General features: G+C 42.5%; 1 protein-coding gene across 1 annotated transcript; it reads left to right on the top strand.

Moving 5' to 3' along the window:
• Positions 1-42290: 42290 nt before the first annotated feature.
• Positions 42291-124952, top strand: oprl1 (opiate receptor-like 1). The gene is made up of 7 exons (XM_040151709.1): positions 42291-42613; positions 43359-43399; positions 48855-49101; positions 100140-100227; positions 101875-102057; positions 102861-102951; positions 124316-124952. The coding sequence occupies exons 3-7, from the start codon at positions 48893-48895 to the stop codon at positions 124861-124863; spliced, it is 1119 nt and encodes a 372-aa protein (XP_040007643.1). The 5' UTR covers positions 42291-42613; positions 43359-43399; positions 48855-48892; the 3' UTR covers positions 124864-124952.
• The last annotated feature ends 19227 nt before the right edge of the window (positions 124953-144179 follow it).

The following is a 144179-nucleotide window of genomic DNA, read 5'->3' as shown; positions in this document are numbered from 1 at the left end:
ATTTATGGATCGTGACCCGGGGGGGCTTATTCAGACATGAGTCCAACATGTTAAATTGTCATTACATTTATGTAAGTCTGAGCCTGGCTTTTTTTTTTACAACCCAACGTTCTTGTTTGCAGGTTTAAAAGTAAAAGATGAAGGATCTCATGCTTAACCAATAAAATGTTTTATTATGACATTGTGGTTTTCTATGCAGTGAGAACCTAAAGGGAGTTTCAGACTATAGGGACTGGATATACATGCAAACATATTCTGAACATGCTAATAAAATTTTAATGCTGGTCGCCACATTGTTGTGTAGTAATTCGCGGTATAGAGGCAGTGGAAGCCTAGTGTGCTCCCTCACAGAGAGCGAGAGGCTGGTGGGAAGTTTTTATGGCGGAAAGAAAAGTGTCTAAATGTCTAAAGAAACTTCTCAAAGCGTCTCTCGCAGCACAATCCACTTCTGTGCTGTTCATCCTTTTCCTCAGTACGTTCCTAACACTCGTTGTTTCATCTGAATGTGGCGAAAAATATATCTTCCATGTCACACTGTCCATGCACTGTAATCAGTCTGTCATTGTATTTGGATCTGTAATTATTACGTTGAATATTTAATGGAAATAATAATATTGTAGTGCCGAAACTGATCAAGGTGCATCAGTCCATCCGGGTTGTGTGAGGCTCGAGCTAGGGTGATGAAGCTTTGTTCAGATATATATATAAAGTGTGTCCCAGAGGGTGGAGGAGAGGTTGTGATTTTCACAGCACATGTAGTTCATATGCATAAATGCATGATGAGAAGGTATCATTACCATAGTCAATGTGACCAGCAGGCCAAGCAGCTTCACTGTACAGTAGGGAGATGCATTATAATAAGCATTTATCCTGCTGAAGCACCGAGTTCATCAGTAGACGTTATAAGGCTCATACTGTAGTATGAGTAGTTGCAGAACTGAATCTATGGACAAAATGTTACGTTTTTTAATTTTTGATTTGTACTGAACACAAACAGTAGTGAGCTTACGTGCATACCTGATGAAGAAAGTGGATCATCTAGCTAAAGAGCCATTTTTTTTTTGTTTGTTTCTCTTAGCGGTTGGTGGAGATTGAACTACAGCTAAAAGGAGAGGGAATACTGGACTCACAGTTGTCAGATAGTGAGAAAAATTCTAGCGGGTGCCCAAGTTGATCTGCTTTCTGCTTGAAGAGCAAATATGCAGTTGTTTACTTACACGTTACCCATAAGCTACAGACCCCACTGAATAAATCAAGGCTACGTCGCTGTCAAATTGCTTTGGGGTCCGTTTGTCCCCTAGTGGCCGAAAATCAGTTCATGCTGCTGCTTTGACCACGACTGCAACATTTCCAGAATCAATCAAAACCCGGCTTTGAAAGGACATCCTGTTCTTGGTGTTAATTGAAGCAGCATAAACAGGTGGCCCTCTGGAAAAAGGTCTCTTGATTTTTTTTTCAATTATTGTGCAATTCAAAAACAATCTAAAGTTCACAGAGATGTATTGTGATGTTGTGCCCTTTGTGTATTTCAGCCAATCACAGCCCAGGGAAGCTGAAACATAACTCTGGGATTTTTGAAGATAAAGTGATTATCTGATGGAGGAGAATTACTTCCAGGGGTTTTAGTTCCTCCATTCTCCTGCTGTAGATGGATTTATTCTCCCCAGTTTTCACCCTACAACTTCAACAGCCAGCTTTGTGACCAAGTGCTAGTAACACCAGAACCACCTACCTCCAAAAAACACCCCAGAGCTCTGCCGTGTACTGCCAAAAGTAACTCCGTGGTAAGTAACTCCTTGGAGAAGTAAACAAAACTTCAAATGCTGCATGTTTGTGTTATGATCATATTTCCCTTAAAATTTAATATCCATTTCTTCATAAAAGTATGTATTCTCTTTCTTGTTCTCTTGAAACCCACGCTGAAGTATACACAGTGTTGCAGAAATATGTGAAATATATCATCTATGGGTGATGCAGTGCAATGAAATATGTATGTGTGCCCGAGTTTGAAGCTACATATTGGAACTTTTAATAGAATGTTGTTTTTTTTGTATTTCAGGGCTGGTGCAGATTCATCACTGGGCCTAACATGCTCTATAGATATTGCTGTGCCTTCAGTATACGATATGCGGAGATGTGTGTGTGAATGTTATGCGATTCAAAATTGTACTGCTTTGCAACAATGGTGTTATTTTAATGTTAAAAACATAGGGTATATGGTTGTAAGTCCATCCAAACCGTTCAAAACAAACAGGTTACGTAGAATACATTTAAAATACGGCCCCCAAAGTACAACCTCAATGCAACAAAGAGTACACCCATTATTTCCAGTTTAGGCTAATTGCATGAACAAGTTTATAAAAGAACATGTGAACACCACAGCTTTCTCAGTTTTGTCATGGGTTGTGTCTGTGTGACATGGTTCCATATGCTAAGGAACTGCCTGAATAAGTAAGAAACCAGATTATGAGACTTCATAAAGATGGGAGAGGATACAAGGGCATCCGCAGGCCACTGAACATGAGCTGAAACACAGTTTCAGCATTGGTTAGGAGGTACAGGAAGACTCATACGACTGATAACAGAAGGTGCAGCGACAGTCCTAAAAAAAAAATGACACCATGCAAGATTCACCATCAGACTGATCAAACAGTGTGAAGAACACTGCATGAAGTCCGCCTCTACAGATGGCGTCCACGAAGAAAACCACTGCTCACAAAAGAACAGAAAACTGCAACATTAAACTTTGCCAAAGAATATGAACAGAAGCCTGATGAAGGTTGGCGGCACATTCTTTAGTCAGATGAAACCAAGATAAATTTGTTTGGATCAGATGGGGTCCAGCGTGTTTGGTGTGGACCTGGCCAGAAGCACCACAGTGACTGCACAGCGCTGACTGTGAAACATGGAGGTGGGAGTGTGCTGATATGGGGGTGCATGAGTGCAAAAGGTGTAGGGGGGGGGTTGATATTTATAGGCAGCACTCTGAATGCAAGTTTGTATACCCAAAATCTGAACGAAAAGATGACTCCCCGTCTCAGGAAGCTTAGCAGGAGAGGAATTTTTCCAACATGGCAATGAATGATCCCAAAACAGGAGTTTGTTAAGAAGAAAAAAGTGAAACCTGGCAGAGTATGCCCCCAACTTGAATCCAATAGAAAACCTTTGGAGTTTTTCAAAGAGGAAGGTGGAGCAAATAACCCCTCTACCAAGGAGCAGATGAAGAGTCTTGAATCTCGAAGAATAGTGAATCTAAAATAAGGTGGAAATAAAAAATATTTAAAAAATAATCAAAGAATGGAATCTCACTAGTGAAAGGTGTACTGACTTTTTTTTTGCAGTTGGTTCTTTAGTATGGACCTTTTCATTGTAATTTTATTTGTCAAACGTTTCTGTTTTTCAAATTAATTGGCTTAATTCTTTTTGTGCCAATTGTATGAAATTGACAGGATTTGTAATTACTTGACATTTTAGCGATACTGACCCGGGGGTGTACTCAGTTATGTTGGGTACTGCACGCAACTATTGCGTATGTACAAACATTAAACAGGTAAACAGTAGGTAGTAGGAAAATAGTGCAGTGGGACCTGTTTTTCTCCATTCACTGGCCTGACCACCACCACCACCACCACCACCACCACCATCACCACACTACTCCATAAACAATTAACAGCCATGAGAAATAAATAGCGGCAGTATTTTTCACAATAAATATTAACTTACAAGCCCTTTCTTTTTATAAGAGCGTAATTGTGATCAATTTTATTGTTTGGAGTTGTAAAGATAGGTTGATTAAGTCTTTGATAGGACCATTTTTACTGCCCAATTTATACTTCCTCCTTCAGTTCGGCCACAAAGGTCAGTGCAACAAAAGTCTGTGATCTGCAAATATTAGCCAGCGCCCGCCTGGACCGCTGTGATAAGCCCAGAAGGAATGACTGTGTGGTCTGTATGAACATTCCTTACATGCTGCCAAACCTGTGAACATGTCTGTGTATGGAGGGTACATCTGGCCATGAACGTGTATTTAAGTGGTTTCACCCTCATCTAATGTGTATCTGTGCATATACGAAAATACATAAGATGCACGTCTGTACTACATACTGTGTGTGCGTGTTTTCTGGTAGAAACACCGACTTAATTGGGACCAGTAGTCCTCACGGGGCCCAAAGCCAAGTCCTAATGAGGCAAAACATCATTTCTGAGGTCCTGGTCAGGGTTAGGGCTACGGTTTTGGGTCAAGCTGTCCACGATGAATGGAAGTCAGTGCAATGTCCTGAGTGCAATGTCCTGACAAGGATAGCTGCACAAACCCGCGTGCGCGCAGGGGAGCAGCCCAGCTGAGAATAACTGTTGCAGCCTATTCGCAACACTTGCTCACGGGAGCATGAAATTTTGCCAGACAGATGAACACCAAAGGGCAGTTTCCTAAAAAGATACGCCGACTTCCGGCCTCACTCACGCACGCGGACCCACACGCGCACACGTCGACAGGGTGACTGACACAGTGACACTGACACAGAGTGACACGGCTTTACGAGCGTAGATGGCGAGGATGAGGACAGCCGCTGCGCAAACCTGTGTTAAGATCTCCACCGGTCCGGGAATTTCTGGAATACCACAGGAAGGTTTTCTGAGATTCGTTACGGCAGACAGTACATGGGCGTTGGGTAAAATAAACACGCTCAAGATCTTGTTACTTTTGGAGCTATTAGGCTGAATATAAAAAGCTTGTCCTGAGGGTGGTGGTAGAGAAAAAGTCATTGCGACATTAAAACCAAAAGACTTTATCCCCAGGGGAGCATGAATGTAGATTTCATGGTAGTATGCACATTGGATCATTTATTTTGTGCACAAGTTGACATTTGGGCCCTCAAGGTAGGGGTAGAACTATCCGAAACAGAAAGGACTCTTCCTCTGGAGGGTATGAATATGCTTATTAAATTCATTGAAATCTTTGGATATGACAAGTGGTGACGAGCACTCGAGGAGGTTTTGGTCTGATGGGTAGAAAAGGTCAGGTCACTGTAATCAGGATTCGCAATTTGGGGACCATGAATTTTCAGCAAATAGCCAGCCCCCAAATCACAAGGATAAATCCTCTGAGGACTATGAATATCCACTGCATGAGGTATTTTAGGCATTTATGCATGTGTTTTTATGGTAAATTCTTTAAATTTTAAACTGTGTATAATTTCAACTGCTTCAGAGGTCATGCATGCCCATCGCATAATTGTAAAAATAATACTATGGAGTTTTATTTCGCATGTTTTTGTTACTCCCAATCATACCACAGTTATGTTGGTTAGGTTTTAAACACAGAAAAAGACAGACTTATTCTGGTTTTATGTCTTTTCAGTTTCATATTTCTAATAAAGTGAGACATACATAACGTGGGTTCTAAGCATGAAATTCATATTATCTCTCCCTTAACACGTCTATAATGTGTGCACCTAACTTTAGGTTGGGACAGAAGTGACCCTGAGTTACGACTTAGGAGGGCAGTACTGTACATTAGAAGCAGGTGGCCAATGCACAGGTTTGTGCTCATGGGAAAATGCTGGCGACTCTCCTCCACGCAAAGTAGCTAAGGCTTGTCCAAAAAAAAAAAAAAAAAATTGCTAGATTTGTCACTAGGTGCTTTTTTGAAAAAAAAAAAGGGGTCGCTAAAGGGGTCTGAACGTTGGAAACGTTGCCTGTAAAGGCCGCCCCTGGTGATGGAATCGAAACTGTTCAAGTCAATTGATTTGGAAAGAGCAACGCTCAATGGGGAATATCCCAACACTTGGCTGGACAACCGATGGTGTAACTTCATCACTCAGTCAGTCACTGTATTTTTCATGCTGGCCTTGGTGTCACGGTCCTGCCAAAAACAAGTAGGAAATCGACCACAGATGAAAATGGCAGCAGCAGAGCAAGCGGCGTTAACAGCAGCTGCTCTTTTACACAGAGTGACAGTGATAAGTCTTTTCTACTCATATCACACTGAAAGGACCAGAACACAGCTTTTTATGTATTCAAATCCATTTTCCACTTTTTTTTTTTTGGAATTTAGAATAATGGAAATCAATTTGCGGAGGCTTGAAACTTTGCACAGACAGATGAACTACCACAGTAAACTGCATGTCTTCCTTGGTGTTGTTAGGTATGTGAGTGCCTGGAGACATGACAAGTTGAGACAGCCTGAGACCCTCGTTAGTCGAGGAAACATGTCCCCAACCGTACCTCCCTTTTGAGGCCCAATCTGTGAGCTCCTAGAGGTAATTAGAAAAAGTTCCGTTAAGGCATTTTCCCCTAGTGTTACATTCATATTCGACTTCTGAATTAGTCCTAATACTTGCTTTTGATTCCACAGTCTTAATCAGCAGCTGGAGGTTGCTCGTTCGTGGACCTAGCTGAGATAGCTGCTGACTAATTGTGGAACTTATAAAAATTCTCAGGGTGTTTAATGGCTGTTTTAAGGCAGCAGATCACTGGTTTAGGCTTGAAGTTGAATATTAAACCAGTCATAGTTTGGAGTATGAGACAAGACATGCAACTCAAACTCCAAACCCTTATTTATTATTCCCTGCATTGCTTTAATATCGTGCTGCTTCTACTGGAATTGACTGCTGCGAACATTTCATCACCTAATTCATACAAACAGGGCCACTCTGTCAGTTTTTTTGGTTTCATACGTTTGTCTAGAAAATGGAGAACAGTTTAGTTTTTTTTATTGTTATTTTATTCATTCCGTGTTTATTACTCAGTATTTTGTAATTGATTTTCTCATCCTTTTCCTTGGGCATAAAGGGAAATGTTACCCTGATGTAGATAACGGCAATAAACTCTGCCTGGGTCTCGCCTCTACTCCTCCTCCCATATTATTTCCCCATCATGTCTCAATTTTTTTTATCTCTGCTATTCTGTTTCTCGCCTGTTTTCCTCATTTAATGTCTTGCATCATTCTCCCCCTGTTTCTTTTCACTTCTCATCCTCTGTCTGTGTTTTCTCTCCTTTCAGTTGCATCAGGGTAAACACGGTCCAGGCAGTTTTGTTTAGTTAATGGAGCTGTCGAGGTGTAGAGGTACTTGTTAGCCCGCCTTGTTAGCGAGGAGGAGTGGATGATTTCTTTGTTTACAGATCAGTGCCACTGCACTCGGCCAGCTTGTTAGCGACACTGGAAGGGGTTCCTGTGTTTTCAAGGAGGCCAGGCTCGCACACGCCGGCTGAAGGAAATGACTCACAACGTCGACACGTTTGACACATTTAGTAAATACTCAGGTCCGATTGGCCAGTGAAGGCCTCCTGAGGTCTGCCTTTTCTAAAAAGAGACCGGTGATTTGCACGTAATACCCTGCCCCAGTCGAGATAACTGGCTGTGTTAAAACAAGGAAGACAGATGTTACGTATCACTGACAAACATTAGGCAAAACAATGCTGAAAACATTTTTCTGGTCATTTCAGTCAACTTGAAACCATGAAACTTAACTGCGTGGTGGCTGAAGACATTTTCTATTGACCTTTTTTTTTGTTGAATTTTTCAGTTCAGTATTTATATCCCACTAGCAGCAGTGCAACCACCGGCAACCACTGGCAATATTGCCATGAAATCTGTCACTGAAATTCCTAGATATGCTCAGAGGATGATTCATTCCAATTTTGGTGACCCTGTAACCTTTCATTTGAGCAGCTATTTTATTAGAAATACAACAACAACAGCAACAACACACACGACTGGTATATCAGTTTACAGCGCAGCCAAACAAACTCCTCTTACCAAGGCTGCGTGGTCTCGTTCCATTATTCCCATGCAAAATAAATGAGTGGTTAATTATCCTGTCAGTATTTACCTGATGACAGAGGCTTCACAGCCGACCATTATCCTCTGGGTTACACACGCTACACATGTAGCCTTGACTGGTATCACTGTCGCTGCTTCGCAGCTTCTTTAGTTTCATATAGGGGTTATTGTTTGTCTTAGTTCAGGCCGCTCATCGTTATCTTAAACAGACACATAGACACAATCTTGCAAAGCAGACACCAACAATGTGGATATACTCTACATTGCAGTGCAGGAGTGAAGGAGGGAAGCGCAGCTGCATACAGTCCAGAGAGGTTCATGAATCACAAAATGAAAGTCAGAGTCTAGACTAAAGTCTCCTTAATGGTACAGACTTAACAAAAATATCTTTATCTATAGAAATTTCACAGTGCTTGAATTATAAATAACCTGAGTTTGTACGAATGGGTTTTGGAAGCAACAGAAAATTCTGCTTGTGCTGGTGTTTGCAGCACAACAAACAGCAGGCGCTGTGATTGAGTGGCGGCCATGCTCCTCTCTAACTACACTCTGCGCTTTAGATGGCATTGTAGTCAGTAAAAAAATGACAGGAGGTGGTTCATAATAGATTCCCACAATATCCTGAATGTTCACTCTTGGGAGAGGTATGCGCGCTCTCTGAGTGCTTACGGGTTTATGGCCATCCCACCACTCGACATTCCCTAGAGGGGGTTGGTGATGTTGCTTTGGAAAGTACGAAACTACCACTGAACTGTGCGGCAGTAAGGTAGAGTTGGTCATTAGCTCAGTCGAGCTTGGTCATTTATTCAACTAATGTGTTTTCATCAATATTAATTGCCTCGTGTATTGACAAATGGTGGTGCCTAATAATACCTTAATATTAATAACACGAACTATTTATGTTTCTATTGTAATTTATATAATTCCGGGCTATTTTCTTACCCCTTTTTACTGTAATTCCTCCCCTCGTCCCCCTCCCTCCATCGACGCTCACTTTGACACCGGATCAACCTCTGAGGACTCCGCAGAGCTGGTGGTGATCTTACTGCTCCGCCCGCTTCTCCATCTCCAGCTCATTAGTGCCGATGTAAAACAACCCGTGTCGCCACTAAGTGAGTTGGGCACGGTGGTGCGTTTCCCCTTCCACCGAGACAAGGAATGTAAGAGCACTGTCTCCTGGGAACACGGCGGGTTTGAAATTTACCGTGCAGTCTACCGCCTGGTGCTGAGAGGTCTGCAAAGACGTTAACAGACAAGGAGCTTCGTTCCGCGCACTCCACTCACATTTTTCAGTCATGATAAAATATTTATTTAAGTCTTTACTGTTTAGCTTTCTCAACCTCCCGCACCACGTGAGCAACCGAAAGAGTAAGTTACAAAACTTTATCACAAGATGCGGTGATGGCCCTGTCAGACCAGCATTTAAAACAGCAACATTTCAGAGAAAAATAGATGCATTTCCAGGAAATTGTCCCAATGAGGGGATCTGTTTGTGAAGGACGTGCAGCCTCACAAATCAGTTTTGTGTAGCAAAACAGTCCCTGTTTGTTGAACTTTGATGACCAACAACCAGCCATCTTGACAGTGCTGACCATGAAGAAAACATAGAAGAGTCTAAATAGTCTAAAATAGAGGAAAGTCTCATTTTAGGTGTCTAGAAGATTCACAGTCATCCAGTTCGTGTCATATCTAGAAGTGTCCAGCACAACTGGACTTGCTGTAGATTCCTTGAAGACAGTTTGCCTCCCATCCAAACTGGCCGGTGGGGAGTCACAGGCATTTAACCTCTGTAGGGTCCTTCACACCTGAGAGTTGCTGCTGTCCTCAAAGAAATGTTGAGGTATTGGACAGAGAAGAGAGTTGATGGTTTAACGAGGAGTGATTGAGGCCATCTGCAGGATGTCAAATTGGGAAAGTCATCACTCAACAGTCCATGATCCACGATGCCACTAACAACACGGTCCTGACATCCCTCCCCCGGCAGTCACACCCGCTCACACCTCGACTCGTCTGACTCTAGCGAGTTGGACTAACGACCCACATGTGACCTCAGTGACTCTCGAGGTCTAAGGGGCCAGGTCACGCTCAAAAAGAAGTACTTTGTATGACGGACCGTGTTCAAAGGCTAGAGCATTTTTACCTGATCCGAATGGCCCCACTCGAAAGCCGGCTGAAAAGGCGGCTGTCATGGAGCCATTCATAGCCTCCGGGAGGATGTGCATATGTTGCACTCGGCTCCCAGTGTCCTCTACCTGGCAGTGGGATCTTCATCAGGTCAGATCGTTTTTTGACCTGATGAAGATCCCACTGGGATTTAAAACACTGCCTTTCTGAATAGATTTTGTGACTTGGGGTGAGTTAGTATTGTCATAATGTCGACATTTCAATTTGCTGTACATGACTCATGCACAGGAAGTTCATGTCAGGGAAGTAAAGGCCTTGCGCCCTCTTTTTTTCCCGGTCCAATGCTGGGAACGCTTGTTTCCCCCTGGTGGGATACAAAGCTAAGCACATTCAGCCACTGATAATTACAGTAAGACACACAGCTACTTTTAATTCAAATGCAAACACACACAGATTACTCTGAAACTGCGCTAAGGGTCACCTTTAATTAAAGCTCACAGACAACCCATCATGCATACACACATCTTCCCTTTTACAAAGTCCCACCTGCTGTGGATTTCCTGAGCGAATTACCGTGAAGGACCCGAAACTCCCCGGCAACGATTCCTGGAAAGCCTCTGCTTTTCTTTTATTCCACCTCAGTCTTTCGTTTTTTATTTCATTTTCTCCTTTGTTTTTCTGAACTTCTTCTTCCTCCTTTAATCTTCACACCCTTTACCTGCCCGATGCTTCCTTCTTACGTTCCTCTGGTTTCATATTGTGCACCCTTCCCTTGATTCTTTTCTTCTTCTTGTCCTCCCTTTTACTTATCGTCTTGTATTCCTAAACTCTATTTCTCATGTTTCTCATTGCCCCCACTTTGTTTCTCCTCTCTTTCCTTTTTTTTCCTCCTTTTATCTCTCACTTCTACTTCTCCTTCTCTTTCATCCTCCTCTTCTCTCCTGATGACTATCTTCCTTTCCACCCCCTCATTCTGAAAAATGGTGATTAGCATTGACCTTATAGACAAGAGAGGGAGAGGGAGGGATGTTTGTGCGTGTGCAGCCTCTCTTGTGCACGGTACGTGTATGTGGCTGTGTGTCTATGTAAATGAAATGTGTGTGTGTGTGTGTGTGTGTGTGTGTGTGTGTGTGTGTGTGTGTGTGTGTGTGTGTGTGTGTGTGTGTGTGTTTCTGTGCAGGGGCTCGTCGCGTTGGCAGGTTTGTGTATTTAATTGCAGTCGCCGTTTCCTGGTGTTTTGTCTCAAGGGAGTCACGCTGCTCCCGCTGGAAACTATCAACGCACCAACAACAGCAACAACAACAAGAGCTCAGGTCTTCCTGCTACAGCTTTCACGCTCAGTTCTAAACGACAGACTGCTTCTGCGATGAAGCCGGTGTGAGGTCAGACTTCCTATGTTGTCATCAGTGCCCTGACCAGCTGACAGTTTGCCTTTCATACCTGCCAAAACACAGTTGACGGTTGATCGTTTGCTTTCAAATCAGATTGTTGCGATGATGCACCTCTGCAATATGTCGCCGGTGCTGCTTTTGTGTAGCATACTCTACACAAAAGCAGCACCCTGACTCTGAAAAACAGGGATATTATATGTTTTATTCCACACACCCGTCTTCCTTCTGAAGACCTGTTGCCAACATTGCCGAGAATGCAAATCAACTGCCAAAAGACTGGTCAGAGATTCAGGTGTGTTATGCTACTAGGGGCTAATGAAGCCTTGAGTCCTTTGCCACATAGCAGAGATGAGGAGCGGGCTACACAGGTCTGGTAAGCTCACCTCTTTATACCTCCACACCCCCAGATTTTTTCATTTTTTTCACAAAATCTGGGGGTGTGGCAGCTACTGAAGGTTCTCGATGTCAGGTCATCTTTCGTTTTCACCCTCTGTTCGGACATGCTCCTTCGTATACAGTTGCTTTCAACACTGGTGCAAGCTGTCACGTCAACATCCGAATGTTTGGTGGGTCTTAATCGCCAAAGTCAGTACGTGAAAACATGCTTCGCTCCCATTGCGTCTCAGCCCGTCTGACAGAAGCTAAGGTTCCACAAGCCAAAAATTAAAAAGGCAACTATCACTAAACCACTGCTGATGTGTGTGTGTCATAGTGGAAGAGAAGTAGGACGGCATCGGAGAGAAAGAGAAAGACTGAAAGAGAAAACACAGGTAAACATTTTTTTTTCTTGGAAGACAAAACAACTACCTAAGTGGAATATTCAGAAACATAAATAATAAAGATTGTCCTTATGTGGGTGTTAAACAGTACAGTATGTGTAACTGAATACGTTTGTTTCTGAAAGACATGAAATGTTTTGTTTCTTGGCTTAAAACGATGGCTGAAAATTTATTCTTTGAACGAATTCAATCGTGCCTAAGTTCAAACATCCAGAATGAGATTGATGGGACAACCTCGGTGTTGCAAAACTTTTGCTCAACTGGCTGAGCTATCAGCGCTGTGTAAGCTACATCAGCTCCCAAACTGAGAATAATTACATCTGCGGCTGTATTGACAAAACATCTTGCTTAACCGAATGGAGTCGTCCTTAATGACACTGAAAGTTTGTAGCTGAAAGTGTCTTCGTCAGACCTGTTCACAACATTTCTGACAGCAACTTCACTAAGAAATGGACGGGTTTGACCCTGTGTGGTTCTAATTACAGGTAAAATAGAGAGTAATCAGTCGTTATGCTTCCAGTTATTTTTAAATGCTAAACTAGCACAACCTTGAGACTTTTATTGACCCGATAGCAGGTGTGCTACACAGGCAAATTGGGAAATATACAACTCAGCATAAATGAAGAAAGTTTCCAATAATAAATAAAAGTAATAAATATTCACTGGGGATGAAATGGAGCAATTTCTTTCATGGAAATTAATCTGGAAGTCAATAATAAACTCAACACAGTAAATTGAACTAACTAACCAGGATGTTTTGTGAATCACTATGTCTTACTCTCTTCCGTATCGCTCTCCATGAGTTGCATTGTTTCAGTCCGCACGCTGTGTTTCCCCAGTTTCCCTTGTTATTTTGGCCACGTAAAAAAAAGTAGCAAGGAAATGGGCCCAGAGTGGAAATTGGTAAACATTTTTGCCATCTGTGCTGGGTAAGCAGCTTTGAGTAATGCACGGCTATCCATTCAATTTGGCAAGAGTTTTGCACATATGGTGGTAAGCTTTCAAAAGCAACATGATCCAAACAATGAAGTTAACAACGGTTCTCATGGCACCAAAAAAGGGTCAGGGCAGCCCCGAATAGTAGTATGAAATCACTCAAATGTGTCAGCTGGGATATGCTTACCTCCCCACTGTTAACCATCTATTCAGTTCTACCAAGACACTAAGGTTGTACTTACAGGATCACTGGTGCCAAAGACCTGCGGAGCCACATAGGGTGTTCTTGTGATAACCAGAAGCAGCGGAAACGTTTTAGAGTTGATGTCAAGCAAATCCAGAAACGAGGGGACTTGGAAGGTAAACTAGAAACTAGACGGGGAAACTTTCCTGCTGAGGCTGTAAGTGGCTTTCTATGTAATTACCCATCTGTAGTTCCCCCAAGCTTTGTAATATGTTAAACTTGTCTTCTAAGACCTGGATGTAGAAGATGGCCTGAGGCAGCATGGGCGTGAAGTGCCTTTTGACTAACTTTCATAATGAACCAAACAATAACATTGCATTATATCGCTTAAGTTCCCAGATCCTCTATACTCAGTTTGTGTAGGCCTAGAAATTCCTGAAGTACTTGAAATTCCGTCAACAAACATGCATGATGCATCTGATTGGATGAGACTGATTCAAAGGTAGCGGGAGCCATTAAAATCTGGTCCTTGAAACTTCTCGTCTGGACTTTTTTTCGGATGTGTCAGACCGCATAGGGAACTGCCCCATAGGTTGACAGTGCAGTAAGCAAGGCGAGAGGGCGGTGCTGATGAAACCTTGCAATCTTTGCCGTCCCCACGGTCTTTCAAATGGGAGAAGAATCTAATTGAGAAAGAGAGGAGGATGAGGTCACAGGAGTGTGCCGGAGGGAGTATTGCAATATTTTTCAAAGCCAGGTTTCAGAACTCAAGGCCTCTTATCAGAAGAATAAAATGGGTTATTCAGTTAATGAAGTAGAGGGTCAAATCTTGCCTGATTTTCTATCCTACTTCTCCCCGGCGACTCAGACTCTGCTTCTGTCAGTATCAATAAAATAGTGGTGTGGTAAAGAAGAGCAAAGGAGATTCAGTAATACTATTCGACCTTTATGAAGACTGTCTATTTGCTGGAGTGTTTAAAGTCCTTTCTGGGTCTTTGTTAGGTCAAACAAACAAGATTAAAGTGGGCTGGCTGCAGTCTGAAGGTTAGAGAAACAAGCTTTTTGCGTGGGAGGCTGTCACGTCAAATCACTGGCTGCAACTGACAGACACTCTCATGAATGCTGAGTGCTATAAAAAGGTTTGCACACACCTCAAGGTTCTGCACAACTTCATTTGCTATAAGTGACTTATAAATCATTTTTTTGTCCAAAATAGTTGATCTGTTTTCCATTGTAATGACTTTATTTCTATGTTTGTGTTCTACCATACTTTGAAATGTGTTCGAAGTATTTCATCTCTATGAAATCACTGAGCTTGTTCTCTGAGAATGGCTGAAGTCTGAAGTGTTTGTGCTGGCTATTCCTCTGAATTGGAAATGAATCAATATTCAACAAATGAAATCTTTAACGAAAACCAGTGGCTGTTAAGAGAACTGCGCTCACATCCCGTTGCGTACGCTACCGTAGGTAGGCAAGAGCGGGCATCCTGGGCATCGGCCGAAACAGCGACGTGACATACGCAAGACTCAACGTGATTGACCGGCATCATGTTGATAGCAGAGCCAACTGAACTTACACTGTTATTATAGTTTGACAATAAATTATATTTGAGACTAACTATCTTTGACTCTCCAACGCTGGCACAGTGCTTTCGGTCTGGCTGTGCGAGACTATAGTTTGACTAATGTTATGTTTTTTTGAAATAGGATTTATAAAGCAAAGCGTAACATCATTATCAGCTAGCTAGCAAGCACAATATAGGCCAGTGACGTTGAACTAATCCAATATCGTGTGATACACTGACTGCGTTTATATGATACGTCGGCGTTGCCTAGCTAGCCAGCTTTATCAATCGCTGTTTGTCTAGCTTTCACCAAGAGGCTCAGCAATGTCAGCAGAGCTAAACTTGCTGGATGATAACGCCAGCGGTTAGTGAACTAGACAGAGTATTATAAATAAAATGCGTTGCCGCACACACTTATTGACATGACAGTTTCCATCACAAACCTAATTTCACTAAATCGATGCACTAATGCATAAGAGAATAGACCTTTCATGTGATCAAGTAATGCTCTGATCGGGTGTGGCAGTAGCTTTGGACAACGATAATCCTAAACTAACTTCATTTAAGAACAGATTATAGGAGTGGGATGAGTAATGTTAGATTGGAGGTAACGTACATAAAATCTACAAAGTAACAGCTCCTAAAGAACCGACGTTTTGTGCTGTGAGCCGGTCGTTTGCTGACGTTAGCGGACTCCGTTTCTAAGCTTACGTTAGCTCATATTGCACACTGTTGGCGCTGTAGGGGGAGCAGAGGAGAGGCCTTGAGGCCAGGCATTTGAGAGTGAGCATAAACATCACATCTTTTTGATTTTCCCAGAGAAGTCGTCCCGAATCCTTTACACAGAAATCAGTACACAGGCTGTTGTAGGCAACCGAGAAGGTCGGGGACGGTTTCATTTTTTAAGTTACGTTACAATCCAACAAGCGGTTAGTGGATGTAAATTGCTTCAAATTCTTACATATAGTACCTTTAATTTAGAGCATCAATCAGTTTGCATTGTGTTGCATATTACAACAATGAAAAAAGAGAATCATGGTGACTGGTTGCTGGATATAAAACTTGATAACAGAGTTGAACACCATGCATGGTGCTTTAAAGCAATCTAAATGTGCAATAACTAAAAATGTTGACACCCGCTAAATGCAACTAGTCCCTGCTCATCTTCATTAGAGCTCCATTTAAATCTTACAATTTATGCAAAAACAGACCTCAGGCCCTAAAATGTGCAGGGAAAGGAGGCCTGTTTTGTTTATGATAAAAATTCTGTAATCCTTAATGTGGCTTATTCAAAAGACAAACAGAAAGAATTACCAGTAGGTCTTCATCAGGGTTGAAAGAACATGTTTGACTTGCACATGTATGTCGGTTAATCAACCCTGTCCCCTAGAAATGACATTTATATACACATAATTTGCAACTGTAACTACGTTTTGAGTGAAATGTAATGCCGACCGGGGCAATCCGGGGTTCAAACCGGAGTTTGGACTCTGGTGTGTCAGTCGAGCCCTTTTCATGCCCACCATCAGCAATTCAGTACTCTGTAAATGTAATTTCAGGGAGACAAGGTTGCTTTATTTTGTTATTGAGACATCAGGTGGATGATGATGAGTCTCACCCGGGGCCTCGTTTGCAAACATTTGAAGATTTCGATCATTTTGTCGAAGAGCGCAACCTCAGACCAAAAACATCCCTGCATTTAGATGTATGCATGTGAGGCAGGACGATGATGAAAGGGAGTGCTCGGCCCATAAAACACAGTAAGTAGATCAGTGAACACTCCTTTGAACCTTGCAGCGATGTTATGCCACATAAATTTACCGTGGTCTTTTGTGCCACGAAAAATGCCTACGGTGACCCTGGCTTAACTGAATGTGCTGCTTGCTGCTCCAAATTACCCTGTAAGTCTAGTTTCTAGGAACTGTTCAAGGTGTAAAGCACGCTGAACAAAGGGCCAGCCACCTCTGAGTGGAATATAATGAGGCCTGCTGTAAACACACAGATAGCGAGACCTCGCTGACGCTACGCAGCAACTGCCAGAGTTAAAAATAAAAGGGCAAAACGCTGATTAATCAGATGAAGGAACACTCAAATTTAAAAGTAAAATGTAATTAATAACCTCGCTGTTTATAGACTTCAGAGAGCGGGCTTGAAAGATGAGAGTGCTTTAGACAAGGAAATCACCCCCCCTTTTGATTCTTTCTTAATTGAGACCGACGCGTGTAGAATCGAAGAACGGTTCAGAAAGCTTTAAGGTGACAGTGTGGCGTCACGCAGTCAGCCACGTTAGCTCTGGCTGTAACTTTCATCCTAAAGGCAGTGCGCGTTACTCCACTGCATGAAGGGGCAAGGTCACTCTTCAGAAAGCTGAGCGCTTAGGTCGTAGAAATCCGCCCTCTCCCCCGGCCACACAACTGCGGGGGCTGGTTCGCTCATTTGCTCTTGTGCTGGTGTTGCATTTTTGTGCACGTGACCACTGTCGCACACTTAGCTGCTCTCAAGAACCAGCTCCCAATGTACAGTATATAAGTTTTTCCCGGCACTCACATTAAGCTTACACTAAATGCAGTTTCACAGAATTACAGCAGAGTATCGTCAGCCTTGGGACGTTTAAGTGTCCTAAGCTCCGCAGATATTTTAATCAATACTGGTTACGCTGTTTTCATTTATTCATTTATTTATTTACTTGACTCCAGAGGGATTTAATACAAACCCAACAGAACAGTAAATACTGTGACCATACCCGTCTTGCACAAATGCACAGTAAAGATATAGACAAAGATACGCTCCTGTTTTGATCAACTAAGCTTTCTACACAGGCCGCGGAATGGGTCGGATTTTACTCGCGCTACACATCAGAAAGGTTTCCTGAAGCATATTTTTGCCCGTCAGCTCCGTTTTCTTCTATTTTAGGTGCGTAACTACAGTGATTTCTTGTTTCTACGAAGAGTTTGAGCTCTGTGGTTTGAAGCCAGGAGACATAAATATTGCTATAGAGGTGGCATCATCCCGAGGGGATTGGGCACATTGGGAGAGACGACATAGATCTCAGGAAGGACCGGGATTCTCAATAAACTCGCTGGCCTCGCTGTCTATCAGCAGTAGTCAGGAGCAGCAGCTCCCTTGTGAGAGCAAGCTGGAAAGCGATCAGACATATTTGTTGGCAGTCTAACAGGTCTGCAGCTCAGTGACAGAATGAGCACAGCTGGCATTAACAGCCTAAAATGGGCGGCTGATTGAGTAATTAGCTGTGTTGAGTTGTCTGTGCACCAGCCATATACTCTACTAATGAGACATTTTTAATACAGGGAAACTATATTTTACACAAGTATAGTTTTTATTTCACTTTGTCCCTGTAGAGATCTACTCTCCTACAGGTAGATTAAAGCTGATCTACCTGAAAACACTCTGTCCTATACGTTCAAATTGGCTCATTTATGGTTTTTCTCATAAGTGGTTTGTTTGCCAAATCCTTGACAATTCCTCGATAAGACAAAATACAGGTTCACCCAGTAGCATTAATACCAAGTGTGCCGCAAAAAACATCCGTTTGCTCGACTGTTTGGTCGACTGTGCCGGTTTGACATGTGAGCCAGGAAAAAGGCCGAGAGGTCTTCTCCCTTCAAACTGAAGGCTTTGCTTTTAGCAGGATGTCAAGCAATGTGTCTTCCTTTGCATCTGTGTGCCTTTCCTTCTCCCTTTCCTCTTTCATCCCGATTGTTAACTCACACATTCTGTTGGACCCTTTTGCCTCCAGTTTTCATTGGCTGTTTCATTCCTATTCATCTATTGTTTGAGTGGCTTTTGTGTGTGCTATTTCCTCACTGGTCTGACTTTGTGCTCATTCAGAATTCACACTCCCAACTCCACCACATACACGACACTGACATTGCAGTCAAGGACGTGATTTTCTTTCTATTACCCTCCTCTTTGTGCATCCTAATCTTCTCTGTCATCTCACTTCTCCTCTCATAAATTGTGGTAATTCAGCAGTCACCGTTGCTATTCTGTAGAGAGTTGTTGTGAAATTGAGATACAACAGGGACAATGGAAAAGAACATTTTACAGTTTACATGGCAAACGTGCCTTCTTCCTCTTCTGTTATCCTTTATTCCTCTGTCCTCTCTCTTCTCACCCCCTCCTGATTCTCCAACATTCACAGGTGAAGAGTTGTTAGTGTCTATTCTCAGCAGTGTTACGGGCATTTGGGGATACGCCAGCTTTGAGTTTTAATAACCCTGCTTGTCACAATCAATCCAAATCTCACCTGACCGAATGAAAAATTTGTTCACATCTGTCTGGGAGCTGTCCAAAAGAATCCGCTGAATTGTCCCGGGTCAGTTTTCAACTCATCTCATCCCCTTGGCTCTGAGACGTTTCTTGAACCGTATCTCTGTATGAACTGTTCGTGTCGCTCATTGTCATTTTTGCCAGGTTGTCTCTGCCCTTAATTCAAGCTTTTCCAACAGCCAACAGCTAATTGAGCGATGCAGAATGCTCTTGTTGATGTACTAAGACGGAGACTTAGTACATCATCCTAGAGCTGGAACAAATCATTTGAAAAGTACTACTTGATTTGGACAGCCTTATATTCTGGCGCGACCCAACTGAGTGCCTGCCACGAGCAATAATAGCTATCATCGTTAGCTACAAGCTAACATACTCCGTAGCTCTGCCAGCTACTAGCACCAGAGCTAATCAGGCTGGCAACGTAGAGTAAATTCAGGAGACAGAATAACACCTGGACCGTTCCATTCACAGCCTGGTGGACCTGACGCTCCCCACCTCCCCACTTGACTCGTGCACCCTCCCTGTTATGACTGTTCTCGCCAGAAAATCGACCAGTTCACGTTTGGTTTCTTTGAACCATTACAACAATCTTTTGCATAGGCTGGTGTGTGTTTGGTTATAAACCAAAGTACTGGACAAATGTTTTTTTTTTAACCTGATAATGGTTCTGAGTAAAAAGTCGGGACGTCTCCAAAGTTATTACAGTTTATCCCGAGTGGGGCATGAAAGTTTGTGCTGAATGTCATGGCAATCCCTGCAATAGTTGTTGAGATTTTATCCAGATTTTGCAAATGTCAGGCCCCGTGGCGGCGGTAGAGGAAGAATCTGGGATTATCAGAGTCAGTAGGTTTCATCCTCTAGGCAGCATGAATGTACGGGGGAAAAAAATAAATTGCGTACTAGCAAATTAATTGACTGATCAAAAAAAACAAAAACAAAAAAAAACACCACATAACAGAAAATGAGCGTTGAATGGAGCACCACATTGAGGTGGGATACTTGAGTCAGAAGAGCTTCAGCTAGCTGCTAGACAGCGGCTTTCAAATAACTCCAGTAAAAATTCTGTTCAGAAGCTCAAATATTTTGGTTTTCTAAGAAGTAGTAAGGGTTTCACCTCCTTACTTTACCTCTGTTTGGCTTTATTTTATTGCAAACTCTTCAGTACTGGTCAATTCTGAAGCCATGTTTTCTATTGTTAATCTATTATTTCTATTATGAAGACAGCTGCCAACATCAACAACAGCCTTCCCTTCCTTCTCTTTCAGTTTTTTTTTCCTCTGCATGAGATTCTTACCTCTGGTTCAGCAGAATGAAACCATTTTCTAATATATGTTTTTTTCTCTCTTTCTATACATCGCCTCTCATTTCGTTAACACTTCCACTCTTGGCATCAAGAAAAAAACCCACCAGATTCTCTCTCTCTCCTTTCAAAATAATCCCATATGGGTCGCAATGACACTTAAAACTCTGCTATTGTCCTGTTTCTACCTTCCTCTTTCAGTAAAACACTCCGGCTCTCTGATTCCCCCTTCATCGTTCCGCCTGCCTGAATTGCAGCAGCAGTAACAGCAACAGTCTCCCAGTTCACTCTTTCCCTCTGTCCCTGGCAAATGCTGTCTCGAGCTGTCTTTCAACGCAGCATTGTGTTGTCTACCAGAACTGCAGAGGCCACAAAAATAGTCTCCCTTATCGCCTGTGTGTTCAACTAGAAAAGAGGAAAATCCTTTATTTTCCTTTGTCTTTAAAAATCTCTTTCCCTGTCGATAACTAAAAGTTACAAGCAGCTATTCTTCTTTGTCTATAGAACGTGTCCTTAAAGCACAAAATGAGAAAACAGCCCTCCCCCTCTCTCGTCTTCTGCCAGCCTTTCTCGTTCTCATCAATTGTCTTCTCATTGAAGTCGTAACAGCTATTATGTCAAACTTTTTTTTTCTCCTCCATCTGCTGATAAATCAGTATAATAGCCAGAAAATACTCCTCTTTTTCTCCTTTCCTAACGAGCTTTGAGAACACTAACATACCCTTCCTTTTTTCCCTCTCCGTCAATCCCTCTGTCATTTCCGCATCATCCTCCCACCTGGGTAGCAAAACAGTTCTCACGTTGCAGGTGAAATGTACCCAGGGTGGACTTCTGTGTTTGCCCAAAGCAAGGCTATCACCTTGTGTTCCCCTCTCAAGTGTACCAGGGCCACATTTAGTTGGGACCAGGTGGGAACCAGGTTGGGACGTTTGGACAGGAGTGCTGCAGTGATGCTTGTCCCTGAGGAGGTTTCTCCCATCTCCACACAGGAGAGAATTGTGTTCTCCAAACTCATGGGAAAAGGTGGCTGCAGCGGGCCAGTTTTTAGGATGTGGACCCCAAATGGTGACCCAGCTGCAGTCTGGTTTGACTCCTCCAGGCCCGTCCAGTGTGCACCGCAGCCACGGCATCCCCTCATTACAAAAGGCGCTCAAAGTTTAGTCACTTTTCTGAGGCAGCCACAAAGCCAGCTGCCGCCATTTTGCCACGTATGTGTTTTGTGGGTCTTAGTATGGTAACGAGTTTGAATGTCGAGTCTCAGTCGATTCTCAGACAAATTTAGCACCAGCTCTAGGCTGCAGTCCTTCAGACAATTGTTGTGTCAACACTCCACTCTCTGCTCTCTGCTTTCCCTCTGTGCCTCCTGTCTCCAGCTCCCACATCCTTCACTCCTATTACATCTATTTCAGTGCCTTTTACCTGAAAGGTGTTTGCAACCGACAAACATCTTCTAATCTTCGATGTCTTCCTCTATATTCTCTGCCTCACTGTCTAATTTTGTGAAAGCCACCGTAAGCAAAGAGGATCATTTTTGGGACAAGGCCACGCGGCTGTTTATCAGCCTCGCCAACATTCCACATTTTCCAGCCACTGGGTGGGAAAGATGCTGGATTGCTTTATGGTACATGTGTGTTTAATACGTGTCAGAAAACAAAAGCGAAAACTAAGTGTGTAAGATGGTGAAGTTACAGCCGTGCAACACTGGAATCTCAGCGTAACTAAATCAAACACATATCTTTATGTGATGCCCTCGCGTCTTCACCCAGGATCGTTTACCGTCTCCTACGTCCAACATAACGAACCTGCGGGATACATTCCAATAAGTCCAGAGCTGACTGATTCAGAGCTGAGACAGCGGCGCTCCCCAAATTCTGGTTTTACCAGATACATTTTTTCTACAATAATTGTACCGTACTCGTTAACTGTCACCCAGGTGTTACAGGTTACCTACTTTGACCCAGACCTCCGTCCATCCATCCTCTAAACAGCTTTCCTAGGTCAGTGTCGGCAGGGTTGAAGTCAGTTTTTGGACTGGGTAATTTTCCACAATTTCCCCGATGTTTTCTCGTAAGTGTCCTGGAGGGGAACTATGTAATTCGGTACTGTCATGGAGAAAAGAGGCAAAGGTCTGAGACAATTTATAAGCAGGTGTTGATTTCCTCAGGAATTTCCTTGAACAAACTGCTCCATTAAAAGGCCCAAAAAGTGAGAAAGAAAAAAATCACATGCATTACATGAATGCATTCCTACAGATATAGTTCACATTTTTGCGGCATACGTGCTGCGCACTGACTTAAAAACTCTACGCTACAAAATGTTTGGGTACAGATTTATTATATCTTCCATCAGTAATTTACACACAAGTTTTCTGGGGGAAAAAACGCTTTGTATATTTTTACTAACAACAGTGAAAAAGACACAGTGTTCATTCTCAATTGAATAATTCCAATTAATTGCTAGTGTAACCTCGGCAGTCTTTATATGTACCATACTACATACAGTAGTTCTTACCAGGAAATGTCCTAGAAGATTATTGGACTGTCACAGTTCCTGTCCTGGCTCTGTTTATTTTGGCCATTCTGCCTCAGACCTGCTTTCCCACCCCTGTCCCCCAGATGCCCTCGCACTTTCTTTCCCACCCAGTCACCTGATTCACCACACCCACTCACACACCTGTTCCCCATTTCCTCATCAGTTCTCTCAGTAGTTATAGCTGCCGGTTCCACCTGCTCTCTGCCAGATTGTTGTATCCTTCATGCTCTGCATCCCATGTCTTGTGGTCTTGCCATCCTGTTATGTGGATTGTGCCTGTGCCTGTGCCTGTGCCTGTGCCTGTGCCTGTGCCTGTGCCTGTGCCTGTGCCTGCCTACCTGTAAGCAATCAAGCCTTAACTATCACTTTCTCTTCCAATAAAATCATCAAACTGTTCCTGCCTCATCTATGCATCTATGCCTGCTTTCCTCCATCCTGTCCTGTTGCCACAACACCCGGCATGGACCCCCATAGCAGCAGCATAGCAGCAGCAGGCATACTGGACCTTTTGTCATTATGGTAATGATAATAAACACTTGGTTAAGCTTGTGGCACGGTCAAAGGTCACAGTCAAAAACATGGTTAATTTAGGAACAGATAATGGTTTTGGTTCAAACGAGTACTTCCTTAAGGATAGAGGACCTTTGTCACCATAGTAACAATAATAAACATGTGGCTAAGGCTGTGGAACGATCATGGATGGGTTTCACTGTGTGCAAGTTCTGTGATTTGTGGACCCATTCGTCCACCGCAACCTCCACCTAATGTGGACTCCTTTCATAAACTACTACAGCTGCCTTCCTCTTTTGCTCTAGTCATAATTACTAAGGCCACCAGGTTGCGCCTAACAACAAAACTGAACTATGGGTCATAATAGGCTGCTTGACCAGACGACCCATGGCTTTGTTTTTTGCAGGAGGACCGTCTTGAATTTAGCCTGTTTCATTTAAAGGGCTTTATACAAACCTAGACCTAAGCGACCAAACGTTCTGGCCTCTTGTTTTCCTCTAACTACCCTTCACTGCTTTGATTACAGTACCAGAATCACCAGGTTAAAAACTAACACAGCATTTGTCTTCTAACCAGTTGTCAGACCATTCACCACAGTATCTCTCCCCCACTCTCTCCTTGGTTAATGTTGTTTTTGTTTTGTTTTGTTTTTTATCTCGTGAATAATTTACACACTGAACAAAACACAAATCACTGAGGTGCAATATGTTAAAGATGGACTCCAGGCTACAGTGGGTTCTTAGCAATAGTGTACTGGCAGCTGAGTGAGCTAATTGTTACCCTGCTATCGACGGCAGTGGTCGTCAAGTTGAAGGATGGATTCCGGTAAAATCAATCCTGTGCAGCCTGCAGAATTGGATGGTTTGTTTGAATGGTTTACCATTATATTGTATGTATTACGCCTTCAGTTTCAGTATTTTCACAATGTGAACTGACGCATTGGCACTGCCAATTTTTGCATTTACAGTTTGCTTGGGTAACAGCCGTAAATACAAAACACTCATGGTTTAATGGTGATGAAAGGTGACATTCATGAGGTAAATGCTCTTGACGTTTTGCATCTTGTCAACCTGTGGCAGAAAATGTATTCTCTCCTGCTTTCGTCCCCTTGGTCCGGTTCCCGTCCCGGCACTTGTCACTCATGTTGATGAGCTGTCAGCCAGCCTCACGCTGAGGTTAAGCCTCCGCAGATATTCAGGCAGCAGCTGCTCTGCAGGAAATAGACATGGTGGTGATATTTACTGTGGTTATTAATGTTTTATCCTGTTCTGTTCTTGTCGATCTTTGAGCTACTGGTGGCATCTTGATAGTCTCTAATCACTGTATAGGCGAGTTCTGGGAAATGGGAGCTTTACCTGCCTGTAAGAATATATAATTTTTTTTAACTTTGACATAATAAACAACAAAAGTGGCATTCTTGGAGCATGTCAACATCCATTGGAGTTTCCTAACTAGACTAACAAATCTTTAACTTCATTGTTTCATGACTCTGAACTGCCACACATCATAGACCCGCTTGGTAATCTGTAAATATTCATCTAACTGATGCTTATGCTGCACATTGGTGTAATTGCATGCTTGCCTGTAGTTTTCAGCTGCACTGGAAATTCCTTAGTTTTGTTTTTCAGACTATGATCAACAAATAAAACAGTCCATGCTCTAAAATTTCACTGTCGTAGTTATACTTAAAAACACATTTCTATCTAATTTCCAAAAATCAAACCTGTGAAATAAAGTGACTCCCTGTGGCACATTTTTGACCTAATTAAGAATTTTTCTTAGTCTTTCTAGGAAACGGATTGGATATTGACGGCTGTTTTGCAGTTACCTATGACAAAAGTACCCCCTCCAACCTAATATATAGCAAGTGGATATTTAAATAAATGTAGCAGCTGACACTTTTTCCATTTTCCCCTTTATAATTGGAACCAAATTGCACTGGCCGTTCTTGGAAATATCCTCGTAATTTATAGCCAAATACCAGCTTAAGAATTTGAGATTGAGACAAGTTTCCAAGCTGGAAAAAAAAAAAAAAACCCATACACAAACAACTAAAGAGAAATTCATTCTGACATTTCTTCAGTATGTCCCTCATCTGTAGCCCAGGGACAGAACTACCAACAATTTTTCCACACTTGTTAATGGAATATTATGGCTTTGGTCTTTAGACCGTGCACTTTTTCACTGTTGAAATGTCCTCAAGCAAGGCACTGCATCTGCTCCCCCCTCATCACTTTTTAATGATGATGCATGAAATTTACTGTTCTTAGTCTTACCAGCAGTGGGGCTTTTAAAATGTAAACCTTGTCCTAAAGGGGTTGGTGCTAGAGGGCAAGTGTCATTAAAATGTACAGGGGTCATCCTCTGGGGAGCATAAATGTGCTGAGTAAATTAAAATACCAATCAAAAGCTACTTTGCGTACAGGTGGAAATTTAGAAATGTTTCTGAATAAGATGAAACAAGTGACATCTTGTCTTAAAACAAGAACTTTTCAAGACCTTCTCTTGCACTTATCCTCAGTCGTGAGGATCTATCACCTCAGTGAGTGACCAGTAGGAGTCAGGACAGCCTTTCCATGTTAGAGCCTGTTGAGTCCAGAGACCGACCGACTGACTGACGGCGGTGTCCCTCCTCTGAGTGGCCTTGTGGCTGACACAGCCAAACACTTCCTCAGCCAGAGTAATGGAGTGGAAACTGATCAGACAGGCCGTGTAGTCCTGCCAACCGTGATCCATTTAACACACAACATTCGGCCTTAGGATATGATTCTCTCTCTTAACGAGAAAATAGCTTCTTAGAGGTTGAGACAACTCGTTTCAGGGATCTTCTTGAAAATATTTCTGAGATTTGACAGAATTAAAAGCATTACGTTTGTCTCCAGCACGATATGTGAACATGGCAATAGCAACTAATGCATGACAGTCGATTAAATTCTTTGTATTTTGCATCTTGATATCTTGACTATCATATCTTATATCATATCTAACAAACTGAGTGTATTTTTGATTTTCTTCACGCACTGTGAGGGTGCAGGTAGACTCTCTGCTAGATGTTCCCCGCACCCATTGGAGGGTCCTGTTTTTCATGGTGGCACAACAAGCAGCGTATGCAGTGCTCCAACCGTTTTAGTAAATTCCCTATCTTGAAATTCAGGTTGGCGGAGAGGCGCAAACAGGTGGGAGGTCTAGTTAAATGAGGCAGTGCAAAGGAAGTTGTTTTTTTGGCAGAAACTGGGCCTTAGACTTTGCACTGAGAACGGACGTCTCAGAGCCGCATCCGTTTCTGGCACAACGTCAATCTACTGTCACTTTGGTGACTTTTGTCAACGAGAGCAAGCTAAATACGCAGAGCAAATGTGCAGCAATGATGAAATGATGCTGAAAATGTAAATTGCCCATTTTTAAATTATCCCTCCCCCTAAATGCTTTCTACGGAAACCACCACTCAGTGTAATCTTTTTCACCAACAGTTTCAATATAGTGAAGGCTCACACTGAATAGGATTTGTCCATGTTTCTCTGCACTATAAATAAATATATGACAACTGAGAAACCAAGAATTTGAAACTTATGACGTTAGACACATCAGACTTGATTCCATAACGTCACAAGTGCCCCCCCCCCCAGCAGGTCTGAATTCAGCTTTGACTGAGCTAAAGAGCACTGCAACCAAACTCTCTTGCTTTCTAGCCGCAGCTCACACAATGTTAGCTCTGTTTAGTAGCATTAGTTATAAGACGATGCAAAAATACTTCATCACAAGTAAATGTCATAAATTAAAGGAATCCATCATAAGCATCATCAGCAAGTATACTGAAGAATTTAAAACTACTCAAAATGCTCAACACTCCCTTTTTTCCATTGTATATGTTACAGATACATTATTATAAAAGTAAAAGTTTTAGTGTTGCAGCTTGTTGAGTTAGAACTATTTTATATTTACCTCAAATACCGTCGGGTAGTTTAATCTGTATCAGTGTATCGTGTAAGATGACCATTAAAAATTGCATGTAAAATGACAACCTGCAAAGTAATTCATACCTATAGCTGTCAAACAAATGCAGTGGAGTAAAAGTATAAAGCAGCATGCTATGGGAATGCTCCTCTAAATTATTGTTTGAGTAAATGTACAGGGGATGCATCCACACACAGAACTGGGTCTCATTAAAGTGACCAATCCCAGCTCCGATCGCCTCTGCTGGCCTCTCCCTGTACCTGTTGCCGGCCTCCTGGAGCCCGCTGAGCCCAGCAGATTGAAAGCTGAAGTGTCGAGACGGTTTCCCTCGGAGCGGCCCTCTGGCTGATTCAGCCAATCAGCTCTTTTGACCAGTGTCACGGCGGCCTTTCCTGCTGTTTGACCCCCTAGGGACAACTTAGTTTTACTGCTATGTTGTTCATCTGGGAAAGGCATTGCTTCAGATCAATCTGGCCAAAAACAGCAGGTTCCGGATGAAAGAAGTGGCGTGATCACTGTAATTTAGAGGACTCATATTCTACCCTACTTACCTCCACAGAAGAGTAGTATAATAGAGTAGTGTAATCTCTCCTGTTGTCCTGTGGCGGCCGCAAACACGAACGTGCTCCTCTGTGACATGACGCTTCCAGCTGCCGCTTCTCGCCGCCGACGGGCGTCACCTGGAAGGTTTAACGCAACCTGTGCCTACCGGTCGGAGTTGAGAGCCCTCACCGGCTTCCCACCGACAAAACAAAGTACCGTTGCTATGGTTACCGCTAGTTTTAGTATACTCAAGTTTGGCAGTTTATGAGCTACACTTGGCCTAAATGTTCACAGTCCTGCATTACATCCTGCTTCATGAAGGTTATAACGTTCAGTTTTGGTGGAAACTGTTTTAATGAGCTGCTGATTCAGCTGTGGTCATTTTGGAGGCTGTAGCTTGTGCTGCTGTAATGCTTTATGCAGAGAGGGGATTCTGTTATCTAGCCAGGTCTAACTATATATAAATGGGACTGCCAAAATAATAGGAAGACTTGTCAGGATAACCATCCTGAGGGTAGGATTTAGTGCTGTTCTATTACCCCTTATGTCCACAGGATCCCGCTGCGTCGGCTCGCTCGCAGCTCCGTTGCTGTTTCAGGGTCCAGTAAAACTATTTCAGGTGCGATTCGGTAGCGACATTTCTAATTTAGTGCAGTTATTTTGCTGACTTTTTATTTTTTATGTTTTAACAACTTCCTGAACAGATGTTTTCAGGTTGTTTTTAGATGCTTTGTGGCTGTACTTGCACATGACAACCCTTTGTGCCTCCCTTTTTTTTTTTTTTTGTTTGTTCATTTTGTCAGATGAAGGGGTGATAATAAAATAGTTTTTGTTTCTTTTTAAACTGCATCAAACCACTTTATTATATTAACCCGCAGTCATTACCAATCTATGTATTATCTGTGATCATATTTCACACTAGATCTGACCTCTAATAACAGAAACAGAAATATCTAAATGAGAACAAGTGTATCCCGAATTCTGCTGCATTAAAACACAGTATAGATAACGGCAGAAAGCAGGACAGGCCAGAACAAAATTCGTCTCCCTCCTTCCTTCTCCTGGTGTCCTCCTATCTTCTGTCTCTCCCTACTTAAATACAGACAAGGAAATAAAATACTTTTGCTGTATAAGTGTTACGACCAAATCGATATCAGATCAAACGGAGCAGTAAAAATTCCTCAGATGCTTGCGGTGGACACTGCTTGTTGCTGACTGTACCTGATGAACTGGCAAATCAGTGTAGTTTTTGGAACCCCTTTAAAACGTCGTTGACCAGAGCTGCATTTGAGGGTTTTTTCTTTTTTTAATCACACAATTTTAATGGACACTTGCCAGCCAATCAAAAACCAGTCGTACAGTTGTGCAGTGGGAGACGCCTCTGGTAGTATTTTTAGTATTTTATTTTTTTCCCTCACTGCAAATTCCCTTTCAAACTCTTAATAGTATCCTCAACATAGACTCGGGGGTTTCCTGGAATATTTAACGATACAATAGCTTTAATGTTATGGCTGTCAGTTTTACTTATTTCAGCTTGTTTGGAGAGTATTCCCCCCCCCCCCCGAAACTTTGGTATGCTAGATGGCTCCAAATACTGTGATACCCATGAGCATGAGATGACAGTGCTGTGAAGAGGAAGCTAGTCATTGGTGCGAACCAGACTTAGAACACTTCGTCAAAACTGGATTTTAACACAATTGTTCCTTTTTTTTTTCTTTTCTTTTTTAAATAATTCCCCTTCATTACACTATTCACCTCCATTTATGCTCAACATCACAGATATCAGTATTTAGGACTATAATTTAAACATTTAAAACTTCTAATTCAATAAAGATTAAATATGAGCATACACACCAATGTTTTTCTGTCGAACAGTGATCTCAGCCTAGAAATACACACACACACACACACAAGCTCCACAAAGAGAGTCGGTGGTGTGTGAGTCTCATGTAAAACAGTAAGTTTCTACACTGTGGACCCCTGCAGACACAGAGGCTTCGTAAAACCCAGAGCATTGTACTGCAGATTTAACATCAAGCACGAAGAAGCAGGACTTGTTCTGAAAGGTTTTGTGTCTCTTTCTCTCAATCTGCTATTCACCTGAACTTAATGTCCACATCTCCGGTCCCTTCCTGCGGGCGTCGCTTCACGAAAGCCTTAACTAAACAACATTAAGAGGCAGGAAATTATTCGGCCCCACTACAATTAGCTTACTTAATTTGCCCATGAAACGATGCAGCGTCCACTGCCCACAGAGGCACTTTGTGTTTGGCACTGAAGAGTGGCCTATAATTGCAGCATGAATATGACTCAGAACCTAATTATGCTCTTTATGTGGTCTGTGTGTGATGTATGGCATTACTCATAGTGGACATACATGGTATAGATAGATATACACTGGCTTTACACTAGCCATGTACACACTACTGGGAAGCAGAGGAGGGCTGTTATTGGCTGTTGTTGCCTCATTGTCTAAAGCAAGAAACTGGGGGAAAAAAAACAGCTATTTCTGCTGCATTAGGTAAGAATTACAGAGTAGTCACGTTTTACTTGGAGCAGAATATTAGATGCTCATTTACCAGAACAAATTTTACAGTGACTCTGCAGCATGTGCCTTCATTTTTTTTTTTTAAAAAGCAGTTTTTTTGCAACATGCCGAAACACTTGTGTTAATTTCACTTCACAACTACCTGTATTAAATGGAATGTAAAAATAAGCCAGCCACTTTAATACTTTTTATCCCTTTTTTTTTTAAAGCAAAGACACTCTTGTATTGTCTTGCTCTTGTTTTTGTTGTTTATCAGGCGTATGTTTTTTTATACTTCAAATTGAAAAAAAAACAAAACCCCAAAGCCTCAATTAAAGCCTGTCGCACTCTTTTTGCCAAATGTGTAGGTGTCGACCGTGCAGCATTAAATGCTATTTACTATAGTCAGGATTCAAAGGCTGCATTTTCTTTCTTGTTTGCATCTACTGTGGAAGCCAGAGACAACAAGTGTTTGTTGATTATGACTGTTTTGTTTTGACATGTTTACTTAAGTGTGCAAAGCAAAGACAAACGCCCAGATTAGCTCTAATGGCTGCTTCAATACTTTTAAATGTCACTGGTGTCTCTGGTTTATTGAATTTTTTTTTTATTTAAAGCAAAGACACTCTTGTATTGTCTTGCTCTTGTTTTTGTTGTTTATCAGGCGTATGTTTTTTTATACTTCAAATTGAAAAAAAAACAAAACCCCAAAGCCTCAATTAAAGCCTGTCGCACTCTTTTTGCCAAATGTGTAGGTGTCGACCGTGCAGCATTAAATGCTATTTACTATAGTCAGGATTCAAAGGCTGCATTTTCTTTCTTGTTTGCATCTACTGTGGAAGCCAGAGACAACAAGTGTTTGTTGATTATGACTGTTTTTGTTTTGACATGTTTACTTAAGTGTGCAAAGCAAAGACAAACGCCCAGATTAGCTCTAATGGCTGCTGCAATACTTTTAAATGTCACTGGTGTCTCTGGTTTATTGAATTTTTTTTTTTTTTTTTAAAAGCAGTTTTTTTGCAACATGCCGAAACACTTGTGTTAATTTCACTTCACAACTACCTGTATTAAATGGAATGTAAAAATAAGCCAGCCACTTTAATACTTTTTATCCCTTTTTTTTTTAAAGCAAAGACACTCTTGTATTGTCTTGCTCTTGTTTTTGTTGTTTATCAGGCGTATGTTTTTTTATACTTCAAATTAAAAAAAAACAAAAAAACCCCAAAGCCTCAATTAAAGCCTGTCGCACTCTTTTTGCCAAATGTGTAGGTGTCGACCGTGCAGCATTAAATGCTATTTACTATAGTCAGGATTCAAAGGCTGCATTTTCTGTCTTGTTTGCATCTACTGTGGAAGCCAGAGACAACAAGTGTTTGTTGATTATGACTGTTTTTGTTTTGACATGTTTACTTAAGTGTGCAAAGCAAAGACAAACGCCCAGATTAGCTCTAATGGCTGCTTCAATACTTTTAAATGTCACTGGTGTCTCTGGTTTATTGAATTTTTTTTTTTTTTAAATAATTCCTCTTCATTACACTATTCACCTCCATTTATGCTCAACATCACAGATATCAGTATTTAGGACTATAATTTAAACATTTAAAACTTCTAATTCAATAAAGATTAAATATGAGCATACACACCAATGTTTTTCTGTCGAACAGTGATCTCAGCCTAGAAATACACACAAGCTCCACAAAGAGAGTCGGTGGTGTGTGAGTCTCATGTAAAACAGTAAGTTTCTACACTGTGGACCCCTGCAGACACAGAGGCTTCGTAAAACCCAGAGCATTGTACTGCAGATTTAACATCAAGCACGAAGAAGCAGGACTTGTTCTGAAAGGTTTTGTGTCTCTTTCTCTCAATCTGCTATTCACCTGAACTTAATGTCCACATCTCCGGTCCCTTCCTGCGGCGTCGCTTCACGAAAGCCTTAACTAAACAACATTAAGAGGCAGGAAATTATTCGGCCCCACTACAATTAGCTTACTTAATTTGCCCATGAAACGATGCAGCGTCCACTGCCCACAGAGGCACTTTGTGTTTGGCACTGAAGAGTGGCCTATAATTGCAGCATGAATATGACTCAGAACCTAATTATGCTCTTTATGTGGTCTGTGTGTGATGTATGGCATTACTCATAGTGGACATACATGGTATAGATAGATATACACTGGCTTTACACTAGCCATGTACACACTACTGGGAAGCAGAGGAGGGCTGTTATTGGCTGTTGTTGCCTCATTGTCTAAAGCAAGAAACTGGGGGAAAAAAAACAGCTATTTCTGCTGCATTAGGTAAGAATTACAGAGTAGTCACGTTTTACTTGGAGCAGAATATTAGATGCTCATTTACCAGAACAAATTTTACAGTGACTCTGCAGCATGTGCGTCACCTTCATTTTTTTTTTTTAAAAAGCAGTTTTTTTGCAACATGCCGAAACACTTGTGTTAATTTCACTTCACAACTACCTGTATTAAATGGAATGTAAAAATAAGCCAGCCACTTTAATACTTTTTATCCCTTTTTTTTTTAAAGCAAAGACACTCTTGTATTGTCTTGCTCTTGTTTTTGTTGTTTATCAGGCGTATGTTTTTTTATACTTCAAATTGAAAAAAAAACAAAACCCCAAAGCCTCAATTAAAGCCTGTCGCACTCTTTTTGCCAAATGTGTAGGTGTCGACCGTGCAGCATTAAATGCTATTTACTATAGTCAGGATTCAAAGGCTGCATTTTCTGTCTTGTTTGCATCTACTGTGGAAGCCAGAGACAACAAGTGTTTGTTGATTATGACTGTTTTTGTTTTGACATGTTTACTTAAGTGTGCAAAGCAAAGACAAACGCCCAGATTAGCTCTAATGGCTGCTTCAATACTTTTAAATGTCACTGGTGTCTCTGGTTTATTGAATTTTTTATTTTTTTTATTTTGCGAAGAGGGAAGGAGAAAAACAAAGTAAAATGGGTATTAAAGCCCCTGAATTCGGTTTCAAATCTTAAGATTTCTCAAACATTAAATATTCATGATCAAATGAGCAACAATAAGAGTTCAAGTGACTCAAACCTGCCTCATCAGGCCTGGATAGAGGCCTGTAAGATTTGACTGACGGTGTTGGCAACGTACGAAAACGACGCCTAAACTGTTATCACACTGCAAATATTGCTAAATCCTGACTGGTGCATGTTAATACATGACCTCACTTTTTCCCAACTCAAGTCGGACCGACCGACCGGCTCAGACAAAACGGTGCAGAATAAATAAATCTGTCCTACCAGTTAAAAATTGGTAGAAAATGTGGTGTTGTTGTAAGAGGGCGTAGTTGCTCACAGTAAGAAGCTGATTTATGAAAGTGTTTTCAGGGCCTCTAAGTTGTTGTTGTTGTGGACAATGAGGCAAAATACGTATTATAGCTCCGAATATAGACAGAAATCCATCGGCTCTCCAGTTTTCCAGGTCTCTTATCATGGCGGTCTCTGGGGGAAATGTCTGTTCTGGCCACAGCAGATTTTTTTTTTCTTCCCTACCTACAGTACGTCTGCTCGTCTCCGGAGGGATTCTTGAATTATTCCACGTGACTGACAAACACAAAAAAACAGAAGCAGCAGGTTCTCGCCGCGTCTTTGACTTTCTAGTCAGATTTTCGTGTCTTGCTGTTAAACCATCTGTCTGCACATCGCCTGTCACAGTCGACTCAGGGCAGTTAAACGCAAACCGCCTCGCCCCTGTGCGTCTCTGTCTCTCTCTCTCTCTCCATCGCCACCTTGCCATTTCTATACCACTCCTCGTTGTCTACCTCTCCCCCGTTCCTGTATCCCTCTCTCTGATCCCCAGGTTACATTAAATCATTCATCAATGTCACTTGTAAACACACAAACAACCCTACCTGCTCCACTCTTGCTCTACCTCCCGCTAAGGCTGAACGTTAGTGCCCCCTATGGCCGGTAAGAGGAAAACACCAGCAGACTCTGCCTCCCCTCCTCCTCCTCCTCCTCTTCCTCACAGCCACTCACTGACTCATTCACTCGCTGTGCTTCTTCAGAAGCCAGAATGACTTTGCTGCAGCCAGAATATTTTTGCATAATCACTTATTAGCTTTCACACAGGAAATTTTTCTTTTTTTTAATGATCTACAAATGAGGATTATAATCATTATACTCTTAAGGCTTAAAATTTGAAAATTTATAGGAGAGAGATTTTAAGATGTTAACACAAGTGTACTAAATTCATTTTTCCATTAATATGAAGTAAAAGCCTGTCTCTTTTCCAGACAACTAACCAAAAAATAGTCCTAAAAATGAAACATCCGACCGACAAACTAACTAAAGTCTCGCAGACACAAGCCGAAGTAGAGACTGTCCTGTAATACAAACCCAAAGCGCTGAATCCTGCACAAACCAACAGATGGTCAAGATATATGGTTTAGTAGGACCGGAGCTGAATACAATGCCTGTTCATGGTTTTAGCCACACTGCTGAAATGTCCAAAACAAAAATGGAAAATGTTTCATTCTGGCATTATAACATGATACATGAGACTCCCCCAGGACACAACAATATCAGTGGCAAAGAAAGGGATATTGGTACCATTATTATTATTTAATTTTTTTCATTTCAACTTTTGTGTAACCTGGGAGGCTGCAGGAATATTTGATGTAATCTACATTCATCAAGCAAAACATGATGTTGAACACCTACCACCTGCGCCTGCTCTGAAAAAAACAGTTTCAGCTAAAATCTAACACAATGAGTTTCATTCAGAGGATAAACTAAGAGTCCTTAAGGTGCACGGTGAAGCGAGGGCAAACGCATGAGCACCAAGGAGAGTTTGTTTTGCCCATTCATTCCCATCAGGATTAAAAATATGAGCTTTTCAGGACGACACTGGCCAAGCAGGGAGCGTCCTTCTTTATTCAGCTCCGCGATCGCTACCGCAAACTGGTCAGTAGTCAGCCTGGGGTTCACACACAAACAGCTACGATAAAAACAAACAACACCATCAGAGAATTTGAAATCCTGTTGATCGATAAAAGGGCAAAACAAGCCAAATATAAATATCTGAGAGTGAGTGTAAGAGCTGCATATGCGAAGGTAGAATGGAAACTACAATGAAAACCAAATGAAAAATGCTCCAAAAAGTAACATCAATATTTGTTTTAGTTTGAGAGAGAATCTACTTTTGATCTGCCCTGTGTTGGTCGAGAGCCTTTTCCAGGCAGAAGAAGCTCTGTGTGTACACAGACACTGAAATCTCTTCAAATGTGACGGCGCGGAGTCAAAATTGACAACATAGGGGCCAACAACTACTTCACATTGAACAACACATTATGTTGTTGGTCCCTGCCCTCTATAACAACACACACTGTTCCTATGTGACGCCCCTACGGGCAGGACGACGACGTTTGACCGGGCCGTTGCGAATCGCTGTTTAAAAAAAAAAAAAAAAAAAGAGACCAAAAAATCTGATTTATGGTAGGACAGTGCTACAGTATGGTAAAGGTTGGCTTGGTTCAGCCTGGTTAGTTTAAGGGAAACGCCGTGGTTTGGGTTAAAAATGACTACTCGTCTAAGGTTAGTGACCTTCGTCGCCATGGTGACAAATTGACGGCAAGGTAAGTCATCACCCCGTCGTGGTCATGCTGACTTCTCGGTTGGAAACGAACGGTGGTCTCCATGTCCAATGTTTTGTTGAACAACCGAGACCTCAGTCGTGTGTAAGTTGGTTGCTAGGCTACGTCTATGGAACTGTCCAATACACATAACAGCACTCGTATCAGGTATGAGCATCAGGACCATCAACGTTTGAAAGTCCATTAGGACAAAAGTGTAAAGTTAAGGTATCACTTTGAGGTGAGGGAACCACCGTTCCATCCCACAAAGCCTTGTGTAAAACACATCCTCGGTTTCTATTTAGGTTATGACCTGTATGCCGTTGCCCGCAAAGTGTCACCGTAGGGAATAATAATCCTCTGTGCTTTTGAAAAACTGCTAAACCTCAGTGCCATCAGGGGCAGTCTTCCACTGCAATCGTGTATATATCTATATATATCTATCTATATATCTATCTGTAGATATAGATAGATATACAGTCTCCCACTGCAATCGTATGCCGCTTTCCTTCTGTCTTTGATTTTCATTCGTTTCCTAGATACGTTCCCACAACCGTGAAGTAGCGCCTAGGGCTGAACAATTGTTTCCATCAAAATCACAGTTTGAAAGTGTAATTTCGGAGCCGTGATTTTCATCACAGCTGTCGAAATTGTAATTGCACCTTGTATAATTAAAAGCGTCTTAATGAGCTGCAGCAGGTGAACGTCAAAGTCAGTGACTGTAGATTTCACTGGCTATAGAGACAACTGCTGCCGGTAACTCTACTCAGCTGTAGTCAATTAGCATTAACCGTGTGAGTTGACAAAACAAATCGTGGCCGTTGCCTGGTTCCTACGTGTTTTTGCATCAGGCCGGTGCCTGAACCAAAGATGCTTTTGTGGAGCCAGCGTAACTGATACTGAATGCCCTGTCTTGGCCACTCAGGGCCCCTTCCTCTACAAATGCTTGACGTCATGTGTGTGTAACCTCTGCAGAGCATTATGAATCCATTATTCGTATTCAGGATGGCAAATTTAAGAGATTCTCATGGGAGAAGGTGGGATACGATTTGAGCCCGGGTCAGCAGAGGTCCATCCACTACACATGGAGTGTGTTTAATGAGCCCTGTGTGGTCTTCAAGTTCCTTCAGCTCTATGGAGCCTTCAGGCAGCACCAATAAATAAAAAAGCACCAAGGAGTTCCACAACAATTCCCACGGGCTGTTCTGTTTCTTCTCTATCTTTTATTGCCTTCACCTGGGTAGTCTTCCGAGCACATCTCTTCTTTTCCAGCCATTTATGTCACAATCGTACAGGAATAAGTTTTAGAGCAGCCCAGCGCTGCTGCAACATTCTCCAACTGCAGCTGCTGGGAGTTAACTGAGTTGTTCGCGGCTTGAAGCAGAAATTTGCATTTTCAACTTCCTGCCTCTCATGTCACCCACAGATCAGAGGAGCTCAGTGAGTTCGGTAAGTACATTTTCATCATGAACAGTGATTCTTTTTTCTCCAACCAAACTGTAACATCATGGTTTTATCATATTTGTCTAAAATAGCATAGTTCCATGACAGTTTTTAATTTTTCTGCTTTTGCAAAAGGTTTGCTTTGTATTTGTAATATGGACTTTGCTACTTTTGATTTTTCACGGCTTCTACGGAAATGTGGACATATTGGTCCATGTTTTACTTTGAATAAATTTTAAATATCAGTTCACTTGGAGCTGTAGAATTGTGGGGTAAATAGATGTTTCATTAATGTCTGTGTCTACCTTTTTAGTACAGTCTAAAACCCCATGTGGACTGGATCTCTTTAGGGGAGCTGGGCTGATTTTAGTATCACTGCGCCGTTCAGTCATTTTCAGGCAATTTTTCGAGATGGTGACGACGGACCAGCAGTTCTCGGAAAATCTTCATTTTGTTTTAGGTACAAGAAGTAGTCAAACTATTCAGCCAACAGTAATGGGTTACTCTTAATGCTAATAATGTAACATTTCAAAATTACAGTTAAAAACAATGTTTTAATCCCAGGATTTGTGAGGGCCCTGGTTCCTTATTATCACTATTCCCCAACTACGACACCCCTGAAGAAAGCTACAGCTACGTACTGGTATGCTCTTATGAGCCCCGGCTTTTTTTTTTTGTCTTTAGCCTTTATTTGTTTACATTTTTCCAAATGAGCATAATTAAAAAGTATTTCTGAATGAGCTACCAGCAGTTCCTGTTTGCAATCTACCCATGGATGTACCAAAAACTATTACTGGGGTAGTTTGATACTGAAAGGAAACTTAAAAATGAGGCGTTTCTTAGGCAAGTTCTTAAGTGTATTTTTTTTTTTTTTTTCTATGATTTATTGATGTTTTTTTGCGATGCTTCATGTTTGAGAGTTCAGGTTTGACTGAGTATTGACTCGGGGAAGGAGGACGATTTTTTTGACTCCAAAGTCACCTTCAGCACTATCCTTGCCTCACTTTCAACTCTCCCGTAGGGTTTTGTCTTTTTCTTTTGGCTTTGTCCTTTATAATGTCCGTGACAATTACAGACCATGTCCTGCAATTTCACGATGGTTAAAAAATGCGTCTAAAGCGAGGAGTTAAATTAATGAAGAGCATAGTGAATATTTCATTCTCCAACTCTCTCTGCCAGCGCGACAAAACTGTTTGTATCCACTGTTAATTGTTCAATAATCTGCAGGCCAGCATTAGTAATGTTTTCATAATTGCCTGTGGCTACACTTTACATCCCACCTGTTGGACGTGTGTCCTGAACAGCTGCAGCTGCTGGGTCTTAGTGGCCATTAGACGGAGCAGATGTTTGAATGGCAGATTCCAGTCAGTTTGTTGTTGAAGCACGGGTGAATAAAACCCATGAATTCATATGTGGTTAAAATTTATATTAGTGACAGCCATTTGAGAACTTGTGCAAGTGGTGCTTAAATTTGTTCTTTTTCTTTAAATTCTTGTTTGTGGGATTTTCACCCATTGTTCCTGCGAGAGGCTTCTAGTTTCTCGGAGATTCTTGACGCGTCGTGCATGCACTTCTTCCTTTGAGGGTCTATCCACAGATTCTCCTGATGTTTAGGTCGAAAGGACTGCGAGGGCCATGGCAAAACCTTCAGCTTGCGCCTCCTGAGGCAGTCCATTGTGGATTTTGAGATGTGTTTAGGATCAATATCCTGTGGTTTGAGGCCATCCTCCTTTCCATATTAGGGTTTTGATGTTTGGTCCCAGAATTTGTGTCCTTGAGTGTCCCTGGCCAAGACACTGAACCTTAAGTTGCCTTACTTGTAAGTTGTTTCGGATATAAGCGTCTGTCAAATGAGTAAATGTAAATTACTTGAGAGCTCAAATTTCTTGGGTTGGCCAAACTTTTGTCTGGTACTCCTTTCCTTTTTTTTCCACTCTAAAATTGTACAAAACAAAAAAAACCAAAACACTAATCCTGCTTAAAATGTTTAAAAGACTGTTTCACCTCAAACTTGATGCCTCCTGGAGATCAGTTCTTCTACTTCCTTAACTATTCACAGTAACAGAAATTTTGACCGGGGGGGCCCAAACTATTTCATGCCAGTGTAATTTGTCTCAGGCAGAACCTGGTTGTTTTGGTTTTTCAGATTAATCAGTCTGTTGCCAAAAAGCGAACCCAGCAGACAGACCCAAGGAGTCCTGAGATTCCCGCTTGACCGGCCATCAAACGGAGGCAGTCACAGCCAGAAAATCGTTCATTGAAGACTCGCCAAGACACACACACACACACACACACACAGAGGTTCATTACCAGCAATTTGGCTGATCGGATCAGGTCAGGTCACAAAAACAACAAATGACTTACTACTGGAGAAGTGCACTTTAAACCACTGTGACCTTGTTTGAAACAATGCTGACATTTCCATGGGTTCACTCTTGTTCGTTTGTTTTTTCTTTCCTCTGTCCTGCGAATAAGTGGAGAGTTAAACAAGACGATGTAACATGATGCCGACTTGTTTTAAGCACCGACGCTGGAGTTTCATAGAGAAATGTTTCAGTGACCTGTTTGTTTTCAGCGTTCCTTTGGTGCAACACATGACAACTTCGTGCGTACGTTTGTGCCATGACAACCAAAACTTGGGTGTCCGGCCCTCCAGGATCAGGAAAAGTGTTTTTGCAGGTCGCAATTTAGCAGCAGTGTTCAACGATCCAAAGAAAACGGACCAGAGTCCCATGCAGCAAAAAAACTTTGAGAAGAAATGGTACTATTATGACCATCGTGTCAAACATACACCTAACTGCGACATCAGGCACGTTCCCGGCTCTTGGCATTATGGGAAATGTAGGAAATGACTTACTGGACTACAGCGAAGAGCTTGATTTATTAACGTCATCTGTTAAGAGCATCATAAAACCCGAATGACTTTAGGGTTTGGATTTAGATGTTTGTCTGACCCTGTATTGAAAGACTCGTTGATCAGATTAGCAGTGACAGCAGGTTACAGTCCTGAGATCTGAGTTTTGGTGTGTCTCCATTGATCAAGGGTTTAGTAGTATTTCTCCTCGTGATCTGTACCAGGCTGTGGTTGCTTTTTTGTTTTTGTTTTTTTTGATCTGGTAATTCAACAGGTTCCGTGTGAGACTTTATTGTTATGGACAGGTATTTTTGAACCTGGGGCTCATTTCATGAAGCCATCGCGAGCATTACTTACACCTAGATCTCAAGTGGCGCCATCATTGTGTTTCACAGATGACTGTCATTGTCTTTTTGCAGATATGTTTTCAAGTCTTCCTGCATGGTATATGCGCCGCTTGCAAGTACAGTGTGGTGTTTGTTTTCTGAGCGTTATTGGTAGAAGCATTCACATCGTTCACTTGAGTAAAAAGTAGTAATACCACAGTGTAAAAATACTCCATTTAAAAGCCCTGAATTTTTGTTGAGTAAAAGTACGTAAGTATAATGAGCAAACTGTATTTAAAGTATCGAAACTGAAGGTACTCATTCAGAACGGCCCCTTTCTGAGAGTTAAATTATGGAACTTCCAAAGTCCGGCAAAATTATATATTTTCTTTCTGACTGATTTCGTACACATGACAAAAAGTCAGAGTCAGAAGAGTCAGAAGCTCATTCTCATCTGTGTCAGCTGAATGAGACGCACGGAGAAGTTTGTGCAATTCGCTAGATTTGCCGCTAGGTGGTTGGTTGCAAAAGAGTCGCCAAAGGGGGCTGTCAAAAGTCGGCAAATCTGGCGGCAAGGGCGCTGAGCTGTCAACGCTGCCTTTTTAAACAACCCCCCGAAGACGCAGTGGAAACTGTTCGATGGGGACACTCCGACCCTCTTCGTCACCAGTCAACTCTATCACTCGCTTAGTCAGTCAGAGACATTCGGGGACGTGTAGCGTTGGACCGTGGCCGGTCCGGCCCAAAAAGCCAACTGTTGAAATGTGAAGCGAGTACCACCGTTACCGTGCATCGAGGCCCCGTCGCATTACGCTTCTGTATTTAAAAAATATTCCTTCTGTCTCTCTGTCCCGACGAATGCGAGCACGCGTCTCCCGTTTCGGGCGTGACCTCCTCGTCTGTCGCCGGACGACTTGCGAGTCAAGAGCCCACTTTCGTTCCACTTCGATCTATGAATTTTCACCGTCGGCCAACAGAAACCTCGATGCACTGGATTTGGAAACGGAGAAGTTCACACTGTTTTACAGTCTGATCCCTTTTACTCAAAAGGACTACTTAATTCCTACCGGCACCTGAACCACGACCATCACCTTTTTTCAGCCTGAGTGAAGGAAAATGTAATTGGACAGAGAGCTAATGTAAGCACATCTTGTTAATGGGGAAAGATAATGTGATTGCAGTAACAGGCCGCATCACTCTCACCGTGCGCTCATGTTCCTCTTGAGATGTTCAACTCCCGGTTTTGCTTTATCATCCCTCAGAACCGAGCAGTCGGGACGCAGACGACTCACGGTAGAAACGCGGTCACACAGGTAAATGGCTACACGTGCTGCGTATACGTGACAGTGTAAAGACATAGAGGATGCAGACTCACAGCCCACACACACACACACACACACACACACACACACACACACAGCAGCTCTCCTGCCAGATCTAAATGCGCATACAAGATGGGTTACTAGCCGGAGATGGAGAAGAGAGAGAGAAAGAAAGGGGGGAGTTGAGCAAGCCCTCATCGATCTGTCAGAGGGAGAGAGAGAGAAGCGGCTGGCTACATCTTATCCAAGCAGACCCCTCCTCTCTCTCTCTCTCTCTCTGTCTCTCTCTCTCTCTCTGTCTCTCTCTCTCTCTCCCTCTGTCTCTGTCTGCCTGCCAGCTGATGCTGACCGGAGGAGAAGCGGTTTTTGTCTCTCCTCGTCATCCCGGGGAAAACCTGGACGGGCCGACGGACGGAGGTTTTGGATTCTGGCAGCGGCTACTACCTGGCGAGGACGGCGGGTGGAAACTGCGAAATTAAAGGCAACCGACCCCCCAAACGGAGGGAGAGAGAGAGAGAGAGAGAGAGAGAGAGCGGTCGGAGACCAGGACCGTGCACAGTAACGCAGAGAGAAACGCGACAACTTCCAGCGGCTCGTGCACTCGGGGCGGTCCGCGGGGGGGCTCCGGGGCTGGTCGGCACCAGACAGGTATGATGGAGCGCGGGCGGCTGCCACAGCACCAGCACCTTCACAACACGTACGTGCATGCACATACAGGTGCGTGCGCATAGATAAGGCGTCGTGGGCCGCCACAGCGCACGCGGCGTGAGACAAGGCGCCCGTGTCTGCCTGCGGTCTGTCACCGTGCTTACGTCGGGCTCGGCCGAAAGGTTTCCATAACACACACTGTATAGGGACTGGTGGCGCGCGGCGCGGGTTTTTTTGTTTTGTTCTTTAAAGTGTGATGTATGCGCAGCTGCGGAGCCCTCGTGTGCGTTTGAGTGTGTTTATACCTGCTTCGTCTCGTGGTGCGTTTAGGTGATAGGTCGCATGGCAGAGAAAGATGGAAGTTCGGTGCATTTAAGTGTGTTTACTTCAAAGACCTGCTCTGACCGAAGCGCACCCGTGACTACTTATTGTGTGTGTGTGTGTGTGTGTGTGTGTGTGTGTGTGTGTGGTGCATTTGCGGTTTTATGTTCTGTCAAGAAGTGGAGGCTTTGTTCATGTGCTTTCTTGCAACTCCTTTTTCTTGGTGTGTGTGTGTGTGTGTGTGTGTGTGTGTGTGTGTGTGTGAGAGAGACTCTTCTCTTCCTACTGAGATTCTTTACGGCAGATCTTTATGGAGATATGTTTGTAACAGCAGTGCACAAAGCAAAGTCAAGACCAGATTTGGGAGCAGTCCTGCAGATCAGAAAAGTCTCACTCTTTTTTTTCTTTTCCTTCCTTTTAACAGATTCGGAGAACTTGAGAACATCAGACGACCTGCGTTTACAGGTTGACTTCACAGTAAATGTACAGCGTAGGCTCTGCTTGTGGACAAAATCACCTGGTGTGACTTAGAAGGTGGAGTGTAACAGGATGAGGGCTTTGCTCACTGCTCATGCACATTGGGTGAAGCAATTCCTCTGCTGTGCTTTTGATTCTCTCCTCATTTTTCCTCAAATTATGAATCTGTTCCTGAGTCTGTGCTTGAATCTGTTCCGAGCCGTTTCCATTGTTTTTGTCACCAAGAAACTTCCAGGATGTGGCATTATACGTGTTTTACTCAAAGCCTCATAGCGAACTGTCTCCTGAACCATATTAGAGTTTGATACCAAATTCTTAATGGAAGAAGGCAGTAGGTCTTTTCTAATTCTAAAAAATCATAACCAAACTAATCATTAACTAATCAAGTGTCCCCTTACTTGCTTGTTGTGAAGCTTTCAACGCCGCCACATGGTCCTCATCAGTAGATGAGGTTCGCTCAGTCATCACGGACCTGTGGACACTCAAACTTTGCTTTTTCCTGAGCACCCGTGAGACTCATTCCCCGTATTGCGACGAAGAACGTTCAACTCTTCGGACAGTTTGCGCTATTGGTGTCAGCCGACAGTCGCCGTCCTCTTTAAAGGGAAGTAAAACCCACTGACTGATTTAAGAGCACCACGATTGCTGCCGATGCTGGATAATCACGCTTTTCAATGACCACATGTTCCCTCCTCCTTGTGTGTCCCTCCCAGCAAGTGGGGGAAATAATATTTATATTTATTATCCGTATTTTACTAGTTTACTTGAACAGGAGACAGAAGTGATTATCCATGAGAGCAAACTTAACCTAAAAACCTAAAACCTTTTTTCCTTGGCTTTCAGTCATTTTTCTAGACAAAGTCATTACATGTCTTAGCCAGGTTTGCCCAACAGTTTATTATTTTCAGGACCGATGAGTGAGTGATACTCTAGAATTTCTTTTTCATTTTGTTTTTTTGTTTTGCATCCGGATGGTTGAAGCAGCCAACCAGCACGGCAAGATGCTAAACAACAGTAACAGAAATAGCATTGGTATTCTATCAGTCTTCTACAGACAAAAAACCGAAACCGAGACTCTGCTTTTTTTTTATGCATCTATAACCACTTGAACAACTTTGAACATGCTGAAAGGTTGAAAATAAGCAGAGACCCGAACTGTATGGACTTATTAACAACTGTTTCCTCCTGAGGAGGCGTTCTGTGCCTTCAATTATCCAGCACGAAGGATAGTTTTACAACTTGCTTGTCCACTTTTAATCATTCCATCCTGACAGTCCCTCTCGGAGGATTATCCCAAGATACGTACTGTTTAGTTTTCCCCAAATGACTTCATTGTGGAAGTTCCTCCTCGATGAGTCTCAATGAGAGTCTACGGCTGCATTCGGACCAGCTTTAGCCCTGCACGAAAAAAATGCAGCCTCATCATTCATTTAAATGAGGTGTTAATGCAGAGGGAGAAAAAGTGACTCCAGGCTCACGGTGGATGGGAATGAAGTGATCGGAATTAATGCAGCAGAACCAGAGATATCCTCTTTTTTTTAATTCCGTGCGTCCTTCTTCCTTTGTCAAAACCTGGTGCCTACATTACCCAGAATGCTGCTCTAATCGCCAAGAGTTCAGTCAGAAATTGGTGTGCGTGTTCTGCTAGTAGCAGCCAATGTGGCCCCGAGCCTCATGCGGAGATGAGAAGCCGGCTACAGAGGTCTTCTGAGCTCACTTCTCTCTAACACCCCACCCCCCCAGATTTTATTTTTTCATTCTCAGACCTCTAGTCTTCAGACCAAACCGAAACTGACTCGAGTGACATCACAGTTTATCAGATGTGGCAGAGCTCCCCTCTGGAGCCACAGAAAGCTTTACACACCATTTTTCACATATGACGTGGCACGCCCAACCCGAAAACGGACACTGATGTGTAAAGTCAGTCCCCTTTGAACGTGGGGGGGTTCTGGATCTGAACACCTGCTGCGCCATTTTCGCTGGGTGTTTTCTCCAGTCAAATATTGGGCTAATTTTGGCTGAAAAGTGAATGTTTTGTGGACCTCTCTGTTTACATGCAACTGTTCTTTCAGCAGCACTTATAATATTAGATTTCCGTGTGACACAGGTCCTAATGCTGTAATGAAGTATTGTATTACAGGAAGCACAGCAGAGTGTAACTGTAGCTATAACCCGTCTAAATAGCTCTCACTTATCACTTCAATATTGCTACATCTACTGTAGACGAAACACCTTTGTCCTACTGTTACTCGTCGTTGCGGGACTCAGCAGAAAAACCCCATAATTACAGAATAAAAAAAAGAGTATGGATGGCTGACCTGAACGGTCCCCAGTTTGAGTCCAGCCGGACTCAAACTGGGGACCGGTCTACCACCATAGCAGCTGGTAGAAACACCACACGACGTGCGTGAGTCAGGGAGGAAAAAATTCATTCATCAAAATAAGACAATCTGAGGTTGGAAACAGTAATGAAACGCTCCGATGAAGCCGAGTCACGGCAGCTTAATCAGTTATGTCATGCTGTTGCATCCTCCTGCATGCAGTAAGACTTAACAACATTTGGGTGGAAACATAATCAAAATTACATCGGGGATCGTAACATCATTACCCAGAGACACTCCATAAAACACAGCATTTGAGGTGTCAAAAGTAGTTGCTGTAGCGTTCCTTTTTCCTATATGCAACGTGTACCGGTAATGAAAACATCGGTTTCATTAGCGCCTCTTTGTCCTCTCACACGTAGTGGAAGTGGTACAGTGGCCCACCCAGAGTGGCACTGCGGCCTTACATGGACACACACTCGAGGCTCTAAGTTTAACTGCTTATTCATCAAAGCACAGGCGGCCAAAACAAACAATGCAACACGAGCGGGCTCTGCGGATGCAATGGAGGTTGAACCTGGAAAACATAGCACGGTGTCAGAATGGAAAGTTTGGCTGCCAGGAGGGAGGGGAAGGAGATGTAAGTAGAGAGGGGGGGATGGAAGGAAGAGAGAAGAAAGAGAGAGATGGGAACATATAACCCATATGTATTGAGCCTGGCAGTAACCCCAGGGAAATTCAGCAGCACAGCAGAGTTGGTTTGCTGTTTTGATTTGATGAATATTCATGATCAGGCAGAGAGAGGCAGGGAGCCTGGTTCATGGCAGCGTTTTGACGTATTGCTGCTGCAGCTTGTGTAACGGGAGTGTTGCAGAGAAGGAGTCCTGCCTGATATAGCCTATTCCTCTGTGCCAGAGACCCTCGCTGTCGTCAGAAAATTCAGGTCTTGTATGATGAGGAACCCTGGCACTGTAGTGAGACAATCCCAATTATGTAAGCCTCCATCCATCCATCAATTTTCTGCCGCTCATCCAGGACTGGGATTATTAGTATTACTGCTGACGCCTCATCAGTCCGCTCGCCGGACTTGTGCTCCGTCTTAGCTCCACTGATAAACACGACCCCAAGATGCCTCAAGTCCTTCGTTTGGGGCAGGAGCTCAGTCCCGACCTGGATTGAGCGATCCTCCATTTTCCAGCGCACTACCGGGGTCTCAGACTTGGCGGTGCAGACCCTCACCCCCGCAGCTTCACACTTGGATGTAAACTGCTTCAGTCAGCTCTTGCTGGATCACGTTGTCGTCTCAAAAGAGAAGCGATGCACTGAACTGGCCTGATGTAGTGAATACTGACCAGACAAATCCGTTAGCATTTGTGTTAGCCTGGACCAAGACCCCGAAACTCTTGCCCACATCTTAGATTTGTTCAGAAATTCAAATAGATGTGGTGGTGTACTTTTTTGTTGGATGTTTCCCGCTGCCAGAGGAACAACTAACCGATCAGAATTCATGGGTGGGATTAAGAATGGGGGCGTCGTTATCCTGCGTAGTAAAGTAGTTCACTACACAAATTCCAACAAAAAGCAAAAAAAAATGGCAGCAAGTTTGTCTGATTTATGCAGTTTGTACTAGCTGTCGTTTCGGTAAGTTGACTTGACACGTCTAAATCAACGCATTTGTTTGAGCTGTGAAAAACTTTAAGCAACTGCTACCACTGAGTCCGTGTCAACCAAAAATGACATGAGCGGGACAGATCTGTCCCTTGCCACTGATTGGTTGGGGCAAAACAAAACAAACCAACCCCACCTCTCAGGAAAAAGCGATGTCAGGCTGAATGAATAAAAGTAAAATGAAACTGTAAAAGGTCTGAAAATAGTCCTCAACGAATAAACTAAAACCTCCTGTTTGAGACATGTTGAGACATGAGACCCCTCCTGTCCCTATTTCCCATCTATCTTTCCTGCTTTATTTATCCATCCCTCCACTGCTTAAAGCAACCTTTGTTTACATTGAGTAGCAAAGCAGAGACTAGGTTTCTCAAAACCATGAGATGATCTCCCTATGACCTTAACCAATTAACCTTAATCTTATTTTTGAGAAACACGTGCACTAACAATAACAACAGTGTGCAGTGTAACCCATTACCGTTACCACTAGGATTATAATTTTTTCAAAAAATGGCGAATACGTAAGAAGTGACAAATCATTTGAATGAATGCAGCCCACATATCCTTGGATGACAAACTCCTCCTCCTCCTCCTCCTCCTCCTCCTCCTCCTGTGTTTTTTGTGGTCATGTGTAAGGCTGCTGCATTATACAAAGTCTTCAAATAACTCTACCTGCCTCAATAATTTTGCCGCTTCAAGTGAACAACCCAAACTGTTTTGACACCTAGCTTGTGATATGCTTTGCTGTTGTGATTAGCTCTCCAGCACCCGCTTGTTTCCTCTATTGTATGCTGTCTTACAGTCTATATTACTGACGAGTCAATAGAGCATGCAGAAGGTCAGCTTTTCCAACGCCCCTGGCCGGATCGAGCTCTCAGCATGCTCCCTAGGGAAATCTGCATGCCGTCTCCACCACAGGTCCCCAACACCCAGTGTTGTTGCGTACATAATGGCACAAGTTGTTCATTGGACCAGGCAGGAGTTGCTATTGCACGTGGACACTGTAGTAGGCGCTGTCGGCAAATTTATAACAAACACACCGGAAGGCTGTTGTAGAAGGAAACACAAGTAGGAAAAGCTGCATGTGAGAGTTCCTTGTTAAAAACTCAGCCCTCTCTGGCTGAAAAGGTTTAAACCCTTTGACCGCATGGCGTGGTGAGAAGGGTGCGGCGTTGCATCTGTAACCACACCCAGTAGTGATGTCACAAGGTCCTGGAGTACACCTGTGCATCGCTGCAGCAAGGTTAGGAGTTAATCCACCGGAGGTCGCCAAAAACAGGATTTTCAGGGGGTTACCCTTCAGTTTGCACCCACGTTCAAATGTTGGTTCAAATTTACATTAAAAAAAAAGAGACCTTGACAGCACGGCCTCAGCGTTTGCAATGGCTCTATGACGATGTGTCAAATGACATCATTTTGACTCCCTACTGTCCAACCACACCTCTTTCTTCTCGCAGGCGGCTGTAGATCTCTCTGCCTCTGCACTTGGTCGGAGATGGATTTCCCTGACGACTTCCTGCTGGCCGAGCTGGGCCACCTGCCGCTCTACAATGATTCCCTCTTCCAGAACAACTTCACCGGTGCCTACAATGACACAGACGCCCTGCTGCCGACAGGGGTGAAGGTCACCATCGTGGTCGTCTACATGATCGTCTGCTTCGTGGGCCTGGTGGGAAACTTCCTGGTCATGTATGTCATCATAAGGTAGGACAGTCAAACGTCTTAAAAAACAGACTGACAAACTGGATTTGTGTGAGACTTCATGATCTAAACACTTAAATAAGTTTCCAGTTTAAGTGACAACACTTTTTCAGCCGTTGCTCCAACTCAAAGGCTTTATAGTCAGGATTGATATGACCACTGTTGCTATAGCAATCCAACCTGACAGGATAAAATACTTTAAGTAACATGTCTGTAAGTAATCCAGCCTCAGCATATAAAAAGGCTATTAGACGTCTTTGGCTGTTTTAGGTGTTGTGAGGATTCAGTTTTATTCAGGTCGTAGCTCAGTGTCACTTCAGGTGCTAATACTCACTGCACCTGTGAAGTTCGGTCACCGTCACCGCTTCCTGTTGATGCTGTTGCTGAATTATTCGTCCATAAATCCCTTCACTGATTAAAAGAAAATTATCCAGTATCAATCCTGACAATCATTAAATTCACATATCACATGAAATGACCCCGATTTTTTCTATATATCTCTTCACTGTTACCTGAATATCTTCAAATTCTTGGAACCTCTGATGGGTGATTGTCTTTATTTGCGACATGTTCATACAAGCACGTCCCAATTTTGCCAACAGCGTCTACTCAAGGTGGTTCTCCAAAGCACACAAGCCATGCTCGTCTACGTGCGTCTGTGTGTGTGTGTGCACATGCCAGACTGTGTAGATATTTTTGTGCACATCCTGGCAGGCAAGTGTCTGGTCATTTATGGCGTGTGTGTGTGTGTGTGTGTGCGTGCGTGCATTCTCCCCTAGATTTGATTGAAACAAACGTAGATGGACACATGGGTGTTTGAGTTCGTGTACGTGTGCAGTCAAGTTTGGCCCGATGGGCGGCTGCTGTCTGCTCATGTATATCATGTTGAACCTGGAGACTGTGTGTGTGTGTGTGTGTGTGTGTGTGACTACTATTGTTAGGATGCTTTAATGTACGAGGACAGCTCTGTCCTTGCCTCTGATTTTCAGACTGAGAAAACATGGTGGTGTGGGAAGTGTTTTCAAACAGCGTCCACCAAAATAAGTTCCTGAATAACCAGGCAGAGACCATGCAGTAATAGAAATATACGTCATCATATACAGATGAACCGCGCCAATGCTCTTTGTGAAAGACTCCCCAAGTCTGTGGGACTCCTCAGATGGGATGAACACCGTTCTTCCAAAAGATACCCCCCCCCCCCATTTGGTGTTTTGATGACGGCGGCGGAGAGCGCTGTCTAGCACTTTGCTCCAAAATCCCAAGCAAACAAAGGTGTTTCAGTTGGTTTGAGATCTGGTGACCGTGAAGGGCATGGCGTGTGATTCGAATCATTATCAATCCGGTCCGTGGTGCCTCCTGCTCCTATGGAAGCATCTGCCTTCGTAACGTTGCGCCGCTGGTTTATTCGGATTGCTCCTTTAAATCCTCACCCATCCGAATCTCTAACGCCTGATTTTAGAAAGTTGCGCTGGAGCTTTGGGAGTTTTGAAAGGCAGCAGGTGATGTTCTACGTGCAGAGGAAGGAGTCAACAAATAGCAACGAGACATGGATCCTGTTCTTTTGCTTCTTCCTGCGTGATGTGAAGCTCGGTACAAACTATTGCAAAGCACTAGACTGCTGATTTTGAATCAGTTAAGTACAGAAATGGAATGAGCAGGCATTCGCAGTGACCGTTTCACTCCAGATATGTGTTGTTGTAATAGTTGTTCACAGTCCTGTGAACACATCCAGTTCCATCAAGCCACTTTAACTTATTACATTTTCTTGTTAAAACCTTCTTCACTCGGAGTACTGTTTGCACATTTCTGCCACATTATTAAGCGATTTACAGTTTCCAGTAAGACGGGGGCTCATGTTAATGCTGCACTGGAGATCTGAAGTGGACAGGAAATGATTACGTGATGGAAATTTTTAGCTTTGTGTGTGTGTGTGTGTGTGTGTGTGTGTGTGTGTGTGTGTGTGTGTGTGTGTGTTTCAATATTGTCTCCATACCCCACTGCCTATTTTGTAGACAACTACTACCCTTTTTACACCTATTCTCACTATTACATCTACATGTAGTGTTGTAGATGGATATGAAACACGGACATAGACACACACACGCGAACACACACACACACACTCAAACAAACAAAATATTCCATCCGTCTTCACACACACACACACACACACACAGGTACTGAATCGCTGCTGTAGTGACTTTGCCCTCCTGCTCAGCAGTTGATCCTCAGTAAATGTGGCCGCCCCCTCGACAACATGTCCTCATCATGGGTGTCAGAAGGCAGCAGCCTGCGTCATTTAACTGTCAGGTTGGACGAAAGGGCCGATTGCACAAGATGGCCGACCACAACGCTTGCGTTCGCCAAATGAGGCAGAGCAGAGTGCAGGTCTCTGCCTTTGTTGGCCTCCGATCCCCGGCAAAGACTCGGCAGTGAGTTTTTTTGCGATCGTAGATTGTTTATTAGTCACACAGCCGAGGCCACTACACATTAACGTGGAACAGTGCAGTGATACAATAGCAGAAACCTATTACACACAACCGCATACATTAGGTGAATGTGATGCCTGCCAGTAGTGTGTGAGGAGGGGACTAGAGAGAGGAGGTCAGAGTCCGGATAGCTCCGGGGGAAGAAAACTGTTTGTGAAGTGTTTAGTCTTAGTGGGCAGTGACATGTAGTACATCCCCGAGGGAAGGAGCTGGAAGAGGTGATGAGCAGGATCAGCGATGATCTTTGTTTGTTTTACAGTCTGGGGAGGGCGCAGAGATCCAGCTGAGGGCTTCGGATTGCCTTTGATTTTGGATGCCTTGTTGACAGTCCACTGCAGTTTTCTCCGTGTTTGACTGTCCGTGCTTTAATAGATGTGATGGACTTGATGATGGCTGAGTAGAACGGAACGAGAAGTTGATGCTTGATCCGGTGTTTTCTATTTATTTTTTTTAAGCTGCCCGAGGAAGAAAAGTCGTTATTGAGCTTTTGAAATGATGCGTTCAGTGTTAGTTTTCCACTTCAGGTTATCGCTAATGGATGTTCCAATTTAAAAGAGTCAGTGATGGTGATGGGCCCTCCATTTATTTGAGAGGGTAATTTGGGATTCGGCATGCATCGCAAGTCAATAACGAGGTACATTACATTTACACTCATTTGGTAGGCGCCTTTATCCAAAGTGACTTACAGCTGAAACGAATTAGGGTTCAGTGTCTTGCCCAAGGACACTTCAGCAACCCTGCGATCAACCCCGTGTTCAGTGGACAACCTGCGCCGCCGCCTGAGCCACAGCCGCCCACCCGGGTCTCGGCCGTATTAAGCAGGAGGTCATTGTTTGCGCGCCACTTGACAGCTCGGTCCGCCCGCGTGTTGTAGTGGGTTTTCAGCGTTGTTGGAGAAGAGGCCTACAGTGCTTGTTCCGTCTGCGTATTTTGTTATTCATAAAGAATCGTCCACGGATGTAAAGTGGCTGGCGCAGAGTGCGACGGGCCAAGCGGGAGAGAACACAGCTCAGAGGAGCTCCTGCACCGAGGGTGGGAGGGTGGGAGGTTAGGTTATTAAACTTCACCCTCTGTGGCCTGTTTCCACGGGAAGCTCCGAATCTAGTGGCATATGGCTGGGTCCCTGTTCCTGTCCAGGCGTGAAGAAGACAAAGACCAAGAGAACTCGTCACTGTTGGAGGCAATTCACCTGTTTCGCTTTTTTTGAATGCCCACAAGTTGGTGATCAGGAGGTCAACTGAGCGAAATGAAAGATCTTAAATACTGAGGGATGAATAGAAATGGTAGAAGGAGGAGTGAGGTGTGCAGACGGTCGACCCTCCTGGCCAGAATTTTAATTAAAAGGATTGTTTTTTTTATATATAAATATATAGTAAACGACTTTTATACAATGTTCCTTCGTATACGTAGTATGTATATTTTACATTGTGTATTTCTACCACGTGGATTTGCTCCTGTATGACCCCATCAGAGGTGTGTTCCAAACGTATGTGAAAATAGTCGACATTTCGTGTCACTTGCTGTCAAATGAAGTGCAACTGCTTCAGAATGTGTCCGTGAGTGGTGTTGAGGAATTTCTTCAGTGTGGGTGAACTGGTTATTTACCACTATGTTAAAAGTCGGCACCGACTCTTGTGCAGCCGATATGTTCCTCACTTTATATAAGTCTGGACGGTTGACTGTATAACTGACACCATGACGTCTGTGTATTTTAAACATTTTTTTCTGTGACCTTGACTCTTGATATCCTCTGACGCTCTTGCGTTGGCCTCCCTCTGTGTTGATGAACACGGACAGCAAGAGACACAGCCTGCAAAACTCCTCATTACCCTCAGTTCTCCTCACGTCCCACTTACAGAGGCCGCTAAGTGGAACAGCCCTTAGCTAGTAGCTTGTGTTTACTGCGATTTTGAATATGATGCAATGTGGCAAATGTAGCAAGCACATAATATATGGAACAGGATAGAAAAAGATGTTGGTTAATAAAATACATAACTTGGTATTTTAATGAGCGAAGCTGTTGATCGTCACCTGACTGCAGCAAAGACTGAATTCAAATCATGGCCTTAAAATCAAATCTGGAGACTGAGTGTGTGTTTGTACACCACCGTACAAGATATGTAGGTGAATCATCACCCTACAGGTAAATTACGGTGGCTGCCAGAGGCACCCCAAAGAGCTTCGAGTAAACCCGGAGTGAGCGCCAGTCTGAGCGTTTGAATTTAAAGATGTCCAGTTGTCCCAAAGACTTAAAGAATGTGGCCCAATGGGATTGAACTTGAGTTGGGATTAAGGTGATGCATCGTGGGTAATTACCTGGGACAGACTCATATCTTATCATAGCGGGATGTAGCGGGTTCAGGGGCCCGTGTCCCGTGACAGTGGGCTGCCTGATGTGCTCACCTGTTCGTGTAGAGAATAAGAAAACAAGGAGAAATAAGAGAAAATGTAGACGAAGTCTGTTTTCACTGTGCGGCAGATGTGACATTCGGCTGCAGTTTTTCAGAAATACTCACAGCTAAGAAAAGTCTGAGTCATTGTTGCTCGGCAGATGGGAAGTGGTGATTTTTTTTAACCTTTTTTAACCACAACACACACACACACACATTTTACTACCACTGTGTTCAGGGGTTTCACGTAAAAAAAACTGTAAAGCTGCGTCGGTTTCTGTCCTTCTGCCCGGAGACCGAAGAAAATATTGCAGCAGCATCTGTGACATCACTCAACACGTGCCTGACAGGACATTACGGGTTTTGCAGCTTAGGTTTAATGCTGTTTACGGCCGCCATCTATGCCGGTTACCGAAGTTGTAAAATCTTAATTTTGGCCGGCAGGGTGAAGATGAGGAGGGTCAAGCAAGGGGCAACCACAGTGCATCATGTCTTTCGCAAGTTGTGGGAAAGTTCCATTGTGAATTTCTATCTCGCAAACTTTCCTTTTGTCCTCTGCACTTCTCACAGTCGCAGCTACAAACGTTTTCAAGCCAGACGGAAAGACGCGACGTTCAACCGACACACGTACGAACACGCGGTGTCGTGCAATCGCTGTAAAATGTCTCCTTCGTGGTGGAGCTGCATCCGATGGAGGGGAGACGGAGAGGCACAGACTTGAGCTTCTCACGCGTCAGGTGTGACTGAGGGGGGAGGCGGGGACGGCGGGAGGCTGACACCTCGAGCGAGCAGCAGAATGAGACAAAGGGATTTGTCCAGTGGGTAGGTCACTTGGTTATCGGGAGATGGAGATGGATCGTAATGCCCCCAGGGAGTTTGTCCACTGGATACCCTTCCATTTTGAAGACAAAGGAAATCGAAAGGGAGAATAAGAGCGAGCGGGAGGAGACGTCTGTGCTACACACACAGAGGGCTGGGGCTCTGTTTTTGGGAATCCGCCGACTGGAGTCCCGCGCGACCCGCTCTGTGTGCCAGGGGTGTGCCAAGCAAGGCGCAGAACATATAATAAACAAAGAACGGATAATATATGTTGGAAAATGTAGAAAACTGGTGAAAATACTGGTGAGCGTTGGATCATTTGCCGTCGTAGGTTCTGACCTTCTACGATACCCGGGCATTACAGACATCTGGACATTTGCTGAAAATAAAAATGTAGCAACAACTCTGGTGGCGCTGGACTCATCCTGACCACGGCCTCTTTGCTCCCGGGGATTTCACGGTCTGAACTGTGAATCTCTGTGCGACAGCTTCTCTGTTGCCTGTGCAGAGAAGCGTTTGGGTCACACCACATTAGAAGATTTAATTAATTACCGCTGGTGTGCCAGCTGCACACGGCCCTTCTCTTAATTGGGAGACGCACATAGGCAGACACATTGATCCTGCTGCTACCGCTACTTAATAAAACCATGAAAAGGAGCCTTCACTTTACATTTGTGTGGTCAGTGGGAGTTAGTCACGAGTAAACCTGCACACGACCGCCGGGATGAGGGATGAGGGCACCGACTTTCGTTGTCTGAGTGTGACTGCCGAAGCCTCATATTAGCCCTAGCATACTGTGGATTTTGTCCCCCAGCTCTTAAGCTGCAGTCGTGTGGAGAAGTGATCGTTCCGGGGCCAGGATGAACTGGAGGAATAATAACAGCAGCCCATAACTCTCACCGTACATCTGTCTTGTGACAGACTTGAAAAAATCCCAAACTCTCCATTACACATTTATTGCCGTTTCATCAAGGGATTCTGGCTCATCTATACAACACCGTCAGCAGCCCTCTCGCATTTCCTCCGTTTGTCTCTTCATTTTCTATCAGAGGAAATAATACGAGTACTCTAAAGTACGGTGAGCAGTCCTCCCATAACGCCGGAGCGATCTGTGGGCTCGTAAAATGAGCTAAACGCTGTCTCCTGGCAGCAGCAACTCCGCGTTGCTCGGAAACCCACAAAATGCAGCTGAAACGCAGTTTACGCCGGCTCACTTCTTTAGAATAATCCTAAAAGAATCGAATCTGTAATTATTTAATTACATTCGATACAGTACGCCATGAATGGGTACACATACGTTCATGCAACCGATATGCAGATATAGTTAGTACACATCACGCACACTCCAGAGGTCATTTGCTGTCACATAAAACTCTTCAAAGTTAATGAAAATGGCGGTTTTGTTCAAGCTTAGTTCTCGATGAAGCAGCAGTTATCATTTAAACGTCAGACGGAGAGAAAAAGCCCAGTGCACCTCGTCCTTGTGAACCAAAAACCTAAACAATGAAACGCACGGTGCAAAAGTCATCAGGCCTCATTGACTGAGGTTTGTGTGTCTGCCGGGAAAAATCTCTTTGTTTTCCCAAACATACTTCTGCTCTTTTTCCTGACAGCGCTGCGTAGCTCAGCCTCAGTTTTCAGCTCTCAGCCCTGTCAGGGAACAGTAGAGAGAGAGAATTTAAACTTTTGGCAGCAGAGCACCGCAGTGCAGGCGTGTTTGCAGCTCATGGCAATAACAAGAGCCGCGAGCGGAGATTCCTGTGAGCATCTGCTAATGCTACCGGCTCAAGGAAGTGGCTCACAGCGAGGAGAGGATGGCAGACCGAAGCTGTGTGAAGCTGTTCAGATGGAGCTTTTTTTCCCTTTTTCTTTTTTCGTCAGGAGAAAAAGCGCTGCCTGGAGGGATTTTTGTAAAGGATCAGGGTTCTGTTTCCATAACAACAGACTGATCCACGTTGTACATTTTAGGACAAAATCAGCCCCTAGCATCAGTTTCTGAGACATCAAATAGATGAGCTCCTCAGGGCAGAAAACATCAGGCAATGGAAAAAGAAGAGAGGGAAAAAAAAAAAAACCCACAGTGTAAAAACTAACATTAGCAACAGGCCTGGGAACAGACAGGCTCAGGGAGTGTCAGGAGAGTCTCCCATCTCTCGAGTGAAGATGTATTCTTCTGGCAATGAGAGCAAAACGTACAGCCATGTTCAAAAAGTCCACAAAGTCCAAAAAATAAAAGTCTCAGTCGTTTCGATTGAAGCAGTCCTGGCTGCTGATATCTGGCTCAGTCGTCCAGGCCTGTGTACACACACACACCTGAAGAGCTCAACTACAATTCCCGAGGACCATTTTGGTAAGAAACGTCCAATCGTAGGGCTTAAAATCCTGTTCTGTGCTGTGCTAACAGCACACTGAAGTTCAGTATTACACTTTGTAGTAGAGCTGAAACATTTAGTCGATTCATTGACGAGTCGATCAACCAAAAGTAATTGGGAACTATTTTGGTAACAACTTTTAAACAAGATTTAAACAAAGTGATGAAATGTCAAACGGGAGGATGTGCCACTTTTCTCCGCCACATAGCGTTGAAACTGAAACTTCGGGGGCTTTGGACTTTAAAGCTGGAGTGCGAGACTTTTACATATGGAGGAACATCCGTTGCATTCAAGCCCCTGGCAAACGAGCTCACATGATGCTGATGGAGCCTATCAGCATCAGCCTTTCTGTATTTCACAGTAAATCTGGCGTCTGAGAGAACCGAAGGGTACGAGGGCAGACACATTTCCTTACTGCTCTTGGAAATTTCTCTTTTCTTTTTCTGTATATGTTGTTTATAGAAATTTTTCATCTGACGACGACTCCATGCAGCGTTTTTATTTTGTTATTATTATTAGTTTTTTTTCCCTCTGTCCCATCCCCATCCCCGTCCTCTGGGCCGGGCGATGGGGACCAGTTCACCTGTAGTCGTATGTCACAAGCACGCATCGACAGTGTTTGTGTAATTGCTCTCACTGCCAGAAGGGGGAGACAAAAGTTCCGCACCGTAGGTTTAAAACTAAACGAGACATTAATTTAAGTCCCCGACGCTGTAATGGGTGTTTTTTTTTTTTTTTTTAACTCTTCCCTGACCGTTTATAGGCTGTTTCTTAATTGATTAAGCAATTAATCAATTAATTGAAAAACTAACCACCAGATTACCCGATTAAATGTGGCATTCCATTTTACATGACCTGCTTCGTCTCCATAGCAAAGGCTGATGAAAACGTGATATCTTACGTATAATAACAATTAAATTATCCAGTGTTTTCTGTATCAGCCCAGTATAATTACATCCATATTCGACGATTCTGCACCTCACAGTTTGAATCCAATTCTAACATTCAGTGCCAACGCAAGAATTAGTGCGGCCCTTTTGTCATTGACTGTAATCCGGAGTTCTGCAGAATTGTCCAGTATCACCGAATGTATATTTCCGATCCACTGACTCCTGAGGACAGGAGATAAATCGGTGGGACACTGGACTGTCAGAAAGGGACATATGTCGTACGTGTCCTTACTGCATCAGGTAAATGAGCAAAAGCCTATAAACTGTGAAGAAACCCATGTATATGAACAAAACCAAGCTCTGAGACAACAAAGAGAGGCCACGGCAAAAGGTGAGAGGTGAAGAGTTGGAGAAGATATTGCACCATTATTTACGGGACCAAGCAAAGTGCCTGAAAAGGAAAAACACTGGAACGAAGGAGGGGTCAGGTTGAAAGCTCCACCGAGGCCGGGAAAGATGGAAAGGTATAAATATGAATGCTTTCAAATTCCGGTTCAGGCTCTCCTGGGACCGGCTCGGTTTCGTCGTATGCTTTTTGACTATATGCAATAAATCTACTACATCAGGCCCCGTGGACTTCAGTTAATTATTTACTAGGTTGAACCGAATTGGAAAACTGTGCGGCGGAGGGGCCCAAGCCTAACTGGCCCCGGCGAGGGTCTCCTCTCCCCACATCAGCCGTGATTGGGGAGCCCCGCTAAGGAGCAGCTAAGGAGTGAGGAAGGGATGCAAGGCAAGGAAAAGGAAGAGGGACGGAGCGGGGACTGGAAAGAGGGAGGCGACAGGTACGGAAGATGGATGTCGAGTCGATGTCGATGTCGTGTCGTTTCCCCGGAGAGCAGCGTAGAACACACCTGAGCCAGTGAAGGACTGTACACTGATCGGCTCAGGAGTCAAAACAAACCTGGATGTTGCTGTTTTTAATTTGAATCCACTTACTTCTTCCTTTCCTTGTGCAACGTTGACATTCGATTTTCTCCCCGGCTTGCTTATTATCATAAAATATTCTCATAAATATTAAATTATGTCGATAGATTCTTTCCGTGCACGTGAGCAGGGTGTTTTCTTTAATGTTTGAGTCCTCGTGTGTGTATTTACTGTTCTGAAACAGACGAATTTTAATTACAAAGTGACGGGTTGGCTCAGGTCAGTTTTGACTGATCGGCTGTGGAGCAGATTTGGCGTTTGAAATGAGCTTTTGGTACGAGAGACTCCTAATTCAGGTTTCGACTGGGCACTCGGATGCAATGAGGTTTTTTTTTTTTTTGTGAAAATAAAATGAAGCAGATGGGAAAAGGGGGAAGAAACAGAGATGGAGGCACAGAGAGGAGAGACAAATGAAGGGCAAAGAGATATGAAGAGAGAGAGTTAAGGTGGAAGAGAGAGGGAGCATCCAATGTCACATTATCCGACATCTTCTCATTTTTCAACCCCTTTACAGTTCCCTTTTACTAATTACAGTGTGTGCGCGTGTCCGTGTGTCTGTAATCTACATTCAGTGACGGTCATTATTATCCTCCTGATGAAATCTGTTTATTCATTAGCCTCTTCCTTCATCCATCACACGTTTTTTATCTGCAACATCGCTGCATGATTTTGACAGGATTTGGAGGAATGGCCCGTCTGGGCACAGGCGATTGCGTAACACACGCCGATTGCCGTATCGCCGATCAGTTTGTGTTACGCCCATAGTTTGATAATTAAGAAAATGCTGAATGCACTTGTTCACTTTCTCTCTGAGAGTTAGATGAGACGTTTGACATCAGTGTCGCGGGCTGTGGGCTACGGACAAAGCCGGACTCAGGACGAGATTAGCTTAGCTTAGCATAAAGACTGAAAGCAGGGGGAAACGGCAGCGGCTAGCTCGGCTCTGGCCAGTTCAAAAATACACCTTCAAAGCTCACTACTTAAAGTGGTGCATACTGTTTAATCCGTACATAAAGAGAAATGACCCTGGACATTCTTGAAAAACACATATTTACACACAGCTCCAGACGACACATCTGAAAAGCTAAATGTATGGAAATGTGTCCAATACACCATTGTGTCCATGTGTCCATTTCATCCGGTGTCTTAGAACATAAATAATGAGCTTTACAGACTTTACATTCTACATAATTTCAAGCTATGCAATAATAATGAGTTATAATTCAAAATATTCTACGTTTTTTTTTCCTCATCAGTATTATATTTATACTTTGTAACTTTATTCACATCCGTCCTCAAGTTATCGTATGGTAACGTATGTTATTCAGCATTGCCCTCCTGTAATATCGTCAAACTCCCAGAACCCGAGATATCATCTTTTTTTATTCCACGCGTTCTTCTTCTTTGTCGCAACCTGGTGCCTCCATTACCCACGATTCAACGCAGCTCGTTGCTCGACCTGACTGTACAGATTCAGGGTGGCGCTATGCGAATAGCGGCTAACGTGCGCTGGAACGACCGGCCTCAAGCAGAGATGAGGAGCGGGCTACGGAGGTCTGGCAAGCTCGCTTCCCTCTAACAGCCCCAGATTTTTCTCATCTTCAAACTTTCCTCAGGCCCCAAACTGACGCTGACTCAAGTGGCATCGGCTGAGGACAAGTGCCACGTTGTGCACGGCTCCCCCTGCAGCCACAGAAGCCTTCTACACAACTCTTTTCCCCACAGACGCGGTGGCGCTCACCAGCGCCCGTCAAGTCGGTGAAGTCCCCTTTTAACAGAACGTGACTCGCTTATATCAGCCAGAGTGTCAGTCGAATGTTGCGGGGACCAAGTGTCCGTGCATCGTGTCCGGGGACTCTCCAGATACCGGGAGGAGAGGTGCATCAGTTACCACCAGCTCTCTGTAATACCCAACTGAATTTTGTATTTTTTTTCACCGCCTCTCACTATTCTGTCCTCTTTTAGCTCAATCTTGTGGTTTTGCGACAAACACATTCGCTTTAGGCCACGTTACAGCCTCCGCTCTCAATCCTAATAGGCACCCATTCACCCTAAAAGGCTCCCTGTACTCTACCTGCTCCGCAGCACACAGTAGTCAGACAGTGTCGAGCTGAAGAAGCGGGGCTTCGGGTCTCTATTACACTGTGATAGAAGTGGCTGGTGAGTGGTTGAAAGGACTGCTGGCGAGTGCATATCTTCTGTGTTGGGGAGACGTACAAAAAAGGGAGGGGGGGGGGCGCTGCCACGCTGTTAACTCGTCTCATTGTGGATTCTTGACGGAGAGCGAACCAGCAGAGAGAGAAAGAGAGACAGAGACAGAGAGAGACAATGAGAGAGAGAGACAGAGACACAGAGAGGGCTGTCATGTCATATCTGCTAGTCCTTGACCCTGTGACCTGAAAACTCTGCAGATGGATGGATGGTGTGTGCGTATGTTTGTCTGTGTGTCTCCATCTGTTTCCTCTGTGTCCTTCTCTACGTGTTCAGACTGAGCGGAATTGAGCTGAAAGTAAATCAGTGGCATAAAAAGAAAAGCATTCACCACAACAGTTGATACGACGACGGTGGTATCAAAGCCAGAACAGAGAAAGGCTGTAGCCGTTTCCTCCTGTCCGTTTGTGGCTGGGCCAGTCTGCCTGTACCTGTTGTTCTGCTTGTCAGCCTTTGTGTGCGTGTGTGTGTGTGTGTGTGTGTGTGTGTGTGTGTGTGTGTGTGTGTGTGTGTGTGTGTGTGGGTGGGTGGGTAATGACTGTACCTTCCTCCTTCCTAATGACCACAGTGAATTATGAGGCCATTTACTCTGCGCTGCAAATGAATCCCCTCGTACGGAGAACAGAGGGTGTCTGCATGTGTGCGTGTATTAGACACCAAATATAGCCGGTTGTCACATGACTTCTCTTTCTCCATGACACGCTCATTTGCATATTTTCAGGACGTGCACGCTCTCAATGTGCTCCCCGTGGCTCCTCTCCCTTTCGCCTCTCTCCTGTTATTCATGTTTAAATTCCACTTGAACAGCCGCACCGTAGCGTCCGCACACGGCCGAATGTAACAGGCCGATGTGGGCTTACGTCCTTAGGCGTCCGTCGGGAAAAAAAGGCGGCCGCGTGGACCGGGTCGATGCAGCTGTGCGGGCTTTCGCAAGTCTGCTTACAGAAGTAGCAACTCTGAAACCGGCATATTTCTTTAATCGACATGAAAATCCCAGCGTCGGCCGCTCCTGGCAACGAACGTGTCAGGTGACGACGACGACATGTACTGTACGTCACGCAGGACCCGTTGCTTAGGGTAAAATAACCCCCCGTCCTCTAACCAAATACGGTTAACCTGACTGGTCAGTGATATCGAAAAAGGCAGCTCAGTCTGAGAACGAATGATAAGTTAATAGGTAAAGGACAGAAGTTGCTAAGAACAGCTGTGGTGGAGTTTACGACCATCTTCCTGAAAAAATTCGCTTTAGCAACAGCCATATGATCACAGGTGGGGAACTCCTGCTTCAATGCAAAGGTGAGTGTGATTTCTTTTTTTTAATCTTGGTTGTTTACTGGATGAATGTTGTTATGCAGCATTTTAGGACTAGCTTGAGAGCTGATGAGCCCATTGTGGTATTTCACAGGTTAAAGCCCGGTTGAGGCGGGTAACGACTTTGCCATGTAGTTGTGGTACGTTTAATGGCTTGGAGTCATCTATCCAGCCTCGGAAAATGAGGATACGCGTCGCTCTGCCAGGTGTCAGTATATACGCTGTGTTTGCGAAGCGTCTGTGGAGGTAAGAGAGGGGCTGCTTTGGTTTTCAATCTCACATCCTTCCCGGTACCGTTTCGGAAAGCGCCGAGAGTTCAGCGGCTCGGCTCTTAAAAAGGGGGACGCCTGACACTCGCACCATGGCGGGCATAGTGCAACCGTCAGGCGTCACTGCCTGGGGCACAAGAGGCCTTTTTGCAACCGCAAAGTCACGTCACAGCCTTGTGGCTTTTAAAACTCTTCAACGAAATCGCCCGAGTACTCCCGAAACACCCTCTTTTTTTTCCCCTCAAAGCACCGAATGTTCAGGACAGCTCCCAGAACTGAATCTCGATGAGCTGATTACAGCCTGTTGTTGAGGGACCGACAGTGGACGGTGACTCGGTCTCTTTGGATACTGCCGCAGCATGACTAAGCACCCCGGAGAGGTAGTCTCCTGCACTCTGTATTTAGGAAGATGTAATTGTAGAAACATACGCAGAGGTTAATCTATTCCCACATGGATTTTCTGGCTTGGTTGGTCAGTGTTAAACGTGCTCTCCTCACTTCACTGGATTTTTATGTTTGTGTGGTAGCTTTAAACACATATTTAATCTATGTATATTGTATTTTTTACGCAGTTTTGTTATATTTTATGTTCATTTTATCTTTAACCCTGCTGCAGGACATTTCTTTGGGGGACGGCGAAGTTGAACATTGATTATTTGTGGGGCCATTTTGGAGCTGACACCGCTCTGAGCGCAACACAGTCGATCCTCTTTCTTCACTCGCTCAAAGTAAAGCAGACAAAAGATAATAGAGGAAAAAGAGATATGAAGCTTTCTTTCGTCAACATGAGCTTGATTTGCAGTTCAGCTATTAAACCGTCCGCCACAACAGTGATGAATAGCTCACACGTCGTTCAGCAGTTCTTACATGTTATTCCCTGAGCTTTCGACCACCTCCTGCGGGTGGAATTGCTCAATTGTGGAGGCTCACGGCAGAATATTAAGACGCTTTCTCTTGTCTTTTTTTCCGTACATCTTCCTCGGTAAGATGGTGACACATAAATCGATGCCACTTATACGTGCTGTGTGCTCTGCCCGGGGTATGTATGAGTGTGTGGATGTGTGTGTGTGTGTGTGTGTGTGTGAGCGAGGAACTTTCTGACTGAGGCCTAAGAAGGCACACTCAATTTGGAACACTGTCTCCTAAAAATTCTATTCTTTTACTACTTAAATTGCCAATTTTCAGTCCAGGCAGTGTTCAAGTCAGTGCTGAATTATTTTTCTAACCAAGATGAAAGTTGCTATAAACCAATATGTTCCAATAGCGACGTATCAACAGACACTGTGAAAACAATAGGAGAACGTGGTCGGGTTCGCTCGAAGTGACGAACCTACGGAGAATTATCCCTCGAATCACTCGCTTCACGGCGACTCTCAGCTCACTGTGACGTACCGTTTCCGCTTACTGTCTCAGTTTACTCTCATAGCGTCGCTGTCGGCTGCGGCCAGAGTCCGTTTTCGGCCAAAAGGCTCTGAAAACCCACTGAACGCCACCCGCTCAGCAGCAGACGGACAGATCTCAGTTTGAACACGGCCTGAGCATTCACCCGAAGAGCCAGATATTTGCCCCAGGAGCCGGTGGAGCTGAAGGAGACTGAATATTGGACTCGCAGTACATAACTGCGCCGTAACTGCTGGGTGTGAGCAACAAGTTCGCCTTAAATGGAGACGATACTGTAGGTCAGTGCTGTGTTCACGGCTTAGTTTCACTGCCTCCACGTGGCCAAAAAAACCAAAAACCGAAAGAGTTATTTCAGGTTTAACTGGGTGCTTCGAGTTGCTTAATCATAACGACAAAAAAACTCAATCATGTCGTAGTTACCACAAGCAGATATCGAGATATTGTAGGGAAAACAAGTGAAATACGTTGCCAGTGAAGTTTTGCATTTATGTTGCTTGAAAAAAGTTTCCCTTCCGTTTCTACAGAGACTGTGCGTCACACTCTTGAGGAGTTCAAGAGTCTGACCGTGTACTTTATTCTCTCCGAAGACAAGTCAGTGGTTGCCTTCAGCGTGTCAGCATAAGAAGTGAACCGGTAAACCGAGGCCATTACGGAGATGGTTTTTTTGAAGTTCATTTTAGAGCCCCAGTCGATAGCATCAGAAATTTACCGTCAGCGAATTCCAACGTCTACGAGTGAGAGAAGGAAAGCACCAAGTCCACCGCCGAGCTCCTTGCTCCGATTACTGAAGCTCTGCGGTACTTTGCCATTTCATCAAAATGTGTGCTCAGTTAAAACATCGTTAAAAATTCTTCATTATATTTAATTGAAGAATGTTTGCACTGGTCTGGTTGAATCTAAAATCATTTATTAAAGGCTGACGGGTCTTAATTCTTATGCTGAGTAGAGAACTCCCTTAGTAAAGCCATATTTCAGATTAAAGGCGTAAATATCTGTATCTTGAGATAATCAAAACACTTGTCATAAATCATTTTGAAAATGTTAAAGTATTCATTTCAAGCTACATTGGAGGGTTTTAAGCATTTAGACACTCAGCAGGACTTTTATTCAGACTAAATACATTCATGTGGTTTTCTCAGTGCAAATCTGAGACAGACTGGAGCAAATATGTCTGCAATTATGAGAAAATTCCACACTCTAACACAATAATATATTTTTCTTTTTTAGAAAAAAAAGTTGTAGTCATTCCAAACATTGTGCATGTACAAAAACATGTGTATATTCTGTTGCTATGAATCACAAAATCCATACAACCTTGTCTCATGTGTGTCTACGTGCACCGCCCTCCTCTACGTTTGCTTCCTGTCTTCACTCTCCGTGTCACAAAAGAAGGAACATGCAGGTGGCTGCCTGTTAAGACCTGATCAGTGGAGCTGCGACATATTGGCTTGGTGAGAAGAAAAAGGAAAGAGGGGGAGGGAGAGATCAGATGGAGGGTAGAGGAAAATGAAGAGAGGCAGGAGAAGCCTTGCTTTCAATTTGTCCCTCTCTCCCTCATTAGCCATTCCTATGATTTGATCTTCAAAGTCATCTTCATTTCCAATCTCTGCAGTTCTCTCTCTCCTCTCTTCTGTTCTCTCTTCCATCTTTTTTTCCCCCTTCCTAATGAGTGCTATGGACTATACGTAGCCGTACGGCACTGCTTTGTACTTGACTCTGCAGGACAAAAAAACGAGGACTTTCTCTAAATTTGTTTCGACGTTCGACCTTCATTCTTCAGAGTTTTTTTGTATTTGTGTATGACAGGGGAGGAATAAACTAAGATCTGGGGAGTGTAGCTGACGCTTAAGGATACGCCGTATGGCGACCTCCCTGAGAGCCACTGCAACGATTGCAGGAGGAACTATATTATTCATTGTTTTCAGCTCTTTCAAAGTGCACTCAGCTCAGTCCGACTCCAACTGTGAAGACACTTCTCTTGGAGAGATTACACAAGTACCAACTTGATGCTCTTGGATTTCAGTCTTTGCCTTCTCATTTTCAATTCTCTGACAACAGACATTTGTGTAATAGAGAAAATAGCAAAATGCTATTTTGAAGGCAGAACGGAGGGAGTCCCGGTTCCCCACTGAATCCCCTCTGACTCGCCATCTCTCTCGCGGCTGGCAGCATCAAATCTAGAATGGCTGGGCTCGAGACTGGACACGAAAAACCAAGCCTTTTGGGGGAATTTGTAAGCTGTTTATATGTTATGCAACATTTTCGCGTGACATTTGTTTTATATTCAGGGTCATGATGCGTGTATACAAATGGAAACCAAATCATCAAAGGTGATGCAAGTCCGATTCCGTAGTGATATCACTTTGATATTAAAGAATCCACTATCCAGTCCCTCCAGGATGTCGCGATCACAAATTCAACCCGTCTTTGCGAACGCATGCAATTTTCACCAATCGCAGGAGTCTCCCGCGCAAAACGTTGCGCCGTACGCATGTACCTCACCGGGCTCGCTGCCTTGTTTCTGGTTGTGAATTTACCCGCAAATATTACGGCTAAAGACCGTGCAAGATTGCAACACACACGAAAGTCATCGAGTGACACTCGGATGCCGCAAAACGCACCCGGGGAATAACTGAAACGCGTGGACATCAGGCAGGACAAATCACTGCGACAGAGGCCGCTGCATCTAGATCTTCTGCAGCTCGAATGCTGCGAGAATCAAGGCGAATTAGATGAAATATGCCTGGTCGGTGGCAACGTTAGTGTAGCATAGATCACAAAGTGCCGGAGGGGCGCGTGTGTGTGTGTGTGTGTGTTTCTGTGTTTGATTTAAGAAAATTATTTATGAGTAAAAAGTCTCAAACAAATAGTTTTAAACATGGTTTGAAAGCTCTATTCAAAATGTTCAAGCTGGATGTGTAATGAAATCAGAGATGGAGAGCAGGTGTGTGAGATACGTCACTGAGGGAAGCAGAGGAGGCAGAGAGAGGGAGAGAATACTTAAAGGCAAATGAGCTCAAACAATATCTCGCTTCCGCAATTTCTCTTGATAAGCTGCCGTGAAAAAAGCCTGCCAGATCCTGGAGGGACTGATTATCGCTTGAACATAAAGATACGGTATTTAGAGCTAGTGAGGTCTTCTGGGTAGAAGCTCTCCAATGTTCGACATTACAGAAAGTTAATCAGGACTGGAGCAGAACTGGTCTGGGATCAGGAGGATTGGCAACATCAAACCTCAAAGGATAGAAAAGAAATTAATCAGGACCAAAGAAAATTTCAGTCCGTGCGACAACCTGAGCTACAAAGCTGTGCTAGAACAAGGATTTCACAACTACAACGGCCCATGAAGGATTTTACTAATGGAGTCCGCCTTCGTCCCGACAAACCGTTCAGTTGTGTTCTGCAGCTGTATGAAAGAAATATTACACTTTCTAAGACGGTTGAGTTTCTTGGTTCAACACCAGGTTACATAGAAACTGCCACTCTCCACTTTTGCCATTTCTCGCATCGTGCTGCCCGACGTCAAACAAACGCCGTGCGCATTTCAGATGGATTGAAATCCAAGAGGCGTTCTAACCGGATGTAGTAAAGAGTAATCTTTACTACATCCACATCAATAAGCTACCGGAGGAGGTTAAGCTCTAGGGCGTCATTACACCTGTGATAACTTCCAACTGAAATGACCCCTGAAGTTACAGTAAAATTAACGTCAGCTCTCTTTCCTGCTGTCATCATTAAAGTGATGGAAGAAAGGCGGTCCAGGGATGTCAACGTACACAAGTTTAATGCGCCGTTGTAGCGTTGATCTGAGCCCCAATGAGTGAGTAACCCACTGACTGATCTGTGCAGGGGAGAGAGGAGCATGAATTAAAGCCGGAGAACATGAAAAATGACTAAATGTTTTGCTGGTAGTTCGTCCATTTAAGTCACCAATGTGTTTGGATTTTACTAGCTAAACTGTAAATGTTGTAGGTGCTAATGGATACAAAAACAAGTCTAAACAAAAAGTGAATAATTGCTTAAATGGCTTGGATATGCGAGGTGGATTGTAAATGGGGCCTCAATGAAAAGTAGCATCTCCAAATAATAGGGGACCTTTTCAATGTAGCCCCTAATGTTTTCACGCAGTATGTGTCAACGTCTACACAATGTCCTGCAGTGTAAATGTAGTTCTAAAAATGTGGACTTGTTTTTGGTTCTTGTCACCCACATACTTTCTGTTCGAGGAGACGAACTTGTTAGTTTCAGAACAGATGACGGAACACGGAGTAGGACGATGTCAGCGTTTGGCCAGAGACGAGTGTGTGTATACGACAGAGCAATGTGCGGTTTGATAGCGACGTACGTGTATCATTGGATTGGACTCAGCTGGGAGGCAGTTCCGTCACACACACACACACACACACACAGTCTTGGTGGGGTGACAGCGTGTGCAGTCATCCCTGCTCTGGGCCTCTATGAGCCATTTCCCTTAATGAGGGCCTCAGATGGTGAAACAGAGCCAGACCATTTACCATCATCACGGCTAATTTCTGCTCTGCCCTGCCAGAACAGGGCACCGCTTCTACCCCTGATTGCGCCCTTTACCGGCAGACCTCTGGACTATCTCTTGATTTTTAAAAATGGGGAGCTAGGCTGACTTTTGACCGGGGAGCGCTTCATTTGTGTTACGGTAAGGGGCGGTGTTGGATTTGATCCTGAATGAATGGAAGGAATCAATGATGAAATTTGGTGATTTTATGCAGTTTGTTTTTTTTTAATTTTTGAGCAGGGCTGGTTGTAGGTGACGCCATCCGAGAACTGAAACATCTGCGATGTGAAAAACCACATGAACTGCTGACGCGTCCTTAAGGGAGTGAGACTAACAATACCCGCTGTGAATAAGAGCAGCCAGTTGTCTACAGCGTAGTTTTAAGTTTAGATCTATGTTCCCGACAAAAAAATGATGAAGACCGTGTTGGTGATACAGTTTCGACTCGAGCTCCGTTTGACCCACGTCAAAACGACCACGTTTGTCATCAGCAGCTGAAGCTTGCTCCATCGCCATGAAACTCCAGATGTTGGGAATTTCAAAGGCTCTGAGCACTTTTAGGACTTCTCGGGCTGAGAACACGACAGCTGAGCAAACTCCATCTGCTGATTTGTTCTGATTGTGTGACATGGTCAAATGTGCCACGAAAAATTAGTAAGTGGACCTTGAGTTTCGATTGTTTGCAAGGTGAAGAATAAACTGCAAATACTGTATCACATTATTTCATGCATATTCCATAAAAGGCTTTTAAATATTGCCTGTTATCGAGAATTACTCAAAATTTTGATGGGCTTAACGGTCAGATGAACTTATTAATAGCCTTCTTGATATTGCCCAACACCCTCTGCGTGTCCAATTTAAAAAATCCTGGAATTTATTAAAATCCCATCAGAGACATTTGTGTGGCCGCACCGCATTAACAGGGGGAGACACAAACAAATAAATCAAACTGCAGTCGGCCTGCAGTTTCATCCTAACGGACACAAATTGACTGGAGTGAGAGGTGTGAGATTAAAGAAATGAGGAGAGGAACCGAAAGACGACGAGGTTAATAAGAGGGAAAGGGTCTTGGACAACTGGAGGAAAGAGCTGAACTAAGAAGAGGGAGGAGAGGGAGAGAGACGGAATTAGACAGAATCAAATGAAAATGGACAGGATGAGTCAGTGACTCTAGAAAAAAGAGGAAATGTAAAAATGTAGGAAGTAAATGGTAAAAAAAAAAATGGTTGGAGAGGAAGATGTTGGAAATGGTAAAAAAAATAATCTTTGATAACAGGTGAATGAAAAATGCCTGTTCTACTGTGACAGTGTGGCCTCACCTTTGGCCAGACTCAGCTGAGCAGGACACAGTAGAGCCGGTTACCTGGCTGAGGAGCTGCAGTGTGCAGCCTGTCGCCCCGCAGCTCCTCGGCCGCCAGCTCACTGCGGCCGCTCCGTCTTGTTCCTTGGCTCCATCTGTGGTTCCTGCGGCGGCTTCACCGTAAAAGTCTTTTACCGCCCGCGTTCGCTGTAACGTTGATGTCACCTGGGTAGAAGGTGAGGCTGAGGCAGTACAAGGCCACGGATTTCCCACCAGCACCTAATACTCAGTGAGCTGCCATAATCAACCTACTCAGCACTGCTCCACTAGCTAAGGGGCTTGGATTTTTTTATTAAGTTGTTCTTAATTTTGCCCACGTTATGTTATTCAGCATCGTTTTCCATTTCTTATAAAAAGCAATAAAGAGTCTCATTCAACTTTTCTCAAGTGGAGTTGAAGTAAAAGTTATAGAATCAAATTATTTTTACTCTCTTAAATGAGTATTTCCATGCAGCACCACTGTGTTATCCATCATTTCATTTCTAAGCATGGTGAGCGCTCTCTCTCACTCCCAGAATGCACCTGCAGGGCAGTCCCAGGCTCTGATTGGGTAACAAGCCGCCGTCCTAGCAAATCAGGCCGCAACTAGGCACAGGAATAAATCTGGCCCCTTATGTTCAGAAAAGCCGATTCGGCAGCAGCTTGAGCCGGTTGAATCGCCTCAGCAGTAGAGAGTAGTAAAACAAACACTTATTCATATGTCAGTGTCATTAATTAGATCGGCATAGAGGAGAAGAAAGAGCAAGAAGAGGGAGATGGATGTGACCGGGCATAATGACGGGTAATTGAATTTCAGTTGTAGGACGGCAGGAGGAGGGGGATGGGTTGAGACGAGTGGGAGGAAGAGCTGAAGGAAGGAGAACTGAAGAGGAAAGAAGAGGGGAAGGAGAGACCAGGGGATAGAGCTAGTGAAAAAGATGGAGCGAGAGCATCAGAGGGCTTAGGAGCGAGGGGTTGAGCTCCTCAATTAGGTACCTGTTGACGTGGAGTGTTGGAGGGTGGGGTCGTCGGCGGACGGAAAGAAAAGAGGAATTTAGGTGGATGAAAAGAAGGATGAAGTGACGGGGAAGTGAGTAAGAAGAGAAGAAGCGTAGAGCAAAGACAATGGAAAAGAGGAACTGAGAGGTAAAGATGGAGGAACTGAGGAACGTGGGAGAGTGTAAGGAGGGAGGATGTGCAGCTAGTTGAAGTGAAGAAGGTGGAGAGAAAGAGGAAGCCAACGAAGGGATGATTAGAATAAAACACACCAGATAGAGATGGAGGAAAGGACATGAAGAGGAATTAGACGGAGAATTAGTGAAGGGAGAGACAGAGCAAACAGAGAGATAGGAGACTGAAAGGAGAGGTGGGACCACTGGGAGAGGAGACAAAGGAGGAGGAAGCGAAGAGTGTTAGGAGGAAAATAGCAAGACCAGCGGTGAAGTGGGAACACAAAACATTAAAGGTTAATTTGATTTTTTTTCCAGTTCTGTTCTGTCTGGATACAATAATACATGAGGAAAAGGCTAAAGAGGAGCATAAGAAATGAAGAAAGAGGTGCGAGTGGAGAGACAGAGCGTCGAGCTCAGGGAGAGAGATTACATTTGAGGAGACGGGAGGGGGGGTGGACGTCAAGGGAAAGAGGGAGAAGGGCAGGACAAAACAACAGAGATAAAGATGTGAGAGGACGGAGGGCTGATAAATGGCGAAGAGCGAGGCCTCTCGACCCGTGCGGATCCCCTCAAGAGGGCGGAGAGATGATTCACGGCCTTACAGGGAAACTGCAACAGTATTTTTATAGAGGGGGATGAAAGATGAGGTGGTGGAGATGCTGCCAGACCAACAGGCAGACTTTCCTTAGGACCGATGCAGCATGGGCCAGACCGAGACTGTCCCCAACAGATAAAACGCTTCTGGTCATGTGCTCGAATGCTTAAATGGGCTGATGACGTTTTTCGACCCCTTGCAACGTGCAAATAGCTGTCCTCTACGAGTGGTGAAGGCGGACGTTATATCTGTGTAGAAAGTCAGAGGAGAGACAGGGAAAGAGCAGAACCAGAGCGACGGCGTTTATTATTATTCGGGCGCGCTGGGCTAGTAGCGGCTGACGCGGCCTCAGGCCTCGAGCAGAGATGATGAGCGGGATACAGAGGTCTGGTAAGCTCACTTCCTTCTAACGCCACACCCCACACGTCTTTGGTGTGGGGGTGTGGCGCTGCGTGTGACGCTGCCTCGAGTGACGTCACTCGAGGCAGACTTTGTTCCGACTTTGTTCAGCCCCCTCTGGAGCCACAGAAAGGCCTTGTACAACTTTTTCCCCATCAGCAGTAGCACTGCACCCAAAACCTGTAAACGGGCTTCGACGTGTAGAAGAAGTGGTGTCCCCCCTTAATGGGGTGTTAATGTTTAAAACAATGCAAGCAGTAGCCGCCAAGGTTAGTTCGCCAAAAAATGACAGTTTTGACAATTTGCTCCCCTCAGATGATCCTGATCATCGAAAGATAAATGGGCCACAGGTCAATACTCTCTCACTCTCCTGCTCCAGATCGAATTAGATGAGCTTTATATTTATCCACGGAGACGTGGAGCACCATCAAACCCTATTAAAACTCATTTCACACCTGATTACACCCGTGCCCTCGGAACAATGGTGTGATGATAGGTGGGGTGACAACTTGTGGGGAATCTGGACTCAGACAGGAGACGTCGAGGGGGTGATACGGTTCAGGTTAAACGCGAGACGTACTTCTTGAAAAATTTGCACAAAGACAGTAGGTCAGCATGTTGCAGAAAAACAAAGAAAAAATATCCCAGTAGGATCAACTGCCCTCTTCTTTGTTTTCTTTTATCCACTGCACAGCCCTCAGTCCACGTCCAGCCAGTTCAAGCACATGTACGACAAATGAGGCGGTTAAATGTTTAAAACACGGCCATGTTGTGTGTAAGAACCGCTTTCAAAACACAGATGGTGTATGAGTTTAGGGCCAGAGTAAAAAAAAAAAAAAAAAAGAAGACAGTTGATGTGGTGAAGCTCATTACGGGGAAAATATATGAACCTATTGCAAATAATCTCATGGCTGGTAAATTTTGCATCGCCGCATCTTTTAAATTTAGCCGAGTGCTTCCTAAGACTTCGGAGGGAAACGGCAACAGCTGCAGCTGAGTTCAACTGAAGGCACTGCCGCTAATTACGATCTTACACTGGGCTAAACGCACGTCTTGAAAGGACTGAGAGTGAGAGGGAAGTTCTGTCCTACTGAACTTAAAATATTAGGTGAAGAAAACGGTGAATATAGTTCAGATCTTCAGTCACGTGTTCTTTCTGCAAAATGACATCTGGAAGGAAAAGGCTGTGAAATAATGCTGCTCAAAAAAAAAAAAAAAGGGTCATCGACTGAATTTAAAATGTGCTAATAACTGCAGTGTTGCATAAAATTAAAGTCCATAAACTGACATTCTCCTCCCACTTCCTCCTCTTTGTCAGATATTCTCTACCACACTGACAACTGAAATCAGCTGACACGCTGGTGACGGTGCCGGAAAAGCTTTTCAGCTGCTTCTGCCGTGTCCTCAACCCTCTGCTGTGGTGCACAGTCGGTGGTGACGGTCACTTTCAGGTCTCATCTCTGTCCCTCCCCTATCACGCACCCTCGTTTCACCATATTCGTGGGGAGCCCGTCATTGACATGAGGCATTCCCTAGCCCCTCGCCCGAACCGTAACCGTCTCAACTCAATGCCTAACCCCCGAACCCTGACCCTAAAACCAAGTTCTAACCCTCCGACAGCCATTTGAACTTGTGGGTCCCACTCGGTCCCCGCAAAGCTGTCAGGTGGCTCCCAGTTTTCGGAACCCGTGGATATAATAAAGCAAGGCCACGCACACACACACACACACACACACACACACACACACACACACAGAGACAGAAGTGAAAGGTACTGTGTTTTAAGTCCTGATTTCGCAGGAATGGTTCAATTACAAAATCCTTTCAAGATCCTTTAATCCGGTCCTCGACTTCATTAAAGTCTCCTCGTTAGCTGTTTTCAGAAAACATGACTGACACACGATGCCGCTTTAATGCCATTTTCAGTTGATGAAGGATGAAGGCCGACGGCCTTTAGCCGTCACATAATTAGCATAATTTAAGCAAGTTTACAGTTAATCTCATGAATCCATGGTTCTCATGCAAACACAATATGCTGGTTAAATAAGCATCAACGTGCGATAACGTTCCCGGTTGCATGATAGTGTCATTGCAAAGCAATTGAAGATGCAGCAACCTACTTTAGCCAATTTGTCAGCTAATTAAGGGCAAAATATGTTTTAATTGCTGAACAGAGGCTTACATCAGGTCCTTTACAATAAACGTAATGACAGAGAGCTCGGCTCTGTGAAAGGAGACTCCCAAACTTCTGGAGGACTCTTTAGGAAGAAAAAGATGAGAGAATGTGTAAAACAACAGAGCAAGAGATGAAAAAGATGGAAGTTATGAATCTCCATAAAATATGCTGAAAAAGAATAGAGATATGGAAAAAGGAGCCAAAACAACCTCTGTAAACAGGGCTTAAAGATAAATAACAATATCAAATGAATAGAAATAATAAGAATAAAAATATATACAATACATAAAACATAATGAGCTACAACATGTAAAATAAGTCCTTTTCTGCTGCTGGAGGGCTTATTTTTATTTTTTTGGTAGAGGCCATAGTCTCCCCCTGCCTCCAGTCTTCAGTCCAGTTTAGTAGGCAAGGCTAAACACTTCTTGGAACTCTCCTCCATTAAATTCACAGAGAGGAAATAGATATCAATCATCAGAGACAGCTGACAGCAAAACTCCTTTCGTTGCAGACATCTTGATCTTTTTCAAAGCAGAAAAAAACAACGGCTCAGTTCATGTAAGTGTCCCAGTGAGCCATGTCAGGGAGTGAGCGTGGAAGTGGCTCACATAAATGGAATATAGTCACCATTAGTATTATTAATTCCATCCGTGCTTTTCCGCTTTGACAGGTCAAAATGTCTCTATACGCTGGGATTTCCAAAAATACCAGAGCATCCCCACGATGACATGTTTAAATCTGGAAGAAACGAAATGTATGTTTGTTTTTTTCTTTAATCAGGATTTGCCTGTGTCCCGTTTTACCGCTGTCGACACGTGTCAGTCCTCAAGGAAACCAACACCTGAAACATGTTCCCTGCGCCGACCGGCGGAGCCAGGCTATCGTACATTAACTGCTTCTGTCCATATGACATATCTGGTATGTGCTTTGGGCATCAACTGACAAATGACACGATGCGCCGCGATGCAAGATTAAAGATTAATAAAGCAGACGGTTAACCACAGATGGGTACGACAGTTATCTCGCTTCCACTGGCAGATTTTACCACTACAAATGAATGAGAAGCGAGCGGCTAGAGTCGAGAGAACACGGGCGGAGAGAAAGCTCAGGTTGGTTGAAAGAGAAGAGGCGCTTTAATGGCTACAGGTGACGGGTCTGTTCCCCGGCAGCTGCCAGGTCTGACCAGCACACCGGGCACTTCACCCGCTCGTGGCTGACAAAAGCCTCGCTTGAAATGTCTTCAGGAGCCGAAAGGCTTCGCGATAATTCACAATATTTGCCAGGTGACAGCGGTCAGCAATCAGGAGAACGGCACTCTACTGCTTTAGGCAGAGCTTTGAGCAGGAAGGGGGGGGGCAATAAAAAGGCTGTCAAATGAGGAGATGCCACCTGACCCAACATGCTCAGTGCTCGCACACCCCATGCCCCGATTTATAGAAAAGTCTTCCATTATTTAGAGGCTGCGGAGGTGTGTTTGCTCTCCCGCGGCACTGCGCTGGGGTTGCGTGACTCTAGGCGTGTGGATGGGCAGCTGCTGACAGTGGCAGCAACTGTGGCAGGATGTCAGGTGAGGCTCTACTGAACATCTCATCCTGGGGTACGGTCGCCCCCGGATGGTACTCTAATATATACTCAGACCCCAGTTCTCAGGCGCTCTCTTCGAGATAATGAGGGCAGCATCGCATGTTCTGTACGCATGACGGAAAGTGCATGTGTGAGGGAGAGAAGGTCTTGGTGCATCTGCGCAGAGGTCTGGGGTTTCTAGTAAGTGAAGGTTCCAATGGGAACCGGTTCTATTGCTGCAGGGCTTTGCGTGTCAGGATGTCTAGTAGTTGATGATGGCGAGTGAACCTGCTATCGTCATCCATCACGTGGTGTTTCATAACCGTCACAAGGGAAAAAAAAGTTGTTGTTTTTTTTGTTTTTTTTTCCAAGGCAAGATAGTGAGTGTGAACCGTGAAGGGCAGGAAGGACATCAAACCGCTGAGTCTGTCCGGCTTTAACTCTCCTTCCCTCCCTTTCATATTGATTTTATTTATTTTTTGAAATGAACGTATGCACATTGGGTTTGGGCAGATTTTCCACGGGTCCATACCACTATGGGTTCATTCACCAAGTCAGCCATTGCTAGGGTTGGGTGATAAATCAGTATTAATTCACTGATTCACTGAGAATCTTCTCATGAATATTTGATCTTATCGTGTTATCACTTCAGTACATTCTTCTGCTTAAATCAGTGAAAGTTTGATATATTTCAGGCATTTCAAGCTCGATTTGTTGATTTTGAAATCCATCCATATCCATTTCTTAAACTGTTGATCAGGATCAGGGTAAAACAAGATGAAAAAATATAAAGGGATGTGGAGGCGTAAAACATCCAAGTGACCCTTGGGCTGGAGAGTAAATGAGAAGCACAGGTGCCGCCCTGTTTCTTGACCTGCTTTAAAACTACCTTTTAATATAAAAATCTCTGAAATGATTTTGCATAGATAAGCCTCAATGGCTCATTGTAGAACTCACTGAGTAGAGACACTAACTGTCCTCAAGGCACCTTAAGACTGGCAGGGTTTGTAGTTTAATTTACTGCGTACACTCGGCGAAGAGCGGCATTAGCTCATCCCGCTCGCCGGATAAAAGCGGCAACGAAACGGCATGTCATGCAACGACAGTTTACAAGAAGTCATTTATCTGAGCCAGTGATAAATTTAAAGATTAAAAGATGCCAGAGTCCTTTTTAGCAAATGATTTGAAAACCTCTGCTTCTGAATTACTTGGCTGATTGCAGATCAACAACCTTTACAGAAGCAGGTTCATCCAATCTAGTGTGCATAAATTTATAAACTGAGGAAAGCACCTACTCTCCATCATCGGCTTTGAAATGTTAAATATAAGTGAGGTGATTCAGGCAAAGTCAGACAGCCGGTTACAGCAGATGTATTTGAGTCATTTTGTCCATTCAGTGATTGAACTGAACCAGATATTAGCCAAGAAATGTTTTGTGATTTGACATGTATTGACATTAATTTACTGAAGTTATAAAGCCCGGCCTTATGATAAGGCAGAACTGCCGTTCACTTAGCCTGATATTGTGTTTATGTTAGCCCACTTTTCATTGGAAAGGGCTGTCACTTTTTTATCTTTTGCCCCAGCTGGCCGCGAGTGAGGCATCTGTCCCGTCAACCCTGATTTTCGGTTGGCACGGGAGCTGAGGTGGAGGTCCCGAGGAGAAATAATACCGTTCTTCACGCTGTTCGAAGGAACGAGATATTCGCCAGTCATGGGCTCCTTTTTGGGATGCGGGCAGTTGCTGGGAGGTCTGGAACCGGGCCAGAGGAGGGCAGCCCCGATGTTGTCATCCAGGACAGGTGCAATAGTCTCCAGCATCGCTAAATGTTTCGTCACACTCCCCCCTACAGATGAAAGTCATAACCATGTATGAATCAAACAAAAAAAACCCGAAGGATTCCAACAGCAGCTTGTCTTTTAGTAATCAGACGTCATGATGTTCACTTCTCAGCGTTTATCAAAAAAAGTATTTCTCCTTTAGCTTTTTACTACTATAAAATACTAATACCACTGTGGTTCTCTCGTACCATAAACACAAGTGATGCCGATCTCCTCAACATGCAGGCAGCCAGTGATTAGTCATTCTGTTATACTGAAACCTGATGATTAAATCTAATCAAATACTTGCAGCCAAGAGGTTGTTTTACTGCGAAGAGGAAAGAAGAAAGAAAGAAGTGAAAGAAGTTGCTCACATTCGGAGGCAGCAAACTCCAGTGACCCGCCTGTAGAGGACACATTTATTGATTGCCTTTTTCCTGCGCTAGATTGTGAGCATCTAAATGCATCCTGAATCAAAATATTGTCATTTTGCATGGTTATAAATTACCAGCAGGCCTCATTAGAAAACAGTGAGATATGGTCTGTGCTCAGAATAAATCAAGGCTGCTGACGTAATGCTGATGCCGTCACCGTGAATTAAGTTTTAAATTACGTTTTCCAATTTTCCAGGACAGTTTGTCCCTTCGCTTTTAAAACGGTGTGCAAAGTGGAAAAGTTGAAAATAGAGACCAGGAGCAGAGGATTAGGTTTATATTGTCACCACTGGGCCTCACTTGCTTTTCTGCTCCGCAGTTTGCCTCTAATGCTTGAGAGATAAGGCCGTCTATGCTATATTGTGCTCACATTATGTATTTACATCGGAGCAGCTCTATTTTTTGAGATAGCTTTCTAACATTGTACAGAAATTTTACCATGAAAAAGTTTTGGCCTTTTGTAAAAGCTCAAGAACTAAGTTTGGAGGAAAAACGCTCCTTGTAGTGACGGGGCTTTTATGTCTGTTGGAACCAATCAATTTTTTTTTTTTTTTTTTTTTTTTAACACCTAGAAGCACGGCGAAACACCTTGATCATATCTGCTGAAAGTGGCTTACCATCAAGTTTTCCATTTCTGCATTTTCTCTGTCTCACAGTTTCTATCTCTGTGTCGCCCTTTTGTTATAAGCTTTCACCTCAGAGATGATTTACTGGCAAACATAGACGAGAATAAAAGAAGCAGAGTGTTTATTTGTGTAATTTTTTTGGAGACAGAAAGAGGACAGAAACCGAGAGGGTGTAGGAAAAAGAGACAGAAATGGCCCAAATGGGACAGAATGACATCGAGAGGCAAGAAAAAAACAGCAGTTACAAAGTCACAGCTGCGATCAGTTTGTAGTTTAATGAGTGTGAGGGTGAATTTTGCCTAACGTGGCCTAACCTTCGCTTTCAACTTTGCAGTTTGGACAGATGGTTAGTTGATCTTTACACAAGTGAAAACGTTTCCCTCAAGTGCTCCTTCAAAAAAAAGGGCTGACAGATGTCACAGTGGCTTAGCGCAGTGGTTCTCAACCTTTTTGGCTTGTGACCCCCAGTCACATGTTTTTGCCTTAGTGTGGACATGAGATGTAAGAGCTCAACCAAAGACAGATTTTGCATCACAGATTGTTTTGTTTGAGTGTTTGTAGATGGCTTGAAGAGGTAAAATGAAGACAAGTATATATGCATAGCACGTTTCATACACAAATGCAATTTAAAATGTTGTCATTAATGTAAATAGTTTTGAATTTTGTAATATTTCCCAAGTAAAAAGCAAAAATTTGAGAAAAACTTGGAGGGGGGGGGCATAACTTTATGTAACAGATTTTTCTTTCTCAGGTCGGGAACCTCTTTTACAAGTTGACAGAGGTGAAAGATTTAAGCTGGAGTTATGCTTCTCCAGGCTGCACAAAGGCAAGCATGCATTTGGGTCCCCGGGAGATGTTTGGGCGGCTGGTTATGCTTGACACTGTCCTTCCCAACGGGAGCTGAATCCACCCGTCAATTGGCTTGACGCACTGGTCCGCACAACATGTTGCTGGTGCAGCGTTCAGGTCATGTGGGAGGAAAGATTGTCATGTTTCTGCGACTTGCTAGCGTTCGTGTCATCGGACAACTCGGACAGATGGCAGCCGTCAGTCGTCTTGTACTACTGCCTCAAACTCATTAACAGAGATTCAAGCTCTCTTAGTCAACAAAACATTGACATAACTAGATACACGCATTAGCTACATTTCTTTATAGAACGTCATGCTATCTACCATGAAAATTGTTTGCTAAAAAACACTATTAATGGTTACTAGTGTAGTATAGTGTTAGTAGTATAAGAGTGTGATTTGATCAAAGTGTAATAGAGCGAGAGGGAGAGAGAGTCAAGAAGGAGGCTAGGACTCCTTGGAGGACGAAAATCTAGATCCAAAACATCTGGAATGAGGTACGGGCAGCCAGAGGAGGGAGAGAGATCCCAGGACAGCTGATGGTCCAGCACAGAGAGCCTGAGTGAAAAGAGAGGACAGGGAGGAGAAAACAGAGTGAGAAAGAGAGAGAGCGAGAGAGAGGGAGAGAGGCATAACGATGAGTTTTAAGTTTGGATTTGAATGCCTCATTGGAGTCAGACAGTGCGATGTCAGCAGGGGAGTTGTTTCAGAGGGAGGGGGCATGATATGAAAAGGCCCTGCAGCCTGCTGGCCTCCTTAACTCTGGGGACAGATACAGGCGGAGCCTTTTGAGAGCGAATGAAGGGGAAGCTAAAATTAGTGTAATGTGGTCATGTTTTCTGGATTTAGTTAAAATTCTAGCTGCAGCACTCTGAGCCGTTTGAAGACTATATTAGTACGAGCATGTGGCAGGTCTGAAAACAAAACGGTGCAGTGTGGATGACACAAAGGTGTGAATTAGGGTCTCAGCATCTGCCATAGACAGAAAAAAACGAATTTCAACTGTTACGTAGGTGAAAAAAGACGGTCTTTGTGATGTCTTTAATGTGCTGATTGAAAGAGAGGGTAGAATCAAACATAACGCTAAGGTTCTTGGCTGTCAGACTCCGAGAGATCTCACAGTTGTCGAGGGTTACTGTTTCTTGATCAAAGTGGTTTCTATGTCGGGCTGGACCAATGACCAGCATCTCAGTTTTATCTGAATTTAGCAGCAGGAAGTCTTGTGACATCCAGCTTTTCACAGCAGACAAGCAGGCCTCTGATTTGAGAAGTTTCCTCTACTTTTACAGGTACATACAGCTGAGTATCATAGGGTAGCATTGGAAACTAATTCCATGACATATAAAGAGAGAAAAGCAGAGAACTAAGAACAGAGCCCTGGGGTACTCCATATTTCACATCAGAAAATATTGATGTAGTATTATTGTAGGAACCACGCTGTGTTCTTTCAGACATACTTTAACTACGTGAGAGGCAGGCCAGAGACACCAAAATGGTTTTCCAATCGATCTAGGAGTATGCAGTGATCTGTGGTATCAAAAGCTGCACTTAGATTGAGTAAAGGAAGCACAGAGTTGGAATCTCATTTTATAGTAAGCAGAAGATAATTTACCACTTTAGCAAGTGCCATTTCAGTGGAGTGGCAGGCCCTGAATGCAGATTGAAAAGGCTCAAAAAAAATTACTGTTAGATATGTTGGCTGAAAGCTGCTGAGACACAACTCTTTCTAGTACATTTGAGAAAAATGGATGGTTAGAGACTGGTCGGTAATTACAAAGAGACCCTGGATTAAGGTGCGGTTTCTGAAGTAAGATATAGTCTCAAAATTTGTGTTAAACACATACTATCATGGGATTCAACGTAATGCTCACCTGGTTCTGCAGAAAAATATGGAGACGATAAACTAATTTTTTATCTAATCATGTATTTTCCTGCAGAAAGAGTCTAAGAAATCTTGAGCTGTATAGGGTGAGCAGCTAAGAGACGGCTGCTTTTGAATAAATTGGCTGCAGTGTCAAAAAGAAATCTACGACTATGTTTGTTACTGACTAAGTGAGATTAATATGCTGCGCTTGCAGTGGACAGATCATGCTTGTAATTCAGTGCACACTCGTGCCACTGGAGGTAGGAGACTTCCAATATAGATTTTCGCCATCTCTGCTCCAATCTCCTGCAGTCCTGCTTAGGAGCATGTGTTTCTTCAGTAAACCAGGGTGGAGACCTCTTTGACTGTCTAGTTTCGGTGGTATTAGGGCGCCACTGAATAGAGGAGACTAGACAAAGCTGTGTTTAAGTCACCAGTACAATTTTCACCTGGGCCTTTCACTTCAGTGGAAGGAGCCAGGAACTCCGGTTATCACTCACCAAGAGCAGTTAAAGTTGACGGACCCTTGTGTCTAGTGGTTAACACGACTTTCCCTGTCGTAATTATGACTTGGATGTTGATGTAACTGATGTTTACAAGTGGGAGGCTTTGGTAGGTGTGTACGTTGACTCCGCAAGTCTGTACGACCCACAGCTACCCATAACGACCTTCTCTGCGTAGGTTCACGGGGATGTTTAAATGTGTCTTTGGAGAAGAGCAACTCCAGCTTTAGTATTCAATCATAATAATGTAAAATAGTCCAGCAATATATTATTTTACTAATATAACTATATTTCTATTTCTATGGATGAATAGCTCCAATACGTTCACCTAGAAGTTGACTTTCCTCTGACCTCAATTGTTGACGACATCTCTAATTTGTCCAGTGATTCAAATAGGTCCAGAGCTCTGCAGGTGGGATTAAGAATGAAAATGTCACCTTTATACTTAACTATGTAGCTACAGACCATGAAAATATGAAATAGGAAAAAAAAGGAACAGGTTGGATGAGATCGAATCAGCTGTACGGGTTGTTGTAAGGTACCTAAGAGAGAGAACGACTCTTGAATAGCAAATGATTTTGGTGGGACGAACATGTCCGTCACTCCCGAGTGGTTACGGCAAAATGCAGCTAATCAGCTCCCCCTCCAAATACAAGTCTGGAGTTTAATCGAAAGGGAAGAGACACTGCGATGACACCAAATAGCAGGAAGGGAAACTACCTGTTACAGAGACAGCGTCAGTGTTGTCGAGCTTGGCTGTTAAACCCAAGAGACGAGAGAGGAAAAAGATCTGGCACTGGTCAGTCCAGTCCTGTTATCCTTGAGTTTTTAACCTCCTTCTTGGAGTAAATATGTCCCTTTTGTGTTTTTACCTGTCATAAAAGCGTCTTTTGTGGCATTTCTTAGGCGGAATAGCTGGTTCCGGAGAGTTATGTTTCTAACGTTCTTTCTTTCTTTTTCAAGCCTGACACTGACGGCATGTCCTTCCTGTTCAAAAGGAGGCGACGGTAATATGTACAGACATTCCTGGTGGACAAATGACTGGAGACTTCCTTTAAGGAAAGTCTCTTATTACAGCAGAAACATTAATTTTACATAGAAGAGGAGAACATGAGAGAGGAACACTGCGTAAAGGTCAAGAGGTGGTTAGAACATTGTGTGATTTATTTCTTTTATGTTCACGATGAAAACAAAGTACGGTGGTGCCTTCCGATGCTGCCATGTTTAATATATTCAGGCACATAATCACCTTTGCCGTGTCTTATTTTTTGCTCCTTTTTATGGTGCTGACACACAGAAAACAAAATCATTCAATCGCTATTTTTTTAAAGAGAAAAGGACGTTAGGGTCCATTTTAATTACCCAGCAACAGCATTTTCACAAGTTTTAACAGTTTGAATGTGTTGAACTTTGGTCACAAACATTACTTTTAAACATTAAGCGTTTGAACTGGCTTAACGTTAGTCATGAGAGTGTAAGGGCTTAGGTTACGTCAAGACAATCATTAGAATTGTTGGAGCGCTGGAGTGCAGGGGGACAAATTAGGGTCACATCTGATCTTTACAGATAATGATTTGAATTACTTTTGGTAAACTGTTATATGCACCACTGTGATTTTGATTTTTTTTTTTTTTTTTTTTTCCTAAGACATCAGCAGTGAGCTGAGAGGGAATTTGGGGTTTTCAGGAGAGCTGTAACAAAATCACTAAGTGCATTTGCATCCAGCATTTTTTATGCGCATTTTCAATTTGCTCATTAAAAGATGGTGAGGAAATTTGTAAAAAAAAAAAAAAGACTGTCATGTTCCTCTTATTAATTAACAAAACGAAAAAAAATGTGATTTTTCCATCACACTTCGTTTTGATTTGTGTGAGCTTTGACTGGTACTCTGTTAATCACGTCGTCTTGTTGCAGCCTCTTCTTCTCCCAGGGTTTAATGTTTCCCCACTGGACAGTTTTTTTTGCCCCCAGCTATTTCTATTTGTATCAATGTGCTTCACTCCTTACATTTAAATGACAGTAGTGGAAAGAAAGGTGCGTTCATTTGCTTTTGCTTTCTGAAACATCTTCGAAAAATTCTGGCTAGTGACTTAGTACTGAAATAATTTATCAATGAACTGATCAGCCAACTGACGAAAACTTAATCGACCACAATTTGGATATTGGATTAACTGCATAAGTCCATCTTAAAAAGGAAGAGGTTAAATGCAGATTGGCTGCGTTTTGTTGTAAAACAAATGATTAATCTTAATCGTCGGACTGATCATAAAAATAATCATCAGTTGCAGCACTGTGGGGAGCGTATATATTCTAAGCGATTAGCGATTTGGGCTCAGGTTTAACAGTAAATCCAACATAAAATGTGCTCATAGTTCGATTTAGCATAGATAAATAAGACAAAATAGTACATCAATGCACGTGCAACAAAGGTGTCACGCTGAATTTAATCTGTGATGATGCCTGAACACTCCTGGTGTCAGCAGTTCATGGTGTTTGATGTCAGTGTTGGCGCGTGCATCAGATGGGTTGAGCTCACTTAACTGAGCTCTATTGCATGAATTATTACTTAAACACACATGAATTATTACTCAAACACACATGAATTATTACTTGAACATACATGAATTATTACTTGAACATAACAATCTTTTAATCTGCTTTAATGACTTAAAATTGCTTAAATAATGGAAACATTTGAGAAAAAAAAATTTAAAGGGGAGTATTTGGGAAATTGTTGCCATATGGTACAAAACTCACAAAATGAAAAGTATAACACAATGTTTACACCGTTAAATTAATGTAAATCCAATTGTTATTTGGAATGTAAGGTTATAATAACATTGTTATAGGATAGTTACATATACCTGTAATAAGACGCGGGGACATCATTTCCTTGATCAAAAGTTATTTCCTATTTGACTTCATTCTATCATTCTCATCAAATACAATTTCTGTCAATTAGTCATCATCAACATGTTTTTCAAACAAGCTCACAATCCGAATTCCGTTCTGACCAAATTTCACCCCATGTCGAAGTCGAAAAAGGATGAAAGCAGCATACGTAAACTGGCTGTACAGTCAAAAATAGCACAAAATGCTCTCAGCAGTTCCAGTTCCAGTACTATCTGGACTGTAAGGCGTCTTAAAATATAGTATCTTCTAGGAAGGAACTGTAAAACTCTACGGGCCTCTACTGACAAGAAATGTACACAGAAGTGGACCAACATATAATTTGGGTGGGATATTACAATTCCTTCTGTTAAATCTATGATGTGGTGTAATTTGTAAGTGGTGTAATTTCTAATACAGTTAATACATTAGTTACAAAATGTCTAAAATAACAAAACATCAATAAAATAATGTTTTTCGCTTTTAAATGTGATCAAAAGTTATAATCATAGTATTTGCATATAGCTGCCATATGGCAACGAATTGATTTTACCACTTTACAAAAAAACTATCACATCTAAGCTGGATTTAATGATGAAAGTTAACTTTCAACTTTTAATTTTTAGCTTGAAGGAATTTTGCCTAAATATTGAACAATTAGTCAACTTTGGGAGCCATCGATTCATGGCCTTCTCAGTGTCACTGTCCTTGGACAAAGGAGGTGCAAACAGGACTTCCTGGTCATGTGATGCAATCAATTATTTGTCCGATCAAAGTCAAAGAACCCCTTTTCACAACCAATCAGTAAAGCGTGGATTTTATATTACTGTGCAGTACTTGCTGTCATATGGCAGCCATGTAATGTACACCATGTAATAGAGGATTATGTGTGTGTGTTTCTAGTGTCCACGCATGCTGAATTCCGATTGGCTTAACAAAGTGGACTTTTGATTCTGTACGTGAGAAAAAAGCGTGTGTTTGAAGTGTGTGTGTGTGTGTGTGTGTGTGTGTGTGTGTGTGTGTGTGTGTGTGTGTGTGTGTGTGTGTGTGTGTGTCGGATCAGTCCAACTCTCCATTAGCGGTTTGACCTGTGGGACTGCGGTGAGTGGGATGAATGAGATTGAACTGGAGGAGCTCTACACTCACTGAACAGTTTTACCTTATTACCCATTAAAAAGTCATCGGAATGGTTTATGGCCAGTTAGACCACTTAAAAATCGGACTCATAGGGATTAAAAATGGAAGTTTAACGGACGTCTAGCTGCTTCTTCAAGTGTGACTGGGAAAATGTAAATTCTTCAGGGGTTTGATTATATCTTATTATCCTGATTGTTGTTGGTAAAACAAGCAGGATGGACTTATGAAATTATTAAAATACTTTGAATTAGAGCATTGGTCTGGACTGCGTCTTTTCTTTTTTGTTTTTATTCTTATTTTAAGGAACTGGTTAAAAGTATGATCCTTATTCACTAAAAAAAAGTCCCAACAGAAAGGGCATCGTTTGGTGCCACCTGAGTTATTGATTAGACTGTTAATCCATTTTTTTTGTCTACAAAGTCAGAATTGACAAGTTACTGGAGGTGGAAATGAGACATATTTTAAAATGAGTTATTTTTTCTGTTCAACTATAAAAATAATATAAAGATATTAATTTCATTTTGATATGAAACAGAAAAAAAGCCTTGCATTTATTTAACATTTTCACACTAAAAAATAGGCAACACCGTACGTCCCCTATTCGTTAATCAATTACTGTAGTTGCCGCTGAACAAAAATATATCTCCTGACCAAATGGACCAAAGTAAAGAATGAGGCACACTGATCATGCAGTAATTATATTGTCATTTTAAGCATTTAGAGAAAGTTGGCTGAAACAAATGTTATAAAGATAGATGTTCAAACACAAAGCTAAAATCCCAACCTTTTTCGGCCGCAACTGTAAAATTTTGTATCAAACCTGACCTGACACGAGGGGCTCCGGAGAGGCATGACTGATATATTAAAGACTTTGCTTCATGTTATTTTGCATCAGGGTTGAGTGAGGATATGAAAGGACCCGTGCTGTGTCAAAAGATGCAGAGCTGTAGTGAACAAATGTGACTTAACGACGAGAATTCGTGTTTTTCACGGGAAAGAGAGTAACCGTCTTCAAACTCTTGTGGCACACCGGGTCTTCTTACGAGGCCTTGTTTGGATTTCCAAAGGGCTTTTAAGGCACAAGACCCACCTGGATTGTTAGTATTATGTCAGGAGTGAAAAGCTTAGAAGGCCCGAAGCCTGATCCTTCTGACATCCTCCTGTTTAATGTCTCTGCACTACCACTTGCTCTCTTGGACTCTTGTCTGACAAAGGAAAAAAACATTTGTCTCCGGCCTTTCCTCGTCTTTGATTTCGGGGGGGAATTTAATACAGGACACTATTTTGCACGTCTTGTCTTTTGCTCAGGATGACTGCCAACGAGATCAGCTGCCTAGTCACGACGAGTACTGTTCAGCCTGTAAACGGTGCATTATGTCTCCATCTTCTCAAATTGGAGAAAATAACACGTTCTTGAAGACCTCAAATACTCAGCAAAAGGCCTGCATTACAAACTGAGGGCATTTGTCATGCGCAAATTCAGGTCTCTCTTTCCCTGGTCGCAATATGAAATCCCACCACTTCTAAAGTTTGCTTTGTTTTCAGTCACGACACATTAGACTGTAGCTGCCAGGACAAAAACAGGATGTGCCGGCACAACCTCCAGGTATTAATTATATGTTGTTGTGCGGAGGGTAGGTGGAGCACACTGATTGTTTGAATGTCTAATAGTTTTGGTGACAGTGCGTGCAAGACAGCCTTTGGATGCCAAAAAGCAAATGGCAGCCCTGTAGGCACTCACGACTGAATTCCCAAAGTCTTTATGTTGAAAGGAGCGTTGCAATCCTAACAATATATGCCAACACCCTGGATTTACTGTTCGACGTCAGCGTACATGTTCCAATAATCATTGTTCGCTTGGATCCCCTTTCGGGTGGGAAGAGATCACAGTGCATCCAGTGGATTGCTTTAAGAGACGCTTTTAAGATCCTGAAAATAGGGCTGATGTCACCAGAGGAGGGCTGTGATAATAACACTGTGCTGGTAACTCTGCACCAGCTGGCAGTCCTGAATTGGATTGTGTGCGGCTTTCATAGAGAAGGGCCTACCTTCAAGAGCGCTTTTCCTCTGAACTCACACAGGAATATGAAAGGGCTTATGCTGTGGCAGTATACAGATAAATAGGTCTTTATGTAACTGTGTCATTACAGCACAGGGGGAGGGAGTGGATAAGAAAAGAAGAGACAAAAAAAGAAAGAAAAGGATTTACTTTAAAAATGGCGTTTATCCAGCAGACGTGGCAGACTTGAAGGGTTCTGCTCTCTAATGATGCTTTGCTGTTTTGGGAGACAGTGGTACGTGGTGCTTCTTAAACGGATGGCACTTGAAGATTTAGGCCTTATTTCAGCCAATGACATCATAAGCTCAGCATTAGGATTTATTTCAATGCAAAGTAACCGAACTTGTCAGTATAGATGACATTTTGTAGTGCTGCCGGTGCTGCATTAGTGGCTCCTCCAAATGCGTATTGGGATATTCCGGTATTTTTCAACTTGGCACTCATTCTGATAATTGTGGCCAGTCTGACTATGGGTCATGCTAACTTTGCACTCGTCATCTCCATTGTAGAGAATCAAGAAAAACAATCTCCGGCAAAAAAAAGACACTGCTGTGCAAAGGTGTCAGGCGCAAAATGTAAAGTGTGGATGCTTTCAGAAATAATGCCAAAGAATAGTTTTTATTCATGAGTTAACTTCATACAAAGTGCAGTATCTTGGAGAACATGCCACCGTTCTTCTGTGGATTTAGGCTTTCTCAGTGTCTTCTGTCTCTTCGCGTAATCCCATACTCACTCTAGACTTTCTGATGCCGGACTCCTTTTTCTTCTCGTCACTTAAGATACGTAGTTCTTTATGACTCTCGTTGTCCTCCTGTAGAATGAATGTGGTACTGTGTGATGGACAAGAACCTTCTAGAGTGCATAAAAATTTTGCACAGTATGGTATATTGGGGCAGGTAGTGCAAGCCTCCCGAAGCTCTCCAAATAAACTTTCATTTTACATTAATTATTTAGAGGACTGGTCTCTGCCAACTGCATAGGGATGTACTTCCTGGGTAACTTGCCCAGCCTGTCCTCCAAATTAAACAACAAAATGCATCGTTTGCTCATGCCCTCTTGAACGGACCATAGAAGCATTTTTTGATCTGACAACAAAGTGGACTTTTGATTCTGTGCGTGAGAAAAAAGCGTGTGTTTGAAGTGTGTGTGTGTGTGTGTGTGTGTGTGTGTGTGTGTGTGTGTGTGGCAGGATGGCATAGAGTATGAGTAGACGGATTGGTCAGCAACGTGCATTACTTTTGAGACCGCTGTTCTTTTCCACTCTCTTACCAGCAGTAAGTGTTGGTTTCTTTTGACATGAGCACAACCGCTCCCTAACCTTAACCAAGCAAGGCTTCTTTTCATCATGACCATGATTGTTGACAAAACACAGTATCACATAATATATTATAGTTTTCATGGAACTCGAAGATGATACAAACATCAAAATATTCTGAGAAGGTCTTTGACTTCTCACCAATGTTGTCTTAAAACATGAGCTTGACAGTCCCTTCTTAACCTTGGAAAGAGCAGTTACCAAAAAAAAAAATCCCCCCTTCAAATCCACCTGCTTGCTTGTTCTGGAGATTTTGGCTGTATGCCATGCTCTTAATCAGCCTGTGGAGTTAAGTTGTCACAGAACTTATAGATGTTTAAACAATTCTGAGCACTTTTAGGACTTGACCATGTCGGCTTAACGGTTGGTATTTCATTCTTGACCTTGGAAAGAGCAGTTGACAAAACAACTCCTTACACTTTTGTAGCCCTGATGCCCAAGTATGAGTCATCAAAACAAAGGAAACTATACAATTAAAAGCTCCAGAGTTTAAATAAACCATTTTAAACATTGACCGCTGTTTGCTTTTTATGTTGCTTCTTTCGTCAGTGAAAACGATGAAAAAAAATATTTGTTGATGACCTGTTTTTACGGCAGAAAACAAGTCTAAAACGAAATAAAGAATAACCTTTGAAAACGAGAACTATGACGAAATGTATTACATTTTTTGTCAACGAATTAAAAACTAAACAACAATGTGAAAGACGGACGAATGGACAAGTTTTATTGCAAAGTCTTTTTCAACGACCTGCATCTGCGGAATCACACACTGTAGCGACTGATTAGTAAAACAGTTTCCTCTGCTGCCTAAAATATCTCCTGTTCAGAGGATGATTTAGCCGCTTGAGAAGAAAGAAAGAAGAAACCCCTTCCAAAGCTATGTGTCGGTCAATAATGTTATCTGATGTTACTTGTTCTTGGAAGAAACGGGTTTATGGACTAAATTAATCTAAAATCCACTGAGAATTAGACAAGAGGCGCCAACAAAACAGCTGCGACAAACGACGAAAACGTGCAGGCAGCACGCCGACATTCGTAAAAAGGTAAGCTAAAGTCGCTATCAAGTGCTTTGGATGTGGAGGAAATGATATATTATTGAAGAAGTGAGTGAAATCTGAATGACTCACTGCTCTGCAGTGAGCAGCACAGGTAGCTGCAGTAATGCTGGGCCGGCAGGAACAACTGTACTAGATTAGATCAGAGAGAGCGGTTCAAACTGACTGCGTGTGGAAATGCTAACTGGATTTACGGAGGTGAGTCAGTCGCTACTACTGCAGAGTAGAGTGGCATGGACACCTTGTAACCACGGTAACCACACAAAAATGGCGACAGTCGTAGCCTTAAAAAAATGCACTGAAAACATAAAAATGTATGGTCAGTGTTGAAAAAAATCAAAAATTTTACTAAAACGAATGCACATTTTCGTCACAAGACTTAAGACTAAAACTAAATCAAAAGCCGCGGCCAAAATTAACACTGAGCTTACACCTGCTTTAGGAAAAGAGCTTTTACATAATTTTACAAAAAAAGTGGCGGTGTTACTCATGATGAAAAGAAGCATTCATCTGCAGTGAAAAGCCTCAAGGTGTAATACGAGTTTTACTTCAAACAACTGCTACTCAGACACTGAATGAAGCTGTAAAGGTCACGCTACTTTTTAAAAACATTTTTTGCTAAGCAACTGAGCGGCAAAGGGGCACAGACCTCTGCAGAGCTCTGAAGACAGACAGCACAAAACATTTCTTTGACCCTGGACACATTTTGTGCAGTTGGAGAAGAAAGAGAAGCCTGAGGAGATATTTAGTCTTAGTCAAAGACGCACAGCCCGATGGATGAAACATTAATCCCGTGCCTGTGAGGCTAAAAATGAGAACTTTTTTTCAAGTAGTTATCAGTGGTAAACAGATTTTTATTCTTTTGTTTTTTTTCTGGTCAATGGGTCTTGATGGAAAAACGAGATCGCTAACCCTCGCCCACTTCCATTTTGAAGAACTTTCAAATGATCAGACTTCATCTTCTCATGTTTAGCTACTTGTCTCTGGGAGGCTCTCAGGTTCAAGATAATATCTTGTGTCTGTTCTCCCACATTGTGTACAAATATGGCCTGACTGCTCACCATGTGTGGTTAATGTAAAATCCGTTTAATACAGTTACCCAACTCTGCGTAGCATAAATGATATCACGTCTCCAAAAGTTATTCATCTTGTTTGCAGAACAGTTTCATTGTAATCCTCGTCTTCCTTCTTGGGCTTTTGTGAAAGATTATTGTACATTCTGTCTGTTTTGAGTTTGATCTTAAATATGCAGTTTTCCTCTTGCGCTTGTTGTGTTATTAAAGTACAGCTCAACTTTTTGGGAAACGCTTATTTTCTTTCTTGCGGCTAGTTACAAGGTGTTGGAAGAAAGAAGGAAGAGCCAGGCTAGCTGTCTCTGGTAATGCTAAACCAATCTAATCATTTTCCTTTCCCGGGCACTACATGTAACACACAGAAATGAGAGTAGTTTCAAACTTCTCATCTCTCTCTTAGCAAGAACCAAAAATAGGTGTATTTCCTGAAATGACAAACGATTTATTTTAGCCTACTTTCAGATTCTCAAGCCAAAAAAAAAAAAATGTGTAAGAGGGATGTCTGAGGATGTGAAATAGATGAGCTTCAGGTAGTGAAATATACAAGGACCTGTATATGGAGGAAAAAACGACTGCCAGTGTTTCCCCTTTTTATTAATCTCTGACCATGAAGCAGCAATAATAAGTAAAATTCACGATTCCAGCAACAACTGAATCTTAAATGAAGAATGAGGAGTGTTGCCTTCTGAGTATAAAGTGAGCAGAGATATCTGAATTTGCCTCATCAGATGCAGCAGCTGCAGAACTATTCTGGTTGTAAGATGCAGAGAACTGCTGATGTAGAGCTATACAGGAAATGTAAAATGGATTTTTATCTGTTAAACAGGAAAGAGTCAGACCACAAGTGTTTAGATCAGCAAATAGAATATAATTCATAAACTGGGTTTTGGGTGTTATGTAAAAAAAAAAAAAAAAAACATATGAAGCACGTTTTTCCATTAAAATGTCGTGAATAAGATTAAATTTACACTGCTATCAACGTGTTCTGTCCTATAAGTAAATCCTTCTTAGGTTCAGTTTAGCCTGGTACGCACACACACACACACACACACACACACACACACACACACACACACACACACACACACACACAGACTTCTGCCAGTGTGTGACAGCTCATTCAAGCCGACACAGTGCAGACCGGCAGTGTGTGAATAATTCAAAGCGATTATTAATATTTGAAACCGAACAGCTCGCCGAATGAAAGAGTAATCAGATAGACTCCTTTCATTCTCCTTCCTGCTCCCTCTACTAATGGCGAGAAGGAGCGCAGTGAGAAATGCAGAGAAAGAAAAGTCTGTCAGAGATACGCATGGAAAGACATGACGAAAGGACGGAGCAAAGTGTGGTCGAGAAAGGTGAAGACAGAAAATGAGCTGGCAGCCCATAAACATCACAGTCAAAAGCCTAGAAATATGCAAAAGTGAATCAAAGATGGTCATCACTCAATATTCGTTCTATATGGGAATCTTTTCTCTCCATCCTGAAGGGATAATTTTACCAACTTCCATGATATAAGTGTTTGTATCAATACTTAGTACTATACTAATACTACTATACAAAATACTATACAAAAGTAAGCAAGTCAGATTAAGCAAGACACAGTCTACAGCCACGTTAGCAACTCGCTAACGTGAGTTAGAACAGTGCTTTCAGCCAAATAGTAACTTCAGTATGCTAACATGCTGACGATTACAATGCTAACATGTAATGCTAAGGAGGTCTAATATTCACAATGTGTAGTTTAGCACATGGGGATAGTAACATTTGGCTGATTAGCATCAAGTAAAGCTGAGGCTGATGGAAATGTCATTAGTTTTGCAGGTATTTAGTTATAAAACAAGTTATTGGACAAATTCGATTTTAGACCTGATGATGGTGCTAGATGAAAAGTTACTGGAACACCAAGTTATTACGGTTCCCCATGAGACGAACACGAATGTGTGAACCACATGGTCTGGTAATCCACCCAATAGTTGTTGAGACATTTCACTCAAAACCACAAATGTCAACCTTTTAATAGTGGCGTTTAAGGAAAAGTCGGGGGATCACCAAAGTCACTGAATACACCATCTGGGAACCATGCACGTCTACACAACGTTTTGTGCCCGACCATCTTGTGGACGGTGACCTACCAACAGACCGATATTGCCATGCTGCTGGTACGGCTGTAAGTAAGCTACTGACAGAGTTTTTCTGACCTAATCATTTGAATTGCTCTGTTTTTGTCGAGGTGTTTCGTGCACTTGTTCACTTGCTCCTGTGGTTGTATCATTTACTTTAGATAAAATTGTTTTATATAATAAGGAGGAAATAAACCAGCTTTAGAAACACACCGTTCTCTACACTGTGCTTTAATGCAAGTTCTGCTGCCCTCTGCAAAGATAATGTTTTAGTATTTTGACTGCAGTCTGGGTAATATAAGGTAATATAAGAAAACAAACATTTTATTATGTTCAGCAGTGCTGTTGCTATACAGATATGCACAAGTCACTGACTGATCTAGAATTCAAGTCAAGTCTTTTTGAGTGTGCGTGCGCAACTTACGCACTTTCTCAGTAATGCTAATATTGTAACACTGATTAATTTGAACAATAATTTGTTTTTGCCACACAGCTCGTGATCCTTCTCCCTGTAGATGTGAGATTTAATCTGCCTCCTGTGATTAAAAAAAATTGAATCGCTGGTGGAAGAATTGCAAAATATTGACCTTATAGCCCTCGATTACGAACCATGCACCAGCGAATTCAGCAAATTTCATTTTCGGCTGCAAATGTGTTTGCTGAAAGGTTCAGAGCGGCAATCCATTAATTGCATTTATTAATTACAAGCTCATAGCCGCATGCAAATAAAGGTGAAAGATGAAGAGGAAAAAATAAAGATGCATAGCAAGAGAGAAACATACAGTCAAAGGGGGGAAAGAGAAACTAAACATGAAATATTAATACAGTGATCTGAGTGGGAAACTGGCTGCTTGGTGCTATTGTTTTAAAAACAGAAAGGATGAGAAAGGAAGAAAGAGAGAGAGAATTTGGTAGGTCAGAGGACTGATTTGAGGGTTTTTGTTATTTTCATATCTTTGTTAGGGTTTGTGAGAACAGTAATAGATGTGATTTTGACTGAGAGCTGCAGATTAATAAGATTTACATCAGTCGTAATCGGAAACAGTATGCATGAACTGAGGTGCTCTCTGGTTCACTTTGTTTGGCCGGATGATGTGATTTGTGATTTCCTTTGTTATAGTTCCAACATTGAAGTTTCGTAGAAGTGCAGGAAATTAGCCAAAACCACATGGATAGGAGTGTGAAGTGTCGCTAGCAGCAGGTTTTGCTTTGAAATTTTCTTTCTGTTCTTGACAGGAATGAATAACTGAAAAGGGAAAATTATGGCAAAGACAGAAGTTCAGCAAAGTAGCATTAATGTTCAGCTGGAATTACATCAATTTGATTCAAGTCAGTGTGTCCGCTGCAGGCTGACAGGTCACCTGAACGGCCAAGATGAGGTTTTTGAAACATAACCCAGCCCATAGGCTAGAAAAACATGTTATTAAGGTGAAGGACAGATGGCGGTCATTGTTAAAAATAGAAAAAGTACGTACATCTTCTCTTGTGCTTCACGTCTGGATTGACTTTTCCTTATATTTAACCAAGACAGGGTTTTCCTGACCATAAGAAAATGAACTTTGCCTAGAAAGCACTGCAGTCAATACAGAGTAGCTGCATATAAATATAACTTTATAGGAAACATCAGGCGCTTACAGCTCGAGTCCAGAATCCCTGGGAATTACAATACATTCAGAGGGTCATGGATTCAGCAGGCCCGGACTTACATCCAGTGTTAACGTTCAGTGGGAAGTACTCGTGTCTTCATGTAGAACGGCAGAAATTATGGATGTGGAGGTCGGGCTGGTGGATCGGCATGTAGCAAATCTGACTTGTATAAGGGAGACTGGAGTTCATGTCCCGCCACAATCCAGTGACTTTTCCCTAAAATTCACCACGTTTTTTTGCTAACTAAGCTTTACCGCAGTTTATCGTAAAATAATCGTACAATATATATATAATATCGTAAAATAACTTTATGTCTTCTAATAGGGGTGGGAACTGCAGTCGTATGCTCGTATTAGCTTGCAGATTGAATTCATTCAGAGGATTATACCAACCAAAGTGTTGATTGGAGAAGATATTGAAGAAGGCGTGAGTAGTCAACAGAGTATTAGAGAGAGAGAGAGCGCTGAGGAATTAGCTGGCACGAAGGAGAGAACAGAGTCAGAGAGGCATAAAGCAGTAAGACCCTCTCAGATGTAATGGCTAAATTGGTTCATGCTTATTTTGGAATTCCTTAAGTGCAGACGGTCAGTGAACGCTAACAATACCGAGTCTAAAAGATCAGCGCGTTTCAGGAATGTAAGTAACATGCACCAAGGGGGGAGGAAACGATGGGACCGCGTGCTGAGCTTGCACTTTGATCCAGAGAAAAAGGTCCGACGCTGAGGATTCATTCGAACGTGCTGACGTGATTAGCGGATCGCTTGAGTAGTTGATTGACGAAATAAAAAGACAAATTAAAATTAAATTCGATTTGATAAAAATTGCTTTAAATGTGTGATTAAAATATAGTTTCACTTTTTTTTTTTTCAAATTTAAACAATACTCACATGCAACTACTGGTCGCTGCCGTTGTTCCTTTCGCCCGCAGGCCCTGAAGAGAGTTCTTTCTAATATGAGATACAGTAACACTAAGAGGAACTTTGTATTAAAAAGACTGTAACTGGAAAATACTCACTTGATTTGACGAATTTAGATTGTTGAAGCCTCATATTAGCCTCAACAGCCCTGAAATTTTATAGACTTTGATAGAAAGACAGAGTGATTGATAAGGAAAATAATCTTTAGTTGTAGTTTTTCAAATGACATTAGCCAGGAAACCAATCAGAATGTAACAGTATAAAAATCTGAACTAGAACCTGAGGACAATAGTTTGTTGGCAAAGAAAATAAAAATAAAAAAGATCATAATTATAAGTAACTCAAGGTCCACTTTCTAGTTTCCTCCAGAGCTTTCACCCTCATCTCATGGTCTTGTCCAGTTTCAGTAGTTGGGTTGGCTCGTGTTGCCAGGGAAACGCCACTGTCAATAATATTTGATCAAACGAAACCCACACCGCGCTGATGAAACGGATTATCTGAGTTCTCGAGTGCTCAAGTTACGGATTTATGATCTTTTTTTTTTTTTTGAATAGTAAGTGACAAATGTTTAATTTTCTAGAGAGACACATGAGATTTTAAACTACTTTTTTCCTTCTGGTTTTTCTGCCCTCTGCCAGATTGTCATAATCTTTTAGCAGTTTTTTTTTTGATAACAGAGACGAGACATGTGGCCAGTCTCGATCATCTTCCCCGGCACAAAGACATTGACACGGTACATCCATTGGCTTCCTTCTCTGTGCCTCTGTATTTTTCCTCCTCTTTGTGGTACGGCTTGTCTGCAGAAACACCTTAATTGTCTTGTCTATGAATGAGTCATATGTCTTCCTTTATGTTTGAACGCTCCCGTTTCTTGCTTCCTGTGCTTTCTCAGCGTGCATGTGAGGTAAACAAGCTGCTCCGGTAACATCAGAGAAGCTGCAGCTCTTCACATGCTGTTTCAACTGTAGCGCTGCCTGAAAGTCGCCCTCTTTGAGACTGAATCAGAGAAGACAAATATGCACATGCAAAACGCTTCTTATACATCTCTGAAACAGGGCAATATGGGAATATGTTCCAATTAATCTACACACTATATGTTACTGACTGTAGCTTCTCTTGGCTTGGGGCTTTCTTTTCTTTTCTTTTCCTTTCTTTTCACATGTTGCCCTCTTTATTTTTCCTCTTTCTCGTCTTTCTGCCGCTGCCACTGCTGCCAGGAGCCTTGAACTCATAATTAGAAATGCAATTATACTTTCACTGAACAACAGCGAGGGAGAAAGAAAGGAAGGGAGAAAGACAAAATGAGAGCAGGAAACGGGGCTGAAAATCGGGAAGCGTTCTGAATAGAGATAGAGAGCAAAAGGGAGAAAGAAGGCCAGACGACAAGAGAAACCCAGAGAGATTTATAGAGAGCGGGCAAGATATTCCTGAGGAGAGAGAAAGACAGAGAGAGAGGGTTTGGCTGGGTCCACTCGGTCCCTGATGCAGAGAGGGAAGAATAGCTGAACCGCCATGAAATATTCTCTCTGACGACTCTCGGCCTGCCTGCAAGTCTGCGCTATGCAGAAAGAGGGAGGTGTGGAGGAGAAGGCAGGGAGCGAAGGAGAAGGTGTGGAGGAGATGAAGAGAGCCACGCGAAACGCCGATCAGCCACAACAGTGAAAACGCGGTTCGTTTCCCGTCTGAAACCAACAGTCGTCACTTTTGACTGTGACCGTTCCACAACCTTAGCCACGTGTTTATTAGTGTAACCATGACAGCGGAGGTACAGTGCGCCTGCCACTGTGGGGACACAATTTCATGAGACGCTCCCATGCATCGCCTCAGAGGATAGTGACAGACAACCTATATGGTCCTATGGTCATGTATATGCGTATACATATATGTATATGTATATATGTATGTATATGTATATGTGTGCGTGTGCGTATGTGTGTATGTGTGCATGTGTATACGTGTATACGTATGCGTATCGGTGTGTGTAACTTGTATTTCAGTCCTGTCTTTGAAAGTTGATTTTCAGTGTGAAATAAGGTGAAAACAATGGCTGCCAATTAAAAATTACACATAGACTCCTTTAGATTGCTTTACAGTCAATCTGACTTACGTCCATGTATACTCACAAAAATATGGAGATTAGGATACAGCTCTATCAATATTATGAGAAACATGTTTTTGGTGTCTCGGTTGAACATGACATCCTTCAGCACGTGTGTTCAGTTTGCAGCTGTCCTTGAGTATTAGGTCTCTGTGTGCTGGTCATGAAGTGTCGGGATGTGTTACCGGGCACAAAGTGTCCTGAGAGTCTTGAAAACATCTTCAATTCAGCTTCCTAAAAACCTGCAGACCGAGGCAGGAAGGATGAGAGAAGTCAGAGAGAGCTGAGGGTGTGGAGACGGATAACAAGTGAAGAGGGAGGAAAGACACAAATAAGTAGAGGAAGGTAATGAGAGAGATCAAAGGATAAAAGGCCGAAAAGACAGGGATGTACAGATGTTGAGATGCAAGGGAATAGATGAGAGAGAGACCTGAAAAAAATGGTGAGTATGGTGAATGTCATCTAAAATTGGAGATGGGGGGAGGAGGCGGAGGAGGAGATGGAGAGAGAGGCAGAGAGAAGGGGGCACATAGCATCCCCGTCCTTTCCTGCGGTGTCAAAATCAGTCAACCCAGCACTGATGATATCTCTCAATCTCTGTGGCCACGGAATTTGCTGAGGACATTTTTTGCGCCCCGGAGGATGAAACCTTTTGATTTTAATGACCCGATGACGTTCCTCTAGTGCCACCCTTAGGACAAACTGTTAAAGTAATTACAGTATAGCTCCACCACCGTTCAAGGAAGCGGCGAATGTCGTGGCCTTCGACGGGGCTCTCGGTTTTGAGTCCAGACAAAGTTTGACAACTTGGCGAATTTAAAAGGCACCCTGTGGAGGTTTTGAATGAGAGTGGTGCCGTAGAGCAGCGTTTCACGGAGCAGGTCCCTTTATTGTTAGCGGGGAGCAATGCAAATAAAAAGAGAACAGCAGGAAGAGAAATAGCTGGAGTAGCTGATGAGAACAAATCAAATTTTAAAAAATAAATAAATAAAAAGAGAATATCAGCTTGTTTTAGAAGAAAGGAAATGCATTGAGGATACACACAGCGGGACTGGTTCTGAAGGACATGACATTTTGTATTGAAAATTTGCATGAAAGTATTATGTGCAACACATTTCACCCTGTTTAAAGTTTGATTTTGTCAACTAAGACACATTTAACAGCAGAACCGACAGTACTTGAGGCTTTGGGAGACAACTACATCGTCCTGTGTGTATTTATGATGTTACTTCTGTTGGATCTGACTACAGACCTAGTATTGGAATATTATAAAAACATATAGGACCTAAAATTCAGACTGAAACAAAAGCCTAAAGTCAGCATACAGCGACATGAGCACTAGAGGCCTCAAGGCGTTAGCATTGTCAGGTTCGGGGCTTTGATTCCCGCCGTCACCACTGATGTTAGCAATGTCCTCACTCCCGCTCCTGCAAGGTGCTTTGGATAAAGGCGTCCACCAAATCTCATTACAACCAGCAGTTTTAGCAGCAGCACCTCACAAAGACACTCTGTGCATTCTAATAGTACGACACACCTGCAGCCACGCACAGTTTCGCTGTTTTTTATGCAGACTGCAGACTGGATTAGATCCTGACTTGGCTGCAGATGCGTGACTATGGTGTTAAAGGTGTGTGTGACCGACAGTAGAATGAGCTTCCTGTCCCAGGTTTCCTCGTTTCACTGAACTCGTGTATCGCTCTGCCTCCTCTCTCCTCAGGTACACTAAGATGAAAACGGCCACTAACATCTACATCTTTAACCTGGCTCTGGCTGACTCTCTGTTCCTGGCTACTTTACCTTTCCAGGTAGGAATCTGTCAACCGCCTACACATCTATAACAGAATAGTTTTCTTTTTTTTTCTTTTTTTTTGCCCAGATCGACGTCCCAGGAAGAAACGACTGTAAGTATGATGGGAGCGAAGGAGGAAGTCGGGTGACTCTATTATGGCAAAGTCCAGGTAGGGTGGATGTCGCGGTGGATGGATAGGCCAACAAAACAACAGACTTTAACACAGGAAACAGCTGTCTGTTTCCCGTTTCCAAGTGAGCCACGGTTTTCATTTTTGTAACCACGACAACGAGGCTCCGCTAACCTACCAAAGTAGTCATTTTAACCCGAACCGTGAAGTTTCGCCACACCTAACCAAACCTTAACCATGGCGTTGTCGCATCATAAAAGAGATTTATTCCAAACAACGATTTGTAACGGTTTAGGAAGGTGCAGACATATAATTTCTTCCTCCTGTCCCCCGGAAAACGGCGTTCTAGAGGCCATGGACAAGCAACACATTTTGTCATTGGATTCGGAGAACGTTTAGCAACTCAGCCTTCGTGAACAAGGTACGAACGGGGACCCTGAATAGCAATTATTGTAAACGAGTTGCTAATATTTAACTGCTCGACACGTTTTCAGTAACAGGTAACAGTGCAGCGCAGTAAGAGGTGAAGCTCCAGCATCGCCACTGCGCGCACATTCTGGTGTGCAACAGTCTGGAAGACTGTAGCGGTGCAGATATTTTTTTAAAAGTAATGTCGATGTGGAAAAACCGGAAGCCAGTGCTTTCATTGCAACCCTCTAATTTTTGAAGGGAATGCATGTTAGAAGAAGCCGTTACTGTTATAGTTAAGGACAACTAGAACAGATTCGAGGATTGGTGATGTAAATGGAGCGGGCTAAATGTGGAATGTAACGTGTTTCCTGAGTCTAACCCTTCGACCAAGATGATAAACTACTCGGTCTCAGACCATAGATGTAGCTTTTATTGTGTCCACCCTGTAATAATTACAGTATATTTGTATGATGTATTGTGTTAATAGCGTTGCTCTGCACTCCATCACTGATTTAAATCTTACATACTAACATAAAAGCTAATTTGGTTTCTCTGTGATTAATACTAAAACATTATCATTGTTTGAGTGATTTATTGCTTTATACCTTGTACTCGACTCTGGTGTTTGCATGATATCATCCGGTAATAAATCACTTTGGGGCAACACCTACCTTCTAAACTTATGAACCAGTGACTTTGAGAGATATTGTGACTCTGAAATAAGACCCATCTGTTCATAACTGCTTTTAAATCTTCCCAGATCTATTAATTTCTCTGTGAAATAACTTATTTAATGTTTTGGTTTAAAATGTGCTGGTTCCACACAACACTGACTCGAACTGATCAATGCTCTGCAATTTGTGCTAAAAAAAAAAACCCCAGAAAAAAACTGATTGTGTGTTTCCACTTCTGCTCTCCTCCCAGCCACTGAACGTTATATGGACTTTATCAGTCCCTGGTTGGTTGTGAGGTGTTAACGGTTCTGTAGCTCCACGTGTTTTGTTTCCACTTCACTGAATAATTAACTGTCCAAACTCATATCTCAGCAAAGAGGGAGCTCTCTCTCCGTTCTGCCTCCGGCTCCATTTCTATGTTCATTCTTTGATTTCTGGATGCTTCCAGGGCACTGACGTGTTCCTGGGCTTCTGGCCCTTCGGGAACGCTCTGTGCAAGGCGGTGGTGTCGATCGACTACTACAACATGTTCACCAGCACCTTCACCCTGACGGTGATGAGTATGGACAGGTACGTGGCCGTCTGTCACCCTGTCAAGGCCCTGGACATGAGGACACCTCACAAGGCCAAGGTAAAAGAATTTTTATTCCATGTGAGATGTTCAACTTTTCCAAAAACTTTCAAACCTCCTTTATTCTCCCTGAAGCGGCCGCTGACATCAGATCAGATGTCAACAGTCACATCGGCTCAACTCAGACATCGTTGTCATGAGTTGGATCCTTTAGACTGACTTTGCGTGTGATGTTGTCATGTGGGAAAACATTGTTGGGCATTGTTACCCCTGTACCCTGCAATGTTGCAGGACTCTGCGTACTAACTGGAGAGATAACGGCGGTTAAGATGTAAACTCAGATGTGATGATGACTCAGCCAAGCTTGCTGTTTTGACTTTTATTTCAGCTGATTTTCACACATCAAAGTCTGTTTACAGGTCTTGGGGAGTACTACCGACTATGTGAAAACATTTGTATGAGGCATTTTTGGCTCCAGAGGGAGCTGCAGGAAATCTGATAAACTGCCTCAACCGATGCCATTTAAATCAGCCGCAGCATTGGGGCTGAAGGATACAAGTGTGACATTGAGACTAAACAAAACGGTTTCGGGGGGGGGGGGGGTTACGCCGCTTTCCAATCACGCTGGTGCAGTTGCTTAGCAAAGTAAAGAGAGAAACTACACGGTGACTATAAATATTTAAACTCAACTGAACAAGTGAATTTGAATTTCGACTCACTGCACATCGGTGACATGCAAATAGCCTCTTCGTAGACATGAGGGTTTTTAAATGATGCATCTTACTATTTAATCACCATCTGTGTAAGTTAGTGGAAAAAAAAAAGTGAATGTGTTATTCACCATCACGTTGTCATGACCCCAGGTGGTGAACATCTGTGTGTGGGTGTTGGCCTCGGCCTTTGGCGTTCCGGCCATGGTCTTGGGAGATGTAGAGGAAGAACAAGAGCATAACAGTAAGTAATTACCACACACGCACACACACACACACACACACACCTACATGTATACAGTATATACGTACATACACCTATGCATATACTGCAGGTATACATGTACTGATGTGTACATTCACACGTGCATGTGCCTTCACCATAGGTCTGCATGTGAAACAAACAGCCTTAAAGCATATACAGCGGCTTCAGACAGTATTCAGACCCCTGAGACGTGTGTAGCGCTTGACTGGAGTCCACCTGTGGCAAACTGAATTGAATGGACATACTGTAGTTTAGAGAGGCACACACCTGTGTCCATGAGGTCCCACAATCCATATTGTATGTCAGTAAGAAACCAAGCCATGAAGTCCAAGGAACTCTCTGTAGCCACTGCTCTTTTGCTCTTCAATTCCTCCCAGACAGGTGCAGAAAATTTCAAAACCGAAGTGTTATGAACCTGTACAGTGCTGTGAAAAGGTGTTTGCCCTCTTCCCGATTTCTCCTGTTTTTGCATGTTTGTCACACTTAAATGTTTCAGATCATCAAAGAACATTTCATTTAAGACAAAGACAACGTGAGTGAACAGAAAATGCAGCTTTTATTTGATCATTCCATTTATTGAAGGTAAAGAGTTACTCAAAACCTATATCACCTATGTGAGAAAGCAATTGCCCCCTGAACCTACTAACTGGTTGTGTCACCCTTGGAGGCAACAAATGCAAGCAAACGTTTGCGATAACTGGCAACGAGTCTTTCACATCGCTGTGGAGGAATTTCGGCCCACTCTCCTTTGCAGAATTGTTTTAATTCAGCCACATTGGAGGGTTTTCGAGCATGAACTGCCTGTTTAAGGTCATGTTGGGTTCTGTGTTAGTTTTACGCCGGATGTAACGGGAACCACACCTTCCAAAAAGTTCCACTTTTGACTCGTCAGTCCACGGAATATTTTCCAAAAGGTTTTGGGGGTCATCAAAATGTTTTTTGGCAGATGTGAGATGAGCTTTTTGGTCAGCAGTGGTTCTCCCCTTGGAACTCTCCCATGGATTCCATTTTTGCCTCTTTCTTATTGTGGAGTCATGAATACTGACCTTAACTGAAGCAAGTGAGGCCCGCAGTTCTTTAGGTGTTCGTCTGGCTTCTTTTGTGACCTCCTGGATGAGTCGTCGATGCGCTCTTGGAGTAATTTTGGTAGTGACCACTCCTGGGGAGGCTCGCCACTGTTCCAAAGTTCCTCCATTTGTAGATAATGGCTCTCACCGTGGTTCTCTGGAGTCCCAGAGCCTTAGAAATGGCTTTGTAACCTTTTCCAGACTGATAGATGTCAGTGACTTTGTTTCTTGAATTTCTTTAGATCGCGGCATCGTGTGCTGCTTTTTGAGATCTTAAAGGCTACTTCACTTTGTCAGACAGGTTCTATTTAAGTGATTTCTAGATTCAGGAGGTCTGGCTGTAATCACCTCATTTTAGCGAGCATCGCCTGAAGTTCAGTAATTAAATCTAGCCTGGCTCAGCCAATCCTTTCAGGTTCACCTCCTCTGTTCTGCTCCCCTTCCACCACGTGAGCGACGTGGTTCATCTCAGTGTATCTTTCGCAGTTCGTGTGACCATTGTGACATAATTGAAGAAATGATTAAAAGCTGACCCATTGTTGTTTTAATCAAATGTTTATTTCATCATTGATTTTTATAATACCTGAATTTCATGACAAGTTTGATTTCATAACGCCACTTTTCAGCCAATCACGTGTGCCCTGCCGCTCTTAAGCCCCTCCAGCAGGCTCAATATAGTCATGTCATTATTTATTTGTTTTTTTTATTTAATATTGAAAACTAGGGATAGGCTTAAGTTGTCATTATCGGAACAAAGTCCATCTTTTTTCGTTGTATGTTTCCGTCTTAGCAGTCCACCTTTCAGAGACGATTACGTGCAGGTCCCGTTTGCCTTCTAAGAGCGCCATAACGAACGTGGCACTCGATGATCGTGTTTTATGCACAACAAATAAACCTATAAAAACAGTACAGGAGATTCTTCGCATCAGATAAATTCATAAAAATGATTTTTCCCCTCACGGCGTGGGAGGAAGTAGAATAAGCAAAGAATAAGCAAAGAGGAATTAAATGAGAGTCCCAACTCAGTGTCTCGCCATTTTATGCTTGTGTACCGTCAGGCATCATAAATTCTCTATCTAGTACATGAGAAAATCACTGAGAGAATTGATTAGGGGATTTATTAGTGAGAGGAGGGGGAAGCGTGCCTCACATTTACGATGGTTATTAATTAAGGCTTCCATGGTAAAAATATGTTTTAAAACCCATCACAGCCTGTGAGAGAAGTGGGATTACTCCACTTTCTTCCTTTAGAAAACACTCTTCTTCCATATCATTACTTTACAACTGACTGCTCTCTCGTGCACCGGGTGCCAAATGCTATGCGAGCATTGTGGCTCTTGTCATGTCCGAATAAAGCCATAATGAGCTCGTGCAACAGACGCCTACTGTGTGCGCCAGTGACAGAGAGCCATTACTTGAACTGAGCGATGAAGCGAGCGACGCCACATACTCCACATACGTACGAAAAGGGGCTACAGCTTCCTTTGAGCTCGTGGAGAGCTGGTGCAACTGCCTAATGGATTCCGACCAAATTCTGAAGATTCCAGAAGGACTGTTGGAAAGTTTGACTCTGTATCACAGTCTCTCTCTCTCTCTCTGTTCACCCCAGTCTCGCTGATACCTGCTAGCACCTGATGGATAGCAGGCGATTCATTCTCAGTTTGATATAGACTCATTTCATTTCTCTTCTTATAGCTGCTTATCAGTTTCTGCTGAGTGGATCCAGCTGGGTCCTTCGTCTTTAGACAGTGTGAGTGTGTGTTTGTCGCCATAAATCATCTCACTCAGGCATTCATATATTTTAGTTTAGATCACACACACACAGAGAGAGAGAGATTTATAGTCTAATATTAATGGAAAAGTCTTGCCATGGAACAAATTCTACTCTATGCACATTAGGCTGTGTGTGCATGGGTGTACGTGTATTTCAAAGCACTGCATTTGCCTTATAGGGTTGTGTGAGAGTGATGATGAGCATTTGTGTGTGTGTGTGTGTGTGTGTGCGTGTCTCTTTGTGTGGGAGCCTTGGATATTGTGACAAACTTGCCGTTGGAGGTTACAGCTCACAGATGGCAGCTCTTTGCCTACAAAAGGCCAGAAACAAACACAACACGAAGAGCCGCGCTCAGTTTCTACAGTAACAGGTGAAAAAAGAATTCCATGTGACCTTAAAGGGGCAACACGTGCGGTTGATACAAACCCAAGGCAGGAAAATGACCATAATATGTCACCAGTAGGTAAACAGGGTTGTTCAGCAATACCAGTGGCTCGACATTTTTTAAGCAGCTCCTGGCCTCCACCGTTTTCATACAATGCCTGGTGAGCTAGCTTACTCATTTGTGTTATGACAGACTGACTTTACTGTTTATCACATGTTTAGCTTAGGTTAGCGAGAGGACGAGAGCAATGTTGTAATTTATCTTGCTGTTGTTGTGAATACTAAGCAATTATAACTCATCCTCCTATATCTCCTGTATCAAAATAACATGTTTTTTTTCTATATTATCAGACTGTTATTTGAATTATTTCTTGATACCTGAAGAAATAAAAACAGGTTTTTGTGTGACTACAGTATTACAAATCATCACACAAATCGTTCACATTTACATTAAGATTTCACGGACACCACGATCTTTCACAAACCTTAACCAAAGTGCTCTTATCCCTATCCACCGATGGGACTGTGGATGCGAGCCCCGGTCTCTGGGGTGACAGTCATGCGATCTGTACGGCTGCCATCCACCCCTACCGCCTCCTGGCGAATCCGCTGTTGTCTATTAATGTGCGGCTTCACTCATTCATTCACTCAAAAAAAAAAAAAAAAATGCTGCCTCCGAACATAATCCGGCTAGTGCTTACGTTTCCCTGGAAAACGCATTTGCAGTTTAGTTGCATATAAATGTCATTTCTAGGAGACAGGGTTGATAACACAGTGTTTGCTCTTGAACACTTTCATGTTGTTGGTTGACGTCGCAGCCTCCAGTGGTCGCTGGCAGGGCGTTTTGGATTTCAGTCGGGTTTTATGTAACAGATATTCTGCCTCGATATTGACTGCGCTGTTTAGCTCGCTCCGATTCTGCTGTAATATCTCTTTATACTTTACAGTCTAACATGTTCTTGTAAAGAACCTGCCAGCTGCTTATTTCAGGTCACGTCATCTACCGTACTCTACTTCTCACTCTATATGGGAAGTTGTTGACAAGTCAAGACACCATGTTATTGCTTATGTAAACGTACCCAAGTGATATTTTTGACCACAAGGGGTGCTATGGAGCAATGTTTTGATGCGTGGCACCCTGATGACTTTCTCGGGGTCGACTTGCATGTGCACAAGGATGCACGTGTATGCGTGCGGGCGATGCAAAAGACGTCCCTGCTAATGGTTTCAAGCTACTCCGCTGAACAACAGTTGTCGATAGACACGTGGATGAACAAGACTGCTAGCCAATGTTAACTTTGATGTAAAATTCACACAGGTTTTAAAAATACTCCCTGAGAAAAACTGGCTTTGCAACACTTCATGGGGAGTGGCGAAAGAAATGTCTTTTCAGCCTGAATATCAGCCCCGGTCTCTCTATAAAACCCCATAGACTTGGAAATTTGGTGAAGCTGAAAACATTGTCTGTCGTAACGTCTCCAGATGCATCTCCGCCCTCTCCCGCTGTCTCCCCTGTGTTGCAGCACGCAGACCTGCGTAAAGCTGCCACAAGTCAGCTCATCTGAACCGGACCAGGTGTGCCAGCTGGCGCGCTGGGCGGATATCGGGTCCCCTGTCAGCCTGCCGCCACGCTTACTGCTGCCCCGACTGCACTTTCGTGTCTGTCATTTCCCAGCACTGTTTTACATTTACCTCAATACCGAACACTCTGAAAGTGATTTGGTTAGGTGTAGTAGGAGAGAGTGAGAGGGAGAAAGAGATGTGTTTTGGAGGTGATGTGGATTAAAACATTTGTAGAAGAAGGTGGAGATATTCAATATAAGCAAAACTTGACCATATGTAAAAGCGCGTTAAGAGAGATGTCCAAGGCCAAAAAAGAATGTTGCTGCAGTGTCCAAAAAAACAACCTTGAGTGGACCACAATATCTTAACCAATTATCTGCTATCAATTTCTGGATTTATTTAGTTCATATTTGACAAATACTTTCTCTTTTCACGGTATTATACTCATCCTCTACTGCTTCACATGCTTGGGATCCCCCAGGGTCCTATCATGGGCCCTTTATTGTTCTTTTATGTGGATCCTTATGCTCTAATTTCTCCCACCAGTACCACTGACCTCAGGTGCTCTTTGTTTTAGCCTTGGTGGCATATAGACTAGAATTTTACATCACTTACATCAGGTCTTTGTCTCACCCACAGACCTGGAGCCGTTATCACTGTAACTAGCTTACTTCTTGTTCCAGCCAGAAATATACCTTCTAACAACAACTAGTGCAGAAAGCTGCTCCCAGGCTGCCAACACGCTCAAAGATAAGACATTTTGTTATTCCAATCCTTTCTGACCTTCACTGGGTGCCTGTCAGTGTTAGCGTTGAATTTGCTACTGGTTTTCAAAGCTTTGCTTGGTCAGGTCCTTACTTATACATGTGAATTCATTTCCCCCTCTGAGCCTGATCAAGGTCTGAGAACCTCTGGTGGCTCTTCTTGTTGTTCCCAGATCTGTCAGTGCCCTCTTTCCAAATCCATCCATAAAAGCCATTTTATCACAAGCTTTTCTTCTAGTACTTATTTATACTCTCTTTGATTGTGTTATTTTTGTTTGTGCAAATAAAATCAATTTGTAATGTCATTTTGAGAATTACTGCATATAAAACAATCGATACTGAAGAATAGGAAGACAGACACAGAGAGGGAGAACCATCAATTATGCCTTTAATGTTTATGTTAATGCTAAACAGAAATAAAATCACTCACCGAAAGAGTGATTTTCCAGACACATGCCCACACATAGCACAGTTATTATCACGGCTATTTTGCAGTTAATTCGAGTAATGTGTTGTAGCTAGCAGGGCAGCAGAAGGCCTAGTGGTTAGATATTGATCCAGTCTCAGCCTGCAGCTATGGTCTAATCCTATAATCATTTTTATTAGTCTACTCGGCAGCTGAGCTACATCTGCACTAGGACTTCTCTTTGCTCTCGTGTCTCTTGTTTTTCATGTCTTCTTCTCCTATTTGTCTTTGTTTCTGTTTTCCTCCTCTGTTTTCTAATTGTTTTCCCCTCAAATTCTTCTCATTTCCCTCCTCCCTTTATCTCATTCGTCTCTCATTCTTCCTCTTCATATTACTTCTTTCTTCTTAACTTAGCTTACATCAGCTTACATCTGTCACTACCTGTTTTCATTCATTTCATTTCAAGCTTCATAATTCCATTCACGTCATTGATTTTGTTATTTTCATTCACAATTTCTTAATTTAATTCTAATTTCATCTCCTCTCATTTATATCTTGATCTATTTCATCCACACCTCTTTCTCATTTCATTTCATTCATTTCATTCACATTTCCTTCCTTCAGTTCTCATGTAACACATTTAATCCGCAACATTTGATTTTTATTCCATTCTCAAGTCTTATTTCATTTTCATCTCATTCATTTCATTCACATCTCCATCTCATTCTTTTAATTTACATCTCACTCACATGTAGATTTCATTCTGATTTTATTAGGATTCAAATTCGATCTCTTTAATTCTTATCCCATTCATTTTGTTCTCATTTCTTTCTCATCTCATTCTCCTCTCCCTCGTTTCGTTCTCATTTTCTCAGTAAGCCTCTTCCCCGCGCCACAAATCCCTCTTTGCCCATTCTCTTCTATCTTTGCATCTTCCGCCTTCCCTCTACTTCAGACTTTTCCTCCCCGTCCATGGTTAACTTCCCTCTCGTCATCTTTCATTTTTTTTCTTCGCTCCTCTCCTCTACTTCATACGCCATTACCACTTGTTGGCCGTGTCCTGTTGCTGTTTGTTTATCGTCTTTGTTCTTTTGTGACTGCTAGCTGTACAACAAGTTGACATTCAGGGATAAAACAGGTTCACTCTGCTCCACTTCTATTCCTCTCCTATCTGTTCCTCTTCCTGTCTACTTCTAAACAAACAGAGGAAGGATGGAGCGGCTTTGTAACCTGAAAGCTGCAGGGAAAGTCACGGCACGCCGCTCACAGTAATTGGGGTCAAAAGCCTTGCCCAAGGACACAGTGGCAGGAAGGAGGCTATAATCAGCAGCCACCCTGCTGTTACTAATAACTGCTCTGACTAATCTGTCCGAAAGACTTGTAGAAAATGTGTCAAAGTGTGTTTCCTAGCAGCGTGTCTGTGCTGCTGCAGAGATGCGCGTTAGTGCTGCAGTAAGCAGCCACTGAAGACAAAACAGGGGCTGGACTGTACAAAATGTAGGAGCAGCATTGTAGTTTGAAAGTTCTCAAGTCCACTTTTCTTTGAGAGCAGTCGTTTTAAGAGTGTTTTCTCTTGAGGACAACCCAAAACTTTTCCTTTGTCCCAGCCCAGTATCCCTATGAATTAAGTTCATGTCGGATGATTCTGCAAAGCACAATTTAAGTCCAGTGTCAATGTTCAGAGTGAACGCAGCTAATAGTTGCCTGTTACGTGTCAAGCATGGAGTTCACGTCCTGTCACAGACATTTTTTAAGATCACTGTGAAGAATCCCGAATGTGCAGAGTTTGACACTCGAAGGCTGGAAGTTCTTCTGCGATCAAGTTAAAGCTGAGTCCAGGACGTGCGAATACAAGGATCAACATTTTTAAATTTTGGGTCCAAAAGACAACTTTCCCAGTGGGAAAGACTCAGACTCTTGGACCCCACAGTGCACTGAGACTATTCGGTGAAATGGGGGGCTTGTGGTTAAAGGCTTACCTTTTAAAATGAAATATATCTGCATGTTCATAGATTCTCATTTTTAATGAGGGAGGAGGAGTACATTTTAAGGGCATTTCAAGAATTTGTTGAACTTTTTTTGTTGAAAAATCATATCTGAGAAATTATCGAGTTTTTTGGGTTGTTTTTTTTTACGTCCTAATACTTTCATGTCTAAATGGGCTCTTACTATAACTTAAATCCTTCCCTAGACTTAACCACACACTGCAGCCATGTGAAGATATGGTGAAAGGTATGGTCTTAACGTTCAGACTGGAGGCTAAAACACATGCTGACTTGCTGATTTGTTTTCTAGTGATGGGGTTGTCTGACCGTACCACTATCATTTCGGACAAATAGAAAATAATGTGGGCTGGTGTGTTACTGGGCGTTCAAGTTCAATTGTACACACATATTTAGTACATCAATAATATATCACATATTTAGATGTCTGCTGTTAATTGGTCGAGACAGGCTATGGAGAGGTATGAGAGTAGGATAACTGGTCACCCGTGCAGGCTTGTGTTGGATTACAGTCCATTTCCACTGGTCGCTGACTGATTCGGAACCACCCTCAGTATGTTGAGCCCGCAAACGAGGGACGGAGACGGAGCGTGGCTGCAGTAGCTGGTCAGAGACTAAGCCAAGAGCTATCGGAGTAGAGGAAATGAGCAGAGGGAAAGACAAGCAAGATGCACCCTGATGGACAGTCTCACCCAACCAGGAAGGAGAATCACAGTTTGGTCATGTAAACACTTATTTATTTATGCAAAGGCAAGGATTATAATGGATTGAATTGCTCTTTACATAATGAAGCGGAAGAACAAACCGTAGCAGCGCTCCCACTGTCGCCCCGGTTTGAGATTACATGTCAAAGCTCATTCCTTTGTGTATTGTCTTTGCCGTCTCCACATCCTCCGGGCGACAGTACGTAAACTTTAAAGGGTAATTACAAACGCAAATGGCTATGCTAATACAGTGCAATTGTAGCACCAATGCATAATTCATGTTGCCATGCCTCCTCGTCTATGAAGGCGTGGTATATCTTTTATGAGCTAGTTATTGTAAAAGCAGCAATATGTACAGTATAATGAGGTAATGTGTCACACATCATTACTTCGGTTTGATGATGACACTCACGGTAAGTTTTAATGTGATTGTTGGCGTCTTAGTTTCAGATTCCAGCCTTTCTGTCCAGAGAAAGCTCATGCTGACAAAGTGTGATCCAATATTTCATCACCATTCTGATTTACGCACAGAGACACTCTTATCAGAACCCGTAGTTTCTGCTATCAGAGCACCTGCAGGTTTCCAAAAGCCAAGGTCAGTATAGCTTACAGTGGATTGTCTCAATAGAGCACATGCAGTACTTCGACCGATGCTATTTAATGAATCACACCTGTTTCTATATTTACCCCCTGTTCTATTTTGTTTTCCGGCACTATATTATCATTCTGTGCCGGAATATCAGGACTGCCAGATTCTCCTGGGTCAGATGCTTCGTGTAGTTTTTAGTGTTTCTATATTTAATTTTCGGTGCGATGTTCAATGCCTGTTTCTTTGCAGTTACATGAAAGAATGTGAAGCTGTGTGCAGTTATATTAAATTATATGAAAAGATTTGAACTGATGCTGCACCACCACAAAATGCAGATAAAGTCAAAGAAAAGGAATATTTATAATATGCAATACATAATATATCTCTTCTACTTACTGTCCATATCATCATATTCCAAGTTCCGACTCATGTTTTGAAATGAGTCGGAACTCTCTTGTGACTTAAACCAGTCTATTAACAAGTCCATGTAGCGGGGAAATGTGGAGGGGCCGATTTGAAATTTTGTAGAATACCGTACCAGGGTAGGCCCATTTTTCATCAGGCCAAAATTGCATCTCAGAAGTCTGCTACTGAGGATGTTCCGCTTGGCACCACTGTCACCACATTTAAACCAAAGATGTAACGCCTTGTATTTTAGCTTAATCACTTAAAGGTTCCCCGTGGAGTTTTTGACCTCTAGCAGTTTTCTTATGAATACGTGCGCTTGCACGAGGATTCACCACGTCTCCACTTCCATCGTTGGAAATCAAAAGCCCTGCAGTGGCAGCATGTACATAGCGTACAGTGTATGCGCATGCTGAGAGCCTTTCCCGCCATTTGCCTTCCAGCTGCGTACGTACATGATGCGTGAAGTAGCAGTTCATGAGGTGTTTACGCTATATATGAGTCTCTAAAATACTTTTCTCAGAGGTCAAACGGGATGGAGAATAAAGACTGTGCTTAAAGAACTGATAGTGATGTTCGAATGGGAACGAGTCAGGCAGAGCTGACGGTGGATCGGCCGGTGGATCTGAGCCCCCGTCCTGCAGGAAAGAACAGATTGATAATCGTCCCTTAGTTCAGTGTTCCGCTTGTCTGCCGTGTGATGAAACTTCGAATTGAAATTAACTAAATAAATAAAAAATGAAAAAACCCAGCTGTAAAGTCTGATAGATATTACAATGTGCGTGTCTGCATAATAGAGTTTTGTGCCCCCTCCCCTGCTGAGACAGCCAGATATGACTTTGATGAAAACGGCTGTGTCACCTAAGGATAGACACACACACACACACACACACACACACACACACACACACACACACACAGAGACACATGCACACACACTAGCTCAGAATGCGCACACAGAGAAAGCAGACAAGGCCCGGGATGCACACATGCTAACTTGTGGAACCGAACACACACACATACACACACTCAGAGCCTTCTGTCAGTCATGCATATGATCCTCTTCTCCCCCCTTGTGTTTTGCCTGGAGCTACAGTGTGAGATGGGCTGTAAACACACGAGTGTCATATACAGGACAAAACGCTCTCATTTACTGTCACTCACACACACTTTAACAGGTTATATACAGTAAGTCTGTGGTTGCCACAGTCCGTTTGCCAGCTTAAAGGAGCGGCAGGGAAACAAGTATGAGTCTGAAACCGGAATTAAAGCCTAAACTGGGGACTTTCAGCCTTTTCCTTAGCCCCCAAAACCAGACCGTTCCTGCGCACAAGCTTTCTGACAGAAGGAAGAACAAACTGGGACAGCTGCTGGGGATTTTTATTTTCCTTCGCAGCATCTCTCACTCATTTAAGGGAAAGCAGCCCTGAGACAGAATGTATTCTAAATGTCCACGAGAGACAGACATCAGACACGGACCCCATGACCTGCACAAAATGATCTCAAGCCTCCACAGACTGAAAAAGCCAGACCACAACCGATCAGTCTCTGCTTTGAAATTGTCTCAATCATTCCGGTCGGAGTTACGCTCCGTGCTCTGCTTTTTAAAAGGTTCGTCGTTGTCTTGACAGTAGACTACAAGGCATTCAGAGAACTCAAACTTCCAGACAATCATTGTTTAATTTGAGATTCAGTTCATTCACTCACAACGCCTATAGAGACCTCTGCAATGAGCAGAGAGCTAATAGGGGTCTTGATGAGCCGGTGTCGCAGGACAAATTCAGGTCCATGCTGCAACCTGTGGTTCAGTATAAGGAAGTGGATGTACTGATAACCTCCAAGCCGGGACAGCATGCAAGGTGACACATGTACTGAGCTAAGGATCCATCTAGAGCTGCAAGGTTTTCATGTGAGAGCAGGTAAAAAAGGGGCAAATACAGCTAGAGTATAAACCCGGCTTGGCCACTGTCATATGCCGATAGGTTCACAAATAAACAGCCGGCTTCAGGCCTACTCTGTGCATGCCCAACGTACACGTAAAACCCTAACCCACAGGCTCTCTCTTGTTTGTATTTGTCTGTCTTCTGCATGTTTTTTATTATTATTTTCCCCTTCTACACTTTCATTTTGTCTTCTCCGGATAATAAATCCTGCCACAACTTCTCTAAGCCTGAATACGGCAACTCCTTTTCACCAGCAGGAATAGGGGGAGAAACCAAGTCAAGAAAACCACATTGAAGGGGAGAGGAACAAGGTTCAAATGCCTGTCTGAGAAAACTGGTGAAGAGACGGCAAAACAAACAAGACAGCAATAAATAATGAAAGAGAAGCAATGTTACGTAGCCCAGAAAATAGTGCTGAGAGGCAGCTGAATGCAGGAGTAGCAGACTGTGATTGTAGTGGGTAGCTCCCAGTAAACAGTGGTTGAAGACTGGTCAAATGTGTAACTTCTCCTGTGTCCAGCAAGGTGGCCCATAAAGGAGCTTGCAGGGGCTGCAACTATATAACATTTTTTTTTGTTAAATTTAAGTTTTTGTTTGTTTTGTTTTTTTTACTTTAATTGATTATTGATTTAGCCTGTAAGTCGTCCAAAAAAAAACGGTCCAACACAAGGTCTCAGAGCACAAAACGATGTCATGGCATCTACTTTTTAGCCTCACAGCTGCATGGCTGTGGGGATGGCAGCGTTGGTTTAGTCCAGACTTAAATATCTTAGCAACTATGGGACAATAGTTACCATACAATTTAGAACCGGCATGTGCCCAAGGTCCCCGGAGGATTGGTCTTGATGATTCTTATATTCCTCTTAATTTTCATCTAGCCCCGTTAGCACATCAAAGCTTGCATTTACCCTGTGGAATATCAAAGCATCTACTTGGTGGACGCACATGGTTCCCAGAGGACGAATCCTAATGACTTCTGGTGACAGGGAGTACTACTCCTGTCACTTGTGGGAGGGAGGGGGTACAGCCTCACAGAGCCACCGGTGTAGCTGTAGACTCTGAACCTTGTTTTCGAATGAAGTCATTAATATTTCTCTGTAAGATGTCCAAGGACAGATGCCCATCTCACATTTCCAGAGCCCAAACTGATGTCGTCATATTTACCTTCTGTCAGTCAAATAAGCCGAAGACAGAATTTACAATGAAAAGGAACAGAAAGCAGCAGATTGAGAAGCTGTATAATCTTTTGTGACTGGTTTCTTCATAGAATAATTGGCTTAAGGGTGTGGTAGATCATTGTTTTAACCTGCTGTCATCATGATAATGAAAATATATCAACAGCTGAAAGGTTAACAAAGCCAGGTAATGATATGTGACATCAATTAATTTTGCGTATCATTACTTTATCCGTAAGCCATGCAATTAAAGATCTCCGTAATTGAACTGACATTAATACCACGGTGAAGGTAACTGCACACGACTTTAGTAGTGGAATTGTGTTATCACGTCCTATAATATTTCCATTATAGTTTCTCCTTCTCTGCTAAGACGTTTAATCCCTAAAATCTTTTGGTGCAAAATATCAAAATTGGCATCTGGATGGTTGGGACTCAGCAGCTAATGAGGCAGTTGTACGAGGGAGGGTAACTAGCTTTCATGTGTTCAGGTGGGAGGCCGGCAGGATCCAATCACTGCAAGACCCAGGCTATTGTCATGACAGAAAATGGAAGCTGTAGGGGGAGGAGAAGAAAGAAAAGAAAAAATGATGAGTGAGAAAGTGAGGAAGGGTGAAAGGGAGGAGAAGAAAAGAGAGAGGGATAATGCTGTTTTGCTCTGATTGAAAATGAAAGAGGGGGCAGTCAGAGGAGATTAGCAGTTAGAGAGGAGAAAACAAGAGATTAAAATTTCATAGAAAAGCTTGAGAAGAGCTTGTAGGAGAAAAGGAAATGGAATGAACACATTTATTTTCTTCTGATAATAAAGGTAAAGAATGGAAGTGACAATTACTAAGGAGGAGGAGGGACAAATTGGAGAGTAGAGAAAGACGGAATGAACAGGAGAGAAGAACACAGAGTGACAATGTGAAGAAAAAGCAAGAATGAAAAGAAAAAGAAGAGATGTAAAGAAGAGAATAAAGTGAAAGGACAGAGAAAGGTAGAGGAAAACAAAATGGGGGAACCAAAGACAAGACACTGGGCAAAAAGCAAAATGAACTTAAAGAGACAACTAGAACGGCCCTATGTAGAGCGCATACCTCCGCCAAGGCCAAACAAGTGATAAAAAAATCCTGGATCCGCACCAGAATTTAATGGTTTCTTCCCTGGCCCATTTTCCATCCCTCCGCCAAGTTTGGTGCAACTCAGTTCAGTACTTTTCTGGCAACAAACAAACAAAACAAACAAACAAAACAACATAGTAATAGCTTTAAACCGCAGAGGAAAGGAGAGTAAGAGACCGAAATCAAGGAAATGAAATGAAACAGATGAGAAGAGGAGAGAAAGCGAGAGAAAAATACAAACGATCCACGTTGGAGGAAAAGAAAAAGAAAGAGGTAGGCAAAACGCAATAGAGGGGAAAGAAGTGATAAATGAAAAGAACGAAAGCCGAGTTGGAGAATCATCAACTGTGAAATGGAAACCAGGATGGGACACAGATTCCTAGTCATAAATGAAAGAAAGAAGGAAGGTATGGATGGCATAATGTTGAGAGACAATGAAATACAGTGGAAAAGAAAAAAAGACCTGGCAAAACAAATACATACAAAGAGCAGAGAAGGGAGGGAGGAGAGCAGGACTTAAACTGTTTCAAAATGAAGCATAGTGGAAGGATGAGGAGCAAAACACTGGATAGTAAAAAGAAATAATGACAGGACAAATGAAAGAGCAAGGATGAAAAAAAATTACATATGAAATTGAGAAGAAGCAAGATGCAGAGTTTGTCATTCACTCAAAAAAAGATGACCACCTCATGCATAAGAGCTACATTGTGGCGCGGAACAGAAGTTCGCCTCCAATATGACTGAGCAGGTGGCGTAAAGGCAGGCTGCCTCAGCTACGGCAAACCTCAACCATTCGCCAGGACCACAATCTTTCCCCAACATGCACAGGTATTGCAGAGATAAGTTAAACACAACGGCATCAGACGCAGAAAAAGTTTGCAGAGTCGTCCAGTATCAAAATTCCTGGTCACACTACGACGTCTGCTACTATTTCCAACTTTTTTTTTTTTTCTTTTTGTCCCTGTTATGGCACGTAGAAACGTTGAGTCGTTTATTTGAGTGTTTAGTCTCTGGTAGCACCTCATCATAATTGACCGTGGTCTGTTGGTCGTTACCGAATGTCGATCGGAAGAGTCGGTTGGGAGCTCCTGCCTACCACCCCAGAGAGGGGTTTGACTCTTTGGGGTAAGAGCATGATTGGCTGCGTTCCTGGGTGGGAAGCCAGTGAGGGATCATTTTTGCCTCATTAGCGGCCGGAGCACAGGTGAAAAGAAAACCCGCCGGAGACCTCGTCAAAACAGTAGATTTATCCGTGACAAGGACTGCAGTGCAGAGAAAATTGGAGAAAATTGATTAAAAAATCTTACATATTGGTAGGATTTTAAAAAAACAAGACATGATTAATACGCTGAAGAACACGGTGAAGAGTGCCTCACCTAAGCTATGAGGAAAACATTTGTGGCAGCAACAAAGAATTATCACAATTTGCCTCATGTGAATTAACGGAGGTTAATCTAGGCTAATTGTGAATACAATTTCATTGCAATCTTAAAAATATGACATTACTTGTTTGTAGAGAAGGAGAGGCAAGTAAAAGTCATCCACTGACATTTCAAAGGGTGATTTATTTCGAAACAGCCATTGAGTGATTTCTCATAACAGCTATCGAATGATTGCGGCTTGACCTTTTGCTGTGCGGCGTTCAGTGCTAAATGCTTTAATGGAGCAGCAACACGTCCCCTCTCTGAAATGTCCACCTATCAGACATCGGCTCCTCAGAGAGACGAAGGCTGAGGTACCTCGGGTCTCCGGACAAAATACTAAAAAGAGCAGGTGTTCAGTTGGCACACGTCAACATATTTTCATGAATGTACATGTGCATTAATGCGGCGGGGGGCAGCATCTCTCCAGAGAATTGAATCAAGCGTAGAATTATTTTATTTCCTGTCTAAATAAAACGTGAAGGGAGCGGTTGTAGGTGTGTGCATATATGTGTGTATGTTTGCATTCACATCTGTGGATGAAAAGCATTGGCAAATGTGATTTACTGCTGATATATGAATGTCCCAGGCTACTGCACAGAGTTTCCACAGATTGATTTTGGATGCATTCGACAATATTACTGGAATGACTCTGGAAAAAGGGAAAATCATTTCTGTTGAAGTAAGCACATTATAGTATAATGGGACCAGGATCAATAGATAGTGTTATAGCTTGACTGTAAATGTAGTTTATTGACTTACAAAAGTGGATTAAGTGTTATTTTGCTGGAGTGTTGCAATTAACCGTGATGTTCTCTGTGGACTTTTTGGGCTTGTTATAGAAACGTGTCATATTTTGCAAGACAACCTTATGGACATTTTCAGGGTGAGCACCAACTCTGAAACGTAGTAAATTACGTGTCGGGGACATGGATTATATCGAGATTAAATGTTTGTATGACGACGGCCTGTGCTGGGCACAGCGTTTTAGCCTACTTGACTGACCCTCTGGGGCCACTGTAGTATGTGCACGGGCTCAACCGAATGCAATACTTACAACTGTCCTGTCGTAAAGTCTCTTTCTATCTCGCTGTAATGTTTTTGTTTGTTTGTTTCTTATTTTGTTTTTTTTTGTTTTTTAACACCATCATAGAGCTATATGACCTCAATACGGAACATATCATTGAATTCACACAAAAAATGGAACTTCAAAAAGGTAGAATTTATGGCAGAGCTGTTTTACTGAATTGCATTAGAGTGCAAAGGTGTGCCTAATAAAGTGCACACTGAGGGTATGGCCATTTCTTCATCATCTGAATTCTCTCAGAAATTTGCAGTAGAAAATCTTTTTCCCTGAGAGATTACTGGGGGTAAATGTGTTCACGTCAACCTGAGACTCCAACCTCCACCGAGGTTTAACTGTGTCTTGTAATGTGTCGTGTGATGAGCTCGATTAAGGCCACTCGCTGAAATGCAGTGGCCTCACAATGAAGCTCTTTTTTTAAGTGTAGCTGGAGTATTGACCTACTGAGACTCTTTACCTTCTCCGTGTGCCTTGGACCGGTGAAGTGCCAGAAATTCCTGCTCTGCCGTCGACCCCCACATTCATGTATTTCCTTCGTGTGATGTAAATCATGCCAAAATGGGATGTTTGTTGAGGTGAGGCATAATGTGGTTCTCGAAGCCAGAGAAATACATTTGGGAATTTGACCAGAGCAGGCGGCGAGGTGAAAATGTGAAACGCATTCATATTTTTCTCTGTGCTGGCGTGTGTCGACACATAGAAGCTGCAGCTGCAGCTACTGTGGTCCGATGTGGCGGTGAGTATCAGTGTAATGTCGGGCTGTCTCTGAGCAGAATGAGAATGAAATCATAGATAATAAATGAACGTGTCCCAAGGGGCTCGCCGTCAGAAATGTCAGCGCCATTTGAAAGAGACGGAGGACGCGGTTTCCTCAAGATGCAGCCAGGTGAGAAGAGGAAGATGAAATGACGGCAGAAATGAGAAGGTAATCTGCAGTCCTGTCAGCAGTCCCATTAGGCTGCCATGTTCATTACACACAAGAAAACAAAACTGTAAATGATTATATTTGTTGGGGTTTTTCTCCTTTGGGTTTAAAACCTACCTGGTGCCCTGTCTCGACCACCTTCTCCCTCAGGGAACCATCTACAGCAATTTTTATGAAACACATAAACTTCACAGCCATTTCAAGCAGGTTATTACTATTGCTGTCCTTTCACGCAGACTTTACTGTGTTTTTGATCAATGGCTGGTGTGTGGCGGTAATAGCGCCGGGGTTACGGCTTCCATTTTTACAGGGGGACACTCACACACTATAAATTGTGCGTACTCGTGGCCCTGATGCATCAGATGAAAGCATCCACCAAACTGAATAATAGATCAACTTTTTCTTTCACCAGGTCCTATTCCTATTTGTTTGATCTGGCTTCATCGTGACTGTTTATGCAGTTTATTGTGCAATGTGTGTGTGTGTGTGTGTGTGTGTGTGTGTGTGTGTGTGTGTGTGTGTGTGTGTGTGTGTGTGCTGCCTTATCTTCCCACTAGTGCAAACACAGTGTAAGGATTCAATTTAAAAAGAAAAACAATGCTCTGTTACTTTTAAAATAGCACTTGTGACTTTGGAGAAGGAAAAACAACCACTTGATTCATCAGTTAATATTTCAAAAATATGGATAAATTGTCGAAGGTGAAGGTTTCAAAGTAGAAAAAAATGTTTCTAAAGTTAGTGTTGAAGCGGCGTCCCTTTTTTAAATAAAGGGACAGAAAATACGCAGTCATTCATTCGAAGTGGTGCTCTCAAGGGACTGTAAAATGTCACTAGTTCATTAAAAACACCCTGCTTAGTGCAGGATAATTATTATAATCAGAGTAACTAGAAGGCACATTGGCACTGTCATGGCTGACGTGTTCTCCAACTTCCTGCTACACCTAAAAGCCTCAATACTGTCACTTTAATTTTAAGCCAGATTGATTTCTTGGCCTTGCACACAGCCTCGGGGCTTAAGAAATCTTTAGTCCTCGCTTACCTCAGAGTTATAGATAAAACATGAAATCCATCTAATGGCAGAAATCCGAGAACTATATCACCTCAAAAACATAATCAGTCATTGTTTGCTCTTTGCTCCATTGTTCATTTGCTCTTCATTTTTGTGATTCATTGCTTCCTGCACGTTGAGGGGATTTTCCTCCAGTGTCCAAACCTACCGCCTGACTTTCATTTGGGCAAACAAGGTCTTATCAGGAGGCCTGGGATGCCGTGCTCTGTTGTGATTTAGGCTGAAAAAGCAGGTGTGTTTGTGTTCAAATATGGTAAAATGTATTCTCCTGTCATCGTTCATCGTGGGTCTTCGACAAATGTAATGTCAAAAAATTAGGGTGTACAGAAGATCCTCTCTTGTTCCCTTCCCCTCTTTGTGCTCCACTAGGCTCAGACAGTGCTGCCGTTTCACCAGGCTGACTAAGCAAGAAAGTATTGAACTGCTGCCGTAGGCAGTTTGATACTTTATACGGCTTAAATTCAAAATGTCAGGTTTTCAGGAAGTGCCACAGTAAAACAGCTTTGTGCTTAATTTGATGATCATGCTGATTTAACAACACAAGTTTAATTGAATTTTCTCAAGCCATCCCAGGGTATCACCCTTAAATTTTCATGACAGCGTGGAATGGAAGACACATCTAAACCTGTCAACAACAACGTAAGATACAAAGTGAGATGTTGTCTTGGGAAATTACTTTGCAGGCCACTCTCCCATGTATCTCAAAGCCATGAATTCAGACGATTTGACTGTATTGCAAAGGAGAATTTAAATTTTTGATAATCATTTTGATCATGATATTTGCGCATGACGTTAGGGGGTGGCAACGTCGGCCAGTCGGTTGCTCCACTACTTGGGTCCAGACTGATATCTCTCAACTATCAGATGGATTTGCCTGAAATTTTGTGCAAACATACATGGTCCCCATAGAAAGAATCTTACCACTTTGGTCATCCCCTGCCTTGTCCTCTGTCACCGCCAGCAGGTTGACATTTTGGCTTTTAATGAAATACCTTGAGAACTATTGGATGGATAACCAATAAAGTTGGTACACACATTCACGCCCCTGTCATGATGAATCACCACCACTTTGGTGATGAGTTAACTTTTCCTCTAGCGCCATCATCAGGTCAAAATTTGAATTTGTCCAACACTTTGGTTTGTGACCAAATACCTGCAAAACTAACGACATTCCTCAACCTCATCTGTACATTGTGTTTAGTGCTAATTTGCAAATGTTAGCATGCTAACTTGCTAAACTAAGATCGTCATCATGGTAAACATTACACCCGTTTAGCATTGACGCTACATTGATCCAAATATTTAGCTCTATGAAAGCAATCACACCCTTAAAGATTAAATAAGGTGTTGATTGAGTTTGTCCTCCTCTTTTTCCCTTAGAGATAGTTTGACTGAACCTGATAGAATAAATGGAAGCTGTCTTCAATAAGTGTATTTCCTAGAAATCTTACCAGTTTATCAGTAAACACTGTATCTCGTGGACCTGCGATAAATCTCTCCTTATTGGCTGGAGGTTAAGAGGATCACTTTTTTTTATTTTTTTTTTTATTTAAGCAGTCGCTCACTGCTGTTTACTCCTTTGTTCATTTGCTCTTCATTTTTGTGATTCATTGCTTCCTGCACGTTGTGGGGATTTTCCTCCAGTGTCCAAACCTACCGCCTGACTTTCATTTGGGCAAACAAGGTCTTATCAGGAGGCCTGGGATGCTGTGCTCTGTTGTGATTTAGGCTGAAAAAGCAGGTGTGTTTGTGTTCAAATATGGTAAAATGTATTCTCCTGCCATCGTTCATCGTGGCTGTTCGTCCTATTCGTCACTCAGTATATCAGTACATCCTGTAGGTGCGGATACATTTTTTTCTCTCCTCCAGTATGTATTACTGTTTTAGCATGTCTTATCTTTGAATTTTAAGGTGTTATATTTAAATTATTACAATGTTTGTACCACTGTATTTCCCCTGCACAAGTTTTGCTACTTGCCTCTTTTGCTTAATTAAAATTTGACCAGCCCACCTGCTTCCACTTAAATTTTTAAGTCATCGTTCATTTCACTACCTATCTTTCTACAATCTCATACATATTTATCTTCCTGTCTTCTTTCTCCCACCCTGTTCTATTTTAGCTGCTGACTGTATAATGATTTAACTGATTAAACCCGTCTCCCTGTGTAAACTGACTCTGTCATTGTAAATTTATCCTTTCATATTTTGTCCCATTTGTACCTTTGTCATCATGTTCCAAGTATAGATGCAGATTTTTTTTCTTTCCTCAATTCTCTATGCCTGTCTTCATTATTCGTATCCACACCTAATCTGCATTAGTAATTTGCATTTTTAATAAATACACTGGTATTCAGATATCATCCACATTCTTCCCTTGAATGTACAAAGTAGGTTTTATCCCAGATTAATTGCAGAATGTATGAATAATAATGGTTTATTTTTGGAAATGAACTTCAGTCATATTAGAAAAATGATAAGCATTTCATCCCTGTGCATCTAGACTTGTTTAGCCTAGCTTAACAAAGGTTTGTCAGTGGGGAAAATAACTAGAACTTCTTGCAGTTGTGATTTAATTTGATACTGTGGCTACCAAGCAAGTTGCCAATTCATCCAGGAGTCACCAGGGCTTTGCTCACTACAGAGATACAACAGAGCTCAAACTTGGATGAGGACAGGACTTTTGAGATGCGGCAATCATTGCTCCCAATGGCTGTTACTCAAGAAACAGCTCCAATATTTAACTGATCATACGGTTGATCATGTTTTTTTCACTTTTAAAACAACAAGACTAGCAATTTCACTTTCAGTCTTTAACTTAGGCTAATACATCTTCGATCCATTGTATTGCTGCACTGGGCTTTGCCCTAACTACTTGCCCAGTCCCCATATACAATATTTTTTTAGCTACATAATATATTTTTTATTTTACTTTCTTCTTCTCTTCTTCTTTTCAAATTCATCTAGGCATTGAGTGCATCGTGGTTTTACCTGAACCAAGGAGTCACTGGGATCCTGTATTTGGCACCTGTGTCTTCCTCTTCTCCTTCCTTATTCCTGTGGCTATTATCAGCATCTGCTACAGCTTGATGGTCAAGCGTCTGCGCAGTGTCCGCATCCTGTCCGGCTCCAAGGAAAAGGACCGAAACCTACGGCGTATCACCAGGATGGTCCTTGTGGTGGTGGCAGCATTCGTTGTCTGTTGGACGCCAATCCAGATCATGGTCCTGGCTCAGTCGTTGGGCTTCAACCTGAGTAGCTTGTTCACACTGGTCCTGATGCACTTCTGCATCGCACTGGGCTACGTCAACAGCAGCTTGAATCCTGTGCTCTATGCCTTCCTGGATGAGAACTTCAAGCGCTGTTTCCGTGAGTTCTGCCACCCATCACCATTTCGCCTTGACACTCAGCAGTCAGGGAGGATGAGGAGCATTGCCAGGGAGGTGGCAGCAGCCTACAGCTGCAAGGCCGGAGATAGCAGGGGACCTGGCGGAGGGACACCTAATCCAGCATGACTAGGCGTGGAGCTCCCCTTGGTGGGGGTAGACCCCCCACAGAGGAGAGAGATCCAGGGGACAGGGAACTCCAACACAGAATTAACTCAGATTACAGCTCTCTAGCGGCACGAGCCCTCCCGCCCCCCAGCTAGAAGACTGGCCTGGGGCGGGGGGGAGGGAGATGAGGAGGGTGGGATTGAAAGGAAAAGAATTTAGGAATAAAGACAAACGTAGGACCTGTAGAGTGCTTATATGGGTGGAGTGAAATGGGATACATTGAAAGCTTGAATGCGAAGAGTAGTGGACGTCTGGGTATGAGATGGTGCCAGATATGGAAGTAGCTCAACCCATGTTGGATCCTGAATCTTGGAACAGCTATGGCCCTAACTCCACTGAGGCTGTAAAATGTTTTGGAATGGAGGTACAGACTTTATGGAAACCTCAAGACCTACTTAAGGATCCAGCTCTCTTGAGGTGCGTGGAAACACAAAAGATGTGAAAGCATTATTTGAAATTTATTGCAGCTCCAAAACGACAGCCTCACAAACAGAATATAGATCTGCCAACTGAGACTGATACCCTCAGTTGGCAGTTGCTGCAGCTCTAGAAAGACTTGACTCTGTACTTGGGTATGAGAAGGCAGGGGTTGGAGCTAAACATTTGCAGAGAACTTTTAAACATTAGGTGATTAATTGAAGGAGCCACCGATACCAAATCTCTGAAACCACCATGCGCTATTTTGGCACTTATAGAAAGACCATAAACAATGTTGGAAGCATGGACGGGTACTATCTGGTTGTTAGGACCACAGACTGAAGTATTGCCAAGCAAGGGTAAATCTTCCGGAAGTGTGAAATGGATGGTAAAAAGTTTCACTGCAGTTCATTGTATCTTTATCAGCTGATCTTTCAGTCTGAAGAACTTTCTATCATCAGTAGTGGGAAGCAGTGGACAAAAAGCCCTGTGGACCATACTGATCACCATGTGGAATCTTTATTGGGATGGGTCCTTTAAAAATGGGTCCTCATAATGGTAATATGCTGCTGAGCCCTTATCAGGACTAAAATGGGCACTCAAAATGTAATGGGATATTTGAGACAGTAGACAGGAATTTGGATATCATTTCTACAAACAATAGCTGGTATAAGGAAAAAGAAAAATGTGCAACAAGCTACTCTTGAACAATATTTTGTTAAACCGTCTATGGACCCAGAGTCACATGAATGTTATGTCTCAGAGGAGCAAAATTTCCCAATCCATAATGGAGCAAAATAAGTCTAAGAAATCCTGTCCTAAAACAAGTTTTTTAGAGTTTTTGCCATATGTGAAAATTTTCTATGATCACCTTTGGGGTGGTGGAAATTTAGAGTTTGCGGTTGGAGGAAAGCTAGTGAGACTGTAACCTGAAATAAAGGCAAACACTCAACAAGGGATTCAGTTTTTAGGCAAAGCCCAGAAGGGGTATTAACCCTTTTCTTCTTCTTGCTGTGACAGTGCTTGTTTGTAGTAGGTGCACACATGAAATGTCAATTAGCCTTTATCCAAGGGAGGACGTACCCGTATCAAATTTGCAGCTACGACTTCAAAAGTTTTCCGTAAACAAATCTTTTAACATGACCTGGGTAAAAACAATGTATTTGTTAAAATTGTTTCAAATATTTGCTTCACGCACTTATGCAACATAGGATGCTTTACAATGCACCTGAAATGCTTAATTTGTGAGATAACAATAAAGGAAATAATGGTCATGAATTTGGTTTTCTTAATTTGAATAAAGATTTTAAAAACAATCCTCATATTTTGAGGCATGCTTACCAGACTGTATGTACAACATATCTGTGATTGTAACATTGAACATCTCTTGTAGAACTTTTCAGGACAATATGTGTTAAAAAATTAATATAAATAAATACCCAAAAATATGATAGCGGTGTCACACAACCTGCCATGTCTGGTTTTTGCTAAAATGAAGTGAAGCTTTAATGATACACTCCTCAGAGCTCCATCTGGCCAGCACACTGCAGCAGTTAGTTGAAAAGAGAAACTAATCAGACTGTCCTCTTGTGAAAAACGAGCCCATAGGTCATCTCTGCCAGCAGCTTATTTCAACCCATAGTTACGTTTTATTGTTAGGCAACCTCTAGTGGCCGTAGTAATTATGAGGGGAGCAAAGGAGGAATTCAGGTGATGTTGTATATAGAGTGACAAAGTCCACGTTAGGAGGAGGTCCACCTATAGTAACCTTAACCATGTGTGTGTTACTGTAACCATGGAGATGAAGGTTCTCTAACCTCACGCTACCAGTCAAAAGTTGTAGAACGCCTCTGTTTTTCCAACTGTTAAATTTACATACATACATACATACATACACAATGAGACATTTTAAAAACAAGCTATTACGGAATCTTCTTGTTGATCTGAATTTAATCTAAATTTTGAACTCATTCAGTAGCTAAACACATTCGGGACCTTCTTTCTACAATGGAAATCAAATAGTGTTCAGAAAGTTCATTCCAACAGTGTTGCAGAAGGTCCTGCGAATGTGTTGCGCTTGCAGTTTGCTCGGCTTTTACATTCTGTCCAGTTCATCCCAAACCAGCTCCAAGGGTTTTAAGTCTGGAGACTGAGCTGATCTTCCTTCATGTGAAGCCACCGTCTTTTCTTCTAATGTTTTGGGTCATTATTCTGCTGTAGGACGAACGCCTGACCAACTATCTGTCTTCCTTTGATGCTTGCCTTTTTCTCACCATTCCGAGAGCAATATACAGTACTACTTCCTGCAGTACAGTATTGTCCTGATAATGCATCAGAGGGCGTAGTAACACATTCCGTTCCAACACTGCCTTTGTATAGACAGAGTTTTTAAGTATCCAACAAAAGATTGGGCACCTATAGAAATTGTTTGTAATAACTTTCAAGGCTTAATTTACTTCAATTGCTGCAGGAAACCTGTAAGTTAAAGGTGGAGTAAGCAATTCTGGAGAAAGATTGTTGAAATCCCGTCAGTGCTCCGTCAGAAGCTCCGCCCCCCAAAATCATGGACGCATGTTGCCAAGGCGACAACACAATGGCGAAATCCAGTGCATCTTTTATGGCTTGGAAGTGGATACTTTTTCACATAGCCGAAGCAAAACAAACCTTATAGTATAAAATTTCATCAAACAAACAACATGCAAACAAACACAGCATCCAAGAAACAACGGAGTTAAAACTGGCGAAAGTTAAGTTTTTTTTATTGTTTTTACAAAACTACAGTGGCAGAAGAGAAGAGAAGAGAATAAGAGGCCAAGATAACAAGGAAAATAACGTTACCTGGTATATCATTTCGAAATGTGCTTCAATCCAAATAATCCCACTGTTCTAGCAAACTTGTGTTTTTAGGTCTTTGTGGCTATAAAAACCTTCAAATTTTCATGGAAAACTACCATTATATAGAGCAAACAACGAGACGGCAAGTAATGTAATCAACCTTAGCTAGGTTGTGGGTTGGCAAGCTGTCACTACAGTTGCTGTTGCAAATCTAACATGCAGAGAAGATGAGAGGGTTTCCCATCGCCAGCACACCAGCTGCAGATAGCAACTCACAACTCTCCTGCTACTATAGTTAACATCACACCAACAGTATGTCTTTGGAAACTAGAAAGTAATCTGAATGTCTGCAGACAAGTAATTTAACATCACCGGACACACAAATGTGACACAGGTACCTGCTTGCTAACTAATCATTTGGGATCAGTTATCACACACATTAGCAAACGGGACAAAACAATACTGACCTACAGGCTCTGTGCAACATAACAAAACTACTGTTTAACACACCTGTCAAGCAGAAACAGAGTAACCTCTGCAACCGTCTTCATGCCTTTCAACTCTTTGAGGTGTCTCCACCATAGTTGGATTGGCCATTGGGACTACGAGGACAAATTCCGATGGGCTGCCGAATCAGTGGGCCAGTGGACCGTCAAAACATTGATAAAGTTTTTCAAAGTTTTTACCGGCCCCGTCAGTCTCTTTACTGTTCCTCTCTGTCTGCCTGTCACTCTGGGTGCGGCTGTTCCCACTGGATAAGTCCAACAGGTCCACAGTTGGACTGGGACTTTCTTTCCCAGTCTGACCGAGCAGTCTCCACTGTTGGAAAGCCTCACGCATGTTAACACAGCTCTTCGCCCTTGCCTGATCATAGAAGTTCTTGTTCAGTTTTTGTTCTTCTGACATTCTCCTCTTTGGCCGTTTCTCAGTCATCTCTCCCGCTTGACAATGCGATTATTCTGTAGAGTATACGCTGCCGTCACGGCACCGCGGGTAAATGTTCCTTCCATGCACTCGCCTTAATATCGCCACCGGTCTCTCGTCTGCAGTCTCAGTCAATCCCATTTAAGACTTCACACGGTCTGGTGGCGATGGAGAGGTAGACTGCTTCTTCTCCTTCCCCTGGTAATCCGTTAAATTGGCACTTTCCGTTAGCATGCGCCAGATTTACCGTCACTCACTCCCACTGACCCTTTTCCCCCATCTCTCCTCTTCTCTCCCTCTTTCCCTTGTCTTGTGCATGAACACAAATGCCCCCTGTTGCAGTGTTGTGTGGCTTGGACAGCGAGCAGGCCGTGAGGAGATATTCACCGAATTCGACAAAAAGTGTATTGGATTTGAATGGCTTACTCCACTTTTAACAATTTTCTAAATCCCTGAAAAACGCCTGTTTTCAATGAATTTTATATGATTTTTCAGTTTTTCGTGACCTTAAGTTTTTGTTTACCTTTCTCAGTTTACCGCTTACCTTTGTGCCATTTAAGGTTATTCCATGGACTTGAATAAAAATAAAATTAAAAAATTAAAAAATTAAAATACTGGAAAAATAGGGGTGTTCTAAAACTTTTGATGGGTAGTGTAAGGAAGTACTTATTTAAACCAAAACGACAATGTGTTCTTAAACCTAATCAAGTAGTTTTTGTGCCTAAACCCAACTAAACTGTAACCGTTCCACAACGTTACCGTGACAATGAAGATCTTGCACGCCTGCTGCTGGTATGCTCCTGTGGGTCGTTTTCAAGGGTAGGGACAAACAACCTATAATGTCGGTTAGGTTGGAGGACTTGTTGAAAATGATTCAAGACCCCCATGAACACAAGTTCAATGAATGTTGTCCCATACATTTTTTTATTTCTTGAGCTGGAACCTCCTACTGGTATGTAAGTGGGATCATCAAAAACGCTGCAGAAAGATATTACCTTCTTCCCTGTGCAAAATGACCTCCCTGCAGCCAGTACATCTTTCTGTTTCACTGTCATTTGCGAGGCTTAGCCACACTTTTTAGCACTACCCCTGACTTGTCATATTGTGTACACTGTGCACAATCAGTAATGCATTTGAACTCATGATGTAGACTCAAGTGTACATGCAGATACAAACCAAACTTTGCTATCAGGAAGGTGGAGATGTAGGCCACATTTCTAAGGAAGTTCTTATAAATGTGTGTATAGTTCTAATTCCAGTGTCGTTCTTGATACACAGCCCTAACGATCAAGCAGGGACTCAGTGGGCAACTGGCCAGAAACTAAGGTTCTGTCTGTTTTGATTGTAACATTGCAATTATCACCAAAAGCAATGTATAAGATTAATTTTAGATACAGGTACTAAATGGCAGGTTAAAAGAAAGGTCTCTATAAGATGCTTCTTTGCAGCTTATGGTTCAATTTTCACAGATACCTACTATTGAAATAAGGTATTTTGGACAACAGAGGCCTGACAGAGGCAATATAATCACGGATGTTTTCAAAATGACACATCGGGGTTTGTTGTTTTTCCCAGGTGTGTAGCTGTTGGGAATGCAAGATGACTGATCGGGTTTAGGACCAAAGTTGGGTTTGGGAGTGTTGGTGGTGAACTCTGGGTTTGAGATATTTTGAGGTGGGGACATTTTAGTCGGGCGGTGTCTGGGAAGGGGCGTTAACAGTGGAGTATTTTGACTCCCAGCACCGCATTGGCAAAGCAGGAGGAAGGGGTCACAGTGCACTGACCCCACTCCAAGGGACAAAGGGGCTCTCTCTCTTCTTAATGTCTTAAAGTGGAAACCAGCCCTCAAACAGAAATCACGTACGGTATTCTCACGGTCCTGGACAGTTTCAGAAATTATACTGACAACATTAGACTAGATGCAGTATGTCAGTGTGAACTTTTGGGACACCGAGTTGACACTTTAACTGACAAAAATAGAACAAATATCAATAACATGATGAAATCATTTCATGCAAAAACATAATATCATTTACTTTTTTTTAACTGGAAATTTATCTCTTACATTTGTACAAATTTAAATTACATTTTTACTTAGTACCACTTCTATTTGTAGTAGCTTTTATATGGGAGACACTTTAATGACCAAAACTTGTAACAGGTATTTCCTACATTTTGCAAAAAACATAATGTTAGAACACCTATTTACACTTTTTTTGTTTTTTTTGGCAGTGCTCATTACAAACAACAAAACTTTTTACTTTAAGATATAAATAAAAGTATTTAAAAAAAACAAAAAAAACAGGTAGTTTTACGAGCAGACAATATAGAAGAATTTTTAAAATTTCCATTTATAATAAAAGCAGAGTCAATCACTCAATTTCTGGGAAAATGTTGGTGCATTTTCCGATTCAATGCTTAGGATAAACTTAAAAAAACTTGTTTTTTTTTTTGACAAAAAAAAACAACAAAAAAACAAAATCAGCCTCGCATGAACAATCAATGGATCTTCCTCTTTCTCAATTTCTAGGTCAAACTTTAAGAGAAATATTATTAAGTCGTTGTTTGTTTAGGTTAAGGTTTGCTATGAGGAATTTTTTAAAAATGACAATTTGATTTCACATTTATGCAGTTACACACTTTCACACTTTGGATTATTTCACTGTGCCAATGATTTGCAGTATTTGGCTGCAGTTTCAGTGAGGCAGTTAATGGTTAAACTGTCCAGGCTTTAAGAATGAAAACGTGGATTCTGTTGTAGGGTTGGTGTCCCCTTTAATTTTATATTTGTGTCTCTTGTTGTTACTTTAGTGGTCCACTTAGTTGAGCTCTCTTTACTTTGAATTCAGAACATATTTGTTTATGTTTTTTTGGTTTCTTTGTTTTTTTTTTCTTCCTTTTTCACTTATTTTTTTTTCATTAAAATGATCAGTCAGAAATGGTTATGGTTTGATTTATTGCTGTCTTGCTTTTGTATTGTTATTTTCTGTCTGTAAAAAAACAATTTCTTCGCAGCATGTATAAATCATTTTGTTTATTTTCCTAATTTTGTCTTCTTCTGTTTGAGAGGAACAATTCTATGAACTTACATTGCCTTAATTATAAAGTGAAGTCTGTTACTGAAGCTTGCTCACTGGCTGGATAAAACATGTTCTAGTTTTTACTGGTGCTTTGCTGTTAGTTTATACTACTCCAGAACTGTATTCATAAAGCTTCTGAGGAAAAGGACTCATCAGGCCAGAGAATAATTACATTTGTAGTTTGTATTTCTTGAAATAGCTTTCTTTAGCCTTGGGAGACCTTTGCTTTTGCTGCATATTACGATGTGATTCCTCTATAAACATGGGAAACAAAGAGTTTTCAAAGTGATCATCACTAAAGTGAGCACACCTTTACACCATGTGACTTTAAATTCTACACTGAGAACAACAGCAAACAAATCCCTTTGTAAGAAGCAGTTACTAATGTAGGCCGGGTGGCTGGAGAAACGCTATCTCCAGCCCTGAATGTCACATAATACAGATATTGTATAATCTACCACCAGTTAGTCGCTACTGGATCACGTACTAAGTTCACCATGTGGGTCACAGAAGAAATTTAACTTCACCGTAACTGCAAGTGCAAGTTTTACTCGTCAAAGTTCAGTCCGTTGTTTCCCTAATCAAGTTTCACAAAACCAGATGAAATATGAACTTTGTTCTGCAGGACACTCAAGACAAAACTCTGTTCTGACATCATTTCACATAGGCTGTACAGTGCTCTAGATGACTGATGATGTTCTCGTTCATCTATACATCAGTATGAATCAACTGTTTCTACACCGGACTTGACAAACACACCATACAGTCATTGGTTTCGGTTGTTCAATTTCACCTCAAATATCCACCTAAATCAGTTTCTGAATAAATATAAAATAAACCATAAAATAGGCAAAATAATTTCTGTTCGTTTTTAAATTCATAAGAACAAATTCACACAGATTAAACAAAACGACAATACTCCTGGACCATTTGCTTTATACTATGGCCATGGAAAAAACTCAATTCAGATTGGCTGACATACTCTATGTGTATACTTTATGTTAACACCGTATACGGGGAAACCTCAAAAAGAGCAGACAAGAATTTAAACATTGTTCTAAATCAGCACTCAAGGTGTATTGAACTACAGGTAACCATAGCAACTATACTTATGCTTTCAGCTACATGACCAGTTAACTCTCTCTGGTGAAACTAACCTAACCATGGGTAAAGCTGTACACAAAAAAAGCTTGAAACTATTGATGATGACTTAAACACAGCTCCTTTTCACAATATTTAGGTACAAGCACAATAATACACTCCAAGGTGTCCTAATATAGAAAATAATGGACTAAGCTTCACCTCCAAATTGTATATTATTTCCTTATATTGAGATTCACTGTGCATAGTGCCTGGAAATCCCCAAAATCCCTTTCAGCTCACAGTTTTGGAACTTAAAAGTGAGGTGAATTTTCAGCTGCAAATCATCAACAGTGGGCTGGGAGTGAAATTCTGGAGGGCTATTGGGTATAAAGAATCAGGGAGTGTATCTTTAAATTGTTTACAGATTTGTTACCATGTTTTTTTCAATATTTAGCCTAGATTTGTTAGGCTTGTCCTTACCACACAGTAAATTCTTGAAAAATTTTTAACACTCGCACTGAATCACATGCAATGTTACCTGAGTCTGATCGGAGCTTTACATTTTTGGCGTACCGCTGGTATCTAATGATGAAGTCTGTCTTTTCCGTTCTGAGATAGCTTTATGAATACTGGTCGTCTTTGTACCACCTAGCAGACATTCTGTAGGAAAAAAATGGCCGGACCATCATGGACACTGGCTTCGACACGGTTCATCTTTATGAAGACTTGCTATAACACAGCTGTGATGCTCTTTGTGCTTAACTGTCACTGTTAAAACTGAAGACGCAACGATATTTTGTATAACTGTTTGGTGTTTTTTTTGTAGCACAATACTACATAAAGAGGACTCCAAGAGGGTGAAATCCTTCTGTTTAACAATGCAGAGTGAGCGTAATTATACTGTCAAGTAGCTCTGTACAGACGTCCTGTTTGAATAGTACACTTATGTAAAAGTATAAAAGATGGTTCTGATCATCATTTAATGTCCTAACGACCTCTTTCACTCGTTATACTTGGTGTAAAAATCAAAACTATTTCTCGCCGATCGTAACAGTAAGAAATTGTTACCTCCACGCATACAAATGCAGGGAGATTCCTTTCATTTGTTTACATTTTACAGACCATATGAATGTCAAATTAAAAACTTGTTGAAAATCCAAATCTAGGAAGAAAAAAATCATACAATGTTGATGTTGTTGTTATTACTTATTATTGCTATCAAAAGAGAAAAACGGTGTTGCATTAGTGTTTTTTTGCTGTGCGGGAGACTGTCTGATATGTATCTGTGTATTACTTGTGGACTGCATATTGCTCATTGCCTGAGTCATGAAATGAAACAGTTCTAACGGCTCAGAAATTTGTATTCAACAAGAGCTGTTGCTTTCAAGGCCCCATCTCCTGAACCTTGTCTCGTGGCTGTGATACACAAAACTAAAAGTACTTTCTACACTTCTTATCTCACTTTGGGGGTCAGGGCTATGACAGAAAATCAGCTGGAAGCCTAAAATGTTAAGTACTTGTATCTGCTTAAATATGACCTGATGCTATCTAGTCCCAATTTATTACTTCTAGTGGTATTTGAACATTGGTTGTGAATGGGGTCAGGTGACAGAGCTGTTTGTATCACATGACTCCGGCTGTAGCTACATAAACTTACGTGTTCCTGTTCTGCAGATGGCAGATTGATCTACCATGCTAGCTAGCTTACTGTCAATGCATAGAGACTTTTTGCTGAAGCTTGAATTTTAAATTGTATATTTTTCTCTGCATATGAAATGACTAAATAAACAATGGCCATGTATGACTCATTGTTTTATTGCTTTTACTGTTTGCCAGGCGCATTCTAAATGGGACAAATGGGATCTGCTAGCTTACGGTTTGGTGAGAGTCACGGTACAGGGTTCGTAGTTCGCACTCGATATTTAAATAATCTAGTTTTACAAGCAGAGTCTCATCTACATAAAGCTCTACTAATGAATGAAAAACCCTTGATAAAAGCTACAATAAATGGCAAATGTCCACAAAGCTTGATCGAATAAAGATTCTCCAAACACCTTAGTTAGCCATAAACCAAAACTTTGCTAGTTAGCTTGCTAGTAGTATGGGCATTTCAAGCAAAAATACTATTTGATATTAACTGGGAACTATTAGACCATTCTTCAGTTTTTTTATAATTTAATAACTATTTGAAAATTCAAAAATAATGACGCTTCCCTACGTCCTAGCTTTCTCATTTGCTAAATAGTTAGCTCGTTAAGTAAGTGATATTTTGTATATATTATTTACCTTTAGATACCGTCCTTTTTGTTGCTGATATATATTTTTTACAGCAGATATATAATTATACTTGTCATAGCAGGAATAACCCGGGTGCAACTATTTACATTAAAAATGGTCCTGTTCAATTCAAGTGTCCCAGTAAGCAAAAATACGATAGCAATCCAGTATGTATAATAGAAGGGCCGTGAAACTGAAGCAGCTAAATGGAATTAAGCCACCATCATTTTTTTTTTTTTTACCATGGTTTTTTTTTTTTTTTTTAATCTTTGCCTTTCAAAAACAAACCCTCCTTCCTTCCTTCCCCAACTGTCAGCGGTTTGGATATGCAAGTGCCATTGCTGATGCTCTGTATTGCTGGATGTTTGGCAAAAATGGTGAATGGTTTATTCTTTCATTATTTGTAAAGATATAATCATTTTCCTACTGTGCAGGTTCAGTGGAAGGTTTTTTATTTAAGACACAGGACCGCAAATCTCCAAAACAGATTATCTTTACTTTAATAAGAAACTTTTACAATTATACTATCTAATTATTTCATTAACTGTACAGTATGTATTTCCATTTTGAGCATTCCTTATAGGAAGCAGAGAAGTCCTCGTGTCTTTTTCAGCAATTCCTTGTTATTACTTGTTTTGACTGAGCTTTCAGAGATGCATCAAAGTGAACTGTCAAACACAAAGGATGAACAGCTAACTGGAGGAGTAGGACAAAGCTTTTCGCACATACTAGTCCATCTGGGAGAGCTAAATCAGTCAAACCTGTTTGTAGTTGCAGACAAGCATCCTAGAAACATATCAATCTCAGTCACAAAAAGCAGACTCCTTAGCATGTTTATCCCTTTTAATATTGTCTTTCTACAGTACTGTCAGTATGTTTTGATTTAAGCATCAATAGTTTTGCAGCTGACACTGCCTCCCACACTGCACACACAGGACGATGGCAAAATTCAGTTTAACAATTGATTTGTACTCTGAAATAACACTGATCCAACATGAAACATGGATTGACACAGAGTTCAACCTAATATGTGGCTATAAAATCTGAGTTTTGTGTATGAAATCATTCACATTTTACGACAATATCGGTTTTTGGAGAAAGTACACAAGTGTAGCAGTTTCTCAGTGAGCAAGTACAGCTGCCTAGGGCTGTACGGTTATGTCTCTGCCTAAAGGGAAATCACCTGATTTATTTATCTTGAAAAAATCCTTGATCCCTATTACCATCAAACCTACCACTGGAGAGACTGTGGTAAGTTTCTGTGAATCAGAGGTGTAATGGTGCTTATATGGCATATACCCAACCCTGGGCAGGTAGATTTACTGTAGGCTACAGCCACGGGTACGTATCAGTGCGAATCTTACAGAGCAATACTCCAAGAAATCACGCCAAAGTCTTTCATGTAATCTGTGGTGTTTACTGAGCATGGGAGACTTTGGTCCCTGTCTTTTGCCCTTAAGGTTTTGCTTCCTCCCAGGCAATATAATTAACCCCATAAAATCCCACCAAGCCTGGAGGGAAGTGCTGTCTTTAAGAGAGCGTGAGTAGATGGTTGACTATGGTTAGAACACTAGTAGCTAGCTAATCAGGCACACACGACCACTAATATGCAGTGAACACACCAAGACACACTGTTAACCTTTGTCAACGAGAGAAAAAAAATGTCTTACAGCAATGACAGTGACGACAGTTGTCAGCAACAGAGAAAAGCATCTCCAGAAGTAGACGATGAGACGGACTTAAAATATGTTAACACCGTTACGGCTGCACCCCCGTGGGAGTGTGTGTTGATCAGTGTTGGAGGAAGGATCCAGATCCTTAAATACAAACATCAATACTGCAACATAAAAATAATCCATTACAAGTTAGAAGCTACAGTATACCCATCCACCAAGACACCACTACACCACTCCTGGGATTTCTTTATTTTATGTGGGTAGAACAAAATGCATGTTTCCCCGAGGGACACAATGTGAATTATAATCAACTGAGACTTTTTCATAAACAACTGTTTGACCTTTTCAAATAGTTTTTAGGAGTCCCTGCCTCACGGGTTTCGAAGTAGTTATGGGAAGAAAAAGGTTAAAGCAATTTCCCCATTTCGCCCTCTCAGCCCTGAAGGTTATCAGTTTTCAGCCTTTGGATCTGTCCTGTATTTGCAGCACAGTGGATATTGAAGGTAGCTGCTTCCAGTGTGATGAGATTCTCATCACCTGTTTTTGACTCAGAAGTGGTTTTGCAAATGGGATTTTTAGTGGGTTAGTTTGTTGATCCATTAAAAAAAATCCATCGCAAAAGCTGTTCTTGGTTCCCAGATGATAATGATGCTAATGACAATCGTGACCCCTGTCATTCTTCTCAGTACCATTACTAGGTCAAATTTGACCCCCCCACCCACCCCCAACCTTTTTTTTCGGGCACCACCATCGGGACAAAATTCCCATTTGTGCTCCAGAAATATCAACCCCAAATTGGAAGATTGCTTTGAAATTCACTGAGTACACTCATGCTCCCCCGACGATGAACCCTTTTGATCTTGATACCTAATGACCTTTCCTCCTGCGCCACCAAAAAGACAAAATTTCATATTTGCACACAAAGGATCTCATAAACAAATGAGCACAAAGCCTTCAGACTGATTTGGTACATTCATGCCTCCCAGAGGATGAACCCTTTTGAGCTTCATGATCTCGTGACCCTGCTTTTACCACCACCCTCAGGATAACCCTTATGTTTTTAGCCTCACTACTTGTAAGATCCTAAGATGTCTCATTTTATCAATTGACCAAACAGTGCAGATTTAGTGGACAATAGAACATAATTAATAGGGAAGTACAGTCCATTATGTCAATACATTAAAAGATATTGTTGGAAATATTCTACAGTATACTTTTTTGTACAGTCAACAAATTGTATGAAAAGACCAAAACCAACAATGTGTTGGTCCGTCTCTCACTACCTACTGATTTCCCCAGCCTGTCTGCAGCTTTCAGCCCAAAGCCCAACGGTCCCTACAGAAGATGAAAATCTTTGAAAACAGGTCACAAATATATGGTTTCATTTTCAAGAAAAAAGGTTCAGTAATTTCCTAAAACAGCTGGGTAATATAGCTTTTTTTTTTTTTTTTTACAAAAAAGAATTTCACACAATAAGTAGTGCATTTGTTGCGCATTATTTTCAGCGGTGGATCTGATGCTCTATGGTGAGTTTTTTGATTTACTAAACGGGGCAAGTTCAGGATCCAGTTACCCAGTGCAACGGTGTGGCTTATTGATGTGTTTTTCATTGAGCTCTATGGCACAGAGGAGTAAGCTACAGTATATAAGGCTTTGGATTCATACACAATAGTTAGTAGGATCAATTCATTGTTGGTTTAATTCTTTTGGCAGGATTGGTTGAAAATAGGGAAAATATATATCACCATACTCATCCTTTAAATTCCTTTATTAACCTCAACTGAAAAATGAATCAAGCCTTGCTTTCAAATTGGCTTAGAGTAAGGCCTTTATTTGTATTTCCCCTCATATTTTTTCCTATTTTAGAGAGAGGCCTCCTGGTTATTTCTGATCTGCTCCAAATGTTTGTTGATGCTGTCTGCTCCATAATGACATCTTGATTGGCTGAGTATAATTTACATTTCCACGTCATTATTTCAGCCAGCACAACAGCAGCAGAGTCACATTATAGTCGCCAGGCTCTTACCCTGAGTTTTGTCTTCTAAAACGCAAATACTGTTTTTTACTTACCAAATATTCTGTATCAAACCCACTTCCCCCTTTTTGGTTTTTCCTGCACACATATTTCACATTGAAATCCTTCAAGGGCCATAATCCTCCCACTTCCAGGTGGGATTTTAATTTTAAACATTTGCTGAAAGTGTCGAGTTTCATTTACTGTAGTTTAATTTCAATGAAATACATGTGCTGCTCGAACAGTCAAGGCATCCCTTTCATTTAAAATGGTATTGGCAGGAACACCTCTAAAAGTATTTATAGCAGCTGTTTTTCAATACAAACTTATCTCTTTCTCTTGATCCCTCTGTCCTTTGTCTCTTTCTGTCCCCTCAGCGGTATTTGTTTAAATTAACCCTGAAGACAAACAAACACAAGGAATCCCTCTGAGAGGACAAGGACTTTGAGGTCTTGTCTTCACTTTACAAGGAAAAGTTGCTGTATCTATTCATCTGCCTCCCCCCTTTTCATCTCCCTCACCCATCTAACTCTTATTGTCTCCTCTCCTCCCCTTTTATCAAATAATAGCTCAGCTCTGACCTTTTGTAACCCCTTCTCGTCATCCAAACTTTTGCATACCCCATATCTGCCTCTCGCAGCTCTCCCTAACATCTTCTCCTTCCATCGTTTCATGAATATTGTAACTCTTTGAAAATAGACCATATGCGGTGGCAGGAAAAAAGTGGGAAGTCTTTTGAATTACCTGGTTTTCTGCATTGATTGGTGATAAAATGTGATCTGAAATGTATCTTAGTCATAAGTATAGACACACACGGTGCTTAAGCTAACAACACAGAAACAATTGTAATCTTTTGTTACTCGTCGTGGATCAAACTCGTTCAACATTCACGGTGCAGGGGGAAAAGGTCACTGAACCCTGGATTTAATAACTGGTCTAAGCTCCTTTGGCAGCAATATCCTCAAAGAGTCCTGCTGCGTCACCCGACTTCTACTGAAGCTTCAGAACCAAAACAATGAGCTAGGAGGCTAAAATATGTCTTTCGATCCAATAGGAAAATAAAAGATATTGATTAGTAGCGCCCAAAATCGAGACGGTTCCATGGCATTCAATAGCATGAAGCGCACTCACAGCATGTTAAGTAACGTACCTTGCGCCAGACTAAGCACACCCATATTAAAATTCCTCTCACATATATTCACACATACATACATGTTGCAGTTCTCCCCCAAGGGCCCGTGTGTCCATTACATCCATAAATGTCTCTCATCCATCTGTTGATGTGACGGAAGGAAAAAAATTTCCATATTAACGTCTTGACCTTTGACCTCCACGGGGGGGTTGTGAACACTCAACTTATTTCCTCTGCTAAACTGTGACTGATGACTGTGACAGAATGTTTCAAAATTGATCTGTGTGGTGATTTGTATTCCAGATGTAGGGTCACCAGCCTGTTTGCTGCATGTGGGCCCACTGTTGCAGTGCCATCAGTGACCTTTGACCTTCTCACCCTTGGCGGCTTGAGCGATAGGCAATAAAAGATTTAAAGCTTGTGCTGTTTCCTTATTCTCAGCAGGTTGATTGAAAATTAATAAAAGGGGAAAATGGACCAAAATGACTTTGCCTTTTTTTTACTGCCATTGTATGAAATTGTTGATTCCAGATGGACTCTGAAAGGAGAAAACTAATATTGATTTTTGTCCAGTCAATATTATCTTATTATACAACCGATGGGAATACCCACCACCCCCATTTTATATTCTGCATTATTCTCTATACGTTATTAGGTTGCAAATGAACTAACCCTGTGATGAGCCTCTGTGGGAAGGCCTCTCCCTGCAGGCGCCCAGTGGGCGGAGTCAGGTCATCAGACCGATTCAGCTCACCTGCTCTGGCTGCAAGGCTGTATAAACTAGTGGCAGTCAGCCAGTCTTCCTCTGCCTCCTGGCTACAACGCTGTTCGGGTTTGCTGTATTTACCTTGTCTTTACATTAAATTCCCTCTTCGTTACGTCAACTAAACTTGTTTTTAGTTACAATTCATGTGTGGTCTCTCCTACTTCATGCAGCCTTGAGCTGAGTTGTGACAATATTAAAAAAAAAAAAACACCTCAAAGGTACATGAAGAGCTGACCCTGAAGGAATTTAACTCGGGAACATGAACATTGTCACTCTGGCCTCACAGCTGTTCACACTTTGAATCGATTATCTCAAAATCAGCAACGTTCGCAGGCAAATAGCGAACGAAGTGAACAAACTACACAATGCTAAATCAGTTACCCTACGATTTCAGGGCAGCGGGGACACCGAAGTTTAAAGACCTTGAGCTGGTTCACAGTGCCGTGCGACACTTCTGTCTCGAGCCAATAACAACTGAGCATCACCACACCACCATAGCAGAAACGTAATCGCGTGCGGGTGATGCAAGATCGAAACTTCGCCCGCTGTCACATCCTGCAGCAACCGTGTGCGAGAGACACACACGCTCAGGATGCCTTGCTTGTCTAGGATTCATCAGGAATTACTCACACCATCTGACATGCCTATAAAATAATCTTATGCAGCAGGATATAGTTTGCAGTCAAGACTTTATTAGATCGTTCTTGCACAGTGTGACATGCAGTGAACTTGTAGAGTCAGAACGATTCTATAGCAAGTGGGGAGGAACAAAGAGGTCGTATAAGATTAACACTTGTAAACAGTATGAGGCCGATGACTTGAGCCTTGGGGTTGGTTGTAGCGATACCTTCCAGCACACCACTGTGTTCCGAAAGGACTGCCCGAGTCTGCTCCGGAAACCCCCGTGGGATCAACACCACGGATGGTGCTTCTGACACGTGGGCCGGGAAGTGCATTTCAAAGGGCAGATATCTCAGATCATCAGGCATGTTTCCTGTCACAACTCTGACTTTGACCTCAAGAATTTCTGGTTACGCCCTTTGAAAGAATGCAGATAATCAATTTACAAGCACTTACCTTCCATCCGTCTATGAATGGCACATGATTACCACAGAGGATAAAGCCAAACAAAACAAAATGTATTTATATAGCACATTTCCTTCCAGGAGATATTTAGTGTGCTTCACATTAAAATCAAAACAGTAGAAAAAATATACACATGAATGCAGACAACCATGTAGATCGATCTGACAATTTAAACACAATAAAACTCATCAAATGCATAGGAAAGCAGGAAGGTTTTCAGTCTGCTTTAAACACTGTTAATGTTGGAGCACATCTCATATATTCTGGCAACATATTCCAGCAGCTTGGAGCACAAAAACAAAAAACAAACTTCACCAGATTTTGTTTTTTCACACTTGGAACCCGTGGTACTGTGGAGCAAGGCTGTTTATGGCTGATAGTCAAGGAGCGCAATTTTGTATTCAGTTCTGAAACTAACTGGTAGCCAGAGATCAGAGAAACAGGTGAGGAGGTCACAGTTGTTCTTTCTCAGAAGGATCCTGATTAGCTGTGGTCTGCCCACGGTCTTTTTAGGCAGACCAGTGAAGAGGGCATTTCGGCACACGGACAGGAGGAGCCAGGGATCGAACCGCCGACCCTGCGATCAGTGGACAGCCCGCTCTAACACCTGGGGCTCAGGATGTATAGGTCGGGCTTTCCCTCCACAGGCACTCGTCTCTGTGCGTCTCATTCAATTGCACGGCAGCCGACATAGAAGTGAACGAGGTTCTAGCTTTCTCTCCGAGTGATCATCTTACAGGTAAATACAGCCGAAATCACAGCAGAGCCGTTGTCTTTCATTTTTATGTCTGGTGATTCTGTCAGACGGTGTCACGGAATTATAAAATCGGGATCTTAGCGGAGCAGAGCAGCAGCTTGGAAATGTCTTGGAAGTGACTGCTGGTTGACATGTCGTCCTAATGGGCCACGTTTCAGTCACTATTCCATCCAGGTTCCGTCGTCTGACAACAGAAACAGAAAAACGTGGAAATGAGAACGGCTTTACTGGGAATTTCGGCTGGATTAAATGACTGTATACGTGAGCACAGAGAGTGGGAGAGAAGCAAACAGATAAAGGGCGAGTCCAGCCACATGCTAAGTTCTGACCTAGTCTCGTTTCTTTGCTCTTTTCTTCACTTCGCAGTACGTGAAACTTAGATTTCACATAAAACGTGTCTAATGCTCAAGTGTAAGGAAGGTGCATAGGAAAATGAAAGCGAAAAAGTATTTAAATGTATTGAAGAACCAGCACAAATAACGAAAAACCTGACATAATAAGGAGTAGGGAGATAAATGTAAAAGAAATAGTATATTAATGCACTTGAGTGCAAAAGTGCCGGTGGCTGTATATTTACTCTCACTATCCCTGTACGTGTTTGCCTCCGCAGAGCAAACACAGGTTGTACATGTCACCCTGCCTACAACATCGCACGGCCCCCGGCTCTGTTTGAGAACGATAATGGGAAAGCAAAGTTGACGCCGCGAGGCAATTACAGCGATACAATTACACTGAAATTATTTCCAGGCAGCAGAGAAGAGGGGTCACTCATTCATCCAACTCTGCACACATACATACAAACAAACGTAATCATCACCGTCGTGATCACACTGGCAGACCACGGAATTTAAACAGAAATCGTAAAGAGATATATGCATAGGTGCAACTGATGCAAACGCTAAATTTATATGCAGTGTAGTCGTATATCTAAATACAGACACATATTTATTAGTTACGAATTATTAACCATGCAATTAGCAGGTGTAGAAATAGAAGCAGCTATGACTAATGAACTGTAATTAGAGGCAGAGCGGAGAAAGGTAGAATTAATGATTAAAGACAAAGTGGGAGGAGGCGGAGCGACAGACAGAAGGAGAGGAAGACAGTCATTTAGACAGAACTGTTCAGTTAATGCTTTACCGGCTTCACTACAGCCAGTATCATTCTTTGTCTGTGTTATTTTAATATAACCATTCTTTTATTAAAGATCATTTGTCCAGGGAAATCTGA

This window comes from Xiphias gladius, chromosome 18 (genome assembly GCF_016859285.1).
Source record: "Xiphias gladius isolate SHS-SW01 ecotype Sanya breed wild chromosome 18, ASM1685928v1, whole genome shotgun sequence".
Taxonomy (NCBI): domain Eukaryota; kingdom Metazoa; phylum Chordata; class Actinopteri; order Istiophoriformes; family Xiphiidae; genus Xiphias; species Xiphias gladius.
The sequence above is the reverse complement of the archived record's forward strand: the minus strand, read 5'-3'. Positions and strand labels throughout refer to the sequence as shown.

Excerpts from the sequence above, each read along its gene's own strand:
- oprl1 (XM_040151709.1), top strand. The coding sequence starts at position 48,893 with ATGGATTTCCCTGACGACTTCCTGCTGGCCGAGCTGGGCCACCTGCCG. Across the intron at positions 49,102-100,139 it reads GTCATGTATGTCATCATAAG|GTACACTAAGATGAAAACGG; the intron begins GTAGGACAGTCA and ends CTCTCTCCTCAG. Across the intron at positions 100,228-101,874 it reads TGGCTACTTTACCTTTCCAG|GGCACTGACGTGTTCCTGGG; the intron begins GTAGGAATCTGT and ends GGATGCTTCCAG.